General features: G+C 38.8%; 2 protein-coding genes and 1 pseudogene across 4 annotated transcripts; 1 reads left to right on the forward strand and 2 right to left on the reverse strand.

The window, feature by feature from the left end:
* Positions 1-21,747: 21,747 nt before the first annotated feature.
* GAPT (GRB2 binding adaptor protein, transmembrane) lies at positions 21,748-77,723 on the reverse strand. 2 transcript variants are annotated; one of them, XM_082621274.1, is made up of 4 exons: positions 41,128-41,224; positions 26,428-26,593; positions 24,064-24,128; positions 21,748-23,533 (listed from the first exon to the last, which is right to left on the reverse strand). In XM_082621274.1, the coding sequence occupies exon 4, from the start codon at positions 23,165-23,167 to the stop codon at positions 22,682-22,684; it is 486 nt and encodes a 161-aa protein (XP_082477400.1). In that variant the 5' UTR covers positions 23,168-23,533; positions 24,064-24,128; positions 26,428-26,593; positions 41,128-41,224; the 3' UTR covers positions 21,748-22,681. The 2 variants fall into 2 exon arrangements, with proteins under 2 accessions (XP_082477400.1, XP_082477401.1); XM_082621275.1 differs by lacking the exons at positions 26,428-26,593; positions 41,128-41,224 and adding an exon at positions 77,091-77,723.
* Positions 68,912-69,448, reverse strand: LOC309804385 (acireductone dioxygenase-like; annotated as a pseudogene). Its single transcript has one exon. The product of its transcript is annotated as an acireductone dioxygenase-like (transcript).
* A 266-nt stretch (positions 77,724-77,989) lies between the features above and the next one.
* Positions 77,990-84,014, forward strand: PLK2 (polo like kinase 2). Its single transcript, XM_082621273.1, has 14 exons — positions 77,990-78,374; positions 78,970-79,077; positions 79,219-79,335; positions 79,536-79,665; positions 79,905-79,992; positions 80,468-80,563; positions 80,673-80,871; positions 80,974-81,121; positions 81,480-81,577; positions 81,879-82,008; positions 82,241-82,481; positions 82,603-82,732; positions 82,992-83,102; positions 83,238-84,014. Exons 1-14 carry the CDS (start codon positions 78,105-78,107, stop codon positions 83,427-83,429), a joined length of 2,058 nt encoding a protein of 685 aa, XP_082477399.1. The 5' UTR covers positions 77,990-78,104; the 3' UTR covers positions 83,430-84,014.
* Positions 84,015-144,179: the final 60,165 nt, after the last annotated feature.

Raw genomic sequence — 144,179 nt, forward strand, 5'->3', positions numbered from 1 at the left:
GAATTGGTAGACTGAATAAAGCAGATGGCCCTCTCCAGTGTGGGTGGGTATCGCCCGCCCAATCCTTTGAGGGCCTGAATGGAACAAAGGGCAGAAGAAGGTTAGATTCCTGTTCTCTCTGCCTCACTACTTGAACATGGATCTACCCTCAGCACTCCTAGTTCTCAAGTTTTCAGACCCAGGCTAGAATCTACACCATCAGATCCCTGGCTCTCAGGCTTTGAACTACACTACCTGCCTTCCTGGGTCTCCAGTTTGCAGACAATATATCCCATTTGTTCTACTTCTCTGGATAATCCTGACTAATAAAACCATTAAACAAAATACAAATAGAAATGGATGTTCTTCTCCATGAGGTGTTCACCTCAGACATTAAAGAATTGATGATTACTCCAAAGAACAATGCTCACTTTGCATCATAATGTAATGTTTAGGTGCTTCAGAGTTTTTTTAAAAGGAATTATTCACATGACATAGAAAATGAAATATCATAACCCATTAAACTGTGTAACATACCTCCGGGACATGTGTCCTGAAAGGATATAAACTCTCCATATTTGTATTACACAGAAATAATCTGTGAGCTTCATCCTGTGGAGTGACCCACCAATTATGTATAGGTTATATTCCTGGATCTCACCGCTTTTCCTGGTGACAAGAGGTGAGAGTGGAAAATATGGTATGGAGCTAGAAGGAGAACTTCACTGTATATCCTCTTGTATCTTTTGAATTTTGAACCACGTAAATATATAACCATTACATTAAAAAAATTGTCTATTGAAGTTGCCCTTTCTGGATGATTGATGTCTTACAACTCTTGCTGTGTTAGGAAGGTGTTAGCTACTACTATAGAGTAAATGAAGCAACTAGCCTTGAAGAAAGTGAGAAAATCGTCTAGATGGGTACCTAAGGGAAGAGCATTCCAGGAAGAGGAAACAACTAGGAAAGGGGTCTGAAGGACCCTATTTTATGGTGTGTGAAATCACCCTGGAGAGGAGATTATGGTGAAATTCTTACTACTCCAAAACTATGTCTATTAAGAGCAGCGCCATGCAAATTGCCCCCCAAATTATACTTACAGGATGATTTTATAACTTTGTAAATTAATTGGAAGATCAGGATTTTGTTTTATAGGTTTAAGTTTTGACTTCTCCTGATTTCTCAACCTAAATTTTCAATCGAGTGACACAGAGTACCATTTAAAATATACCCTAGGGAGAGCTGGGGGAAGATGGTGGAAGAGTAAGACGTGGAGATCACCTTCCTCCCCACAGATACATCAGAAATTCATCTACACGTGGAGCAACTCCTACAGAACACCTACTGAACGCTGACAGAAGACCTCAGACCCCCCAAAAGGCAAGAAACTCCCCACATACGTGGGTAGGGCAAAAGAAACAAGAATAAACAGAGACAAAAGAATAGGGGCGGGACCTGCACCAGTGGGAGGGAGCCATGAAGGAGGAAAGGTTTCCACACACTACAAGCCCCTTCACGGGCGGAGACTGTGGGTGGCGGAGGGGGAAAGCTTCTGAGTAGCGGAGGAGAGCGTAGCCACAGGGGTGCGGAGGGCAAAGTGGAGAGATTCCCGCACAGAGGATCGGTGCCCTCAGGCACTCACCAGCCCGAGAGAGGCTTGTCTGCTCGGCCGCTGGGGCGGGTGGGGGTGGGAGCTAAGGCTTGGGTTTTGGGTTTCAGTCGGAGCGCAGAGAGAGGACTGTGGTTGGCGGCGGGAAGAGAGCCTGAGGGGGTTAGTGCACCACGGCTAGCCGGGAGGGAGTCCGGGAAAAAGTCTGGACCTGCCGAAGAGGCAAGAGACTTTTTCTTCCCTCTTTGTTTCCTGGTGTGCGAGGAGAGGGGATTCAGAGCGCCGCTTAAAGGAGCTCCAGAGACGGGCGCGAGCCGCGGCTAAAAGCGCGGAACCCAGTGACGGGCGTGGGACGCTGGGGCTGCTGCTGCCGCTGCCAAGAGGCCTGTGTGCGAGCGCAGGTCACTGTCCACGCCCCCCTTCTGGGGAGCCTGTGGAGCCCGCCACTGCCGGGTCCCGGGATCCAGGGATGGCTTCCCCGGGAGAATGCACGGCGCGCCTCGGGCAGGTGCAACGTCACGCCGGCCTCTGCCGCCGCAGGCTTGCCCCGCACTCCGTACACCTCCCTCCCTGCCCGGCCTGAGTGAGCCAGAGCCCCAGAAGCAGCTGCTCCTTTAACCCCGTCCTGTCTGAGCGAAGAACAGATGCCCTCTGGCGACCTACACGCAGAGGCGGGGCCAGATCCAAAGCTGAGACCAGGGAGCTGTGAGAATAAAGAAGAGAAAGGGAAATCTCTCCCAGCAGCCTCAGAAGCAGCGGATTAAAGCTCCACAATCAACTTGATGTACCCTGCATCTGTGGAATACATGAATAGACAATGAATCATCCCAAATTGAGGAGGTGGACTTTGAGAACAAGATCTATGATTTTTCCCCCTTTTCCTCTTTTTACAACGAATTTTTCCAAATTGAGGAGGTGGACTTTGAGAGCAAGATTTACGATTATTTTAGCCCTTGTTCTCTTTTTGTGAAAGTGTATGGGTATGCTTCTGTGTGAGCTTTTCTCTATATAGCTTTGCTTCCATCATTTGTCCCACGGTTCTATCCATCCGGTTTTTTTGTTGTTTGTTTGTTTTGTTTGTTTTTAATTTTTTTAATAATTACTTTTTTATTTTAATAATGCTATTATATTTTATTATGCTTTATTCTATTTTACCTTATCTTCTCTCTTTCTCTTTTTCCTACCTTCCCTCCTTCCTCCCTCCCTCCTTCCCTCCCTTCTTTCTTTCTTTCCTCCCTCCCTCCCCCCTCCCTCCCTTTCTTTCTTTCTTTCTTTCTTTCTTTCTTTCTTTCTTTCTTTCTTTCTTTCTTTCTTTCTTTCTTCTACTGATTATTTCTGTCTATATTTTCTCCCTTTTCTTCTGAGCCAGGCGGATGAAAGGCTCTTGGTGCTGCAGCCAGGAGTCAGTGCTGTGCCTCTGAGGTGGGAGAGCCAACTTCAGAACACTGGTCCACAAGAGACCTCCCAGCTCCACATAATATCAAACGGCAAAAATCTCCCAGAGATCTCCATCTCAACACCAGCACCCAGCTGCACTCAATGACCAGCAAGCTAGAGTGCTGGACACCCTATGCCAAGCAACTAGCAAGACAGGAACACAACCCCACCCATTAGCAGAGAGGCTGCCTAAAAACATAATAAGGCCACAGACACCACCAAACACAGCACCAGACATGAACCTGTCCACCAGAAAGACAAGGACCAGCCTCATCCACCAGAACACAGGCACTAGTCCCCTCTACCAGGAAGCCTACACAACCCACTGAAACAACCTTAGCCACTGGGGACAGACACCAAAAACAATGGAAACTACAAACCTGCAGCCTGCAAAAAGGAGACCCCAAACACAGGAAGATAAGCAAAATGAGAAGACAGAAAAACACACAGCAGGTGAAGGAGCAAGATAAAAACCCACCAGACCTAACAAATGAAGAGGAAATAGGCAGTCTACCTGAAAAAGAATTCAGAAAAATGATAGTAAAGATGATCCAAAATCTTGGAAATAGAATAGACAAAATGCAAGAAACAGTTAACAAGGACCTAGAAGAACTAAAGATGAAAAAAGCAAAGATGAACAACACAATAATAGAAATGAAAAATACTCTAGATGGGATCAATAGCAGAATAACTGAGGCAGAAGAACGGATAAGTGACCTGGCAGATAAAATAGTGGAAATAACTACTGCAGAGCAGAAGAAAGGAAAAAGAATGAAAAGAACTGAGGACAGTCTCAGAGACCTCTGGGACAACATTAAATGCACCAACATTCGAATTATAGGGGTTCCAGAAGAAGAAGAGAAAAAGAAAGGGACTGAGAAAATATTTCAAGTGATTATAGTTGAAAACTTCCCTAATATGGGAAAGGAAATAGTTAATCAAGTCCAGGAGGCACGGAGAGTCCCATACAGAATAAATCCAAGGAGAAATATGCCAAGACACATATTAATCAAACTGTCAAAAATTAAACACAAAGAAAACATATTAAAAGCAGCAAAGGAAAAACAACAAATAACACAGAAGGGAATCCTCATAAGGTTAACAGCTGATCTCTCAGCAGAAACTCTACAAGCCAGAAGGGAGTGGCAGGACATATTTAAAGTGATGAAGGAGAAAAACCTGCAACCAAGATTGCTCTACCCAGCAAGGATCTCATTCAGATTTGACAGAGAAATTAAAACCTTTACAGACAAGCAAAAGCTGAGAGAGTTCAGCACCACCAAACCAGCTTTACAACAAATACTAAAGGAACTTCTCTAGGCAAGAAACACAAGAGAAGGAAAAGACCTACAATAACGAACCCAAAACAATTAAGGAAATAGGAATAGGAACATACATATCGATAATTAACTTAAATGTAAATGGACTAAATGTTCCCACCAAAAGACACAGATTGGCTGAATGGATACAAAAACAAGACTCAAATATATGCTGTCTGCAAGAGACCCACTTCAGACCTAGAGACACATACAGATTGAAAGTAAGGGGATGGAAAAAGATATTCCATGCAAATGGAAATCAAAAGAAAGCTGGAGTAGCAATTCTCATATCAGACAAAATAGACTTTAAAATAAAGACTATTAGAAGAGACAAAGAAGGACACAACATAATGATCAAGGGATCGATCCAAGAAGAAGATATAACAATTGTAAATATTTATACACCCAACATAGGAGCACCTGAATACATAAGGCAAATACTAACAGCCATAAAAGGGGAAATCGACAGTAACACACTCATAGTAGGGGACTTCAACACCCCACTTTCATCAATGGACAGACCATCCAAAATGAAAATAAATAAGGAAACACAAGCTTTCAATGATACATTAAATAAAATGGACTTAATTGCTATTTATAGGACATTCCATCCAAAAACAACAGAATACACATTTTTCTCAAGTGCTCATGGAACATTCTCCAGGATAGATCATATCTTGGGTCACAAACCAAGCCTTGGTAAATTTAAGAAAATTGAAATTGTATCAAGTGTCTTTTCCGACCACAATGCTATGAGACTAGATATCAATTACAGGAAAAAATCTGTAAAAAATACAAACACATGGAGGCTAAACAATACACTATTTAATAACGAAGTGGTCACTGAAGAAATCAAAGAGGAAATAAAAAAAATACCTAGAAACAAATGACAATGGAGACACAACAACCCAAAACCTATGGGACGCAGCAAAAGCAGTTCTAAGAGGGAAGTTTATAGCAATACAATCCCACCTTAAGAAACAGGAAACATCTCGAGTAAACAACCTGACCATGCACCTAAAGCAATTAGAGAAAGAAGAACAAAAAACCCCCAAAGTTAGCAGAAGGAAAGAAATCATAAAGATCAGATCAGAAATAAATGAAAAAGAAATAAAGGAAACGATAGCAAAGATCAATAAAACTAAAAGCTGGTTCTTTGAGAAGATAAACAAAATTGATAAACCATTAGCCAGACTCATCAAGAAAAAAAGGGAGAAGACTCAAATCAATAGAATTAAAAATGAAAAAGGAGAAGTAACAACTGACACTGCAGAAATACAAAAGATCATGAGAGATTACTACAAGCAGCTCTATGACAATAAAATGGACAACCTGGAAGAAATGGACAAATTCTTAGAAATGCACAACCTGCCAAGACTGAATCAGGAAAAAATAGAAAATATGAGTAGAAGAATCACAAGCACTGAAATTGAAACTGTTATTAAAGATCTTCCAACAAACAAAAGCCCAGGACTAGATGGCTTCACAGGCGATTTCTATCAAACATTTAGAGAAGAGCTAACACCTATCCTTCTCAAACTCTTCCAAAATAGAGCAGAGGGAGGAGCACTCCCAAACTCATTCTCTGAGGCCACCATCACCTTGATACCAAAATCAGGCAAGGATGTCACAAAGAAAGAAAACTACAGGCCAATATCACTGATGAACATAGATGCAAAAATCCTCAACAAAATACTAGCAAACAGAATCCAACAGCACATTAAAAGGATCATACAACATAATCAAGTGTGATTTGTCCCAGGGATGCAAGGATTCTTCAATATATGCAAATCAATCAATGTGATACACCTTATTAACAAATTGAAGGAGAAAACCATATGATCATCTCAATAGATGCAGAGAAAGCTTCCGACAAAATTCAACACCCATTCATGATAAAAACCCTGCAGAAAGTAGGCATAGAGGGAACTTTCCTCAACATAATAAAGGCCATATATGACAAACCCAAAGCCAACATTGTCCTCAATGGTGAAAAACTGAAACCATTTCCACTAAGATCAGGAACTAGACAAAGCTGCCCACTCTCACCACTCTTATTCAACATAGTTTTGGAAGTTTTAGCCACAGCAATCAGAGAAGAAAAGGAAATAAAAGGAATCCAAATCGGAAAAGAAGAAGTAAAGCTGTCACTGTTTGCAGATGACATGATACTATATATAGAGAATCCTAAAGATGCTACCAGAAAACTACTAGAGCTAATCAATGAATTTGGTAAAGTTGCAGGATACAAAATTAATGCACAGAAATCTCTGGAATTCCTGTACACTAATGATTAAAAATCTGAAAGTGAAATCAAGGAAACACTCCCATTTACCACTGCAACAAAAAGAATAAAATATCTAGGAATAAACCTACCTAAGGAGACAAAAGACCTGTATGCAGAAAATTATAAGACACTGATGAAAGAAATTAAAGATGATACAAATAGATGGAGATATATACCATGTTCCTGGATTGGAAGAATCAATATTGTGAAAATGACTCTACTACCCAAAGCCATCTACAGATTCAATGCAATCCCTATCAAACTACCACTGGTATTTTTCACAGAACTAGAACAAAAAAATTCAAAATTTGTTTGGAAAAACAAAAGACCCTGAATAGCCAAAGCAATCTTGAGAGTGAAAAACGGAGCTGGAGGAATCAGGCTCCCTGACTTCAGACTATACTACAAAGCTACAGTAATCAAGACAGTGTGGTTTTGGCACAAAAACAGAAAGATAGATCAATGGAACAGGATAGAAAGCCCAGAGATAAACCCATGCACATATGGTCAACTTATCTTTGATAAAGGAGGCAGGAACGTACAGTGGAGAAAAGACAGTCTCTTCAATAAGTGGTGCTGGGAAAACTGGACAGGGACATGTAAAAGTATGAGATTAGATCACTCCCTAACACTGTACACAAAAATAAGCTCAAGATGGATTAAAGACCTAAATGTAAGGCCAGAAACTATCAAACTCTTAGAGGAAAACATAGGCAGAACACTCTATGACATAAATCACAGCAAGATCCTTTTGGACCCACCTCCTAGAGAAATGGAAATAAAGACAAAAATAAACACATGGGACCTAATGAAACTTAAAAGCTTTTGCACAGCAAAGGAAACCATAAACAAGACCAAAAGACAACCCTCAGAATGGGAGAAAATATTTGCAAATGAAGCAACTGACAAAGGATTAATCTCCAAAATTTAAAAGCAGCTCATGCAGCTCAATAGCAAAAAAACAAAAAACCCAATCCAAAAATGGGCAGAAGACCTAAATAGACATTTCTCCAAAGAAGATATACAGACTGCCAACAAACACATGAAAGAATGCTCAACATCATTAATCATTAGAGAAATGCAAATCAAAACTACAATAAGATATCATCTCACACCAGTCAGAATGGCCATCATCAAAAAATCTAGAAACAATAAATGCTGGAGAGGGTGTGGAGAAAAGGGAACACTCTTGCACTGCTGGTGGGAATGTGAATTGGTACAGCCTGTATGGAGAACAGTATGAAGGTTCCTTAAAAAACTACAAATAGAACTACCATATGACCCAGCAATCCCAATACTAGGCATATACCCTGAGAAAACCATAATTCAAAAAGAGACGTGTACCAAAATGTTCATTGCAGCTCTATTTACAATAGCCAGGAGATGGAAACAACCTAAGTGTCCATCATCGGATGAATGGATAAAGAAGATGTGGCACATATATACAATGGAATATTACTCAGCCATAAAAAGAAACGAAACTGAGCTATTTGTAATGAGGTGGAAGGACCTAGAGTCTGTCATACAGAGTGAAGTAAGTCAGAAAGAGAAAGACAAATACCGTATGCTAACACATATATATGGAATTTAAGGGAAAAAATGTCATTAAGAACCTAGGGGTAAAACAGGAAGAAAGACACAGACCTACTTGACAATGGACTTGAGGATATGGGGAGGGGGAAGGATAAGCTGTGACAAAGCGAGAGAGAGGCATGGACATATATACACTACGAAACGTAAGGTACATAGATAGTGGGAAGCAGCCGCATAGCACAGGGAGATCAGCTCGGTGCTTTGTGACCGCCTGGAGGGGTGGGATAGGGAGGGTGGGAGGGAGGGAGACGCAAGAGGGAAGGGATATGGGAACAGATGCATATGTATGACTGATTCACTTTGTTATAAAGCAGAAACTAATAAAAAATAAAAAAATTATTTTTGAAGTACAAAAAAAAAAATAAAAAATAAAAATAAAATATACCCTAAAGATTATTGTATATTTCTGGGCCTCTAGTGCTCACTGCTTTTAAAAACTGTTATACAGAGGAAATAGCAATGTAAAAGCAAAAGCATAAAGTATTTTTTACTGTTTTTACTTTAACTTCTTTTAAATTTTTATATTAATCTTTTAAAGATCAACAAATGCAATCAGTTTTTTTGAAAAACAGAACTCTTTTATAAATTAAATAGAAAACCCAAGCTTCTCTCTTTGGGTATGTATCTATTTTTGTTCTCCAGTTGAATTTTCCAGTTGTCATTGTTCTCTGATCTTTAGCCATTTAATCCCCTTTTGAAAGAGATACATCTTATTTTTCTATCCAAATATGTGCCATAGAGCATATTTGAACAACCTGAATAGCTGTTTAATAGAGTTAGCTTTGTCATATTTCATTATTAGAAACTGTTGGGTTGGAAAAATACAACTTATTTTCTTCTTAAATCTTTAATTGTGGGAGTAAAGCAGATATGGTGAGCTAAAAAAAATAAAAAGGAAATGATAAATGTATAAAATAAGTAGATTTTTAAAAATTTTGTGTTGGTAAAGAATAGTTTAGGAGTAGAGGGGACTATTATTTTTCTAGATAATTACTACTAGCCTTCTCTGCTTTTTTAAAAAAATTAATTTTATTGGAATATAGCTGATTTACAGGGCTGTGTTAGTTTCTACTGTTTTTAAAGGCTCTCTCCTGAACCTGTATCTCTCCTGTTTGTTCCAATTTTCCCTCATTTATTACCAGTACATACTTAGAATAATTTCCTATTTCCCAAGAGTAGACATGACTATATATGTGGGTAATGCTGAAGAAAATGAAAACAAGTACACGAGTGTCCTCCATGTTGTTCTTTGTTGATGGAATACTGGGGGTAGGGATGATGGAGGGAGATTCTTAAGGGATTCTTAAGTCAGGACATGTAGTTGCTAGATAGTGTCTATTATCTCTCAACTCCATAATCATTTTCCTATGGTCATCTCTATACCACTGGGGATGAGAATCTGCATGTTATATTTCTCAAACTCCCAAGCTCCCTTGTCGGTTGGCTTTTTGTTAGGTTTGAAGGTAGGCAGAAGCTCTTGTTGTGCTTTCTCGTGGTACCTCCTGCAGTGATGGCTGCTGAGCATCACTTCCTGGGCTCCTGCTCACACAGCTTGATCCCCAAGCAGCAGGCTCAGGGGTATAGGAACTGTGAGCTCTAGTCTAGTCTGGATCATTTCGCTTTAGCTCTCCCTGCTGTAAGGGAGGGAATAGATTCCTGCAGTTACTGATCTTTTGAGTAGAATTACCTACTCCTTTTTGTTCTCGCAGTTCTGCAACATCTTTGCAACCAATTCCTTCATTAACTTCCCTCTATCTGAACTGCCTATACACACTGACACATACATTTTCTACAAAATAGTGAAAAAGTGTGGACTTATATTTTACAAGCTTTCCACCTCTCCTTCTTTAGTCTCTCTCCTACTTTTAGTGTTTTCCTAACAGTAAAACTCTCTCTGACCTCTGGTTGCCCAGAATTTATCATGATGCTTCTGATTTTCTCATGATGCCCCGCTGGGTCCCCATAGTGACCATGCTCAGATTCTCTCTCATATCAAGTCATATGTATCTTTTATTTAATATTTCCTGGGACTTCCAAGGTAATGAAGTCTTGTACTGTCCCCCTATCTTAGCTCACCATTTCTTTCTGAAGACACATTTTACCCTCTCAGTCAGAATTAGACTTCCTCATCTCTGCCCCCATAACTATGAACTTACACTTCTACTAAAGATAGAATTTATTACATTGTACTAAAAATGTTGGTTTATTTATGTGGCTTTCACAAGAGTCTATGAGTCATTTGACATCATTTCTGTGTCACTATAGTCTAGAATGGCCCTGGCATATGAATACATTTTAAAAAAAAAAAGCAGTACATGTTTTATCTGGATTGACATTGAATTCCAAAGATTTGCAGGCCTAATAATGCAAATTAACAAGTGAGTGGCAATATCAGTCCATGATTTGAGGGGGAAAAATGATTATAAGGTTTAGCAGACTATAAACCTCAAGGGTAGTGGCTTGCCTTTCATGTATCTGTATCCTCAGCTTAATACTGTGCTGAGGTATTACATGGGCTAATACCTGGAGGGCTGTAAGAGATGCTCTTAATTAGGCAGCCATGGTGATGAATGTCAAGGATTAAAAAGGACAACTGAGTATCCGAAGGCAGGAATATAGAAGAAATATGAAGACGATTTGGCTTATTTCTTCATAGCATCTTTTTACCAAAAGTCATCTGAAACTCCATTATATCTTCCCCCTGAACCAACTCAGAATTCCAGAACCTCTGCACTATGTGATCACTTGTCTTAGAAGAAAGCAGTTAATTAGTTGCTCAGATGTGTGGTGGCTCTTCTCTAAATCCCTGTCACTTACGTGAAACATCAACTCTTGAAAGTATTAAGTAGTGGGTAATGGTTTAAGAACACATAAGTATTTTGTACATTTTTGTACATCTAAACAAAGGATTTGAGAGACTCTAAAGAGCAAGGAAGAACCTTGTATTGGTGTGAGTTTCAAACTCTGTGACAGGCAGGAGGGATGTGTAATTGGGACTTTGGACATCCTTAAATTACTTTGACCCAGGCAACAACCTCCTATATCATTCTGACTCTTGGACAAGTGCACACACTCAACCAGCAGTCAATGTGGTGGAAGTAACTTCAGGGCATATCAACAATCTTCGTAATTGAAAAGAGGGAAACTTATATCATCATGGCATGGCCCAAATGGGGGTGGATATAATTTTTATGGACACTGTCTCTTTAGGTATTACTTCTGTACCCATCATGAGAATTTCTCAAGGCCCTCCATAATGCTCCAAGGAGGGAAGCTTGTAAAGTATGGCAGCCAAGGAGAGGCAGTAAGATATACAAAAGCTGATGACTTTTGAGTAGAAATGTAGACTAAACTGAGCAAATTTTAATACCCTTTGAACTCATCAAAATAAGTGTGACAACTTTCAGAAGGTGAGCTCTGTGACAATGAAGTCATTCCAAACATCTGAGTCAACGACTTAACAGTAGAATCGATACAATTTTTAATTGACACATATTGAAATAAGGGATTAAGCTATATCGTTCTAGTGCATTGGAGTTCAACTAGGACTCTCAGAGCTGGTGCGAGGAGCACAGAACTCATCTATCTCCAGCCCAGCCTCCCTCAACCTTGCCCTTGGTTCAGCATTCTTGCCCTTTATTTTCCTGGAAAGGAATTTGTACAAGAGCTGCTTCACTGTTCACATAAGAGGTAGCTATTTTGAATTTTAAAAAGTCGAAGTAGTGCAAGAATTTTTTTTTAGTTATATAAATTCAATTGTGATCATGTTGATCAGAAGTTCTGATTGGTAGTTACAAGTGCATGATTGTTGAAAATTTCAAAATCAATTATTATTATTATTATTTAACATCTTTATTGGAATATAATTGCTTTACAATAGTGTGTTAATTTCTGCTGTATAACAAAGTGAATCAGTTATACGTAAACATATATCCCCATATCCCCTCCCTCTTGTGTCTTCCTCCCACCCTCCCTATCCCACCCCGCCAGGTGGTCACAAAGCATGGAGCTGATCTCCCTGTGCTATGCAGCAGCTTCCACTAGCTATCTATTTTACATCTGGTAGTGTATATATGTCCATCAAAATCAATTATTATATAATAAATGCTTATTTTATTGAGCAAAATATTTCAAAGCACAAAATCTTTGAAGAAGAAAATCATAAAAAATAATCCTTAATGGGGCTTCCCTGGTGGTGCAGTGGTTGAGAGTCCGCCTGCCGATGCAGGGGACACGGGCTCATGCCCCGGTCCAGGAAGATCCCACATGCCGAGGAGCGGCTGGGCCCGTGAGCCATGGCCGCTGAGCCTGCACGTCCGGAGCCTGTGCTCCACAACGGGAGAGGCCACAACAGTGAGAGGCCCGTGTACAGCAAAAAAAAAAAAAAAAAAAAAAAAAAAAATCCTTAATGGTGAAAAGTCCAACAATAATATGTAGGTAATATAACTGAGACAAGTAATACAGCAGATTAATGTTTTACATGCATCTTAGGCATTGAATAATCTTTTTTTTTGGCTGCGTTGGCTCTTCGTTGCTGAGCAGAGGCTTTCTCTAGATGTGGCGAGCGGGGGGCTACTCTTTGTTGCGGTGAGCTGGCTTCTCATCGCGGTGGCTTCTCTTGTGAATCACGGGCTCTAGGCAAGCAGGCTTCAGTAGTTGCAGCACGCAGGCTCAGTAGCTGTGGTACTCAGGCCTTGAGGGCACAGACTTCAGTAGTTGTGGCTTGTGGGCTTAGTAGCTCCGCGGCATGAGGGTTTTTCCCGGACCAGGGATTGAACCCGTGTCCCCTGCATTGGCAGGTGGATTCTTAACCACTGCACCACCAGGGAAGTCCAGGCATTGAATAATCTTAATGTCTGAGGCATTTTCACATATTATTCACTTTCCACAATAACCCTACTGTATTCTTATTAGTGTTACGTATCAGCTGTGGATTTTCTGACTCAGAGTGGATAAATAACTTTTGCAAAACCACATAGCTAATATTCATTAGAACTGTGATACTAATATAGGTCTAGTATATGTTTTAGCATTTATTTTTTCCACTCTATTACACTGCCTAGAAATATTTAAATTCCTGCCAGACCTGTGTAGAAAGCTAATCTGTATGAAATTTTCTCAACCCATATTTTCATGTTTCTCTCTAATTATTTTTAATAGCAGTTTACAAGCCTTTCAAAGCAACTGGAGATTTTTCCCTTTCTTTTACACAAACAAGCCAACACAGTGATAATGTCCTATAATAATGGGCCTCTTTTGTAGAAAGGCAGTCATTAATTCTTATTTTCATTCTAGGTAAATTCTGCTATATAATTCATACTTTAGTAATCCAGTGTAAGTAGCCTGTTCTGACTGCTCAACTAAGTCAAGTTCTTCTATTACAAGCTTTAATATCACCATGTTTCTTTCCTTCATAGCATTTATTTATGTTTCTAATTATGCTTTTATTTGTAGGGTTTTTTTTTTTTTTGGTATTTCATCTAGACTGCATTGTATGTTTTTATTCACCATTGAGTTCTTATCACAATGCCTAACAGGTGATGCACCCTCAGTAAATGTCTGTTAGCTGGGTAATGGCTAAATGGATGCATGGATAGACAGAGGAAGGAAATCAGCACAAGATAGGTCATTTTGGACTGCTGGCATTAAACAAGGGTTCATATGTGATCTGGAATTTAAAATAGGCTTTGAGAAGGGGGCAAAATGTTTAACATGTCAATCCACATGTTAAAAATATACACCCTTTATTACAGCTTTTTTTTCCCATTAAGTGAAATCGAGGAGATGCATCCTAAATTAAGCCTCACAGCTTTCTTTTTCAACACATGTGGGTGAGAAGGTATTGTTATATTAAGCAACACAGCTAATTAAAAGAGGAAATGAAAATCATTCTGAAATGAAAAGACTCCCACTTCCCCCTCTGGTTTCCTTTACTACTATATATCCTTGAACTATAAAGTGTTTCATTAGAAAGAACTTTTACTAAACAGTAAAATCAAACCATTTCTACAGATCTGCATGACGCATTAGAAATAGTAGGAACAAAGAACTACATCTTGATTTAGAGCTAAGGGACACATTTGTTTGATTATTGTTTGTTCTGCAGAGGGTCTGAAAAGGAAAGACACTCAGGCAGCCCTTTCACTTGCTCCACATACAAGACTCTTAGCCCCCCACTGCCTTTCAGCAGCCTCATTCATGAATATATGTCCTTGCCTAGCCCTTGTAGATGTCTAGCTTTCTCCTTTAGACAGAATGTTCTCTTTTGATGACCATTAAGGGGATTATATATTCTCAAGTGTTCTTTTTTGGTGCATCTTTTCATCCCTCCTTTTTCTAAATGTTCCCCCTCCCGTGCACTTTTCTAGTCCTCTCCCAAACCTTTGCTCTAAGATTTAATTAGTTGATCTAGCAAATTCAAAAGTAATTATTGCTTTGCTTTTGCTTTTGCATCTTTTGATTTTAAAAGGAGGAGATTCTCCCTTGAATGTAACATCAGATTTTTCCTTGCTCAGGTACTTCACAGTATTCTTCTTGATCTTCTGGAACAAACAGACTGAAAATAGCTTCTAGGCCCCTAACATTCCAGCTCAGAGAGAATATTTGTCATTAGCTCTTCCTTCAAATGTGCTCTCCAGCCCTCTCATTGCAATGCAGTTGTCACAGACATTTCCCCACTTCCTCCCCCTTCCCCTCGCCCTGAATGTGCCTCTTCTGTTGGTCATGTGTTTCTCTTATCAGATAATTAAGTTAAAAGTGTATATAGTCTAGACAAATTCTGCCAGATGAGACAAGATGACAAAAGAGTACATTCTAAGAAATAATGACCAAAAGAGGACATGTCGTGCACCACTCCACTCCTGATTGATGGGCTTCATTACTTAGCTCCAGCCACACGAGAACCACATGCATTAAGAAATCTGTATACTCTGCTCTCTTAGGACTATCTTTGTTTAACATTTAGAAAAATCAGCATCATTTCTAAATGCAGAGAAGAGAAGGCCCAGCTAAAATAAAATAGATAAAAGCAAAGCCCTCAGGAAATGAGACTTGAAAGGATGCTATGAAGAAGACTTGGATTAAGAAACAAACAAAACCTTTCTATTTTCTGTCAATAAGAAAGGCAGCAAGTTACGTTGAATAGCCCTGAGTTCTGATCCTGGTTAGTCAGGAATCACTGTCTTACTTTAGGGAAGTCACATAAACTTTCTGGGACTCACTGTTCTCATTTGTAATATGAGGAAGTCAGTTTAGATAATTTCCAAGTTATTTTCTAGGTCTGAAATTCCATGATGCTAAGATAGAAGATATCATCTACTAATAATACTGTAATAAAATAACCTGAGCAAGTCTCTCATCAGAATGACTGGGTTCAAATCCTGCCTCCATTTTTTTCTTTTATTGACACTAAGATCTTTGGTCAGATTTTAACTTCTCTAAGTCTCAGTCTTCTCATCTGTAAAATGGGGATAATAACAGTACAAATGCAATAGAATTGTTGGTGAATTAAGAAAGATAATTCACATAAAGCCTTATCATGGTGCTTGGTGCTCAGAAGCCACTCTAATAGTAGGAATGTAACGAGGACTACAGTCTTCTCGGAAACACCTAAGAAGGAAAATAAATGTACATTTCTGTGTATTTGCTTGATGAGTTTCCAATATCCTAATTTGATATTTAAAAAATCATATGTTAATAAAGCCTAGTTAATTATATTCCTCCTCCTAAATTCTCAGTATCACAATTAATATGTCAGTCTAGCATGGAGTGGAGCTGGGGAAGTGGGCCTGAGGCAACAGCTAAACTCTGCCTTTCATTGAGCCTCAACCTTATGCCTTTGACAGCTTCCGGGCTTCTGGGGAGCTCACCTCAGACCCAGCTAGCCACCATCTCTGTCACTAACAAAGGTTTAGAATACATGTGGCAGTGGATATCTGACTTCCATAATTTTCAGTCTTAACTATTCACTAAAGCCAGTCTGTCCTTAAAAAGGAAAAGCACTCCAGAACCACAGAGCTTTTGTTCCCATGGCAACAGCATAGGTCAATAGCTGCAGTCACACCTTCATCAGCCTTGATTGCATCTGGCAATTTACCATCTTCTATGCTTCCTTTTGTTTGAGCCTCTCTCATTTGCTTAATTCCCATCTCTATTGGGAGAATCGCAAAATGCAAAACTACGGGAGCTGAATTTAAATTAAAAGCTATGGGAGCCTTAATAAAACACTGGAGAGCATGGCTTATTTTATAAAACTCATAGACATGTGCTTGTTAAAATCAAGTCCCATATCCTGAACCTCAGAATCTCGCTTCCCATATTCTGTTACAGCTGAGAAATTATTTATTTGCAATACCCTATGGTTTTTTGGAAAATCAATGCCATTTCTGCCTTCCAAGATCCTGTTCTGGTATCATGGGTATCAGCTTTGTCAGGATAGAGTCCAAATTCTTCAGCTTGTCATACAAAGCCTTATATCAGCTGACCTTTGCTCACAGCACCACCTTCCTCTTACCCGTCTCCCTTTACACTCTACACTTAGGTGGTATTTATCTTCTTTCACTTCTTGAACACATCCTGTACTCTGGGTCCTCACATATGCTGTCCCCTCTTTTTGGAACATCATTCCCTCAGCCTCCTTGCCTGGTGATCTCGTTATTGTCCTCCAGGTCTCAGTTTAGGTGTCATTTTCCACAGGAAAGCCTTCTTAACCCCAAGCCTGGTGAGTCTTCCATTACACCACGAGCTTCCCTGTTATACCATTACCTCAATACATTCTAATAGCCTGTAGAAGTATCAGAACTCCTCAAAACTGTGTAAGCCCACCGAATGCAGAGGCAGGGTCTGTCTCTACACTCTCCATCCACTAACCCCACTGCTGAATTTCCAGTGCTCCTTCAGGGTTTGATACATCACAGGTGCTTCACAAATATTTGTTACATGACGGAAATCACTTTATCCTACTAGATCACGAGAGTCCCTTGTTATAAATTTCATGACTTTGGTGTTCTGCAACTTCCTGTCTATCCAACTGTAAGCATCTACCAGAAGATGCTTTTATTCAAGATGTATTTGCAATTTTCCTATCCTTCACAGGGATATCAGTAGATAACCATTCACTTAAAGTGGACAAATTCTAAAATCCCTGGTCTGTGGTCTGTGTTTTTTTTCATGATTTAGTCCACTAACCACTGACTTTTAGGTCAGCTCAATGCAGTTATCCTTAAAAGATTTAAAAATAAGGAACAAACAAAAATGTTGAAGTAAATGAAATAAGTAGCACTACTGAGCCATACACCTACAGTCATCAGACAAGTCCACTAGCCTGATGCCTAGCAAGCCCTGGACCCCTTTTGCTACTATACACAGAGTTTTATGTTTCAGATCTCAACAGTCAGCAGTCAGAGGAAGAGAAGGACAGATACACTGTTTGCTAAATGTGACACCACCTGAATTCAGTGACTGGGGATCACAGGGACAAATCTTGTTTGTTTGAGCCAGGCACTAATGTTGAAGAGGCAGCTACTCAGTACATGGTATACTGACACCATGATACTTTGAGGCTGAAGTTTTTGACACTGGGACATTCTGAACTGTCAGCTTCTGAAATTATTAGCAAGCATCCCGTGCAACAGATACCCTCCCTTTACCTCTGAGCCTTCTCTGATCCCGTCATTAATTTCATTTCTATTTCTGAGTGACACCCACACCTTGACCTCTAGCCATCAGTGTGGCCCATGCTGAATTTCAGATGTCTGAAGGATAATACTGCATAGAAATAAGCATTAGATGGTGAGCTATGTGAGTCAAATGCTTCCAAAGGACATTGGGGGCAGGAGAGTTCAGGCATAAATGTCTAAGTCACCCGGGGAGGAACTTGCAAAAGAGCTGAGGAGGGGAGAGAGGGAACAAGAATACCATGCTGCAACGTGATAACACAATGTAAGCACTAAAAGGGGATGATGGAGTTTATAACTCCCTGAATCGTAAAAACCAGCTGGTTATTGTGGCTTAGAATAGCAGTTAAAAATGTGGAAATAGGGTCATCTCTCTCCTCTTTTCCCTTTCCTCCACGGAACCCCATGTCCAGTCTCCCCACTGGCCTAAGTGCCACATCTTCTCTGCTCCTTCTACTGATGTGGCACAAAGCTCACTTGTACTGAAACGGCCAAGATGTCTCACGGCACTGAATTTCTATTAAAATCTGGCTTAATATATCCTTGCATATTAGTGATGTTCAAAATACTCTTTGTAAGTTTTCCCATTTTGTTATTTTCCAAAGTATGTCAGCAATTTCACTAAAACTGTTAGTCTTCAAGAAAACACCTTAATGATTTGATCAGCAAACATAATTGAGCATTTCCTATAAGCAAGTACTGGTGATCAAGCAGGGAGTCAGACAGAAAATGTTTCTGCCCTCATGGAACTTACATTCTAGGTAAAGAGAGCAGATTATAAACATACAAGCACACTTGTCAGGTAGTGATAAGTCTGTGAAGGCAACTAAAGCAAGGAAAAGGGTCTGAGATTCATGGTAGGGGGCCCTTTCAGATTGGGGGGGTCAGATCTGAGTAGGTGTCCTTTGATCATAGAGTTCAATAAAATGAGGAGTTCACAGTGTGAATATCTGGAGGAAGAGCAGTCAGGGCTGAGAGAATGTAATGCCCCTGAATTCAGGCAAGTTTGAGGACCAGCGAGAAGGCTAGTGATCACATAAGTACACTTCCATGACAAGGACGGGTGCAATTACCAATGTGTTTACCAGTAGCCAATTGTTATCTACATTCAACAAGGTTAGAAAGGCAGTAAAGGCAGAAACTTCTTCCTTCTTTTTATATCTACTCACCTTACTAGCAATTCTTTTTTTTTTTTTTTGCGGTAAGCGGGCATCTCACTGTTGTGGCCTCTCCCGTTGCAGAGCAAGGCTCTGGACGCGCAGGCTCAGTGGCCATGGCTCATGGGCCCAGCCGCTCCGCGGCATGTGGGATCTTCCCAGACCGGGGCATGGACCCGTGTCCCCTGCATCGGCAGGCGGACTCCCAACCACTGCGCCACCAGGGAAGCCCCTTACTAGCAATTCTTGTGTGTGTGTGTTGGGGGGAAACAACAGAGGGGGTAAAGGAAATTGCCATTCAACTTCTCTTTTTACCATACGTGCCCTCCTTTCTCCAACCCGCTCCAATTTCCTATTCTCGTTTATCTCTCTCCTTCTCTCATTTCCCCCACTTTTCTCCTCCTCCTCTTCCTCTACCTTCCTCCCCACCTCCCCTTTCAAATTTCTATCTCCCGTCTGCATCCTTTACAATATTTCTGTACCTTCTTAAAATCTCAAAAGTGAAAATCGTCCTTGAGAGATAAAAAGAACAAAGTTTGTCTACATCGGCTGAGAATAGCAGTTTGCATTTGAGTTAGTTATTAGCAAAAGTAACCACACGTACCACAATTAAAAGAGGAAGGAAGTTGGGGGTGGGGAAAAAGACCCAGTAGCGTCAAATATAATGAGCGTGGCTTTACGATGTACTCACAGAAATGTCGGCGTGTTCACACCCCGTGACTCGTAGCTAGTCTCTGCAGGGTTTCATGGCCAACATCCAGCAACAATGAGCACCGGGCTCCTTGCCCCGGCGCTCACGCCTGCAACTTGCAACGTTTCACTTCAGTCTGACTTAACACTTCACCATAAAGGTAATAATGATATACCCCAATAACAGGGTAGAGTAATATACCCCAACCCACTATTAATCTCACAGCAAATGGGCCCTTGCTTAGCTCACTGAGAAACCTTGCTTTACCACCTCCCAATGAAGGCTCAGACCAGACTGTTAAGGTGGCTCCTCCAGTGCCCACCTGTGGCTACTCACCTCCACAGGGAGTCTCGTGATCCCTTTAGATAAAACCACTTCAGCTGTTCTGGATTAAACCCCCTCTTCGTTCCAGCCTGATTCCCACCATCCTACCAAGACAGAGATACTCTCTGGTGGTGTTTCTGGCAGGTAATTTTCAGCTCCTAAGATTGAGTACTAGGTAGGCATGGGTATAGATTACTCTAGCAAAAAACTTACTGTTTGGGACTTCAAAATGACCATGCAGTCCGGGACCAACATAAATGCTTGAGATCAACATAAATCCTTTTCTCCTCTAGAAAGTGAATAGGAGCCATTTCAAACCTTGCCAGGCTTTATGGACTTTCACTAATTAGTAGTAAGTTACTGAACAATATTCTTTACTGTCTTAAGCACTTCCATCTTGACCCTTTCCCGTCATTTCTCAACCTGGTAGCTCTTTTAAAAATGTAATGTTGTCACTCCTCTGCTTAAAATCATTTTTTAGACTCCACTTGCACCTATGTCAGTCCAAGCCACCTGCCAAGACCTACGAGAAGCTGCGCTGTGTCTACTCTTCCCCCCTTTGCCAACACATCAGGTGTCACTTCAGCCTTCCCTCACTAAGCTCCAGCCACCATGGCTTTCTTTAAGTTCCCAGAGCACCATACATTCTTTCATCCCTCAGATTCTTTCCATATGCTGGTTCCTTTCCTGCCCATCACCACATTTACATAACCCCTTTCACCCTCAGGTCTTAGCTTAAGTGTGCCTTTAGAGAGGCCTCCTTGGGCCATCTTATTAAAATTCAAATCCTCTTCCCTACTGAACGAATGCCATTGTTCTCAAAAACAGAAAGCTTTTTTTTTCTTCACAACACCTACTATCCCATTTTTAGTTGTATCACTCAGGGTCCACTTGGGGAAATGGAAACCATACCAGTTTGTCTGAAAAGGGAGAACCAAATATAAAGCATCAATTTAAAAAAAAGTACTGGTAGACTGAAAAGACAAAAACAGAACACTGAGGTACCAGAGAGATAGGAAATGCAGGAAATAGCCACCATACCTAAGGCTGGGGATCATCAGAAACTAGGAGGAGGTGTCCTGCAGGGCTCGGACCCAGAGCTCAAGGTGACGTTTGCTTCCTGCCAGTCCCTCAGGAGCTTGGAGGAGGGCCTGAGGGGCTGGTTCTCAGATACCAAGGAAAGGGTGCTGCTTGGCTGGTGCCGGCATCTCTGACAAGGTGCAAAGAAGCTGGTTCTGGGAGTGCTGCTGGAAGAACTAGAAACTGCGAACAACCAGTGATGCTGGAGTAAATTAAACAACAACAGTACCTTCTCAGAACAGCAAGGAGAACGAGAAAGAGCAAGGCCCCTTTTGCTTCCTGTTTATTGCCTACCACTCTTCCTCACTGCCCGCTATTGACAGATCCTAACGTGGATACACCTGGCAAAGGGAAAAGGTATTGATAGTTTGCAGAGTTCCAGCCTGAGCAATTTAGAGCAGCATATCCAAGGGTGGGTTTAGAGATATCATAGCTTAATAAATAGCATAGTATTTGTTTGTTTTTTGTCTTTTCTTTCATACTAGACTGAACATGTTCAGGACCCATGTCTTTCTTTTCCCTCTTTTACCCCCTCCATGTGTACAACACAGTAAGAAGTAAATAGAAGGTACTCAATAAATATTCCTTGGATGGATGAATTTATTAGATTGTTTTCAAAAGGACTTAGTAAAATATACAGTTCAATTCTTGTCAAAACGGAATAATATTGAGTGCCTCATATGGTGGTCTAGGTATTGCAGCTAAAATATGAATATGAGACAGTTCCTTACTATTTAGTAGGGAATTTAAGACATTGCCATATGACACTAAATAATAAAATGCCATTGCAAACATTCATATGTTTAAACGCCCAAAGAATTGAACAGGCAGCAAAATCTATAGGAGATCAGGAAAAGAAAAAAGGCAAACGTAGGTTTGGAATGATTCAAGAGATTTGTGGAAGAAGTTATGATCCGAGGCAGGCTTAAGAGGGGGTGGACAAGCAAAGCTGTGGAGGAGGGATGAGTTCGGCAGGTTTTCAGATGATTCTGATGAAAACGAAGTGAGAGATTAGTAGAAGTCACTGGAAAAGTGAATTTGAACCAACTGTGTAAAATCATGAATTCTGGAGTTAGAATTATGAGTAGTATGTCTTTTACAAAGAGGCAACATTAAAAGGTTATATGCAAAGGAATGATGTAGCCGTTGGGAATATTTTCTACAGATGAATCTGGCAACATCATGGGGAGTGATGCAGCATCACTGATTATGTAGAAACTAGAGCCAGAAAGACTAGTTAGCAGACTGAGCCAGAAAAGATGGTGGAGATAGAAAAAGAAGAAAAATATAACAAGTAATGTTCAGAAGGAAGAATCAATAAAACATAATGCAGAATTAATCCAGGGCAAGGAGGGTGGAGAGGATATCTAGAATTAATCCACAGTGATACATGCAGAGAGGATTCAGAAGGGTGGAGATAAAACAGAGATCATTAAGTTTCAACAGAAGAACTTGATTAATAATGTTATCAGTACAGTAAAAGTTCCGGCAAATATTTATCCTTCAATAACTAAACCCACATTTTGAAAAGTTAATATGAATCCGGAAGAATGTATATGTTTTCATCTTGAGGTTCTTCAGAAGTAGTAGGCTTCTGGAAGTCATAATAGTCACATGATGTCTCATTTCCATAGATATGTTCCTTGAAATTGGTCTGGCAAGTGTTCTCATATATTCCCTCGTCTGTTTCTTCTTTAGCTTGGGGAGGACACGCTTCCACATTTTCATAGTTGTCATATATGTTAGTGTCCTTCCCAGCAGAGCTGTGGTCTTCGGTTTGAACTGAGATTTTATGCCCTGGGCCGATAACCTGGGAGCTCAAGGAGACTCTTTTAGTATAGTCTTTTCTCCTTTGCAAAAACTTTGGTAAGGTAAAGTGCACTGTATTATGCTGTTTCCAGTGCCTAACACACCCAATTCCACAGATCACCAACAGTAAAAGAAGGGAAATTCCTATGGAAACAGCCACTGAAGTATTTCCCCAGCTTTTCAGCATTTCTGCACAGTATTGTTTCATAGTATGGTGTAGCCCTTAATGAATTCACAGGTACAGTCCACTGTAATTCTTTGTAGGATATGGTTTGAAAGTAATTTCAGAAGCTCTTTTAGGCATTTCTGTTTCAGATATGAAAGAACATCATGGCAAAATCCTGGTGTACATAGAGGAGAGATGAGTAAACTTGATTTTGGAAGCTGGCTCTTGTTGTAGCTGATGATTATACAATTGTTGTTGTATAATTGCACCGTGTCAGGGGGATTTCATTCAACTCCACTTCCTTTTTTATCAATGAATCACAAAATGAAGCACCAATGAGTGGAAACTAATAACAGAGTAGAAAACTCAAGGAAGGGAAGGTTGAACCATCTGCCATCCACCTGCCTGCTGTAAATTAGAAACATTTTAATTGCATATTTATTACATAGCATAATAAAAATTCTGCCAATTTCTACCACTACATTAAGCACCAGCATTTAGTGAGCTCTTCCTTCAGGATAGAATACAGTACTAGCTGTTGCATTTAGTGAGTTTTTGTTTTAATATAAAATACAGTACTAGCTGTTGTGTGTGTGTGTGTGGCGGGGGGAGAGTTAAAAGAACCTGTCTCTGCTGAAGCCTGAGTGGTTTGATCACTTAGATTTCAACATGGTTTTTGACCATAAGGCTAATAATTTTCAAGAGAAAAATAATGCTTCAAACACAATAGGAGCAAAGAGATAAGAGATGTGCATAAGATGTGCAATCATTTCCATTACCTATCACCTCCTCTGTGAAACCTTGCCTGTCCCTCTTTGTAGTGATCTGGGACCATGTTTTTTCCTTAATCACACATTCCTCTGTATCCCCATATAAATGAGTCAGTTCTCTATTATAGCATGGCAATCTAAATTACAGGAAATTGTGCGTCTTCCTACCTGGTTAAATGGTGGACAGGGGTCAGGTCTTTTCCTCTGAATACTCCTAGAGAAAAGCATAACACCTAGCACAAAAAAGACACTCAGTCAATATTGATTGAATGAATGATTAAATAAACATAAGACTCCAAATCTAAGCATCTAATTGTTTAAGTTCACAGTTTAAAACTCAAGACATGTCTTCTAAAAGGTACAGTGTATACTTAAAAAAAGAAAAGAGCTCTTTGATGTAACACAAAATACCTAAAAATATTTAAAACAAAATTTGAAAGACTTCCTATCACTAGTCTTCTCACAACTTCCAACAAATAACTTTCATTTAATTAAGATAATTTTAGAGTGCTACCTGTTGATGCTTTAAAATGGCAAAGAGGAGAGAAAAATGGAAGTGTTCAACTCGGCTGAATGTTCTATTATGATTTTATCAACAAAATATTATTATTGTATGTTTTTAGCCTAGTCACAGAAATACTTATATCCAATATTGTTTTCATTATTGTTGTTGTTTTCTTCCAGTTTTATTGAGATATAATTGATATATTTCACTGTATCAGTTTATGGTGTACAACATGATGATTTGATATATGTGTGTATTGTGAATTGATCAAAACACTAAATTTAGTTAATATGCATCAGCTCAGTTACATTTTTTTTCTTGTAATGAGAACTTTACGATCTACTCTCTTAGCAACTTTCAAGTAAATAATACAGTATTGTTAACTATAGTCATCCAATTTCATAGTGCTTATGAGATGATTATCATCATCCACTGAATGTCATCATCAATAATATTTAGTTATTTGGGGTCAGCTTCTAAACACTTTTACACGGATTATCTCATTTAATCCTACCATGCACAGCTGTCATGTTAAATAGATACTACTGTTATGCCCATTTTATATGTGAGAAAAGAGAGGATTAAAAAAGTTAAGTAACTTCTTTAATGACTAAGAAGTGATTAAACCTGGATTCAAGTAAAAATTTCCCCCAAATCTTATTCCTACCCACATTTCTATGAATGTCTATCAAGCACATCCATCACTAAATTTTTATAGATGATTAGCTCTGAGGTTCTTGAGTGTTCAGAATCATATCTTTTTCATCTTTATATTACCAGCAGCAGTACTAGACACAGAATAGCTAGCTTGTTAAATATGTGTTAATGAAGGGAGCAACCTGCATTAGGATAAAAAGAGTCACGATAAACAGGAAAAAAGAAACCCCATGAAATTGTGCCCTGCTCTCAGTAGGAACTCATGTACAACAGTGAACTTTTCTAAATTTGTTCAAGGTTAGAATACATCAATATGCAAATTTTCAATTGGCCTTTCACATAAAATATGAAATTAAATAGGAGATGCAGTTAACTCGTAACATTTATTTCATAAAACTATAGGGACAGACACCCCAGACTGCAACAACTTTTACTCTCTTTGGAACTTTTGTAGGCTCCCTCCTTTAAAAGGCCAGACACAGTGCTTGTGTTCAAAGGCAAAGGTTTGGCAAGTGACTTTAACAATTCAGAGTCCACTTCCTTTTTTGCAGCAGCTGAGAACTGACCATATGTAAGATATTTCATGGTATAAATGATTACTCATTTAAGTAAATATTTGCCAGCATATTTGAACTAAATTTCACATATTGATTGAAATTAATCAGCTTTTTAAAAAGCTGCCAGGATTGCAAAAGCAGTGAAGAAGGCTAACTATTGTCCTCTGAGGATAAGGTAAGAAATTGCTCTCTGGATTTTCGAGAGGAGAATTTATTTTTAACCATCTATGTTCTTCTATGTAGACATTCCAGTACATTCCCAATATTAAAGCTGTTTGTCAAAGTAGTATTCTCTGAGATAAAGACAAGGAGACATTTTACAGGAAAATAAATGCATCCGTCCTCTTTCTTCAAAATAACTTAATAGGAAAAACCCTGCAAGACACGAATAAAGACCTACTAGAATGGGATACCTATGTTAAACAAGAGTCCTTCAAATATAACTTATAGGTTTCACTTTGCCCAATTTGAAGGAAGACTGCTTCTGTTTTGGAAGACAATTCCAACAGGTTACCTAACAATTATTTGTCTTAAAATCACAAGTTGTTGACAAACTTCTGAAATTTTAAGTCAGACACTGCCCTTCTGTTTGAAACCAAGGCAACAACAGAGCATACTCTTATCCTTGTGAGGCTCTATACTAGTAAAGAAACATCAACCTCACTCTCAATTTGTAAAGTGGTTTTTCAACGTATGGCCACCTAATTCTACAAACTGTGTTTGATAAGATAAAAAGCCATTGATTATTTAAAATGAACTAGTTTGTTATAGTTTTCCTTTCACACAAACACCTTAAAGCAGGTTCTTACTTACCTTGAGATTGGTATGCCAAGCTCTCTTCTGTCCTTTTGGTTATGTTTTAAACCCACTTTTGTTTAGAACTTGTTCCTCTTTTTCACATAGGTCAGTTACTTCCTTCTTTACTCCCTCCTTTCAGATCATTTCATACTTGCAAAGTTTCCTGGCTCTAGAGGAAGTTCTTATCAGATGCACAAGAATTAAGATAAATTGCATGAGTTTTTGAGTAAGGAAGTCCAGCCCTTCATCTTTACCCAGTAATAATTCTCCAACTATATCAGAAAATGATGCATAAAGCCTAGGTGGTTCTTTTATTTGAGCAATATTTGCAGTCTCCACTTTATTTTTGTTTTTTCTAAACATCAGAAACTAATTATCTCACATTATGGAGGCCAGAAGTCCAAAATCAAGGGGTGGGCAGGGGTGGTACTTCTGGACACCCCAGGGGAGAATCCATCCAGGCCTCTCTCCCAGCTTCTGGTGCTTCCTGCTGATCCCCGGTGTTCCTCATCTTATAGACACATCACCCCCACCTCTGCTCCATTGTCTCATGGCTTCTCTTCTTGTCTTTTCCTCTATGTATCTCTTATAAGGTCACTGTCATTGGATGTAGGACCACCCAGATAATCCAGGATGATCTTTTCTCAGACCCTTCATTTAATTACACCTGCAAAGACCCTACTTCCAAATAAGGTCCTGTTCACAGCTTCCAGGAATTAGGATTTGGATGGCTCTTTTGGGGGCTGGGGGTCCACCATTCAACCCACTACAATACCTAAAAGAGTGTGCATTTTACCTTTTAATTTTTATAACTTTTTTTTTCCTTTGCGGTACGCGAGCCTCTCACTGTTGTGGCCTCTCCCATTGCGGCGCACAGGCTCCAGACGCGCAGGCTCAGTGGCCATGGCTCACGGGCCCAGCTGCTCTGCGGCATGTGGGATCTTCCCGGATCGGGACACGAACCCGCGTCCCCTGCATCGGCAGGCGGACTCTCAACCAATGCGCCACCAGGGAAGCCCAAATTTTTATAATTTTTTAAAAGTTTAATGCTGTGTGTAATCTTCAGGCAGTCCTCACTTTAGAATAAATAAGTCATTTTATTTGCTCTTTAAATTTTTTAAAAAGAAATATTTTAAAATGTAGTAATGCATAGGTCTTTGTTTATTTGCTTGTATGTTAGAACAGTCCTTTTTCCAACTACTATGTCCCAGTGCCCCAGGTGACATCTATACATGTCAAACCAGTGTCCCAATTTTGGTTCAGAATATGCTCATATTCTTTTAAATTGATAAGACAGGATTTCCTAAAGTATATTCCAAAGTGTACTACTTCTGGAATTTTCTAGTAGAAGTTTCATCAAGTAAATTTGGAAAGTACTGCTTACCTGGAGACTCATAGGCACTCAGCATACTAAAAGCTATGAGCAGTCCTACAGCAAGCAAACAAAACAAAAGCAAACATGAAAGAAAAACTGTTTAACTTCATTTAATAATAGTCGCCAGCATTTTCTGACACTACTATGTATTTAAATCCTTTGTGTGCTACTCAGTAAATCCTGACAACAACTTGATAGGAGAGGACTCTATAAGTCCTTTCTTACAGAGGAGGGGAGGAAGGCAGAGTGATGAGGTACTCACTCCCCCTGTGTGGCTGGCAGTTTGCTTCCATCACCTGTGTGCTAAAGTCACCATACCAGCTGTCTCGCTAGGCTGAATGACAAGTCTCCATCACGGAACCCTTAATTAACAGCATCTCTCAGAGGACAACTCTGCGGAATACCAAAATGGGAAATGCTGAATTAGACAGACAAGATGATAAAGTAATGGAAATTTTGCCTTTTCTGTTGTACTGGAACTTTTTCAAGCACAGAGGATGAACTTTGCATGAGGCAGTTTAAAAGAAGATCTAGTTACTGAAATACCAATTGGACATTCGAAGAACAATATTGTCAATACTGACTGGACACTGACATTGTGCCAGGCATTATGCTAAGCAATGGGGATGCAATAGTGGACAAACTCCCTTGCAACACCTAAAGCCTAGTGAAGAGGCTGTACCCACAGATCTTTTCAGATCAAGACAGTAGGAGCTAAGAAAGACACCGTTATGCACAGGGAACAGTGGGAGCAATGAAGAGAGATACCAGCTCACAGCTCTCAGGGAAGGGAAGACATGAGCAAAGCCTCACAGAGCACGAAGGAGATAAGCAAGGCAGAATAGGAGTGTTCTAGGCAAAGATCTCAGAGTGAAGGAGGTTATGAAGTTGTGAAGCTTGAAATGGGAATTCAATCTTCAGTCTACCAATATTTTAACTGCAACATTAGCCACCCTTCCAAGTAATAATACACACACACACATGCACACAATCTGCAAGGAATGTAATAAATACAATATTTATGTGAGATTATACAGTCTACTCTAGAACTCAGGACAACTGGAAGTTCATCTGGATTTTGCTGTTTGAACTTAGGAAAGTTTTAACCCTTTATCACTTTAGGTCTTCTAAAGATAAATAAAATGAAGGGATATTCCCTGGCCTTTTTCTCTAGATATGATTTATTTTTAAGTAATAGATATAACCATTCTTTGAATTTACAGAAGAGATGCTATATATATATTTTTTTCAAAATAGAATTATTATATAATCATTTGTATGGATCAGATATTATGTCTTGAGTTCTGTTTTCCTACCTTCCTATCTTTGGCCTAGCGAGACACATTTTTATTGTCTTCTTACAGTTCCCTTTTTAATCATAGCAATTATAGTTAAGCTTTCTTTTCCTGCTTTTCCTTCCACCATGTCGTTTGGGTAGCAGAGGGCGTGGGAGGTAAATTGTTCTCTAGTGTAATTTGGACTGAATAGTTTATCCAGATAATATTTCTTCCCCTATTATTTGATGACTAACAACCAATTTACTTAACTGTGATTAAAATTCCTAGCAATTTCTTTTGTGTCAGTTAATATCTATTTATTTTAACCATGTACTTTTTCAGATACTTGAACTGAGTAATATTGGTGATGACAGATGTGGAAAAATGTTTGTGAATGTGGATTTTATTTGAAAGCATGACTGACTAAAAACATCTTCCTGGATATTCTGTAGGGAGCCCCCAAATTCCATGCTACTGGTTAAAGGCATTATGGAATCATACATTTTAGCATAAGGCATTATGTTGCCTGGGAAAGGTAGCATATTATTAGCTAGCAAATTCATTAATACTGATGGGTTTATGGGATGAGCCATAAGGCAACTAGAGCTTTAATGGAATGAGTCACTGCCTTTCAACTAGTAAAGTTTCACTGTGTGGGCCAAGGAGTGAAGAAAATTTTAAAGTGAGGAAGCTGAGCAGTTGAAGGTGAGGAGAGAAGGCACGAATAAGAAGAGGTCAAAATAGAACCACTGTTGCTTTAGTTATGCTTAGTGTCAATCCTGTTAGCAGCTGGCAAACTTAAATCAACTAATTTTGAGGGGACTGGAATGGATTTTACTGGAAGAGATGTGAGATATTATTTAGTCAAGGAATTCATTCCCAAACCTGAAAGTCTATGAAGATCACTTATGAAACTTAAAAAAAAAAAAAAATACATAGGACCCTGGGGATTCTGCTTCATTATGTCTGGAGTCGGGCCCAGGGATCTTCATTTTAAAAGTTAAGAACAATACCAAGGCATTTCTGAGTTAGAGGAATAAGGGATTGCACAGACTGTGTCGGGGGGAGGAATTTTTACTTTTGATTTTACAGTCTTTTATACTATTTGATCTTTTTTCATAAACATGTACCACTTTCATAAGAAAAAGGAACATTGACATCTCCTCAGATGATTTTGAATTGTGGCCAGGTTTGGGAACTATTGATATAATTGAACCCTCTGAAGGTCAGAGAAGTGATGTGATTTACTCCATAGAAAGTAGAAATCTAGACCAGATATCAAAACAGTCTCCTGATTCTGATCTAGTAATTTTCCTCTATACTACACCACCTCCGTGAGGAATAGATAAAAAGAAAGTCCTAGATGTCCCCTTCAAGAGTCTGTTTTTCTCTCCTTACATTAAGTCAGATTATATAGGACAGGAAGTTAGAGATAAGAAAATGAGAGAGCAAAATCCATCAGGGATGCCATAGGTAGTGAACCATGAAAAATGTTACTCTATTGGTGGACCATTTTAAACTATGAAATCTGCCACCTGAAACACTTATCAGGACTAAAGAGACGTATATTGTTATGGTTCATTTAACAACTTAGAAAGGTTAGATTATGGTCAAGGACTATAAAAAGAAGACACTGAAAGAAAAACAAAGAAAAAGACCTAGGAATTGCACTCCTATGTATATACTCAACAGAAATGAAGGCCGTTTCTGATTATGACCGCTTTCTTCATAATGTCCCAAAGCTCTAGAAACATTCCAAATGTCCATCAACAATACAGTGGGTAAATGGAGCATGGTAAATCCACACAATGGAGTACTACACAACAATGAAAACAGCCAAGTTACTGATATGCACAAAAACATGGATGAATCTTACAAACTTAATATATAATTAAAGAAGCTATTGGACTTCCCTGGTGGCACAGTGGTTGAGAGTCTTCCTGCCGTTTCAGGGGACACGGGTTCATGCCCCGGTCCAAGAAGATCCCACATGCCGCGGAGTGGCTGGGCCTGTGAGCCATGGCTGCTGAGCCTGCACGTCTGGAGCCTGTGCTCCATAACGGGAGAGGCCACAGCAGTGAGAGGCCCGCATACCTCAAAAAAAAAAAAAAGAAAGAAAAGAAAAAAAAAGAAGCTATGCACAAAAGAGTATATGTTTTATGATTCCACTCCTGAAATCATGTAAAGCTTTCTACAGCCATATAATGGTGGAAGTCGGAAGAAAGGTGATTATTATAGACTGGGAGGTATATAAGGGAGCCGTCTCAGATGCTAGAAAATATTCTATATCTTGATCTTTGTGGTGGCTACAAAGACGTATCTATATATAACCATTCATCAAGCTGTCCATTTCAGATTTATGCACTACATTATGTAATTGTATCTTAATTTAAAAAAAGAAACTGGAGATGAAGACAATACCTTTAAAAGTCATGAAAAATTGAGGTAACGATATATGTTTTTATTCATTCAGATTACCATCTTCTTCAGTAAACTGGTCTACTAATTTGGAAGGGGAAATTTTGCTAAATTGCAGGTAGACTTTGAGCTGGATGAGTTATAACTTTATCTGGAGCTTCCTGAGCCTGAAGGTTGGTAAAGGCTGGTGGTAAGAAGGATGGGAGTTACTAATGAACCTTGAGCTTCCACCCAGTCAAAGCAGGGAATTTCTACTTTCTGAGATTATGAATATGGTCTTTCATTGGCACACCTTGACTTACTTAAGGGATGTGTTGCTGAAAAATAATATTCAATCTAAAACACAGGTATAAAGCAATTTAGCCTAAAAGGAATAATTCTGTGATCTTGGGCAAATAATATGACTTCTCCATCTTGCTTTCTTCATCCACAAAACAAAAATGGATTCAGTAATCCCTAAGATTCCTTCAAATTCTACTAAGTACAAATGAATAGTATAAAAATGGCCATCACATTCAGAAGATATTTCAAAGCAGTTTTCATGTTTACCATATATTTCCTTTCACTCCAACTCCTTTTTCATCATAAGTCTTTCCTAATTGCTAGTGCATATCAGATAACATGACTTGAAGCTTGTTTCAACTTCAGTTGAACAACACTCCATCTCCTTCCCTCACTGTTTACCCTTTTATTCCTTCAGATTAAAATAAATGGACATTGGGAAAGCTGAAAAAAATGAAAACATTTTACTGCTTCATGAAAAAAATTGAAAGCTGCATAATTTAGCAGTTCAACAGAAGATACACTGTTCATCTTAGACTATGTATATAATTTCACAAGTCAAATAACGGATAAACTATTTCAACAGATTTTTGGTTTCTGTTCATTTGAGGAGAGTATTATAAACTAGGATTAATAATAGGCACCAAATCAGTCACTGGTTGATTCTGCCAACTTCCTCAGAAAATTCTGCAAGGCACATTATAACATATCATTACTGTAAAAATAACTGCACATATTTTGAAACTTTACACTGTAGTCAGACTGGATGTAAGAACTACTGGATAGCAGACACCTTTCTCCCAAGAACAGTGTCAATCTATTACCATTTCAAACCTGGCACAGGAAGCGGGTACTAGGGGAGGCTCACCCATCAGAGGAAAGCATATTCTCAGGCCTTTGCTTGAAGATCCTGAGTGATCTGAGTTATACACTGTTTCTGAGCAGGAAATTAGGTGGGGGAGAGAGAATAGCAGCTATTTAGAGTCACTTTTTTCCCCCCAAACTGAGATGGTGCCCTACATAACTTTATTCTGAGATGGCGCCCTATATAACTTTATTCCCAGGAGGAGGAGTAGAGGGTGAAGAAAACAACAAACACTAACGGAGTGGGTAGGGCAGAGGACCTGTCTAAAAGGGTCCCAATAAAGAGGGCATCTTTCTCTCTCCTTGTGGGAAACACACTCTGGAAGCCAATTCATCTTCAGGTAAATATTGGTGAACATTCACCCAGAGCACGAGGGCATTTAGTGGTAAGGCATAAATTGTTAATAGGCTCAGATAAGCCAGTGTTATGCCCCAGCCAAGTCGATGTCTCTGAAACCCATTTTCTATGCTTCGTTGTAGACCACTGGCTTCTCGTTAGTAGACCAGGCTAACATCGTGTTGTTCATTCTTAAGAGACATATCTCACCGTAATATGTTCCTTTTATTAGCTAGTTTATCAGAATTTGAAGACCATCTCCTTCTTGTACTAAGAATCTATCGTTATCTCTAACATTAACTAGCTTGAGCCAGTCATTTAATCACAGAGAACCTCAATTTCTCATCTGTAAAATGGATCTTAATGAGTTAATGGTTCTTAACTCTAGCTGTTCATTGGAATCTCATTAAGGAGCTTTAAGAATCTTGATGCTTGGGTTCCAGGCCACAAAAATTAGAGCAAAATCTCTGAGGGTGTAACTTGAGCATTACTAGTTTTTAAAAGGTCTTCAGGTATTTAAAGTCCCCAGCAAGCCAGTATTGAATAGTCAGGCCTCTTTTGAACTAATATTCTATGGCTCTGTGCTGTATGATCTTGAGAACCGCTTAACTCTTTACTTCAGTTTTCTTCACTATAAAAAGAGAACTTGAGGTACTTCCCTGGTGGCTCATTGGTTAAGAATCTGCTTGCAAATGCAGGGGACATGGGTTCGATCCCTGGTCCGGGAAGATCCCACATGCCATGGAGAAACTAAGCCTGTGTGCCACAACTACTGAGCCTGTGCTCTAGAGTCTGCGAGCCACAACTACTGAGCCCTTGCACCACAACTACTGAGCCTGTGTGCCACAACTACTGAGGCTGCAACTACTGAAGCCCGTGAGCCTAGAGCCCGTTCTCTGCAATGAGAAGCCACTGCAATAAGAAGCCTGTGCACCACAATGAAGAGTAGCCCCCACTCGCTGCAATTAGAGAAAGCCCACACGCAGCAATGAAAACCCAATGCAACCAAAAATAAATAAAGAGAACTTGAAATGTAGTGTTGTAAAAAAAGATTTGCAAAGTGCTCAAAGTTCACCACAAAAATATATGTTACTAAAAACTGCCAGGAATTTGCATGATGGCTAAAGTGGCACTAATAGTATATACACATTGATTTCACACTTGAGCATATGTCAGACCATACTCTCATCTCTTTATGTGGATTTTCTTTTTTAATTTCTGCAAGAATAGGGATGGGTGTTATTTACTAGTTCAGAGATGAAGAAGCTGAGGCCTACCCAAGGCCATATCTCTTTCCAGAGCCTGAATTCAAACTCACAGCATGTGACCTGAATCTAGAGCAAGTGCTTTTAACCTCTATGGTATTTATGAACTGCCCTCCTTCTCTTTGTGTAACCAAATGCCTGTGATGTACCAGATTAAACAATTCACAGAAGGGGGGTGATATGCTTAAAATGGCCTGAGGCTGGTGAGCCTTGTGACTACCAGGGAGATTGATGGAAATGACCTCATGTTTAGCTCTGACTGGACTTAGTAAGCTGTTACACATAGAGTCTGCCCTCTTCTCTGTATGTTCATGGACATGTCCTTATTCCAGACCACACCATCTCTGCCTGAACAAATGAAATAGCCTCTTACTGCTTATTTATCCTACACTGCTCACCCTCCAATACTGCCATAAAGTTGACAGAGTGATATCTCTCAAACATAAATTAGACCACATCAGCCCCCTGCTTACTAAGACCCTTGAGTGGCTTCCTGTAGTCTTGGAATTACCCAACTTTTACTGATAAGGATTTTCATAATCTGGCCCCTGCTTTCTCCCTCCCTCACTGAACCCCAGACACATTTGCTGTCTGCGAACCCTCCACTGCATTCAGTTCGTTCTTGCCTTTAGGCCCTGCATTAGCTGCTCCCTTTAGCACAGTGATACATCCGTGTATGTATCAACACTCAGATAAAGAAACTGAAAATCATCACTACTTTGGAAGCCCCAAACTTGTGCCACCCTATGACACTGTCTTCCCTCATCTCCAGAGTAACGGCAATCCAGGTTTTTTCTGTTAATCATTCCTTGCTTTTCGTTACAGTTCCACCACCTATGTATATATCACTAAATAGTCTGGAAAACTGCAGAGCCAGCACAGACTCAGTTCATGTTGACATGGCAAGATCTCCACTGTCAGATGAGGCTCTCTGGAGAAGAGAAGTTGTGTTGAGCCACGAGACCACCGGTTGCCTCAGCCTCCTTGAGTGCGCACAAAGTCCCTTCTGGTGGGCTGGTGTGTCTCTGGACAGGTCTAGGAAGTGGCATGAAAATGTACAGCTTATTGTCAAGCAGCTGGTAGGCCTCTAGTATGGACTAGACATGGATGTCTAGTGGAGACAAGGTCAGGGACAAAGGGTGCTCTGTATTTTCTGCTTCTGAGTATGGCCTTAAGTGGTAGGTCAAAGAAGAGCATTTCTGTCGGGTAAAAAGGGGCTTCAAGTGTCCTGACAGCATATTGTCAAGACAAGCCAAGTATAGGAAAGTATCAGGGCCAGGCTCACTGAGACCTTCTGTCCTTAGACTTAAAAGGGTGCAAAATCTTGGTGGTTTCTTACAAAACTAAACATACTCTTACCGTACAACTACCACACAATACCATACAATCATGCTCCTTAGTATTTACCCAAAGGAGTTAAAAACTTATGTCCACACAAAAACCTGCACAAGGATGTTTATAGCAGCTTTATTCTGCTATAATAATGTAAATTGGTGCAGCCACTATGGAAAACAGTATGGAGATCAAAAAACTAAAAATAGAACCACCATATGACCTAGAAATTCTACTCCTAGGTATATATCCAAAGAAACAAAAACACTAATTCAAAAAGATACATGCACCCCAATGTCATAGCAGCATTATTTACAATTACCAAGACATGGAAACAACCTAAGTGTCCATCGACAGATGAATGGATAAAGATGTGGTAGGCAGGTATAGATAGGCAGATAGATAGATATAGATAGATACATAATGGAATACTACTCAGCCATAAAAAATAATGAAATTTTGCCATTTGCTGCAACATGGATGGCCTTGGAGGGCATTATGCTAAATAAGTCAGACAGGGCTTCCCTGGTGGCGCAGTGGTTGAGAGTCCGCCTGCTGATGCAGGGGACACGGGTTTGTGCCCCGGTCCGGGAAGATCCTACACGCCACGGAGCGGCTGGGCCCGTGAACCATGGCCACTGAGCCTGTGCATCCGGAGCCTGTGCTCTGCAATGGGAGAGGCCACAGCAGTGAGAGGCTCGTGTACTGCAAAAAAAAAAAAAAAAAAAAAAAAAGTCAGACAGAGAAAGACAAATACTGTATGATATCACATATCTGGAATCTAAAAAATACAACAAACTAGTGAATAAAACAAAAAAATGCAGACTCACAGATATAAAGGACAAACTAGTGGTTACCAGTGGGAAGAGGGAGGGGGGAGGGGCAATATAAGGGTAGGGGGAAAAAGGGTTATTATGGGATTATATGAAATAATGTGTGTGAAACTTTTGAAAATTGTAAAGCATTACAGAATTTAAAGAATGTTTTAGTCAATAAATTTTTTAAAGAATAAAATATGCAAACATCCCTAAAAAAAAAAAAAAACAACTTGGAAGCAAACAAGATGTCCTTTAGTAGCTGAATAGATAAATAAATATCTAGACAGTGGAATACTAAAGTGCTAAAAAGAAATGAGCTATCAAGCCATGAAAAGGCATGAAGGAAAATTAATGCATATTACTTAGTGAAAGAGGACAATCTGAAAAGGCTACACACTGTATGATTCCAGCTATATGACATTCTGGAAAAGGCAAAACTAGGGAGATGGTAAAAAGAGCAGTGGTTGCTTGTGATTGGGGAAGGGGGGAGATATGAATAGGCAGAGTACAGAGGATTTTTAGGGCAGTGAAAACACTATTTATGATACCCTAATGATGGATAAATGACATTATACATTTATCCAACTCATAAATTGCACAACACCAAGACTGAACAGGTAATGTAAACTATGGGCTTTGGGTGACTATGAAGTGTCAGTGTAGGTCAGTTGTAACAAATGTACTGCTCTGGTAGGGGGTGTTGATAACTGGGGAGGCCCCACATGTGTGAGGGCAGGGAGTATATGGGAAATCTTTATACCTTCCCTTCAAGTTGGCTATGGACCTTAAACTGTTCTAAAAACAAAAGTCTTAATTTTTCAAAAAGGGTTAAAAATCAGCTTCAATAGGATCCATTACTTGCAACTAAAACTGTGACTGATGCACTGTGCATTTATTTATATTTTTACATTTGTTTATGTACTATGCTTTCAGATCATCTTAGGACATACTTTACTGGATATGTGTTGGAACTCTCCTGTTGTAAGGGACACAGCCTCAACTCAAACTGGCTCACACAAAATAGATTTACTGACCTTTATAACTGAAAAGTCCATGAGTTCAATTTCATTGGTAATCTTTTATTTCCCAAACTGCCTGATGGGTACATGGATGTTCATTACAATAATTTTCATACCTTCTTGAATATTTGAAATACTTCAAAATAAATTAAAACAAACCAAGATAAAACAACATGAAGTGGCTGGGTCAAGCAGCTCAAGAAATGTCATCAGCAATGGCGCCTCCTCCTCTTGGTTGCACCCCCCGTTCCTCTGTAGGCCCTCTCCAGCTGGAATCTGCTGCAGCCCCAAGCTTGCTATATCTACAGCTGGCAGTTTAGTGGCAAGAGTGCCTGACTTCTCAACAGTTCCAGAAGTCCCAGAATTGACCACTGGCCTGTGTCAGGTTTCAAGTCAGTTCTTGGAAGAACTGTTTGACTCAGGGTGTATGATGCTCTGATGGGTTAGGCCAAGCTTGCATGTCCTCCCCAGGAGCGGAAGTGACAAATGAGGTTAACTACTTCTCTTTGCCGGCTGATGCATGGTTTACAGAAGGACATTATGGAGTTTTGTGAAGAAACACAAGTGACCCTTTCTCTTCTTGAAGATTCTTTAAAGGAAAAAGGACAGGGGCAAGACAACAGTTCTCTCAGGACAGAGAGAACCATTTCTCAAGTTGTCTCCCAAATTCTGCTGAGATCTTAAGGCAGTTCCAAAGCAGAATTATTGTCAATAAGTCGAGAAGTACCAGCATTGTCCCACTGGTAGAAGAAGGTAGTGGAATTATATTTTTGTCAATAAAACTAGTATTAATACCATTCCCTGTGACAAAAATTGTCTCCTTGACCAAACTCTAGCCAGGTTCCTCTCAAGCCCTTTCTCAAGCAGGCCTCAACCTTGGCCTATAAAGACTTGAACAAATAGCAACATAGCTTCTAGTAGCTCAAGACTGAACCCCTAGGATGACCCTCACACCCCCTTAAAGTATCCGCCTGAGAAAACTCATTGCTGCCAAAAGACTTTACTGTTTGTTCCAGCCAATACTTAAAGATAGAGCCCACCTCCCAGTCTCTGTGGGATGGTAGGAGCCTAATTTTGGTAAGTGTCAGTTAGCAAACCCAGATGGGTTTCATATGGACCTACCCCCACTTTGTCCTGCTTTTTGTAAGCTTTCACCTTCTGGACTCTGCTGAGCCTCTGCTCACCAACACCCCCATTCTCATTCTCCCTTTAAAAACCCAGTCACCACTGTATAAGTCAAAGTTGAGTTCAGTTCACGCTGAACTTTCCCTATTGCAGTAGTAGATTACTGACTATAATGTGTTCTTATCACTTTACCTAGTGTCTGGCTTTATCTATCTTTAATACTTGTATCACCACTAGGAAAAACTAGGAGCAAATGCTGTAGAACCCAAAACCTAGAGAAGTCTGCCCTCTACTGGCTAAAAATCTGGGTTTGGCAATGAACCTTTTTTTTTCACACCCAATTCCTGTATACCTGCCCTCTACTGGCTAAAAATCTGGGTTTGGCAATGAACCTTTTTTTTTTCACACCCAATTCCTGTATACCTGCCAAGTCATCACTATCTTTGTTATAAATGTGACTTCTATGCAAACTGATCATTAGAAACCATCATACTCAGGGCCAGCAAAATTTGACCAGGTAGTATGGCTGACTGTCGGCTCAGCTGTGGGTAGACTGCTGGAAAGTACTCATCTAACGTTTCAGAAGATATCTTTATAAGCCTCCTCAAACTGGCAAAACAAACTCGGAAACATTGAGCTACTCCACATAAATGCAATGATTCCTCCTTTACGTTACAGTATTACAGTACCAAGGGAGTTTGCTGAGGACATTGTTTTAAAACTGTTTTAGCTTTACTGAGGTATAACTGACACATTATGATACATTTAAAGCATACAGTGTGATGACTTGATATACATATAAGGATTCCCCAATTGAATTATCACATTCATCACTCACATATTTACTTTTTTTTCTTGGTGGGAACACAAGATTTACTCTCTTAGAAAATTTCAATTATACAACACAGTATTGTCAACTATAGACACCATACCATACACTAGATCCTCAGACCATATTCATCTTGTATCTGAAAGTTTAAATCCTTCTACCAACCTCTCCTCATTTCCCCCACTACCCCCTCATCCCCTGGCAATCACCGTTTTACTGTTTCTATGAGTTTGATGTTTTTGTTAGATTTCATATATAAGTGATACCAGGCAATATTTGTCTTTGTCTCTCTATTTCAATTAGCATAATGCCCTCCATGTTCATCCATGTTGTTGAAAATAACAGGATTTCCTTCTTTATTTTAAGGCATTTGAATAATATTCCATTGCCTACATATACCACATTTGCTTCCTTCATCATTGATGGACACTTAGCTTGTTTCCATACTTTGGCTATCATGACTAATGCTGTAGTGGACGTGGGACACAGATAACTCTTTAAGACTATGATTCTGTTTCCTTTGGATATATACCCAGAAGTGGAATTGTTAGGTCATATGGTAGTTCTATTTTTACTTTCTTGAGGAATCTCCATATTGTTTTCCATGGTTACTGTACCAGTTTACATTTCCACCAAGAGTATACAAGGATTTCCATTTTTCCACATCCTTGACAGCTTTTGGTATCTCTTGTCTTTATTATAATAAACATCCTAACAGGTGTGTGGTGACATCTCATTGTGGTTTTGATTTGCATTTTCCTGACGATTAGGGATGCTGAGCACCTTTTCATGTACCTGTGGGCTATTTGTATATCTTCTTTGGAAAAATGTCTATTCAAGTTTTTTGCCCATTTTTAATTGCGTTATTATTATTATTAGCTGTGGAGTTGTACGAGTTCCCTGTATATCCTGAATATTAATGAATTATCAGATAAATGGTTAGTGAATATTATCTCCCATTCTGTATGTTGTCTTTTCATTTTGTTGATGATTTCCTTTGCTGTGCAGAAGCTTTTTAGTTTGATGTAGGCTGATGACATTGTTTACCTGCACCTTCTTTGATCTTTTATTTTTTAACCCCTTATTTTGGAAAAAAAATTCTTTATTCCTTGTTCATTGTAGGAAATTTGAAAAATATAGAAACCTTAAAGGGGACAGTATTGACAAAACTACACTTTAAAAACTCATAAAAAAATTACAATGAGCAACAATCCTAAAGTGGTCCTCTCTCCCAAACCTCTCTTAGAAATTTCTTGGCATAACTTCTCAGCAGTCGTTGGACCTCTGCTCTCCACCCAGACGGCTACTCTCAGCACAGGAGCTCCGCTTCTCCTTCACTGAGACCGTTGCCTGGAGCTGGAGGCTCTGGCCACTTCCTTCCTCTCCAGCTGCCTCAACAGCTCTCTGCTCACTCCCGCCAGTTTCAGAGCAAGAGCTCTCTTCCTTCTCCTGAAGGCAAGTTCCTTTCTCTATGTCCCCTGCGCCCCTGCCACTGTATTCCTTCAAACAGTCTTCACTGCCCAACATCCTGAATTGCTCTTTCAGTTACAAAATCCATTTTAATCCCAGTGATCTGGCAAATTGTATTATAAACAGTATTCTATTTTCCTTGTCATCACTGCCCAACTTTTTGAATGATCTAAACAGACTATTAACTCTATCCCACCTGCAGAAACTGCATTCACAAAGATTTGTATCTAGCTATTATTCTCCTTAACCCTTCTGCAATGTTTAGCGCTTCTCATTACCCCTCTTTTTTTGCCATCATACTTACCTCCTGGACTGGAGTCTCTTTTGCCTTCTCTTCTGGTTCTCCTCCTTGCCCCTGACTTTTTATGGTCCTTTTCTTTCTCTTCAGGTCCTCTAACTCACAGGACTTCAAATGTTTTGGTCCCTCTACTCCATAATAAAATAACTTTTAAAATTATGTACCACCCCACACATTTTTAAGTTGATATGTAAATTTTTTTCATAAGATTAAGGGTCACAAGGAATATAATATGTGACATAGTGAATATTGTATATGTGCCTCTAACACATTTTTGACAAAACTATGGAGTTGCACCTTCAGTTTATGGAAAACTTCCACTATGTAATTCAATTGGCAAACACAGTCTTCACTGCCGAACAAATCAATCAGAAAATTGACTTTGTGTTCCAACTCAAATAAATGTGTTAAAACCTGTCTCTGTGTAAACCATCTTGCTTCTAAATTCTAAGTCTTTGGCACAGAAAAGAAAGAAGTAAAAAAGGAAAAAGAAAAGAAATGATGAGGCATGAGGTCTTGCCACAGGTTTGCCACTTGGAGGAAGCTTCTTGCAGAAGCTCTGCAGTCTCAAACTTTCCCTTTGTTCTGGGGAACAAATACTCCAGAGGTATTTATGAAACTGAGGACAGTCATTAATTAGGATCCCTTAAACTATAACTTGCTTAATAAATGATACACTGTAACCTGTCTTCATTGACTAAGCTCCCTTTAATTGTTCCTGCAAATTGCCTACACTCCAAACTTCAGGTAGCCTAGACAATATATCCCAAGTCTCCTTTAACTGCCCTCTATAGATAATACTTCTAACGTATGGGTCGCTATGGTAATGGTTGCTTAAGTTTTTTTTTAGGAACTTGGAGTATTTGTTTAGTTCAAGTTCAAGCTGGTTAAGGCTGTTTGGGACCACTGACCCTCCAACTGGGCCTGCATGAGCGTCCCACAGATGACCTTTTGATGTCAGAGGGCCAAAAACTCCACCCTCAGATCTCGCTAACACCGCCATTTTCTGATCATGCATCCCACGAAGAAGCATGTAACTCAGATATGCCTGCACAGAACACTGATTACCTCACCTTTTTCCTACTTCCAATCTCCTTTCCCCACACTTAAGACCACTCTGCTTCTCTATCCTATAAATATCCTGAGCCCCTCACCTTTGGGAGGCAAATCTGAGACTTGTTCTCCTATCTCCTCACTTGGCTGCCTCGTGAATAAACCCTTTATCTGCTGCCAACCTCAATGTCTCAACATTTGGCTTGCCATGTGTCGAGCAAACGAACCTGGTTCAGTAACATTTACACCTGGAGGAAATGCACAAGAGTAAAATTCTGGATAGATGGATGGATGGATGGATGCACAGATGAGAGGCACGCTCTCCTACTGTAAAATGGGAGAAGGGCAGTTGTGAAAGAGAAATTGGGAAAGGAGAACAAGCAGAGGGGGTACTTCACAGGCAGATGAGTTTCAGGAAAGAGTTCATGTAACACCTGGGAATTCGTAAATTGATTTCTTTGAAACTATCTGTGTGCCCCAGCACTCCTTGAAACATTCCAATATATGCATATCCTCATTTGAATTGACTTTTCTACAAAATTAGTTACTTGTTACTTTCTCTGTATTTTTTCTCTTGGAGAATTGACTCATTCTCACAAATCCAATTATCACCCCTAAGTGGATGACTCAGAAATCTTATTGATCTCTTTTTGCATTCAGAAACACCAACCAGATGTTTCTACTTGAAGATCTCACATTTAACTAGAGATTTTCACATCAGCATGACAATCAAATCTATTTAAAATTTAAAATTTTTGTGTGAAGGTGTTTCTTCAGCTACCCCAAGCTTGAGATAAAATTCACGTGTATCACCAACAACCTAATTGTCTCTGGCTTGAACTTGCACTGGACAAAGGCAAACTCACAATCTTCCAGCAGGCTCTTCTGTCTGCCCAGCTGCTGGGTGATTCAATGAGTCTCATGCAGATTCAGAGTGAGGACTGGTTATGTTACATTTTGTGTGAGAAAGAAAGAGAAATAAAAGTATTTGAATATGAATATAATATATTATGCACATATATAGATAAGTAGATAGGTAGATATAGATAGGCAGACATATCCACTTATATTTTCAGAAGGAAACTCTGTAAGGTAAACCCAACATTAATGAAAATATCTACTGGTTAGGGATGGGGGTTGGGACATAAACAGTATTAAATGAACAGAAATGGAAGCAAGACCTCTTGGAGTATACTTTTATGAAATTTTGGCTTTTGAATCATGTAAATATTTTACACATGAAAAAAAAAAAAGTAATCCCTAAAATTGAAAATATTTTAAAAGGAAAGATACTAACTATATATCAGAATTTAACATAACCAGACAGAGGAAACAATTACATTAGATCACTCTAGAATATTGTATTCTTGCTGCAAACCTTTGGAAAGATATATTCTAAGGTCAAAAAGAGCTTCAAATTCAGTGGTTTTACTGTTAATAGTTATATTGGTATTGTTATTTGGAAGTCATTTTATGTACATTATAGAGCTAAAGCAAATAAATGATTATGCCACTATAAAATAAAATTTTCATTTTAAGAGGGGAAGTATAAAATCTAAAGAATTAGATAAAACCCTATAAGTCAAATTTGAATTGATAAATGTCAATTTAAACTCCTGATTTAAAAAAATGTATTTCCTACCTCTGCTGTCTGAATGGGCCTCCATTTTTTAAAAAAGTGAATATAATTGATTAATACACTTGAGACATAAAAAATTCATGAAACCACGGTTGTATTAAAAAAAAAAAAGTAAGCATGCAAACAAAAACTTCCTTGCCCTCACTGGAATCCTTATTCTGAAAATTGGTAATTAAAGGGAACGGATTAATTTACTCTTCTTACAGTTGAGGATAACAATATAACCCCAGTTGATAAGGAAACTTTTTTCTAGTTTTGCTGGGATATAATTGACATACAGAACTGTTTAAGTTTAAGCTGTACAACATAATGATTTGACTTACATATATTGTGAAATGATTACCACACTAAGTTAAATTAACATCCATCATCTCATATAGATACAAAAATAAAAGAAAAAAAATTTTCCTTGTGATGAGAACTCTTAGGATCCACTCTCTGAACTTTCCTATATATCATACTGCAGTGGTAACTATAGTCATCATGTTGTATATGACATCCCTACTAATTTATCTTATAACAGGAAGTTCATACCTTTTGACTACCTTCATCCAATTCCCCTTGCCCCCATCCTCCGAGCCTCTGGTGATGAGAAAATATTTTTTATGCAATAGCAACTAATAAATGTAGAAAGAATGGACACTATCAGAAAATCACCATTCTGCAACCATGAATGATATAACTGGTTCTATCAAGAATCATCAAAGTGGGATCGAATCATTAGGTGAATGGCTGATGGAAAAATTTTCCTACATTGCCCCCAGATTCCCTGCAGCTTTATAACGGTGAGATCTGGCTGCCTGCATCTTAACTCGGAGAGCAGAGTGACTATCAGGAATGGCGGGACAACACCACATGCCTCCTAATGGGACACATGGGCATTATACAGTGTTCTCTAGGATGTATTCTTACTACAACATGCTCAGCCCCAATCTAAATCAGTCTGCATTTCTAACTTCAAGTTTAAAGGAAATACAGACAAAGGAATATGTTAAATGAAACCTTTAGGAAAAAAAAAAAAATCCAGAAAACAGACATTTTACAAGACATCTAGCCCGGTCTCTTCAAAAAGCCAAAAGAAGGACTGACTTGCAGGTTTATCGAGTTAGGAGTCATAACAGAATGCAGTCTGTGGTCCTTGATTGGCTCTTAGTTTGAACCAAATCAGCTATAAAATGCATCTGTGGAACAAGTGGGAAAATGTGAATATGAGCTAGGTATAAGATATGAAGGATTATTGTTTATTTTGCAAGGTGCAATAAAAGTGTTACAGCTATATATGAGAATTTCCTCATCTTAAGAGATACATGCTGCAGTATTTAAGGATAACATGTTATGATATCTACAACATACTTTTAAATGGCATGCAAGAGAGTGGGGCGAATATGTGTAAACAACTGCTGAATCTGGTGCTGGATGTATAGGCATTCACCGTGCCCTTTTTTTTTTTTTTTTTTTACAATTCTATATGTTTGATTGTTTTTCACAATTATGTTAAACAAAAATATGCTCTGTGCTGCCAACCTATCACTGCAGCTCCACAGTGAGATGCCAGCGGCCCAGATCCCTCCTTCTCTGCCAGGGCTTTGTCCCTACCCCAGTGGTTGGAGGTCCTGGGTTGCAGGCACCACACTGAGTTCCCAGAGTCAGCCTTGCTCTTTGCACCCCTGAATTCACAAAAGCTGAGTTAGGTGTGGATGTGGGAGCCACGGTGGGAGGCGGTGTGGAGAGGTGTTTGGACAAAGTGGGTTTGGGACATCTCAAGAGGAGCAGGTCGCTTCCTACGCACACGGCCACTCCGGGCACCAGACTGTTTGTCAGGGCTGGCCTCCTGGAGCAGAGCTGAAGAAGCCTGTCCCACTTGGACTGCCTAGGCAGCCACTGAGAGAAGCACACCAGCCTCTCCCAGCCCTCAGAACAGCTGCAGCTTCCCTCACGTTCCGGGTCCAGAGCTGGGACATCTTCTCCCTTGGCTGGTGGTAACAACCTCCTAGATGCTTCTCCTCTCTCTTTCCACTTACCCAAGCCAAAAACAAACCAAAAAGGCAAACAAAAACAGTGCTTATTTGCTCACTCTTTCTCCTTGTTAGTTCCATTTATTTTTGTTCAACTTTCAGTAAACCAGATGCTGGAGAGAAGATCTTTCCACTAGGCCTTGGGTTAAACTTCTCTTTGTCCATCCCTGTTGCCCTTGCTAGTTCTTTGTCTTGCCCCTTCCTTTCTCCTGAATATTAAATAGTAACTAACATTATTGATCTCTTCCTATATGTCAAGCACTGCTCTAAAACCATTCTAGGCATTGGATTATTTAATCACAACCACCTTATACAATATTGTAATCCCCATGAACCTCTCTGTGGCACAGAGAGGTTCAGTAATTTATGCAAGACCAAATCTAGAATGTGTCTAGTCTCCTCAACTGTTTTATAATTATAAATTTATTTATCCAAAAAATAATTGATTTCCTACTCTGTACCATGTACTGTTGTAGACACAGAGAACACAGCACTGAAGATAGTAATGAACTTGTACTCATGAAGCTTTCACACCTGTGGGGAAGAAAAATAACCACCAAACAATTAAATAATACAAGGCAAGGTACACATCAGAAATCTTGATCAGATGATTGACAGTAACAGACGGAGTGTAGACCAACAAGCCCTCTTTGAGGAGCTGAATCCTGTCATAAAAATATTTTTACATATTTTAAAATAGGTAATATACTCTCCTGGTCCAAACACTAAAACCTATAAAAAAGTGATCAGAAAAGTAAATAACCCACCTGCAAAAATAAATGTATAAACAAGTAAATGGAGAAAACCTTTATCGTTATTAGTTTCCTATTAATCCTTCCAGAAATTTTATGCCCTATTCACATTTGAGACTATAAAAGTATATTATTTTCCTTTCCTGTTTCACCCTAAGGAAACATGCCTTACTATACCATACACTATCCTATTTGCTTTTCAAAATATTTATTTTGGAGATGTCACCACATCAATACTTAAAAAGCCTTTTCATTTTGTTTTTACAATTGCCTACATTTTCATTATATGAAGATATCAACATTTAACCATTTCTCTATTGATACGTACTTAGATTTTTTCTAGTCTTTTCGTTGTTTCAAACAATGCTCCAATGAATAAACTTATACCTCAGGGGTTGGCAAACTGCTTCTATAAATGGTCAGATAGTAAACATTTTAGGCTGTGTAGGCTATGTGGTCTCAACTCTGCTGAGTATCATGAAGACACCCATAGACAATACGTAAGCACACAGGCATGGCTGTTTTACAATAAAACCTTATTTACAAAAGCACACATTGGACTAAATTTGGCCAGCAGGCTGCTTTATTTATTGATGCTTGTCATTCATTATTTTATATATGGGATTATCTCCATAGGATAAATTCCTAGAAGAGAGTACATGAATTTTTAATCTTGATAGATTTTGCCAAATTACCTTTTACTGAGATTGTACCAATTTGCATTCCCACCAGGAATACACGAGACTGCTTCTTTCCTTAGCTTCACTAATTATGTTCACACAAATTTTGAGGATTTTGCCAACTTCATAGGTAGAAAATGGTATTTCATTACAGTTTTAATTTCAATTTCTATTCTTATGAGTGAAGTTAAGCCAATATAAGAACTATGTATTTTCTATTGGCTAATGGGTCTTTTATTAATCAACTTATAAGAGCTCTTTATACAACAGGAAGATATGCCCTTTCTCTGTATATGTTGAAAATAATTTTTCCAGTTTGTTATTTATCTTTTGACTTTACTTATTTTTTTAAGATAAAAAGTTTTTGTTTTTATATGGTCACATTAATGGATCTTTTCTTTTATAGATTCTGGATTGTGGGTAATAGTTAAAAGATTACCAAACTCTAAGCCTATAAAAGAACTCTCCCATAATGTTTTATGATTTCCTATTTTATATTTCAAACTTTCATCTGTTTGGAATTAAGCCAGGTATAGAGTGTGAATTCTTCTTATGTTCGTTCCTGGTGGTCACCACGTTGACACTTTGGCAGTTAGTAAACACCTAAGCAGTAAGGTAAACCTCACTGATTTCAGTTGGTACCTTTATAAAATACTAAGACACTACATATGTTGGGCCTATTTCTGGATTTTCAATCATGTTTCACTGATTTACCTGACCATTCATGTGCCAGTTTCACATTATTTTAATTACTGAAACTTTATGGTATATTTCAGTACATGATAAGGCAAATGCCCTGCCCCCACTGTTCATTATTTCAGTGTTTTCCTGGACAGTCTTGCTAATTTTTTATATGAGCTTCAGAATCCTTTAGCCTAGATTTCTTTAAAAAGTGACTCTATTTGGATTGAATTTAATTTATAATTTCATCCAAGGAGAACAGACAGTTTTAAGATATACTGAGTCTTTCTCTCCAAGAACATGGTGTGGCTTTTCCATTTGTCAAAGTCTTCTTCTATATCCTTCCAAGAGTTTTCTTCACATAGGTCTTGAGTACTTCTTATTTATTCTTAGATATGTTAGCCTTTCATTGTTATTGTTGCTTTTGTAAGTAAGATCTTTTCTTCCACTACATTTTCTAACTGATTTCTGAGTATCAATTTCTGTACCCTGCTACTGAATTCTACTTTTTATAGTGATTCTTTTTGAATTTATTCTCCAGGGTTTTCCAGGAATACAGTCACATCATATACATACAGTGATAGTTTTATTTCCTTTCCATTTTAATATCTGTAATCTTGCTTCTTTAATTACAAGGTCCAGTACTTGTGGTAGGTAGAGTATTAGGTAATATGATAAAGATGAGCATCCCGGCAGTTTCCTAATTTTACTTCTAGTGCATCTAGTGTTTCCCCACTAAGCACAATGCTAGCTTTCAAATTGAGAGGTACATTTCATCATTGTAGGTAAATATCTACTGATTCTCAATTTGAGTGTTTTTTTAAGAATAGATCCTGACTTTGTCAAAGGCCTTTTAATCACTTATGAAAATGACTATTTGATTTTCTCTTTATGTCTATTAATATAAATCATTAATATTGTGTATTATTTGTAGATCAATGATATTAAATTCTCAATATTGAAGCATCCTTGCATACTTAGAATAAACTTTTACTACATCATGATGTAATATTCTGTTATTACATTGCTGGCTTTTGTTTGCTAATGTCTTATTTTAAAACTTCTATAAATATTCATAAGTGAGATTATCTGCAGTCTTCTTTGTGTACTCTTTGTCAGGTCTTGATGTTAATGTTATGGTTGCTTCATAAAAATAAATTCTAAGTTTTTTTTTTATTCTATGATCTGGAACAGCTAAAATAGTATTATAATTATATTAACTTTAATAGTTTCATAGAATTACCCTGTGAAACCATCCAGGCCTGATGTCTTTTTAGGGAGCAATTCTTAAAAAAATTATTCTACCTCCTCTGTGGAAATTGGTCAGTTTAAACTTTTGAATTTTTCTGGGGTCATATTTGATAAATATTTTCGTAGGAAAGTATCCATCTCATCTTAGATTTAAATTATTTATATGGAGTAGTCTTCAACTATTCTTTAAATTTCCTCTGTGGTTATTTTGTTTAAGTACATTTTCTGTTTCTCTGCCTCTATTTTCAAGGAAAGGGAAGAGTTTGGGCTAGCCAACAGTTAATCTATTTTATTACTTTTAAAATAGATTTATTTTCATTCTTTATTTTTTGGTATAAATATTTAAAGCTATAAATTTGCTTCTGAGCATTATTTTAGCTTGGCGTTTCCCAACCTCAGAGCTATTGACATTTTGTCCAGGTAATTCTTTGCTGTGAAAGGCTTTCTTGCACATTACAGGATGTTTAGCAGCTTCACTAGTCTGTCCTACTAGATGCCAACAGTATCCCCCTCCCCAATTGTGACAACCAAAAATGTCTTTGGATATAGCCAAAGGTCCCCTTACTGGGGACAAAACTGTCCCAGTTAAGAATCACTGCTTTTGGGCCTCCCTGGTGGCGCAGTGGTTGAGAGTCCGCCTGCCGATGCAGGGGATACGGGTTCGTGCCCCGGTCTGGGAGGATCCCATATGCCGCGGAGCGGCTGGGCCCGTGAGCCATGGCCGCTGGGCCTGCGCATCCGGAGCCTGTGCTCCGCAACGGGAGAGGCCACAACAGTGAGAGGCCCGCATACCGCAAAAAAAAAAAAAAAAAAAAAAAAAAAAAAAAAAAAAAAAAAAAAGAATCACTGCTTTAGCTGTTCTAATAGTTAGTGTTTTCTCATTTTTTCCTACATATTCTAAAGTTTAGGTTTGCATTTTTATGTGATCTAATTGTTATTTAAGATAGATTTTTGAATATAAATTTTGAATAACTATGGTTGTTTTTGACAGAAATTATAAATATTTTGGAATCTTTCTCCCTAGATTTACTAAAAAACATGGAGCTTGTGGTTTTATTAACCACTCTCCTTTCAGATGGCTTCCCGCATTACAAAGGAAAAGTGCTAAATTGCTAGACTCATTGCTATAGGAAATTCCTCATGGTTAATATTTATTGAACATGATATATTCCAAGCACCTTCAAAAGCATTTTATATGGAATATTTCATTTAATTCTCACAATAATCCTATTTGGTAGGTAATATTATCTCCAGTTTTGAGATGGGGAAAGACTCAAAATAGCTTGCCAGAGGTGTTATAGTTAATAAATGGAGTATAAATATTTCTTAAACAGATCTTCAGTTAATGAAAACACCTCAGTTCCAAGGAGGAAGAAGAATAGTATAAGGTCACCCTCTGGTGGACAAGGCAAGCACAATGTGTGACCCAGGCTAACTGGTTGTTCCAGCATGGTTTGTGTCTGAAGCATTTTAACAAACTTGAGTTGTAACTCTTCCTGCCTCCTATGGAAATGACTTCATTGAGAGGGATAAAAAAGCACTGAGGAAAGGATATTTGAAACAAAGGACAGCTTCACATCTATATATGTGTGTCTTCCTTCCTGATGACACTGGAACTCCTCCTAGGGGAAGAAGTTCCTGGGCTACAACAGCAACCAAAGTGGGTAATCACTGGGGTGGAACTAGTTAACATCCATCCATTGAAAGAGATGGAGTGTACTTTGTCATTGTGTGTTAAATATACTTTGTTTATCAAGCCTGAGTTTGATAAATTATAAGTTTAATAAGTTTATAAGTTTATAAACATTTATAAGTTTAATAACTTTAACTCTTTCTTATACATTAAGAGCACTATTTTGGAATAGCTCTAAGTAATCTTCACATGTGTCTTTGTGTTGTATGGAAGGTTTTGATGGGAAACTAAAACTAAATCTAGCCAGATTTTTTCCCCCTGGTTTTTGATTTCCCACTTGCATTACCCATAGATTTCCCAACAAAATAATTTTTCAAGGTTAATGCACAAAAGTGACGGGTTTTATCAAATAGTCTTAAAAGTGGTAAAATGTGATAGCATAAAATATCAGTATTAAAATAGAATGATGAAAGAAGGTTCTTTACTTTCAAGAAAATATGTTTAAGGGGATATAGGTTGATGTTGATCCATGCATAAAATTCCAGTTGAAAGGGATTTCATTGTGAAGTTTGTCATGAACACTGAAGGAGTCTAGATTCAAATGGATTGTACAATATAAGGAAAAAATTTCTCCATTATTATTTTTCAAGCAGACATTTGAAGAGGTCTTCATATTAATTTTGTATCCTTCAACTTTACCAAATTCACTGATAAGCTCTAGTAGTTTTTGGTAGCATCTTTAGGGATTTTCTATGTATAGTATCATGTCATCTGTGAACAGTGTCAGTGTTACTTCTTTCTTTCCAATTTGGGTTACTTTTATTTCTTTTTCTTATTTGATGGCCTTGGCTAACATTTCCAATGCTATGTTGAATAAAAGTGGAGAGAGTGGGCATACTTGTTTTGTTCCTGATCTTAGAGGAAATGTTCTCAGCTTTTCACCACTGAGTATGACTTTACATATTGGCTTGTCATATATGGCCTTTATTATGTGGAGGTAGGTTCCCACTATGTTCAGAGTTTTTATCATAAATAGATGCTAAAATTTGTCAAGAGCTTTTTCTGCATCTATTGGGATGACATATAATTTTTATTCTTCAGTTTTTTAATATGATGTACCACATTTATTGATTTGCAGATGCTGAACCATCCTTGCATCCCTGGGATAAATCCCACTTGATCATGGTGTATGATCCTTTTAACAGAATTGTTGAAAATTCCATTTACTAAGATTTTGTTGAGGATTTCTGTGTCAATGTTCATCAATGATACTGGCCTGTAATTTTCCTTTTTTGTGATATCTGTGTCTGGTTTGGGTACCAGGGTGATGGTGGCCTCACAGAATGAATTTGTGAGTGTTCCTTCCTCTGTAATTTTTTGAAATAGTTTCAGAAGGATAGGTGTTAACTCTTCTCTAAATGTTTGGTAGAATTCACCTGTGAAGCCATCTGGTCCTGACCTTTTGTTTGTTGGGAGTGTTTTTTTTTTTTTTAATTACAAACTCAATTTCATTACTGATAATTGGTCTGCTCATATTATCTACTTCTTCCTGGTTTAGTCTTAGGAGACTGTACATTTCTAGGAATTTGTCCATTCCTTCTATGTTTTGCTTTTTATTGGCATATAATTGTTCATAGTAATCTCTTATGATCCTTTGTATTTCTGTGGTTTAGTTGTAGCTTTTCCTTTTTCATTTCTGATTTCATTGATTTGGGCCCTCTATCTTTTTTCCTCTTTAGTCTGGCTAAAGATTTATCAATTTTGTTTATCTTTTCAAAGAACCATCTCTTAGTTTCATTGATCTTTTCTATTTTTTTGGTCTCTATTTCATTTACTTCTGCTCTGATATTTATGACTTTTTCCGCTTACTATTTGGGGTTTTATTTATTCTTCTTTTTCTAATTTCTTCAGGTGTAAAGTTAACGTATTTGAGATTTGCCTTGTTTCCTGAGGTAGTACTGTATCATTATAAACTTCCCTCTTAGAACTGCTTTTGCTGTGTCCCATAGTTTTTGGATCACTGTGCTTTTGCTTTCATTTTTCTCCAGGTATTTTTTTTTATTTCTTTTTTGATTTCTTCATGATCAATTGGTTGTTTAGTAGTACATTGTTTAGGCTTTACATAGTTGTGTTCTTTGCAGTTTTCTTCTTGTAGTTCATTTCTAGACTCATAGCATTGTGGTCAGAAAAGATGTTAGATGTTATTTCAATTTTCTTAAATTTACTGAGGCTTGTTTTGTGGCCTAGCATGTGATCTATCCTGGAAAATACTTCATACGTACTTGAAAAAAAGGTGTATTCTGCTGTTTTTGGATGAAATGTTCTACATATATCTATTAAATCCATTTGACCTAGTGTGTCATTTGCCATTGATTTTCTGACTGGATGATCTGTCCATTGACAGATCACTACAGATGATGTGATATTATGCATAGAAAATCCTAAAGACACCACCAAAAAACCACTAGAACTCATCATTGAATTTCATAAAGTTGCAGGATACAAAATTAATAAACATAAGTATGTTGCATTTCTATACACTAACAATGTACTATCAGAAAGATAAATTAACAAAACGATACCATTTACAATCACTTCAAGAATTATAAAATACCTAGGAAAAAATCTAACAAAGGAGATAAAAGACCTGTACTCACAAAACTACAAGACACTGAAGATGACAGAAACAGATGGAAAGATACAATGTGTTCATGAACTGGAACAATTAATATTGTTAAAATGGCCATACTACCCAAGGCAATCTACAGATTCAATGTTATACTTATCAAAATACCAATGTCATTTTTCACAGAACTAAAATAAAAAATTCTAAAATCTGTATGGAAACAAAAGACCCAAGTAGCCAAAACAATTTTGAGAAAGAAGAACAAAGCTGGAGGTATTATGCCTCCTGACTTCAAACTATACTACAAAGCTACAGTCATCAAAACAGTATGGTACTGGCACAAAAACATGCTCATACATAAATGGAACAGAATAGAGAGCCCGTAACTGAACCCATATGTACATGGGCAATTAATATATGACAAAGGAGGGAAGAATGTACAGTGGGGAAAAGACAGCCTCTTCCATAAATGGTGTTGAGAAAGCTGGACAGCTACATGCAAAAGAATGAAACTGGACCACTCTTACACCATATACAGAAATAAATTCAAAATGGATTAAAGACTTAAATGTAGGCCCTGAAACCATTAAACTTTTAGAAGAAAACATAAGCAGTATGTTCTTTGACATTGGTCCTTGTAACGTTTTTCTTTTTTATTGGCCATGCTCCCCAGGCAAGGGAAACAAAAGCAAAAATAAACAACTGAGACTGCATCAAACTAAAAAGTGTTTGTAAAGCAAAGGAAACTATAAAGAAACTGAAAATGCCACCTACTGAATGGGAGAAAATATATGCAAATGATATATCTGATAAGGGGTTAATATCTAAAATATACAAATAACTCCTACAGCTCAACATTAAAAAAAAAACCCAATTGAAAAAATGGGCAGAGGATCTGAACAGATATTTTTCAAAAGAAGATATACAGATGGCTAACAGGCACATGAAAAGGTGCTCAACACTGTTAATCAATGGGGAAATGCATATCACAAGGAGATATCACCTCATATATGTCAGAATGGCTATTATCAAAGAGACAACAAGTAACAAGTATTGAAAAGGATGTGGAGGAAGGGGAACTTTCATGCACTGTTGGGAAGGTAAATTGGCACCACCACTATCGAAAACAGTAGGGAGATTTCTCAAAAATCTAAAAATAGAACAAACATATGATCCAGCAATTCCACTCCTGGGTATTTGTCCAAAAACAAAACAAGCAAAACAAAACAAAACCAAAAATGAAAACACTAAATAGAAAAGATATATGCATCCCTATGTCATTGCAGCATTATTATTCCATATCATAGCCAAGATACAGAAGCAACCTAAGTGCCCATCAATAGATGAATGGATAAAGAAAATGTGGTATAAATATACACATGGAATGTTACTCAGACATAAAAAAGAATGAAATCTTGCCATTTGTGACAACACTGATGGATGTAGAGGGTATTAGCTAAGTGAAATAAGTAAGACAGAGAAAGACAAATACTGTATGCTTTCACTTATATGTGAACCTAAAAAAATCAGAACAAATGACCAAATGTAACCAAACAGAAACAGAGTTATAGATACATAGAACAAACACACGGTTGCCAGACCCAGGGGTGGGGAGAGTTTGGGGGGGCGGCAGTGGAAAGAAATAGGTAAGGGAGATTAAGAGATACAAACTTTCCAGTTGCAAAGCAAATGAATCACAGGTATGAAATGTACAGGGTGAGGAATATAGTGAGTAACTATGTAGTAACTTTGTATGATGGCAGATTGTGACTATAGACTTATCGTGGTGATCATTTTGAACCATATGGAAATATAGAATCAATATGTTGTATAACAGAAATTAACTTGGTGGTGAAGGTTAATTATAATTCAAAAATAAACAAAAAAGACTCGCAGAAAAAGTGATCAGATGTATGGTTACCAGAGGTAGGGGGTGGGGGGAAGGGGAATTGGATGAAGGCAATCAAAAGGTACAAACTTCCAGTTATAAGATAAAAAGTACTAGGGATATAATGTACCACTGCTATATGTTATATATGAAAGTTTTAACAAGAATAAATCCTGAATTCTTACCACAAGGAAACATTTTTTTTCTTTTTCTTTAATTTTGTATCTGTATGAGATAATGAATATTCACTAAACTTACTGCAATAATAATTTCATGATATATGTAAGTCAAATCATTATGCTCTACACATTAACTTACACAGTGCTATATGTCAATTATATCTCAGTAACGCTAGAAGAACAAAAAAAGAAAAGGTCTAAAATGAACAAAAAATTCAGAAGTACATGTGTAGAGGATAAGAAACCTGCAAGGATTCACATAGAAAGATGTTCTTCAAAACATGAGAAAGGAAATAGCCATGCAAGTCCAGGAAGTACAGAGAGTCCCAGGCAGGATAAACCTAAGGAGAAACACGCTGAAACACACAGTAATCTATCTGATAAAAATTAAAGACAAAGAAAAATTATTGAAAGCAACAGGGGAAAAATGACAAATAACATACAAGGGAACTCCCATCAGGTTAACAGCTGATTTCTCAGCAGAAACTCTTCAAGCCAGAAGGCAGTAGCATGATATATTTAAAGTGATGAAAGGGAAGAAGCTACAACCAAGATTACTCTACCCCTCAAAGATCTCATTCAAATTACATGGCGAAATCAAAAGCTGTACAGACAAGCAAAAGCTAAGAGAATTCAGCACCAGAAAACCAGCTCTAAAACAAATGCTAAAGGAACTTCTCTAAGTGGGAAACTCAAGGGAAGAAAAGGAGGTACAAAAACAAACCCATAACAATTAAGAAAATGGTAATAGGAACATACATATTGGTAATTACTTTAAATGTAAATGGATTAAATGCTCCAACCAAAAGACACAGGCTCGCTAAATGGATACAAAAACAAGACCCATATATATGCTGCCTACAAGAGACCCACGTCAGACCTGGGACACATACAGACTGAAAGTGAGGGGATGGAAAAAGATATTCCATGCAAATGGAAATCAAAAGAAAGCTGGAGTAGCAATACTCATATCAGATAAAATAGACTTTAAAATACAGAATGTTATAAGAGACAAGGAAGGACACTACATAATGATCAAGGGATCAATCCAAGAAGAAGATATAACAATTATAAATATATAGGCACACAACATAAGAGCACCTCAATACATAAGGCAACTGCTAACAGCTATAAAAGAGGAAATCAACAGTAACACAATAATAGTGGGGGACTTTAACACCTCACTTACACCAATGGACAGATCATCCAAACAGAAAATTAAAAAAGAAACACAACCTTTTAATGACACAATAGACCACATAGGTTTAATTGATATTTATAGGACATTCCATCCAAAAAGGCAGATTACACTTTCTTCTCAAGTGCACATGGAACATTCTCTAGGACAGATCACTTCCTGGGTCACATATCAAGCCTCAGTAAATTTAAGAAAACTGAAATCATATCAAGGATCTTTTCTGACCACAATGCTATAAGATTAGAAATCAATTACAGGGAAAAAATGTAAAAAACACAAATACATGGAGGCAAAACAATACATTACTAAATAACCAAGAGATCACTGAAGGAATCAAAGAGGATATCAAAAAATACCTAGAGACAAATTACAATGAAAACACAATGATCCAAAACCTAGGGATGCACCAAAAGTAGTTCTAAGAAGAAGTTTTATAGCAATACAAGCCTACCTCAAGAAACAAGAAAAATCTCAAATAAACAAACTAACCTTACTGCTAAAGGAACTAGAGAAAAAGAACAAACAAAACCCAAAGTTAGCAGAAGGAAAGAAATCATAAAGATCAGAGCAGAAATAAATGAAACAGAAACAAAGAAAACAATAGAAAAGATCAATAAAACTAAAAGCTGGTTCTTTGAGAAGATAAACAAAATTGATAAACCATTAGCCAGACTCCTCAAGAAAAAGAGGGAGAGGACTCAAATAAATAAAATAAGAAATGAAAAAGGAGAAGTTACAACAGACACCACAGAAATACAAAGCATCCTAAGAGACTCCTAAAAGCAACTCTATGCCAATAAAACGGACAACCTGGAAGAAATGGACAAATTCTTAGAAAGGTATAATCTTCCAAGACTGAACCAGGAAGAAACAGAAAATATGACCAGACCAATCACAAGTAATGAAATTGAAACTGTGATTAAAAATCTTCCAACAAACAAAAGTCCAGGACCAGATGGCTTCACAGGTGAATTCTATCAAATATTTAGAGAAGAACTAACACCCATCCTTCTCAAATTTTTCCAAAAAATTGCAGAGGAATGAACTCCCAACTCATTCTATGAGGCCATCTTCACCCTGATACCAAAACCAGGCAAGGATGTCACAAAGAAAGAAAACTACAGGCCAATATCACTGATGAACATAGATGAAAAAGTCCTCAACAAGATACTAGCAAACAGAATCCAACAGCACATTAAAAGGATCATACACCATAATCAAGTGGGATTTATCACAGGTATGCAAGAATTCTTCAATATATGCAAATCAATCAATGTGATACACCATATTAACAAATTGAAGAATAAAAACAATATGGTCATCTCAATAGATGCAGAAAAAGCTTCTGACAAAATTCAACACCCATTTATGATAAAAAGCTCTCCAGAGAGTGGGCAGAGAGGGAACCTACCTCAACATAATAAAGGCCATATATGAGAAACCCACAGCAAACATCACTCTCAATGGTGAAAAACTGAAAGCATTTCCTCTAAGATCAGGAACAAGACAAGGTTGCCCACTCTCACTGCTATTATTCAACATAGTTTTGGAAGTCAAGCCACGGCAATTAGAGAAGAAAAGAAATAAAAGTAATACAAATTGGAAAAGAAGAAGTAAAACTGTCACCGTTTGCAGATGACATGATAATATACATAGAGAATCCTAAAGATGCCACCAGAAAACTACTAGAGCTAATCAATCAGTTTGGTAAAGTTGCAGGATACAAAATTAATGCACAGAAATCTCTTGCATTCCTATACACTAATGATGAAAAATCTGTAAGAGAAATTAAGGAGATACTCCCATTTACCATCGCATGAAAAAGAATAAAATACCAAAGACACTGATGAAAGAAATGAAAGATGATACCAACAGATGGAGAGATATACCATGTTCTTGGATTGGAAGAATCAATATTGTGAAAATGACTCTACTACCCAAAGCAATCTACAGATTCAAAGCAATCCCTATCAAACTACCAATGGCATTTTTCACAGAACTAGAACAAAAAATCTTAAAATTTGTATGGAGATACAAAAGACCTCAAATAGCCAAAGTAGTCTTGAGGGAAAAAAAAGGAGCTGGAGGAATCAGGCTCCTGGACTTCAGACTATACTACAAAGCTACAGTAATCAAGGTAGTACGGTACTGGCACAAAAACAGAAATATAGATCAATGGAACAGGATAGAAAGCCCAGAGATAAACCCACGCATTTATGGTCAACTAATCTATGACAAAGGAGGCAAGGATATACAATGGAGAAAAGACAGTCTCTTCAATAAGTGGTGCTGGGAAAACTGGAAAGCTACATGTAAAAGAGTGAAATTAGAACACTCCCTAACACCATACACAAAAATAAACTCAAAATGGATTAGAGACCTAAATGTAAGACTGGACACTACAAAACTCTTAGAGGAAAACATAGGAAGAACATTCTTTGACATAAATCATAGCAAGATTTTTTTTGATCAACCTCCTAGAGTAATGGAAATAAAAACAAAAATGAACAAATGGGACCTAATGAAACTTCAAAGCTTTTGCAAAGCTAAGGAAACTACAAACAAGATGGAAAGCAACCCTCAGGATGGCAGAAACTATTTGCAAATGAATCAACAGTCAAAGCATTAATCTCCAAAATATATAAACAGCTCATGCAGCTCAATATTAAAAAAACAACCCAATCTAAAAATGGACAGAGACCTGAATAGACATTTCTCCAAAGAAGACATACAGATGGCCAAAAAGCACATGAAAAGCTGCTGAACATCACTAATTATTAGAGAAATGCAAATCAAAACTTCAGTGAGGTATTACCTCACACTAGTTAGAATGGGCATCATCAGAAAATCTACAAACAACAAATGCTGGAGAGGGTGTGGAGAAAAGGGAACCTTCTTGCACTATTGGTGGGAATATAAATTGATACAGCCACTATGGAGAACAGTATGGAGGTTCCTTAAAAACTAAAAATAGAATTACCATATGACCCAACAATCTCACTACTGGCCATACACCCAGAGAAAACCATAATTCAAAAAAAACACATGCACCCCAATGTTCATTGCAGCACTATTTATAATAGCCAGGTCATGGAAGCAACTTAAATGAGTATTGACAGATGAATGGATAAAGAAGATGTGGTACACATTCAGAAAGGAATACTACTCAGCCATAAAAAGGAATGAAATTGGGTCATTTATAGAGACATGGATGGATCTAGGGACTGTCATACAGAGTGAAGTAAGTTAGAAAGAGTAAAACAAATATTGTATATTAATGCATATATGTGGAACCTAGAAAAATGGTACAGATGAACTGGTTTGCAGGGCAGAAATAGAGAAACAGATGTAGAGAACAAATGTATGGACACCAAGGGGGGAAAGTGGCTGGGGACGGGGTGGTGGTGTGATCAATTGGGAGATTGGGACTGACATGTATACACTAATAGGTATAAAATGGATAACTAATAAGAACCTGCTATATAAAAAAATAAATAAAATAAAATTGAAAAAAAAATTTGTTTAAGATTTCAATAAGACAAGATGATTTTACTTCCAAGGATGAGGAAAAGCTAAAACACCTTTACCTTGTTTTTGTTTGTGTTATATTCACTTAATAATTTGTTTTTATTTATAAAAATTTAGATAATTTGATTTTAGAAAAGAACTGTGGCCTTTAAGATAGATTCAAAAGTGAGATTACTTTTTATGCTGATGCTACACAAGGCAATGGAATGGTGGGTATGACTTAAAGGAATAGCCGCATTTTAAACAACCTTAAAAACTTTAGAGGACGAGGGGAAGACGGTGGAAGAGTGAGACATGGAGATCACCTTCCTCCCCACAGATACACCAGAAATACATCTACACGTGGAACAACGCCTACAGAACACCTACTGAACGCTGGCAGAAGACCTCAGACCTCCCAAAAGGCAAGAAAGTCACCACCTACCTGGGTAGGGCAAAAGAAAAAAGAATAAACAGAGACAAAAGGATAGGGACGGGACCTGCACCAGTGGGAGGGAGCTGTGAAGGAGGAAAGGTTTCCGCACACTAGGAAGCCCCTTCATGGGCAGAGACTGTGGGTGGCAGAGTGGGGGAGCTTCTGAGCCGCGGAGGAGAGCACAGCAACAGGGGTGCGGAGGGCAAAGAGGAGAGATTCCCGCACAGAGGATCGGTGCCGAGCGGCACTCACCCGCCTAAGAGGCTTGTCTGCTCACCCACCGGGACTGGCGAGGCTGGGAGCTGAGGCTCGGGTTTCGGTCGGAGCGCAGGGGGAGGACTGGGGTTGGCGGCAAGAACACAGCCTACAGGGTTAGTGCACCACGGCTAGCCGGGATGGAGTCCGGGGAAAAAGTCTGGACCTGCCGAAGAGGCAAGAGAGTTTTTCTTCCCTCTTTGTTTCCTGGTGCGCAAGGAGAGGGGATTAAGAGCACTGCTTAAAGGAGCTCCAGAGACGGGCGTGAGCCGTGGCTAAAAGCACGGACCCCAGAGACGGGCGTGGGACGCTGGGGCTGCTGAGGCTGCCGCCATCAAGAAACCTGTGTGCGAGGACAGGTCACTATACACACCCCCCTTCCGGGGAGCCTGTGCAGCCTGCCACTGCCAGGGTCCCAGGATCCAGGGACAACTTCCCCGGGAGAATGCACGGCACGCCTCAGGCTGGTGCAATGTCACACCGGTCTTTGCCGCTGCAGGCTCGCCCCGCATCGGTGCCCCTCCCTCCCCCCGGCCTGAGTGAGCCAGAGTCCCGAAGCAGCTGCTCCTTTAACCCCGTCCTGTCTGAGCGAAGAACAGACGCCCTCTGGCGACCTACATGCAGAGGAGGGGCCAAATCCAAAGCTGAACCCCGGGAGCTGTGCGAACAAAGAAGAGAAAGGGAAATCACTCCCAGCAGCCTCAGAAGCAGCACATTAAAGCTCCACAATCAACTTGATGTACCCTGCACCTGCGGAATATATGAATAGACAACGAGTCATCCCAAATTGAGGAGGTGGACTTTGAAAGCAAGATTTATGATTTTTTCCCCTTTTCCTCTTTTTGTGAGGGTGTATGTGTATGCTTCTGTGTGAGATTTCATCTGTATAGCTTTGCTTCCACCATTTGTCCTAGGGTTCTATCCGTCCGTTTTTTTTTCTTAATAATTATTTTTTATTTTAATAACTTTACATTTTATCTTACTTTATTTTATTTTATCTTCTTTCTTCTTTCTTTCCTTCCTTTGCTCCTTCCTTCATTCATTCCTCCCTCCCTCCCTCCCTCCTTTCTTCCTTCCTTCCCTCCCTCCCTGCTTTCTCTCTCTTTCTTTCTCTCTTTCTTCCTTTCTCTCTTCCTTTCTTTCTTTCTTTCTTTCTTTCTTTCTTTCTTTCTTTCTTTCTTTCTTTCTTTCTTTCTTCTTTTTCTCCCTTTTATTCTGAGCCTTGTGAAAGAAAGGCTCTCGATGCTGCAGCCAGGGGTCAGTGCTGTGCCTCTGAGGTGGGAGAGCCAACTTCAGGACACTGGTCCACAAGAAACCTCCCAGCCCACATAATATCAAACGGCGAAAATCTTCGAGATCTCCATCTCAACACCAGCACCCAGCTTCATTCAACGACCAGCAAGCTATAGTGCTGGACACCCTATGCCAAACAACTAGCAAGACAGGAACACAACCCCACCCATTAACAGAGAGGCTGTCTAAAATCATAATAAGTCCACAGACACCCCATAACACACCACCACACGTGGACCTGCCCACCAGAAAGGCAAGATCCAGCCTCATCCACCAGAACACAGGCACTAGTCCCCTCCACCAGGAAGCCTACACAACCCACTGAACCAACTTTAGCCACTGAAGACAGACACAAAAAACAACGGGAACTATGAATCTGCAGCCTGCAAAAAGGAGACCCCAAACACAGTAAGATGAGCAAAATGAGAAGACAGAGAAACACACAGCAGATGAAGGAGCAAGATAAAAACCCACCAAACCTAACAAATGAAGAGGAAATAGGCAGTCTACCTGAAAAACAATTCAGAATAATGATAGTAAAGATGATCCAAAATCTTGGAAATAGAATAGACAAAATGCAAGAAACAGTTAACAAGGACCTAGAAGAACTAAAGATGAAAAAAGCAAAGATGAACAACACAATAATTGAAATGAAAAATACTCTAGATGGGATCAATAGCAGAATAACTGAGGCAGAAGAACGGATAAGTGACCTGGCAGATAAAATAGTGGAAATAACTACTGCAGAGCAGAAGAAAGGAAAAAGAATGAAAAGAACTGAGGACAGTCTCAGAGACCTCTGGGACAACTTTAAATGCACCAACATTCGAATTATAAGGGTTCCAGAAGAAGAAAAGGAAAAGAAAGGGACTGAGAAAATATTTGAAGAGATTATAGTTGAAAACTTCCCTAATATGGGAAAGGAAATAGTTAATAAAGTCCAGGAGGCACAGAGAGTCCCATACAGGATAAATCCAAGGAGAAATACACCAAGACACATATTAATCAAACTATCAAAAATTAAATACAAAGAAAACATATCAAAAGCAGCAAGGGAAAAACAACAAAAAACACACAAGGGAATCCCCATAAGGTTAACAGCTGATCTTTCAGCAGAAACTCTGCAAACCAGAAGGGACTGGCAGGACATATTTAAAGTGATGAAGGAGAAAAATCTGCAACCAAGATTACTCTACCCAGAAAGGATCTCATTCAGATTTGATGGAGAAATTAAAACCTTTACAGACAAGCAAAAGCTGAGAGAGTTCAGCACCACCAAACCAGCTTTACAACAAATGCTAAAGGAACTTCTCTAGACAAGAAACACAACAGAAGGAAAAGACCTACAGTGATGAACCCAAAACAATTAAGAAAATGGGAATAGGAACATACATATCAATAATTACCTTAATGTAAATGGACTAAGTGCTCCCACCAAAAGACACAGATTGGCTGAATGGATACAAAAACAAGACCCATATATATGCTGTCTACAAGAGACCCACTTCAGACCTAGAGACACATACAGACTGAAAGTTAGGGGATGGAAAAGATATTCCATGAAAATGGAAATCAAAAGAAAGCTGGAGTAGCAATTCTCATATCAGACAAAATAGACTCTAAAATAAAGACTATTAGAAGAGAGAAAGAAGGACACTACATAATGACCAAGGGATCGATCCAAGAAGAAGATATAACAATTGTAAATATTTATGCACCCAACATAGGAGCACTTCAATACATAAAGCAAATACTAACAGCCATAAAAGGGGAAATCGACAGTAACAAATTCATAGGAGGGGACTTTAACACCCCACTTTCACCAGTGGACAGATCACCCAAAATGAAAATAAATAAGGCAACACAAGCTTTAAATGATACATTAAACAAGATGGAATTAATTAATATTTATAGGACATTCCATCCAGAAATAACAGAATACACACTTTTCTCAAGTGCTCATGGAACATTCTCCAGGATAGATCATATCCTGGGTCACAAATCAAGCCTTGGTAAAATTAAGAAAATTGAAATTGTATCAAGTACCTTTTCCGACCACAATGCTATGAGACTAGATATCAATTACAGGAAAAGAATGGTAAAAAATACAAACACATGGGCTTCCCTGGTGGTGCAGTGGTTGAGAGTCCGCCTGCCAATGCAGGTGACATGGGTTCGTGCCCCAGTCCAGGAAGATCCCACATGCCACAGAGTGGCTGGGCCCATGAGCCATGGCCACTGAGCCTGTGTGTCCGGAGCCTGTGCTCCACAACGGGAGAGGCCACAACACTGAGAGGCCCGCGTACTGCAAAATAAATAAATAAATAAATAAATAATACAAACACATGGAGGCTAAATGATACACTACTTAATAATGAAGTGATCACTGAAGAAATCAAAGAGGAAATAAAAAAATACCTAGAAACAAATGACAATGGAGACACAACAACCCAAAACCTATGGGATGCAGCAAAAGCAGTTCTAAGAGGGAAGTTTATAGCAATACAATCTTACCTTAAGAAACAGGAAACATCTCGAATAAACAACCTAAACATGCACCTAAAGCACTTAGAGAAAGAAGAACAAAACCCCCCCAAAGTTAGCCGAAGGAAAGAAGTCATAAAAATCAGATCAGAAATAAATGAAAAAGAAATGAAGGAAACGATAGCAAAGATCAATAAAACTAAAAGCTGGTTCTTTGAGACGATAAACAAAATTGATAAACCATTAGCCAGACTCATCCAGGAAAAACGGGAGAAGACTCAAATCAATAAAATTAGAAATGAAAAAGGAGAAGTAACAACTGACACTTCAGAAATACAAAAGATCATGAGAGATTACTACAAGCAGCTCTATGACAATAAAATGGACAACCTGGAAGAAATGGACAAATTCTTAGAAATGCACAACCTGCCAAGACTGAATCAGGAAGAAATAGAAAATATGAACCGACCAATCACAAGCACTGAAATTGAAACTGTGATTAAAAATTTTCCAACAAACAAAAGCCCAGGATCAGATGGCTTCACAGGCGATTTCTATCAAACATTTAGGGAAAAGCTAACACCTATCCTTCACAAACTCTTCCAAAATATAGCAGAGGGAGGAGCACTCCCAAACTAATTCTACGAGGCCACCATCACCCTGATACCAAAACCAGACAAGGATGTCACAAAGAAAGAAAACTACAGGCCAATATCACTGATGAACATAAATGCAAAAATCCTCAACAAAATACTAGCAAACAGAATCCAACAGCACATTAAAAGGATCATACACTATGATGAAGTGGGGTTTATTCCAGGAATGCAAGGATTCTTCAATATATGCAAATCAATCAATGTGATATGCCATATTAACAAATTGAAGGAGAAAAACCATATGATCATCTCAATAGATGCAGAGAAAGCTTTCGACAAAATTCAACACCCATTTATCATAAAAACCTTGCAGAAAGTAGGCATAGAGGGAACTTTCCTCAACATAATAAAGGCCATATATGACAAACCCATGGCCAACATCGTCCTCTATGTTGAAAAACTGGAAGCATTTCCACTAAGATCAGGAACAAGACAAGGTGGCCCACTCTCACCACTCTTATTCAACCTAGTTTTGGAAGTTTTAGCCACAGCAATCAGAGAAGAAAAGGAAATAAAAGGAATCCAAATCAGAAAAGAAGAAGTAAAGCTGTCACTGTTTGCAGATGACATGATACTATACATAGAGAATCCTAAAGGTGCTACCAGAAAACTACTAGAGCTAATCAATGAATTTGGTAAAGTAGGAGGATACAAAATTAATGCACAGAAACCTCTGGCATTCCTATACACTAATGATGAAAAATCTGAAAGTGAAATCAAGAAAACACTCCCATTTACCATTGCAACAAAAAGAATAAAATATCTAGGAATGAACCTACCTAAAGAGACAAAAGACTGGTATGCAGAAAATTATAAGACACTGATGAAAGAAATTAAAGATGATACAAATAGATGGAGAGATATACCATGTTCTTGGATTGGAAGAATCAACATTGTGAAAATGATTCTACTAACCAAATCGATCTACAGATTCAATGCAATCCCTATCAAATTACCACCGGCATTTTTCACAGAACTAGAACAAAAAAATTCACAATCTGTATGGAAACACAAAAGACCCCGAATAGCCAAAGCAATCTTGAGAATGAAAAATGGAGCTGGAGGAATCAGGCTCCCTGACTTCAGACTATACTACAAAGCTACAGTAATCAAGACAGTATGGTCCTGGCACAAAAACAGAAAGATAGATCAATGGAGCAGAATAGAAAGCCCAGAGATAAACCCACGCACATATGGTCACCTTATCTTTGATAAAGGATGCAGGAATGTACAGTGGAGAAAGGACAGCCTCTTCAATAAGTGGTGCTGGGAAAACTGGACAGGTACATGTAAAAGTATGAGGTTAGGTCACTTCCTAACACCATACACAAAAATAAGCTCAAAATGGATTAAAGACCTAAATGTAAGGCCAGACACTATCAAACTCTTAGTGGAAAACATAGTCAGAACACTCTATGATATAAATCATGGCAAGATCCTTTTTGACCCACATCCTAGAGAAATGGAAATAAAAACAAAAATAAACAAATGGGACCTAATGAAACTGCAAAGTTTTTGCAAAGCAAAGGAAACCATAAACTAGATGAAAAGACAACCGTCAGAATGGGAGAAAATATTTGCAAATGAAGCAACTGACAAAGGATTAATCTCCAAAATTTATAAGCAGCTCATGCAGCTCAATAACAAAAAAACAAACAACCCAATCCAAAAATGGGCAGAAGACCTAGACATTTCTCCAAAGAAGATATACAGACTGCCAACAAACACATGAAAGAATGCTCAACATCATTAATCATTAGGGAAATGCAAATCAAAACTACAATGAGATATCATCTCACACCAGTCAGAATGGCCATCATCAAAATATCTAGAAACAATAAATGCTGGAGAGGGTGTGGAGAAAAGGGAACACTCTTGCACTGCTGGTGGGAATGTGAATTGGTACAGCCACTATGGAGAACAGTATGGAGTTCCTTAAAAAACTACAAATAGAACTACCATATGACCCAGCAATCCCACTCCTAGGCATATACCCTGAGAAAACCATATTTCAAAAAGAGTCATGTACCAAAATGTTAATTGCAGCTCTATTTACAATAGCCAGGAGATGGAAACAACCTAAGTGTCCATCATCGGATGAATGGATAAAGAAGATGTGGGACATATATACAATGGAATATTACTCAGCCATAAAAAGAAACGAAATTGAGCTATTTGTAATGAGGTGGATGGACCTAGAGTCTGTCATACAGAGTGAAGTAAGTCAGAAAGAGAAAGACAAATACCGTATGCTAACACATATATATGGAATTTAAGAAAAAAAATGTCATGAAGAACCTAGCGGTAAAAGAGGAATAAAGACACAGACCTACTAGAGAATGGACTTGAGGATATGGGGAGGGGGAAGGTTAAGCTGTGACAAAGCGAGAGAGCGGCATGGACATATATACACTACCAAACGTAAAATACATAGCTAGTGGGAAGCAGCTGCATAGCACAGGGAGATCAGCTCGGTGCTTTGTGACCACCTAGAGGGGTGGGATAGGGAGGTTGGGAGGGAGGGAGACGCAAGAGGGAGGAGATGTGGGAACGTGTATGTGTATAGCTGATTCACTTTGTTGTAGAGCAGAAACTAGCACACCATTGTAAAGCAATTATAAAAAACAAACAAACAAACAAAAACTTTGTAGAATTGATTGGCATTATCATTTTGTACCAGTAGAGGGAGATCTATGTCCACTGCAATAAATTAGTAGTTTCAGTCTGTGCAACAGTGAATGAAGGGAAAGGGGAGTTGCTCTCAAACACTGTTATTATCATGTCCAGGAAACAGGTGGATGGGTATTCAGGTAGGTAGACAGGTAGACAGACAGATGAATGAATAAAAGTTTGGTCAACTATTTTGATAAATGTATAATATAAACCTTCACCAAAGATTACTGGCAGGATTTACTACAGAGTTTTATTCACTTACAAAATGCCAGTATGTCAAAATGAATGTAACATAAAAGGTATTCAACATATTTAATATTTATTTATTTATTTATTTATTTATTTTTAAACGTTAAGGCACCTACTCTATTTTGAAGAAGAAAGTGGCATAATCAAGTGAGGGCCCCCCTAACTCGCCAGCTCATCCCCCACGGCACTCCCCCACCCAGCTTCCCCCCATGTTTTGGGAGAAAAGCTTCTTCTCTCTGCCCAGTCCTGTCATCCACTGTCACTCCTCCGCACAAGGCAGGCATGGCCTTGCTTGGTACCTGCTTAAAGTCCAAGAATCAGGTCCAGATGGGGCAGCTAAGTGGCTGCGTTTGGGGAGTTGAAACTCACTCGGTCACAGCTGAAGGCACGAGCTGATACAGGGCCACTGACCACTGGTCCTGAATTAGAGAAAATGAACGGATTTGCCCAGATTTCCACAGGTGCTTCCATGTACCAACCGGTTCTACAGCTACTTCCATTAAAACGTATTCTGATCGAACAATCTTGCAGAGGAAAGCTCACCTAGCCTCAAGTCTACAACACAAAAGCAAGGAGAATAGGACAGATTTTCTGCCGCTATCATGTCCCGGACTTTTGGGTGCCTGAGGCCCCAGGGCACCGCTAGGCCATCTGTGCCAGAAACTCAATACTGCCCACGGGCCTTGAAGTGGTCAGCTGGCCGGCTGTACGCCGTCCACACTGGGTCTCCCACAAACAGCTGCATGGCCTTCGTGTAGTTCTTCTTGTCCAGTGTGAAGCGGTGGTATATCCCGGCGGGGAGAGTGACCATGTCTCCTTTCTCCATGAAGACCCGGATCCACCTGTCCTCTTTATCCCTCACATCTAAGTACCCACTGCCGTCCAGGATGTAGCGAATCTCGTCATCCAGGTATAAATGCTCCTTGTAAAACATCTTCATCTTTTCTTCATAATTTGGTAGTTTGTCTTTGCATATGGTTATTATGTCCATCCAGGAGTAGTTTCTCTCTTTTCGGATCTTTTCTAATTCTGGATCATTCTCATCTTTGTCAGTATCCAACGTCCAGTAAAGGACGCCGAGCCCATACAGCCACTCCAGGCAGACCGGGCGCGCGGGCTCTGCACCGTGGGGCCGCCGCGGGTTGCCGGCGACTCGTCCATGTACCAGGACTGCACCATGGCTGGGCCGGGGGCACGGTTGCCTGACCCCGGACCTGCAAGGGCTGCCACGCCTAATATTTAAATTTAAATCTTAAAATTAACCTTTTCTTTTATATTTATTAAGTTGCTTTTCAAAGAGTTAGACCTTAAATTTAAATATCCAACCAATTAGATATACTGTGACAAATATAAAACTAGGTTTGGTCTCTTTTCACCTTCCTTAGATGCTCAGGATATTTCAGTGGAGATGTACCATGGCCAGCCTAGCCCCTGTAGCCTCCTGGCAATGCATACATATAACGAAATGTTCTTTCCATTGTTTCACTTCCCTCAAATCATGCTGGTTAGAAGTATGTATTTTTTTTTTACCTGGATTTAAGGTATCATAGTTGGACTAACCATATTCCTTGGCTCATGACATAGTTATCATTGGTCTCCCCAGGTATACACATCTTGTTTGAGTTTATAATCCAATACAAAAACCGATCATGGACAATAACTTATATGGACCTGCATGTTCTTTCCCTCTTACACCCCTTGCTTCATACGTGGTAATCATTGCTCTAAATGTTCTGTTTAACATTTCCACATTTTTAAAAACAGAATTTTAAATCAATACATATATATGTATAAACAAAATATGTAGATTTAGCTCTTGAATTTTATAAAAAGAGTAATCTTTAACTTGCCCTTTTAAAAACCAAACATTAAGATTTATTCATACTGATATGGAAATGTATAATTCATTGATTTTCACATAATATCCCATTATGTGTATGTACCACTATATATTTATCCATTCTCCTATCTTATGGGCATTTGGTTTGTGTGGTTTTTCTTTTTCTTTTTCTTTTTTTTTGCAATTACTAAAAGTACTGCCATGACTATACTTGTATATGTCTCCTGGTACATATGTGCAAGCATTTCTCTTGCTGGGTTGTAGGATGGAAGAATGATCAATTCACTCTCTTAGAAAAACTGTACATGCAAATTGTTGACCTCTTTTCCAACACTTGATGTGTTCAGGCTTCCTAGTTTTTACGTATTGAATGAGTTTAACGGGTCTTGATATATATTTCCCTAATTATTAATAACTGTGAGAAATTCATTTATTGGCTATAAGAAGTTCCTTTTTTATGAAATGCTTGTTTATATCTTTTACTTATTTTTATGTTGGGTCATTTTTCTTACCAATATATATGTAGGACCCCTATATATTTCTTTGTTAGTTATATGCATGCAAATCTCTCTACCAACTTATAGCCTTTTTACTTTATTTTTATTTATTTATTTATTTATTTTAACATCTTTATTGGAGTATAATTGCTTTACAATGGTGTGTTAGTTTCTGCTCTACAACAAAGTGAATCAGTTATACATATACATATGTTCCCATATCTCTTCCTTCTTGCATCTCCCTCCCTCCCTCCCTCCCTATCCCACCCCTCTAGGTGGTCACAAAGCACCGAGCTGATCTCCCTGTGTTATGCGGCTGCTTCCCACTAGCTATCTATTTTACGTTTGGTAGTGTATATATGTCCATGCCACTCTCTTGCTTTGTCACAGTTTACCCTTCCCCCTCCCCATACCCTCAAGTCCATTCTCTAGTAGATCTGTGTCTTTATTCCTGTCTTACCCCTAGGTTCTTCATGACATTTTTTTTCTTAAATTCCATATATATGTGTTAGCATATGGTATTTGTTTTTCTCTTTCTGACTTACTTCACTCTGTATGACAGACTCTAGGTCCATCCACCTCATTACAAATAGCTCAATTTCGTTTCTTTTTATGGCTGAGTAATATTCCATTGTATATATGTGCCACATCTTCTTTATCCATTCATCCGATGATGGACACTTAGGTTGTTTCCATCTCCTGGCTATTGCAAATAGAGCTGCAATGAACATTTTGGTACATGACTCTTTTTGAATTATGGTTTTCTCAGGGTATATGCCCAGGAGTGGGATTGCTGGGTCATATGGTAGTTCTATTTGTAGTTTTTTAAGGAACCTCCATACTGTTCTCCATAGTGGCTGTACCAATTCACATTCCCACCAGCAGTGCAAGAGTGTTCCCTTTTCTCCACACCCTCTCCAGCATTTATTGTTTCTAGATATTTTGATGATGGCCATTCTGACTGGTGTGAGATGATATCTCATTGTAGTTTTGATTTGCATTTCCCTAATGATTAATGATGTTGAGCATTCTTTCATGTGTTTGTTGGCAGTCTGTATATCTTCTTTGGAGAAATGTCTATTTAGGTCTTCTGCCCATTTTTGGATTGGGTTGTTTGTTTTTTTGTTATTGAGCTGCATGAGCTGTTTGTAAATTTTGGAGATTAATCCTTTGTCAGTTCCTTCATTTGCAAATATTTTCTCCCATTCTGAGGGTTGTCTTTTGGTCCTGTTTATGGTTTCCTTTGCTTTGCAAAAACTTTGCAGTTTCATTAGGTCCCATTTGTTTATTTTTGTTTTTATTTCCATTTCTCTAGGATGTGGATCAAAAAGGATCTTGCTGTGATGTATGTCATAGAGTGTTCTGCCTACGTTTTCCTCTAAGAGTTTTATAGTTTCTGGCCTTACATTTAGGTCTTTAATCCATTTTGAGCTTATTTTTGTGTATGGTGTTAGGGAGTGATCTAATCTCATACTTTTACATGTCCCTGTCAAGTTTTCCCAGCACCACTTATTGAAGAGGCTGTCCAGTCTTTTTACTTTAAAGTATCTTTTTTTGGGGGGCACTGCACCACACGTAATGGGGGATCATAGTTCCCCCACCGAGGATTGAACCTGTGCCCCTGCAGAGGAAGTGTGGAGCCCTAACCACTGGACTGCCATGGGATTTCCCAACTTTATGGTGTCTTTTGATGAATCAAGTTTCTTAATTTTAATTTAGCCAAATTTATCAATCTATTGTTATATGGTTAATGGATTTTGCATGTTGAAAATCTTTGCCTTTATTGAACAGGCTATCCTTTCCCCATAATATATTTTTGGACATATATAAAGGATAGTCTCTTCAATAAATGGTGCTGGGAAAACTGGACAGCCGCATGCAAAAGAATGAAACTGGACCATTACCTTAATGCCATACACAAAAATCAACACAAAATAGATTCAAGATCTGAAACCATAAAACTCCCAGAAGAAAACATGGGGATAAACTCCTTGACATTAGTCTTGGGTATGATATTTTGGATTTGATGACAAAATCAAAGGTAATAAAAGCAAAAATAAACAAGTGGAACTACATCAAACAAAGAAAGCTTCTGCACAGGAAAGGAAATCATCAACAAAATGAAAAGGCAACCTATATAATGATAGAAAATGTTTTCAAATCATATATCTAATAAGGGGTTAATATGCAAAATAAATAAATAACTCATACAACTCAACTGTAAAGAGATAAGCAATCCAATTAACAATGGGTAAAGACATATGATCCAGCAATCCAATTCCCGGGCATATATCCAGAGAAAACTCTAATTTGAAAAGATACATGCACCCCAGTATTCACAGCAGCACTATTTACAATAGCCAAGACATGGAAACAACCAAAATGTCCATCGACAGATGATGGATAAAGAAGATGTGGTATGTATATATGATGGAATCCTACTCAGCCATAAAAAAGAATGAAATAATGCCATTTGCAGTAACATGGATGGACCCAGAGATTATCATACTAAGTGAAGTAAGTCAGAAAAAGACAAATATCATATGACATCACTTATATGTGGAATCCAAAATATGATACAAATGAACTTATGTACAAAACAGAAACACACTCACAGACATAGGAAACAAATTTATGGTTACCAAAGAGGAAAGGGCGGGGAGGAATAAATTACGAGTTTGGGATTAGTAGATACAAACTACTATTGAGATATATAAAATAGGTAAACAACAAGGTTCCACCGTATAGCACAGGGAATTATATATATTCAATATCCTCTAATAAACCATAATGGAAAATAATATGAAAAAGAATATATTATATATATGTATATATATAACTGAATCACTTTGCTGTACACCAGAAACTAACACAACATTGTAAATCAACTATGCTTCAATAAAAAAAAAAAAAAAAGGCAGAACACTTGAATAGATATTTTCCAAAGAAGACATACAACTGGCCAACTGGTAAATGAAAAGATGCCCAACAGCAGTAATCATCAAGGAAAGGCAAATCCAAACTACAATGAGATATGATCTCACACCTGTCTAGAATGGCTATTACTAAAGAGACAAGAAATAACAAGCGTTGGTGAGGATGTGGAGAAAAGAGAACCCTTATGCACTGTCGGTGGGAATATAAATTAGTGCAACCACTATGGAAAACAGAATGGAGATTCCTCAAAAAATTAAAAATAGAATTACCATATGATCCAGCAATCCCACTGCTGGGTATATAATCAAAGGAAAGGAAATCATAATCTTGAAGAGATATCGCTATTCCCATGTTCACTGCAGCATTATTAATGACAGCCAAGGTATGGAAACAAAGTGTCCATCAACAGATGAATGGATAAAGAAAACATTTGATACACACACACACATAATGGAATATGATTTAGCCATAAAACAGAAGGAAGTCCTGCCATTTGCAATAACATGGATGGACCCTGAGGTATTTATGTTAAGTGAAATAAGAGAGAAAGACAATGTATGTTCTCATTTATATGTGAAATCTAAAAAAAACTGAACTTATAGATACAGAGAACAGATTCGTGGTTAATAGAAGTCAGGGAAGGTAGGCAAAATGGGTAAAGGGGGTCAAAAGGTACAGACTTCCTATTATAAGATAAGTAAGTCCCTGGGATGTAATGTAAAGCATGGTGACTCTAGCTAACGATACTGTATTGTATATTGAATGTTATTGAGAGAATAGATCTTAAAATTTATTATCACACAAGGAAAAAATATTATAACTATATGTGGTGATATAAACTGTGTTAGCCATTTCACTGTATATATATATATATATATATATATATATATATATACACACACACACACACATATATATATACACATACATATATCAAATCACAATGCTGTATACCTAAAACTAATGCAGTATTATACATCAACTAGATCTCAATAAAAATAATCTTTCCCTACACTGTGCTCTGAAAGTTGGTTACTTATATTTCCTACTGATATTTTGTTTTGTTCTTACTCTTTAAGTCCTTACTCCATCTGAAGTAGATTTTTTGTTCATGGTGTGTGTTATGGGCTAAAAATTGTTTCCCTTCAAAATTCATATAATGAAGCTCTAGTCCCCAGTACTTCAGAATATGACTGTATTTAGAGATAGGGCCTTAAAAAGGTGATTAAGGTTAAATGAGGTCATTTGGGTGGGCCCTAATCCGATCTAACTGCTGTACTTATAACAGGAAATTTGGACATACAAGGGGACACCAGGGATGCTCTCTCACAGAGGAATGATCACGTGAGGACACGATGAGAAGGCAGCCATCTGCAGTCAAAGAAAGAGGCCTCAGGAGGAACCAAGCCTGCCCACACCTTGATCCTGGACTTGTAGCCTCCAGAACTGTGAGAAAGTAAATTTCTGTTGTTTAAGCCACCCAGTCTGTGGTATTCTGTTAGGGTAGCCCTAGAAAACTAATACAGTGTAAGATACGGATTTCATTTATTTTTAATATGGAAAAATCAATTTTCTATTTCCATTTACTGAATAGTTTCCTCTCCTCAATGATCTATCATGTTTCCTCTGCCATATACCAAAATTCCATATATAAGTGGATCTATTTCTAGGCTCTTTATTCCATTGGTCAGTCTATCCCTGTGAGAGCACCAATTTTTCTTAATTGCTCTAGCTTAATTATAAGTTGTGATAACTGGTAAAGAAAGACCTTCCCCCTTCTAATTCTTCTTTAAGTTAGTTTGCTATTTTTTTGTTTTGTTTTGTTTTTGCGGTAAGCGGGCCTCTCACTGTTGTGGCCTCTCCCGTTGCGGAGCACAGGCTCCGGACGCGCAGGCTCAGCGGCCATGGCTCACGGGCCCAACCGCTCCGCGGCATGTGGGATCCTCCCGGACCGGTGCACGAACCCGTGTCCCCTGAATCGGCAGGCGGACTCTCAACCACTGCGCCACCAGGGAAGCCCTAGTTTGCTATTTTTGATCACTTACACTTTCAAAGTTTGCAATCAGCTTGTCAAGTTTCACTAAAAGTCATATTGGGATTCCTCTTGTAATTACATTAAATCTACAGAACTACAGAGAAATATTTTGTAATTAAAGATTTATCTCTATTGGAAAGTACATTTATTTTCTTTTTTGTTCTACTAACAACAATTTTAGTTCTGTCCACATGATGGCACCACAAACCAAAAAATCAGATTTTCACAGTTGGACAGAAGGCCCCATAACACATATATACATGTTAATATTTTATTAAATGCTCAGATGTTTTGGAGGATAGACCTGAATTTTACATGGCATGTTCAACAGTCCATCAAATGCTTAAGTACATTTGGTAAAGAGATATACTATAGTATATGACAATCAAAGAATGGAAATAATAATGAAAATATCATGACTATTCTTCATAGTCCTTTTATCATAGAAAGTCATAAACAGATATAGATTAAAAAGTTCATTATCAACCGAGAAAATAAAGACAAGGTGTAAAATTAGCTCTGGAAATTTAGGTAGTATTTTCTAAACCAGCAAGCCTACTACAGGCTAGTAAATAAGTTTGCATAAATCTGGGGAGCAAAGGTCACCCCTAGGTTTATCTTTAAAAAGGAGGATTGTGTAATTCTTCATATCCACAACCAGGCCGGCCCCTTATTCCAGCTCTGATAATCATGGGGTAAATTCTACTTTCACTTTATGAGAAACATGCCTTGGCTTGCCCTGAACTGCTTACAGAATCAAAAAGGAAGAGTCACAGAAGACTTTCCCTTTCTACCCTGTAATGCCAATGAAACTCCTTTCTACATTATGTGAGAAATACTTGAGACAGAATCTTCGAAACCATGCACATTTAATTAACTGATACTATGCATACCCTGATGGTATCTGTACTGGAGCCAACCCTTTTCTAGGTAACTTCCAGGGGGTTATTAATCTGGTATTCTATATAGCACTGGAAATTAGTATCAAAAAACTGTTTAACACCTCTTAACTTGGATTTAAAAATCTGTCGATTGCTAATTAACATAACTTGGATGTTCTACTAAATATATATAGAGAGAATAGTTAACTTAAATTCGTTAAACCCCAGATTCCTCATCTGTAAAATGGGAATAACAATATTTCCTACTTAGAATGGATGTAGAATTAAATAAGGCTTTTCAAAATACTAAGCATGGTACCCTGCACAGAAATGCACGACTGTCATTAGAACAAGAAACAATGGTGGTCCCAGGTTAGCAAGTCTGAATCGTAAAATCTGGAAATAGGAAACTAAGCGATGTTTTAGCTCACTTGGCTATGCTCCTCCCTCATGCTACCAATCCCCTCCACTTGGAAGGCCTAGGATTGACTCTCCCAGCACCAGAGCAGCCACGTGGCTTAATGAGCCATTTAAACGACGCATTCCGTATAACCCCTTCGGAATAAGAAGTGATAGATGATTTAGACTGTAAAACCATAGTTAGCACCAGGAGCACTTTTAAACCACTTACTGTCAAAGAAAGCCCATATAGTCATTAACCGCTGCCCACTCGGACTAACTGCGCTTCTGGAACAGTCCACGAGATGGCGCCTTTGCTCCCAGTCTTCGGTCATCCTGAACGCGAAGCCTTCCCAAGGCGCTGGCCTCCCCCTCCAAGGTTAAGGGCCTGACCTCCGACAAAGGCTTGCTCTAAGGTGATGGGCAGAGGCCACACGGGCCTAAGTAGGGCTTGGCCATGGTCAGCCGGCCGGCCCCAGCCGAAGTCCGCTTCATTCAGAAGCGGCGGGGAGCTCGGAACACCCTGTTCCGCGGACCCTTGTCTTTCATGGGCACGGCCTCCCCTCAGGGTCCCTCTAGACAGGAGCTAACGGGGTAAAACTGCGGGGGCGGCGGCAGCCCAGAAGGTCTCCAGGTGGCCACCGGGAAGCCTCACGTGCCTGTGCAGTGGCTCCGGCCACACTCACACCTTGACACCGGAGGCGTCAGGTTGTAGGGCGGTGAGGAAGGGCTGTGCAGGGGAGGGAACCTGCGAGGACCGCAGCACCCGGCGGGGCTCTGATCACTGCACCGCCCGCAGCGGGGCGGGTGGGGGCGGAGCCAGGCGTCGGCCCTCGGGTTTCTACTTCAAACCCAGAAGCTCGGAACATTCCAAGAATGGGATGGCGGCCACGGGGACGGCCGTACGTCTGTGTCCGCCTCCCCGTCGGGGTAAGCGCTCCCCGCGGCCGGCACGCGGCTCGCAAGCTGGAAGCCGCTGGCCCGTCACAATCTCCCGCTCGGCCCCGGGCGCTCTTGAGGCCGGTGGGCGGAGCGTCACCCGTGACGTCGCATCCCGTTTCGATTCTCCGCCCCCTTCTCCGCCCGTATATAAGACTTCTCTGGGCGTTTGCACTCGCACAAGTGAACGAAGGCGTCGGGCGTGGGTGGTCGGTGGCTGCAGCGGGGGCTCGAGGGTAGAGGCCGGCTCGGTCGCGTGTCCGCGCCTCGGAGGTGGCAGCGGGCAGTGCAGGGTGGCGAGGGGACCATGGAGCTCTTGCGGACTATCACCTACCAGCCGGCCGCCGGCACCAAGATGTGCGAGCAGGCGCTGGGCAAGGCTTGCGGCGGGGACTCGAAGAAGAAGCGGCCGCAGCCGCCCCCTGAGGAGCCGCAGCCGCCGCAGCCCCAGGTGCAGGTGCAGCCGGCCGCCCCGCACCACCATCACCACCACTCGCACTCAGGGGCCGAGATCTCGAGGATTATCGTCGACCCCACCACGGGGAAGCGCTACTGCCGAGGCAAAGTGCTGGGAAAGGTGATGAGCGGTGGGCGCCCTGTTGCCAGGCGGGAGGGAGGTTTGCCCGGGCATTCCCCGGGCCTGGCCGGACGCCGAGTCCCCGCGCCCACCGCTTCTCGGCGTCTCGGGAGTCCGATCCCGGCGCGACGTGGGCTGCTCACCTGCCCTCCTCTTGCTTTTGTGCGCTGGCAGCGCCGGGATCGACTGCACATCCTTAGCCGCGGCTCAGTCTGCGTCCCGCCGCCCAAAGACATTGATTTTGAGGCCAGAAGCGAGGGTTTTCTATACCAGACCTAACTCTCTCGAGCTGCCCCCAAGAGGATTTTCTTGACAAGTCTCTTCAGACCCTATTTCTCATCTCCCCAGCCCCAAGCCCCCCTCCGGAAAGCTCCTCTCTGTAAAGGGAGAAGGGGCACTGTTCTAACTTACTGTTTTCAGGAATGCTTTTCCTCGTGAAAGAGCTTTAAAAAAGTAGACCGCATCCCTCTGTCCGCCCTTCCTCTCCCATATTTTTGCTTTTCTTTCTCATTTACTTATATATATATATAAAACAAAAATCTGCCGTCCATGTGCCTGCCATACTCAATTCCGTCTCGGCTTTGTTTCCTTTCAGGGTGGCTTTGCAAAATGTTACGAGATGACAGATTTGACAAACAACAAAGTCTACGCTGCAAAAATTATTCCTCACAGCAGAGTAGCCAAACCACATCAAAGGGAAAAGGTGTGTATGACTGTTGAGTAAAGTATTTTCTTTGTGTGCAAGATGGCCCTTCCCTGTTAGGAAAATGTCTTCTGCATGTGTAAGACTGGCTTTTCAGAGGTGAGGGAGGCTAATAAGACGGATCTTGCTTTTTTGTTTTAGATTGACAAAGAAATAGAGCTTCACAGAATTCTCCATCACAAGCATGTAGTGCAGTTTTACCACTACTTTGAGGACAAAGAAAACATTTACATTCTTTTGGAATATTGCAGTAGAAGGGTAAGTGTTCACTCCTATTTGAATGCATTTACTTCCCGCAAACTGACGCGGCATTCACACTGAACTTTATCTGGGAATTTCGTTGTGGAGGTCATTATTACACTGCAGCATTAACTTTCATCACTCATCCTGCACAAGGAAACCCCTGAGTTTGGTAACTTTGTTTGACAGATTCTCTTTTTTCCTTCTCCTCTTCCCAGTCCATGGCTCATATCTTGAAAGCAAGGAAGGTGTTGACAGAGCCGGAAGTCCGATACTACCTCAGGCAGATTGTGTCTGGACTGAAGTACCTTCATGAACAAGAAATCTTGCACAGAGATCTCAAACTAGGTAAGCCTTTCACTCCAAATGCTGACTTTTGTGTCAGAGAGGTGTGCTTCCTCTTTCCCTTTTTTTTTTTTTTTACATATTAATGTTCTTAGTTGGAATCTAACCCGTGCAATCTTGCTTATGAATGGTGGCTTTCACTTGAAGCAACTGGCTGTCTGCCTCTTGAGTGGATGTGTGTGTACTTGGTTAGAACAGCTTTTCAAGGGAATTCAGATCTTTTTTTTTTTTTAATCATCTAGGAAACTTTTTTATTAATGAAGCCATGGAACTAAAAGTTGGGGACTTTGGTTTGGCAGCCAGGCTGGAGCCCTTGGAACACAGAAGGAGGTAAGAGTCAGAAGGATACATCCTGCTAGGGTTTTGTGGAGCTCAAATATGACCTTTTTATTTTCCGGTTAATGTTTCAAAGACCAGTTGATACTAAAATCTACAAACCGCTGCAGTGTTAATTGAAGGAAACACTTATCCAGTGCCACTATGGACCAGGCAGAGTACCTTATGCCTATAAGTTGATTATGAAACAAATCTGTCTTATATTTGCCCGAAATATATAAATATGTCCTGCTGTACCTGGTCTCAGTTGGCTTAAAACACTTTGTCAGGTGGCTGAAAAAATTGTACACACATTAAAAAAAAAATTACCAAGTCACCTGGTCAAATGTCAGTTGTTTACATGCCAGAAATCGAAAGTCAAATGTTTCCAAATAGAAATTCAACATGGTGCTTTTAAGGTTTTATCCGGAGAACTAAGTTTAAACAGTAGTATAGTTCCTAATGAGATCTTCATATTTTGTTTTCCTAGAACGATATGTGGTACCCCAAATTATCTTTCTCCTGAAGTCCTCAACAAACAAGGACACGGCTGTGAATCAGACATTTGGGCCTTAGGCTGTGTAATGTAAGTAAATGCACCAAAATAGTCAAAAAGCAAATTTGGATGTAGATTTTTAACACTCGAAAAGAGTTGCTTTTTGAGCATTCCTAAAGAAGTGTTTCCTTGCATACAGGTATACAATGTTATTAGGAAGACCCCCATTTGAAACTACAAACCTGAAAGAAACTTACAGGTGCATAAGAGAAGCAAGGTATACAATGCCCTCTTCATTGCTGGCTCCTGCTAAGCACTTAATAGCCAGCATGTTGTCCAAAAATCCAGAAGATCGTCCCAGTTTGGATGACATCATTCGACATGATTTTTTTTTGCAGGTTGGTGCTTTTTTTTTTTTTTTTTTTGGACATCTTTTTATTACATGCTCTTGATTCTAATTTCCCATCAGGTTACTGAAGATCTTGTTTTTTACTTCATAGGGCTTCACTCCAGACAGACTCTCTTCTAGCTGTTGTCATACAGTTCCAGATTTCCACTTGTCAAGCCCAGCTAAGAATTTCTTTAAGAAAGCAGCTGCTGCTCTTTTTGGTGGCAAAAAAGACAAAGCAAGATATATTGACACACATAGTAAGTTATAAGACTTCTTTTGTTCTTCTGTGTCCAATATTATATATAAAGTTGATAAGTTAGTTAAAAGAGGCTTTTATATTAACATAATTTGGCCTCTATGTTTGTATACTATTTGACTTTTTGTAGCATGAAAAATCCACACTGCAAATTGTGGTTGATAGCTTTTTGTTTCCTATGCATTAAAGTGTGCTTCTTGCATAATTGCAGCTGATGGCAAAGATAAAAGTAAAAGCTGATGGTTTTGTCTTGGATGCTCTTAAGTTGGTTATTAATGCAAAAGGAGGAAATATGGCTAGCTCTGTTTCTACCTTGTTTGGATAGAATAATGCTCATAATTCTTTTCCTTGATTTACAGATAAAGTGGCTAAAGAAGATGAAGAAATTTACAAGCTTAGGCATGATTTGAAAAAGACTTCGATAACTCAGCAGCCCAGCAAACACAGGACAGATGAGGTATGCTAAAGAAGAGTAAAATAGTTATAAACACTTTATATCATTTTCATTCTTTGTTAATTATCGCTTGGATCACATATTTACTTCAAGTTTTCTTTCCAACCCTTTAAAAGGGAAGATTTTTATCTCTTAGTTTAACAATGCGTGCGATTGAGTGACCAAAATATCTTCTACCTGGCTTGTGTCCATTGCTTTTTGATAAGCTTTCCTACTAATTGCCACAATCTCATCTTAAACTAGAATTCTCAACCCCCAATGAATTTTAGATGCTTGACTATTGCCTGGCTCTTCTCTCTTCTAGGAACTGCAGCCACCTACCACTACAGTCGCCAGATCTGGAACACCCGCGGTGGAAAACAAGCAGCAGATTGGAGATGCTATTCGGATGATAGTCAGAGGAACTCTTGGCAGCTGCAGCAGTAGCAGTGAATGTGAGTTGCTGTCAACTGCATTTTAACTAATGATGCTCTGAATGCCAGTGTTCGATACTAAGTAACTGAAGTCAGTTCGGTTTTAGGCCTGATTTAACATAGAAGAAGCACGATTAGAGGATTGGAACAATGTTGAGCCCTCCATCCTTAGATTTAGTGAAGGGAGACTTAGCGCCTACCATAGCCTGAGGTTTTGTTGTTCATTATTTTCTAAATCTCTCTGACTTTCCAGGCCTCGAGGACAGCACCATGGGAAGTGTCGCAGACACAGTGGCAAGAGTCCTTCGAGGATGTCTAGAAAACATGCCCGAAGCTGACTGCATCCCCAAAGAGCAGCTGAGCACTTCCTTTCAGTGGGTCACCAAATGGGTCGACTACTCTAATAAATATGGCTTTGGGTACCAGCTCTCAGACCACACTGTAGGCGTCCTCTTCAACAACGGTGCTCACATGAGCCTCCTTCCAGATAAAAAGTAAGCGTGTTCAATTAAGGAAGCCCTGTCAGTTCTTTAGTTTGGCCCTAAGGAAATCTGAAAATAGTGACTAACTGCTTCCGTTTTTCGTTCTTTTCTCCGTACCGTTCCTGTTCTTTAGAACAGTTCACTATTATGCAGAGCTTGGCCAATGCTCTGTTTTCCCAGCAACAGATGCCCCTGAACAATTCATTAGTCAAGTGACGGTGCTGAAATACTTCTCTCATTACATGGAGGAAAACCTCATGGATGTAAGTACTGTGGCTTTCAAGCAGTGATGTTTGCAGTGTAGTCCACAGAGCAGCAGCATCTGTGTAACCTCAACACTTTAAGGCATGCAGCCTCTTATGTCCCACCCTCAATCTACTGGATCAGAATCTCTGGGTGGTGGGACCAGGAATCTCCAGGCCATTCTGGCACTTGCTTAAGTTTGATAGGCATTTGCTTAGAAGAACTGAGTGCACACAATGCAAAGTTTTTATAGGCACTAAGTCTCCCAATCTCTCCCAGGGTGGAGATCTGCCTAGTGTTACTGATGTTCGAAGACCTCGCCTCTACCTCCTTCAGTGGCTAAAATCTGATAAGGCCTTAATGATGCTCTTCAATGATGGCACCTTTCAGGTAAATGAGCCCTTGAGGAAAGCACATGTTTAGGTCCTAAAAAAATGATTTTTACCTAGCCAATTGAATCATTGACACAACTCTTCACATCTTGAATATTTAGAGAGATCTAATATCTATGTCTACTTCTTAAAGGTGAATTTCTACCATGATCATACAAAAATAATCATCTGTAGCCAAAATGAAGAATACCTTCTCACCTACATCAATGAGGACAGGATATCTACAACGTTTAGACTGACAACTCTGCTGATGTCTGGCTGTTCATTAGAATTAAAAAATCGAATGGAATATGCTCTGAACATGCTCTTACAGAGGTGTAACTAAGAGACTTTTTGAATGGATCCTATGGGACTCCTCTTTTCCACTGTGAGATCTACAGGGAAGCCAGTAGAATGATCTACAGCACGTTGAAGAAGGTGGACAGGTGGTGGTACGAAAACAATTCCTCCGTGGCCTGCTGGACCTGGTGGAACCAGACCAGGCTAAGGCACACAGTTCTGGACCTTGGACAAGCTGAGAGTGGCCCCGAATGCAGTTTTCCTTGACGTACCTGTTTCAAAAGGTTTTTCAGACAATTTTGCAGAAAGGTGCATTGACTTAACTTCTCTCTGTGGAGAGCACTTCAGACAGAGGACTTGGAACTGTGAATATACTTCCTGAAGGGGAGGGAGAAGGGAGGACGCTCCCATGTTGTTTAAAGGCTGTAATTGGAGCAGCTTTTGGCTGCTTAACTGTGAACTATGGCCATATATAATTTTTTTTTTTGAAGACACTTGTGGCTGGAAAAGTGCATTCCTTGTTAATAAACTTTTTATTTATTACAGCCCAAAGAGCAGTATTTATTATCAGTTTTTTTTTTATGTTGACCATTTTAAACTGTTGGCAATAAAGAGTATGAAAAAGCAGAAACAGTGATCTCCTGTCTTTGGTGTGGCACCAGCACTGCATCACAGCATTCTCTGGTCATGGATTCTTGGCCCTCTTTGGCAGGACATGGAGTGTAGAAGCAGGCTAGAAAGTTAGAGTTTTAACTTTGCTAATAATAATTTCTAGGAAGTCAGTCTTTAATACCTGAAGTGAAGTCATAGGCTCTCTGGTAGATCTAGCTTGAGAAGAGACGAGTATAACAAAAATACCACTCTTTTCACAACCAGAATATAGACCTCCTACTGAATCCAAAACCAATTTCTCTCTGGAGTATTTCCCCAAAACTCGTTTATCTTGGAGCTAAAAGCTAGAGTAATCCTGTGGAAACGGACCTCTGTTATTAAGTGTCAGTAGGTACCGGAAGTTTATCTTAATGTGGGCAGGACTCTGTACTTTATAATATTTGCACCACCTAAATGTATAACTCAGCTTAAACCTACCTAAACACTCCCATGGCCACCAGTAGTGAGAAGTACTTTGTAAATAAGTCATTTTCCTTCTGGTGCATGGAGGATGAGGAATGGTAAGGGTACCAAGCTTTGGTTTTAAGCCCATCTTTTAAACTATCAAATTATCCAAGGGGTAAATCTGAGACAGTTTTCTCTTTCAGTGGGATCTCTCCTTTGACAGGTGTACAAAGCTTCTCCCTGTTACTCTGAACTGACAGTGATCTGTATAAAGTGCAAATACTTTTTTTGTTCAATTGTAATCCCACTATAAGGAAAATTTTGTCCTGAGAAAAGCAGCATTCTCTCATGTGTTAGGCTCTGTTTGCACTAGGATCCTGAACAGAGTAGTGTAGAGATGGTGGTTGTAGTTTTACAGTTTTCTAAAATTACTACAAACTGCCCCTGATATGCTTTATTAATAAAAGTCAAATCTGGAGAACTGTTTATGGATATTTCACAGTTCCTAGAGTAACTCCTGCTGATTGGAGTTCTTGGGCCACGTGTACAGCTTCAGTCTCTGTTAAATGGTTTATGGTAATAGCCGCAGAAAATAGTAATAACTGAAGAAAACTGGATAATTACACTAATAGCTGGATGTGCAAAAGTAGAATCTATTTTTATCTTTGTGAGCAGAGAGGTAGAAGTAGGAGTTTGTAAATAGTAAAAAATGTGCTTTCATTTTGAGTTTTACGGTGTTAGGTTGTATATTACTTCACCATTTCAAAATTAGGTACCTATCCATTCTTGTATGTACTGAGGGTCTACTGTGTGCCAAATCCAGGGCCTGGCGTTGGAGATGTTGAGTGAGCCCAAACCTCTCCCTGCCCTTGAGGAAATCACAGCAGAGTGGAGGAGACATTTGTCTAGTGCATTTGTCTTGTAGCCTGATAAGTGCTGTGATATTATGATAAAGATATGCACTGGGTGTTGTGGGAACCAAGAACAGGAATCATGGGGAAGGAGCCGCAGGTGTGGGGTGGACTCAGAGAAGAGATTCCAGAGAAGAAAATTCTTTTTTATTGGGTTTTGAAAGATGAGTGAGGGTTAAATAAAGGTATGAGATGGGGAAGGGTATTATAAGCAATGGGAATAACATATATAGACGCCCGAGGGTGAAAGAGTTCACAGGAGAAGTGGATGTGTAAGTCTGAAGCATCATAGGTAAAGGCTGGAAGAAACAGACCTGATGTGCCCCCAAGTTCCATCACAAGGCATTTAGGCTGCACCAAAGGCCATGTGTAGTTACTGAAAGATTTTAAGGAAGCAAGTGACCTAGTATTTCAGTTTTATTAAATTCATTCTGGGGACATAAGTAAGATGGGTGGGGAAGAAGATGGAGAAAGATGGCCCAAACAGTAAAGATACTAATGTTGTGATCCAGGTGAGAAAGGACTTTATAAAAAGGAGCATATAAAGTGTTAGGTAGTGTCTCCTTTGGCCCGTCTACCAATAGTTTATTTTAGTATCCCCAGTACGGTGGCATATGGCAATCAAATATTGAATGAATAAATGACAGTAGATTTGGGAGGGACTTAGAAAGTTGGCTTGAATAGGATTTGACACTTTATTGAATATGGAGCCTGAGGAAGAAGGTGGGCCTTAAGATGATTGGCAGTCAATGGCGGGTAGGCAGCGTACTGTGGGGTCATTAACTGAAATAAGTTAGGAATGTAGAAGGAAGAGACTGATATTCAGGGAAATACAGTGAGTTTAGGAGAGCTTGAATCAAACTCGTGTGAGGATGCTCAAATAGGTCCAGAGAACAGTTGGATATACATGTCTACATCTCAAGAGCGAGTGAGATTTGGGAGTAAACAGGCTTTGGATGAGAGCACACAAAAATGGGTCTCTGTCATCCCTTCTACCCAGCAGCATTTTTGTTTTTTGGTACTGAGGACATCTATGTAAAACGTAACAGTGTTGATAAACCTTTGCAGTGAAGGAAAGAAGATAAAAAATTCCCCAATAAATTCTACTTTTCAAAAGCAAGGACCCTGGATTCCATAAAAACAACCCCCAAATAACAAATGTGCATGATGAACACCTTCGGTCCTCAAGAATGTTTCTCACTTAGCCATCCCCAATCCTGGCAGTCTATAGGCTGAGATACAAGGCCATCTTTTAAGATGTAAAACTTCAGTTTTGGTGCATAGTAATAGCTAACTTCAGCTAAGTGTGGTGTGACCATGGCAGGACTCAGATCCTGAGTTATTTGACATTTACTACTTCATAAAAGTTGTAAAAAACAAAACAAAACAAAAACCCACCCTTCAAGAACTATTTTTGAATGTAACCTTATGTTTGCTAGATAGGAAATGTACTGCAGTGGAAAAGCTTTGGAATCAGTCCTAAGTTCAAATTCCTGTTCAACCATGTATTACCAATAAGATCTCAAGAAATACCTAAACTCTCTAAGCTTCAGTTTCCTCACCTGCAAAGATTAAATGATAATAAAGCACTTGTACATCAAAGGTGCTCAATAAATATTTGCTCCTTTTCTTGTCCTGTTTCCCCTGCTTTCTTCCACACCCATCATGACAGTAACCCTGGTTACCTAGAAAAGAAAATAACTGACTCATTTCTGCCCTTTCCAGTCTTCCTTTCTGTATCAGTCATGGGTGAGCCAGGAATGCACAAGTCATTTTAGGACTTTCAAAGAGAAGGAATTTATTGGAGGCTATTGGTTGTATAGATGATGGAAGAGCTCGGAAGTCAGATGGGAGGTGGTGAGGCAACCAAGAGATAGGCAACAGCAGGAAGCCGCTACCACGCCCTTGGCTGGAGAGACCCAGAGAGAAAGTGGGAATACTCCAGAACTGGAGGTCTCTGGCAGAAAGAATTATGGTGGTCACTGCCTACCAGGAGTTTGAAATCATGGAGCAAATATAGTCACTGCTTGAGATAACCCCTGTACACATCTGGTTGGGAAAGTAAAGGGATAAAATATTTTGGATTATTTCTTCCTTTTGCCCTACAGTCTACTGTTGACCAAGTGAACTGGACGCTAGTGGAAAAGAACCCTGATGAATATAGTTGCAGGAATCATTCTTCTATTGGAGAATGAAGCAGGGAAGGGCAAGGGTGGGTCTGAGCTTGAACAGACCAATACCTTCCTTCTTTCTTAACTTTTCTCTTCCATTAATTTTGTACCACCTTTATCCTCTCTTCCTCTTAAATCCCAAAGTGACATGAGTGCTAAGGGCTCTAGTTCACTAGGCAGGAGGATGACAGGCAGGGGAAGGTTAGAGGAGGAACAAGATAGAGTGAGGAATCTTAAGATGAGTCACTCTTGCTTTAGGCCTCTGATTTGAAACATCATCAGACTTTTTTACACTACAGAGACGTTAGTCTAATGAAAATAGATATGACTTAAAAATGAGTAAGATACATTTTCATAAGGTACATGGAGAAATCAATGTTGGTATTTTATAGCAATTCTGTGCATGGTAGATTTAGTATATTTCCAAGACTTGGAATAACGTCTTCTATAAACAGAAACCTGTAGGTTCCATTTTGTTTTTCCTTGACTTGCAAGAGATTCTAATCTATATATGAATAGACTCATGCTTTCTTCTAGTACTTCTTTATGCCTTATTAACTTTAGTAATGGAAAGTATCCCTTTGTTTGAATTGCCACAATTTAATTATATTAGTGAATTCAAACTAAAATGTTAAACTCCCATATGCAGAGTTAGAATTTAATATAATGGTTCATTAGTGTTTGGAATTCAACTGAATAGAATACATAGATTTTGCCCCTGGGATTAGCTTTATAATACAATTATATACAAAGCAAAATTGATTTTAATGATTGAGGTACAATAACTTCACTACCAAGTTAAGGTGAAAATAATAAATGTACTGAGATATCTTGTCTATGAAATACTGAATGATCGGATATCTTAATCCAACCATACAAGTTAGAACAAATTCTCTTTTTTAGGCCTGTAGCAAATTAGTACTGCAAGAAACCAGGCAGCAGGCCTAAATGAAATAAAATCAGCAATGCCTTTCTTTCGTACTGCTTTGGAATCAACGGCAGCCGAATGACCTTTAAAGTTGGGATCATGTCGAACATGCCATAAGAATTTTTAAACTGAATGAAAAAATATCTTTGCAAATGGACTTTTATAACTGTATTCATAAATGGCAGTGAAAATCAAATTGAGCTGAATATAAGTATGAAAGCTAATACATTTTCAAAGTCCTAATGTGTAAGAAATTACAGTTAACCTCAAAGACAATATGCAAGTTATATTTCTTGTTTAAAATACAAAACTTGTGGTAAAAAGTCAGTTCCTCAAATAAGAAACATTTGTGGTAAAACAAAACCCACAATGAACAAATTATAAAAATATATGATGTAGTAGGAAAAGTTTGGAATTTTAATCAGCTATATTAAGCTTGACTGAACTGGGCCAATGGCATGCTGAGTATCAGGAACACGACACTGCTTGATTCTTATCTTTCTCATCTGTAAAATAAGGATAATAATAAAAATTCTATTGGAATCTATTAAGATGAACAATATGATATTGATGATATTTGAACATTTTTGACCTACAACAAAAAATATTTCTTTTCATTCAAAAAAAATAAGAGAAGAAATCAGATTGAAAGTTTTCTTCCCTCTTTTAATATTGTCTTTATTAATATTTCCTTTTGTTTTATATTGATATCATTTACTGAAGAGTAAATAAGAGTATGTGCAATATAATATGTGATATACACTTCAGTAAAGAGTATATTTTGTACCTAATTAAATAGCGTTAGAGCTTTTCAATTATTAATTCCTTCATTCACCACGCTCCTAGGAATCAAGTAAGGAATGCCCCAAAGTGAGAGCAATTTAATTTCTGATAACCGACAAAATTTAAGTCCAGTCGCATAAACATCTCCCACATTCTAAGTCCTCCTTTGTTGCTTTTTCTTGTTATAGTCCTTTCTCAACTATCTTCAAAAATAATTGCTCTACTGTGTTCCAAGGAATACCAAATTCTTTCAATATCATGAAGATTCCCTGAAAAATGTACTCACTGGCAAATTATTTGGGGAAATACTGAATTAAATAAATGTAAACATTTCTTTAAGTCAAAACTTCTCAGGAACTTGAATATGCTATATCCTGCATTGTGAATCTCCAGAGAGGAATAGAGTGGAAAGGTTTCTCCAAACTTATTTGCCATAGTACACTATTTGTTTTGGATTAACTTTTAAGATCACAAGCAACGTTCCTTGAAATGTAGTTTGCCAATGTATGTAGTAATCATATTTAGTAACCGAAATTTACTTTAAAAAGACCTTGAACCAGTCAAATAGGTTGGGATGAAAGCCCAGATTTTTATGGTGGTAGGACAATATTTAGGTGAATAGGGAATTTAATACCACCTCTGATATCACAGTTCCAGAGCCCTTAGATATCTTCTACAGTCTTACTTAGTAAGAAAATTTTCCCTCTAGAGGGAGAAACTTATGGCCCAGGAACCAACCGTATGGCCAGGTAACCATGTCAACTTTGCAGTGCAGACATTCCATTCCTAGATAATAAGGAGAGGCCTACAGTCGACTTATGCACATTTCTGTTTCTTTACAATAATAGCATTGAAATGTTTTAAAATAAATTTTAGTCCATGTTCACTATGATTTGCAAAAGACATTTTGGGTTTGAAGAGAGCATGTTGATAGTTCTTTACACTGAAGAGCACAGCTGTAAAAGATGTAAAGCATCTTCCTCCATATGCCACCTCCTGTGAAGAGCCTACTGAACAGAGCATGTGGACCTATCACACTGAATACATTAGAGCAAGATTTATTAATTAAACTTCATTGTGAAATCATTGTAGAAGGGCAAGATTTAATTGACTTATTTTAATGGAGTGATAAGGAAAGGAGTTATATATTCAGAAGGGATACAGAAACTCAGTTCAGTTAAAAAAGAAAAAGTCAGGAAACCCTAATTGAATATATCTCACACTGCACCAGGAACATAATTTTATAGTTCCAATCCAAATGAAGAGGGTCTTTCAATGTCCACTAGATGGTTTGGAACATGTTGTTTTAGCTATTGATTAATTGTCCAATTTGGTTTTTTCTCATTAATACTGAACAGCCAGGTACTGCAAAGATGTGATACATATACGTGGAGGGTGACCACACACCTCTGTGTACCTGGGAAAATCTTACCCAGACTTTGTCCCAGTCAAATGTGTCTGGATTTGGAAGATGAATTATATGGTTACCCTATGAAATATTAATTGCTATCCCATTCATGTGTTATCCCACATGAGCTAAGATGCATCTAGCATGACCCGCTTCCATGTTACTGCACCTTTGATTTCCATTCCTTTTCCTATGAAAGTTAGGTTAGAATATTTTAGTACTGTTAGTGTCTATGACCTTATTTTTATGCCTCACTAAACAGAGAAGCAGAAAAACTGAATCCAGGCTACACAAATTTATTTAGATGCTGGTTCACATTACATGCTTTTTTACTTTATCTGCTTGTTAAGACCACTATGACAATGATGGTAAAAAATATTAATGACAGTCAATGACACAGGTAGCACCTGGTAAATAAGAATGAAAGAAACATATTTGGAAAAGATATGGTTTCTCTAATCACTAATCTTTTACAGACTCTGACTCATAATCAATTATCTGTCATTTCAACTTAGAGGTATATGGTTGAAGTAATCACTGACATGATTTCATCCTGGCTTTAAAGAGGAAGGACTGAAATAGAAACATGGAGTTCTTGTTTCAAATAAAATTGATTTCCTTCAATTCAGGTGGATAGACTGGACAAATAATTTGACAGGAAAATGAATGAATTTGAAATGTACTCTGAAAATAATAGATCTCATCAATTTAAAAATGTTTAAAATATTCTGTGGAGTGTGGTGAAGCTCTTATGGAAATAAGAATTTAAATATAGACACCCCAGCTTCTTTGGTAAATATTAGCTGAAATGCCAATGCTAACTAAACATACCAAGATGTCATAATTATTTATCTAAGAAAGGAGGTTATAAAATAATAGTATTCTGAATTCCTAGATACATCAAAAGAATTTCACCTTGAACTTAGTAACATTGTCAATTTAGTGACGCATTTAGAATTGCGATTGTATTGGTACATTTTATGGGCTTAGCTAAGAATTAAAAGTAAGAATGCACTTTATATCAGGCATATAACAGCTGGTTTGCTTTAGTGACGTAGATACTACACAGAATGGACTGCATAGCAAATTTAAATTTTTCATTAGGGTTTCCCAGTTTCTAACTGGCTTTTCTCTTAGCATTCATGGTATAAGAGTGACATTATATGGTTTCTTGCAGTTATCCTTTTACTTTAATGGGCAGAAGTACAAAAACAGGAATTAAGATTGAGAGTCCTAATAACAACAATAAATATGAAAGTTTTATTACATGTATGTAAATATTTCAAGAATTAACAATCAAAAGAAACATTTAAAAAAATCTTTGGGTTATATCAATATTTTTATTGAAAACCTAAAAATTTGTGTTTTAAAAAATACAGATATTGCAGGTCACATCACAATACTCCAAATTCTTGTAAAGAAAGTTGATTCGAGCTCTTGTTCTTGCACTCTATTAGTTTAGCACCAAATTGGCCAAAGTAACTTATTTTTTTAAAGTATCATTTATTTTAATTACAAAGACATGGTATTGAGTTCTCTATGTGTTTGGATGACTTTTTTTCAGTGAAGCACCATGAGGTTTTCAGAAAACGTATTAGACATATCGAAGTTATTTACCTAACGTCATTGCCACAGTACCAGTCTGATATTAAAGTGTAACAAGTGTCTACAGGAACCAGTTTCTTGGCAACGTGAAGGAAATTTTAGGCCAATAAAGTAGACAGAATCTCAACGTTTGGTCATATTCCAATCTCTCAACGTTTGGTCATATTCCAATCTTCCGACACTGTGAAAGGTAATGTGGATTGTTTTCCAAACATTGTGTGCTTGTTTCAAGTGGGTGTGAGAAGAATGAAAGGCCAGTTTCCTGGCAAGCTAATGGAAGACCATTGCTCACTTTAGAAATTAAAGCAAAACAACACAAAATCCACAAGCCTAACCAAAGTATCCAAAATATAAGGCAGATGTCATGAGGAAGATGAACATTTTTGAGCACTTTGAGCTAGGGTTAGCTGTATTTAAGAAAATAAAAACTTTTGAGAAACAAACCATTTTGTTTGCTTGTTTTTTGTTTGTTTTCCTTTTGTTTTCTTGGTAGCAGACCCTGGTTATCAGGACTAAATGAAGCACTTAGATGTTTAAAAGACAGGTCTTTAAAAGACAGGTATTTATTTCTTAGAAGACTTTTAGCAGTATATTAATTCATTGTCTTCCTGAAAACAGGAGACAGATAGAAAAGCTAAATGACACTAACCCAGTTTTGAAAAAAGTTCCTATGAAATAGTAGATAATGTATAATATCGTTCATGAAAATCCGGATTTGTGAATTTCAGGTTCTTTCAGAAAAATGCTTCTGTATCATTTCAAGGTCAATTTCAACAACCAATAGCACCTTTATGGAAAGCATTTTGTTGGTTCAGGTGCTTTAGACAATCCAATTCAGTGTGAAAGTTTGCACTTCTTATCTAAAAATGGCTTCTCAAGAACAAACACACCATATTAAATTTGCAAGCCATAGATGTCTCTCTGGCTTAATAGTTTTATTCCTAGTAACTCTGGACTGTTAGAGTCATTCATTAAGAAGCCTTCAGCAGTCTGGTTGCTATACCTCAGCTCTCCTTGGAGAGATTACACATCCTATAGTTTCCCCGAGTGGGAGACATGCCAGCCTGACTAATTTAGGCTGTCACTGTGATGCATCAGTTCACCAGGGCCAGCAACACTGTTGTGCCATTGCTAGATTATGGTGCAAAATGGCACTTTTAGTGTTGAAGTAAAACCTGATTCATCATCTTATGCTTTTTTTCTGAGGCAGTGCTTAAAGAACATGTTGTTAGTCCCGTATAGCAAAAAAAAAAAAGCCATGTTTATTTATCACCTTAACTAGAACAAGCTGAATAAAATGAAGTCTTGGGTGGAGTGTATAAGATGATGAAATTTCCATCTTTAGCAGTGGGCCATAAAATGGAAGAATCTGAAACTGAAAAGGAAAGAAATTGTAATAATAAGAATAATAAAAACACAAATTATGATGAGTTCAATGTGGCAAGACTCTGGTGAAACCTTAATTTCTGTTTAAAAAATCACATTTAAATGTATTGAATGTAAATATCATATTTCTAGAGCATCTCTTTGAAATAATCTCTTTCACTGTATTTTAGAAGCTCTGGTTCCTTAATTCTAGCAATGTCAGTGGGAGACAAATATTACCTTTGCCATTTTAAAGACAGAGAGATCAATCATCAGAGAAGTTATATTGTTCATTGTTGCAGAGTCAGTGGTAAATAGAATCTGAAGACAGAGAGTACAAATAAAATAAAGTTCATCCCTTTGTTCACTTCATCCAACATTGTAAAGAGGCCATACTGCCCCTGAATCCATTGGGAGAAGCAAAACTGAAAGATGAATCTTCCCAGCAGCCTTGGGGCTCACTTTTTCAGAAGCTTGGCCACAGCTGGTGAGGCAGCCCAGGGCTCTGGCAAAGGAAGTGGCCTGAAGTCAGGAGTACTGGCTTTGCCACTCACTAGCTGTTGGACCTAGACCAAGTCCTTCCCTGAGTCAGTCCTCATCTGCAAATCAAGGCTAATACCACCCTCACTCTACATCAGAGCTATTGTGAGGATCACACTGAATAACAGGTGTAAAATGGACAAAAGCAGGATGCAAAGTGCTCTACCAAAATGAGGCATTATTACTAATCATCGTTATGGGTATCACAAGCGAAGCCATGATAGGCAGAAGCTCTTCTATGAAGGGACCTCGGGAGGATACTGTGAGGACACCTATGTGGAGTGATGCGGGACCCAGAGTTCATGCTTCCATTAGCGGCAAAGCAAGGCTGGGTCACTCTTTATTTCCCAAGCCAAATTCAAGGGAGGTGCTTGGGTGGCCAGTGTGTAACTAGAGCGAATCCCAGATCCTGACTGCCACACCTGTTAGGGGAGTCCTAACCTTTAGATTTTAACCTAACCTTTCCTGGAAACTCAGATGGCTCTTTTCTTTTTTATTTTTTTTGATGTCTTTGTTTCAGCTGTCTATCAAGACCAGCCTGCCACTCAGATACCGCCAGCACTGAGCTGCCCATCCCTCTTCCAAGAAACGTATACAGTGGGTCCTTTGTATCTGCAGGTTTTGAATCCACGGATTCAAGCAATGGCGGATTGCCACTTTATATGAAACTTGAGCATCTGCAGATTTGGGTATCCCTGGGGGTCCTGGAACAAAGGCCCTGAAGATTATCAAGGACGACTGTAACCACACTCTCATATGCATGTGTGCATGTATGCTATAATCATTCTCTTCAAAATGTCCTGCCATAATATGCCTACTATATTGTCCTTGAATATAAAATCTTTTACACCATACCTGTATTTTCTTCTCTCTATTAGGAATCTCTGAGAATGGTCATAGCCATGAAAAGCAATAATAAATGTTACTCATCTGTAGGTCCTTAAAAATATCAGAAGCATGAAACAAAACAAACAAACAAAAACCAATGATTAGGCTTGGGTAACAGCCCTGTCTAGCCCTGTTCTGGCACCTACACGGCTGCTATTTTGTTGACTTGTTTCTTTGGATTACGTCCTAAACTTATGTGTTAACTTTGAATATAATTACAATATCAATTTTCTTTTTTGGCCAGAGGCAATTATATGCTGTATTAAGGAGATAAACTCAGGCCTTGCTAATCACAGTACACAATACTAGTCATAATGGGCAGTGATCCCATGTATAATGAAAACATGAGACTTGAAGACATCCGAAGTAGAGTGAGACATGTTTAAAACATTATTTATCCAAGAGTTAGTGTACAAAGAACATTGTCAAGGGATTAAATTCACAGCTTGTATTTTCTTAGGCTGCCCCAGCCTTGAGGGATGTGGAGGGTGGACAGGTGAAAAATGGAGTGAGATGAGTACTTATAATATAAGTTTTCTGGTCTTTCACTCTCCCTTGTTATTGCAGAACCTTCGACTTCCAGTAAAACACTTTTCTAACCACTTATTTATGGTGTCTGCAGGCGCTATCTCACTGGCATTCTCCTATGGGTTCTTCTAGCTGCTCTAGTCACAGGCCATTTTGTTCCTTTTGCTCTTGGAGCCCCTGTAAAAAATGCATAGGAGGCCCATCCACTCAGTGCTCCTAGGTACCATTATAAGCAATATCCTGTTCTTATGCTGAAACCTTCCAGATGCCAAAATGAGAGTACAGATTCTGAGAACTTCAATGGCTGAAGACATGGAGCACACGGCATGTTGTGTGCAGAAGAGGCGAGAAAGCCCACACACTCCTGTTTTGTATGGCACTCTGTCCTGTGGGTATCGAAGTATTGTTTTTCTGGGAGGTTTTAGTGAAAACAATGATTTCAGGTTATACTCACAGTGTCTCCTCTATCTGGGGACTATGGAATCAAGAGTGAGGACAAATCATAGTGATGGACGTCATGTTGAGCCCTGGATTTTCTTTCTCTCAGCTGATGGAGTGGCAAAGCATACAGGTTCTAAGGTCAGACCTGAGTCCAAGTCCCAGGTTTATCAAAAGTAGTTTTGTGACTGTGGGTAAGTTCCTTGACTTCTCTGTCTGGACTTTTATCACATCCACTGTAAATTAGGCATAAAATCCATGTCATAGAAATACGAACCCTCCGAGGATTGTTAAAATAATCCAAAATAGTGGCCGGCACAGAGTCAAGACTCGATAAATATCAGATATCATTTTTTTTCAAAATATTCACAGTTTGGGGAAATCTAATTCTTAATGTGAAAAACTGAGATAAACTAATTTTAAATAAACATAGGAAAAACTCCTTTTTAGGAGCTTTTTGTATGCATAGAATGGAAGCTACTTATCTCTTCAGGAGGAAAAATGTCGCCTTCTCATCTTATCTCATTACCATGAGTTAATTCATAGGGTGGATAGGAGCTAGGTCTGAAGTTATGTAACAAACTTATATCTTGGTTGACCATTTCACTTAGGACATCACTACAGATGTGTGTATTTATTTTTGTTTGATTTTCTTTTTTGTCCAGATAGTGCTAAGTATCTTGACTGAGCTGCTATTTTTTCCTTCATGACTGGATTAGCTGCACTGATGGAATGAAATGCATAGTTTTGGCATAGTGTAAACCATAGCTTTCATGTCTCTATTTGTGATTTTCTCTATGTGTCAAATGAGAGTAATCATACAACTGTAAGTGATACAATGAAAACTGACTAGTAAAACTCCTGAAAATGCTCTGAAAAGCAAAGTGCTCTATAAATAATAATGATACATTGTAAGTACAACATTGAGGACCCAGTTTTATCTCTAAAATCAAGCATTTCCATTAAATTAATTAACATCACAGATGGAAAATTACCATATGCTGAAGTCAGGTTAGATTCCTAATCCTTTTTCATGTACACAAGAGAAAAGATAAATTGTGGTCAGAATGAGAATCTAGACATTTCTACCAGCATAAATAAAGCAGAGAATTATTTTATATTTTCTGAAGTGTATCTGCTGCATTGTCTCTAGGGGAAACCTGTGAAATAAAAGAAAAAAACAAGCTTCAAAAATTAAATTTCATCTTCTTTTCACATAGGTACTTTGAAGCATTAAGTTCGATTTCCAAAAAGGCCCTTAGTAGTAGAAGGTTTTGGTTGAAGAAATAAACCCTGTTATGCTAATTGCCTTAGAGGATTTCACTGCATAACATTTTTTTAAATTCATGAACAATGAGTGCCAGAACTTATTTCAAAGTATAAAGATGAATAGACTAATATCAATTTTGTTCTATCCACAAATGATTGAATATCTTACAGACAAGAACTGGTTCATGACCACAATGTGAAAGCTGAACTGAGTGGGTTGTTAGGGGTTTACTTGACCTCTTTTGCATAAACAAGAGCACATGGAATCAAGTTGCTACAAATAAATTTGTACAACATCTATTTTCCCTTCATTTGGGTCAACTCAAACCATCAGATGGTATTTTCTAATGCTAGAACTCAGTATATTTTATATTTTTCCCATCTTTTGCTACAGTGGTGGTTCTAGGATTTAAAGATATGAAGTCATTAGCTACAAAACAATTACTGATTTACTGGCTGAAAGGTACAATTCCATAGAGAAGGGATGAAATCCAATTTTATTTATACTGAATCTGATAAGATTTAAAGATGTTCCTGAAAACAACTAAGATTGACTAATGGACATAATATTGCCAAATCAAAAACTGTGCAATGTATCTAAAATAGATAACATTCATTAGAATAAACAACAACTAAAGAAGTATTGTTTATAAGCTACCCAAAAAATTAGATCATTGTCAAAATAACACCACACTCTTGATAATATGACGCAGGCTTTATTTTATTTTTTTTCTGTGGGTTTTAGGTGAAATCCATGCTTCTAAACTATCGAATCCTTTTTTTTTGTTTGTTTTTTTGCGGTGCGCGGGCCTCTCACCGCTGTGGCCTCTCCGGTTGTGGAGCACAGGCTCAGCGGCCATGGCTCACGGGCCCTGCCGCTCCGCGGCACATGGGATCTTCCCGGATCGGGGCACGAACCTGTGTCCCCTCCATCAGCAGGTGGACTCTCAACCACTGCGCCACCAGGGAAGCCCACTATCGAATCTTAATATTTCAAATTGTCTTTTAAACATTGAGGTTAAAAAATCCACATCAATTAAATAATCAAATTCAGCGTTTAAATATCAAGCCATAGGGTATTATGCTGATTGTATTTTATTAGAGTCAACTGGCAGTTTTACAGATTTAAAGAGATTTGAGAAGTTATTATGATGTGAGTGATGAAGAGCTGTCTGTTGTTTGTGGGTGGTTTTAACAGAGTGATTAAAAAATGAACTTAGATTAGCTGAGTCAGACTGTGCCTCGTTCTAAAATGGGTATTTACCATCTCCAAGATTAAAGGCCCAAAATACCTCTTCCTTACCCATCATTTTGTTCAGATTTTCCTACCACTCTCTCATACCTCTGAACACATTGACTATGATGCTCATTGTGGGGATTTGCCATTCTCTGCTTATTTGTAAAGCAATGATACTATTTTCAGAAGGCAATTAATTTTAAACTATTAACATAAGACATTTATGGATTTGAGCTTTTAGCATTCATATTAGCATTTTGGAATCATTTCTCTAAAATCCTCAAGCTTATCCAGACACTTGGGCTTATTTTTAGACAAGCTCCTCTTTAGCAAGTACCAAAATCTAGGCCACCTTTTGGAGTTTTAGTGCACAGCGACTTTTCTCTTTTCTGGTTTCTTGATAAACAACACCAGGATATTTGTCTTTTTTAGTGAAAAAAAAACAACCAAAAACTGACTGCTCTTCTTCCTAATTGAGACAACATTTTTGTAAATGAGATATTTTATAAAAGAGAGGTACTTTATATGCAGACTTCCTTTTATAAAAGCTATGCTGGGGGGCTTCCCTGGTGGTGCAGTGGTTGAGAGCCCGCCTGCCAATGCAGGGGACACGGGTTCGTGCCCCGGTCCGGGAAGATCCCACATGCCACGGAGCGGCTGGGCCCGTGAGCCATGGCCGCTGAGCCTGCGCGTCTGGAGCCTGTGCTCCACAATGGGAGAGGCCACAACAGTGAGAGGCCCGCGTACCGCAAAAAAACCCAAAAAAACCTATGCTGGAGAAATTGACTGTCACTTTTGTTCTGGACTATTTCTGAAATAGCCAGTTTTTATTTTATGAAATGGAGTAAGTTTTTCAAATTAGAGAGCATCTTCAAAACCATATGCTCCAATCTACTCATCTACAGAGAAGAGATTTTGTTCAGAAGACATGATTCTATCTAGCAAGAAATCAAATCTGTGTAACAGTGCACAATGGAAGGGTCTGCTGTGATTTATTGTCCATGCGTGAAATTTTACTAGGAGTTTTGTCTAAATTCAGAGTTGGATTTACTACAAAATTAATAAAACTTTGCTTGCAAAGGCCCCTTCTACAGTCTGGGAAGCAGCACAACATGTTCACAAGAACATGCATTTTGTAAAGTTTGCAAAATAGTCTAACCACGATCAGTTAAGACCATGGTCTCTTTCCACGTCCACTTTTCACACTTTACCTCTTGTCAAGTAACGTTGGAGTGGCCACATTTTGGGAATTTTGTATGAAGTGATATCGAATTGGGAATACATTTAGTATAAAATGGTTTTAGAGAGTGATGTTCCATTAATTTATATCAGCTTCAGATGTGATCTTGAATTTCTTCTCTTTCTCTACACGGTCAGTAAATTAGTGTTCTAGTAGATTCAAGAACATAATGTATCAAAGCATTTGAAAGATGTTTAACAGCATACTTTATTTTATCCTTCAGTAATAGATGAAAAGGGTGGGAGAGGTTAGAGCATAAAAAGGAGAATTTACAGGGGGCTGAGAAATTGACAAATGTTAATCACTGTGAGGTCTGTTTTTATTTATAATTTTGATATTTTGTTTACCCTGGGATTTTGCATTAATTTTGATTTTTTAATATATCACATTAAAATATTGTTTATCTTGATTACTGAGTTTTTTGGCACTCCCCCTGCCCCAATTTTGCGCCCAAGGTAGGTACCTCACGTGCTCCACTGTGGTTGCTCTTATTTGTTGATCTCGAGCCTTAGCCCTGCCGCATTCAAAATATTTAATAATAATTTGAATATAGGTATTGAATCATATTTGTTGATTTCCAGATTACACAAGGCTAGAGGGGATGAGAGGTTTACAGCATCTGAAACGCTGACCAAAAGTCAGAAGATGAAATTAAGCAAGATAACTTAAAGACCCTACTTAAATTCAAAAAGTCAATTGCCAGGAATAAAGACGCAGACATAGAGAATGGACTTGAGGACACGGAGAGGGGGAAGGGTAAGTTGGGATGAAGTGAGAGAGTGGCATGGACATATATACACTACCAAATGTAAAACAGATAGCTAGTGGGAAGCAGCCACATAGCACAGGGAGATCAGCTCGGTGCTTTGTGACCACCTAGAGGGGTGGGATAGGGAGGGAGGGAGGGAGACTCAAGAGGGAGGAGATATGGGGATATATGTATACATATAGCTGATTCACTTTGTTATAAAGCAGAAACTAACACTCCATTGTAAAGCAATTATACTCCAATAAAGATGTTAAAAAAATATCAATTGCCAAAGGCAAACAAACAAAGAAAAAAGAACTAGTGTACTAAGGGTTCATGTGAAAAATGACTTGATTTTACCTTGACAGTAAGCTCAAAATGAATTAGAAGTGTGGTGTGTGCCTCTAATAGCCACGTTGTTCTCAGACCTGGTCCCCACTCTTCCCCACCTCTCCTCTGTAATTCAGGATCTATATTTCCCGAGCTCCCCTGGACCCTAGTTTCTGGGTGCGTTCAGCTGATGCTGGGCCCTGGCTGACAACTAGAGGATGAAAAGAGAGAAGCCATAATATTTCTTTTCCCCCATTCCCAGTGTCTTGTGGCTCTCATTCCCTCAAATCCTGCTAGGTCTTGATTCCCAGCTTCTATTGTGCAGAGCTGGCTCTGGACACCACTTCTAGGGGTGGTAATGGCTTCCACCTTTGGCGAATCTCTTGGATGTCTTCATGTCCTCTGTTTGGCTTCACACCTCTTCTATCGTATGTGAAACCAATTCCTTCTATTATAGTTCTCTGTGTTTGGAAGTTGTAGACTGGTTTTTTGTTTCCTGGCTGAATTCTGGCTGATAACAAACTCAAGCTACGTAATAAAAGATGTACTTGAAGACACAGGAGAACCCTTCTGTGTACAATTGGAGCATTATACTTAAAGTATGGCATTTTAAAATAGACGTGATGTAGAAGAGAGGCTTGGACATCTTGTTTTTAAGAGGCATCCTGTGTTTAATTCTCACTACCACCACCTACTAGCTGTGATCTTGCATGAGTCAATTACTTCTCCAAGCCTGAATTTATTGACCTATAAAAAGGTGATGGTGGTAATATTTATTCTATGTGCTGAGATGCTCACATAAGACATGTAATAAAGTTTTATAAAATATAAGGCAGGTGTTACTGCTCTTGTTATGTCATTTGAGGAACTGTTTACCAAGCAGAAAGAGAAGCCTCAGAGAAGAAATGGTGGTAACCTGCATATAGGAAGGAATTTCATGTAGAGGAGAAGCAATCTTTTTACACAGTGCAGTAATGGAAATAAGAGTGTCCAGTAGGTGGAAATTCCAGGAAAGCATATTTTGGCTCAGCATAAAGCAGACCTTTTCAATAAGTAGAGCTATTCAGAAATCTAAAAGGCTATATTAGGAAGTAATGAGATCCTGATCTCTGATCATATTCCAGCAGAGCCTGGTGACTCACAAATGGAGGAGACAGTAGTTCTTTAGAGTAGCAGTAGCAACAGTAATAACTAACATTTATTGAGGGCTATCAAATGTCATATTCTGCTCTAAGCACATAACATTCATTAATTAATTTAATTCTCGCAATGACTGAACTGCTTTTCCAGATAAACAAACTGAGGGAAAGAGAGAGTAATTTGTCTAACATTACACAACTGGTAAGTGGAAGATCTACAAGCTGTGGTTCTAGGAATATTAGTATCTATATAAGAGATGCTTAATAAATGTATGTTGGCTCAAAACATTTCTTCATAATTTCCTTATAGGAATGCTTTTCATTTTTATTGTAGAATCTGCCTTAGTTTTGTTTCTAATAATATTTTTTTCTGATTACAAAAATAATACCAGTTTATTATAGACAATTTGGAAAACACAGACAAGGGCAAAGAAAAAGCAGAAATAACCAGTAATCACAGAATTCAGAGATCAAAACAGTTTCAGTGTGCATTTCCAGGTATTTTTCTATGCATAGTCATTCTCATATATATATATATATATATATATATATATATATATATATTTTTATATATATATGTCTACACACATTTTTAAATGGTTGTTTTATAAAATTTGAGATATATTAGTTAGCCAGTTGATTGAGAAGACTTTGTATTCCTTCAGACTCTATTTCCAAATGATGAGACCAATAGTGATATGATTTTCCGCATATCCTTAAAATGAGCCTCACGGAAGGCGAGATTTTAATTTAAGGGAATAAACTCTTGTCCTCATCAGCCATTCCTACCCCCTCAGCCCTGGCCACTAGTTTAGCTCTATTCTGTTTCTTCAGATCGCTGTACTCTCTTTGTAGGACTTGACTCCTTGATATTGACACGGTTAATATTTGTCTTCCTCTGAATGGAGAAACTGACTCTCATTCCCCCAGTATCTAACACAGGACCTGGACATAGTATATGTGATAACGTTTGTTGAATGAACAAATAATACTTGAGTGATATATATTCATATATATGATAATGCAGCACATGCTCTCTCACTAATGCAGTTCTAACAACTGACTGCAAAGAGGTGGTGAACAGACCTCTGCTTTGTGCCACCTCCCTGGTGTATGAGGCAATGCTAAATACTCTAAGTAGGGCTGTTCTCCTCGTAATTGGTTTAAGTGTAAACTACAGACCTCCTAAATCAGAGTCTCCATGAGCATTTGCTAAAAACTTAGATTATCCAGCTTTCCTTCAGACGAATAAATCAGAATCTCTGCAGAGGGACCCAGGTACATTTTAAATGTGTTCCCAGGTGATTCTCAAATACACAGAAGTTTGAGAACCACAGCCCCTGCCCCCTCAGCCAGTGAAGGAGTTCAGGAACTCCCTTAGGAAACCTGGAATCAGACCCCCGAAGGGTCTCCTATCCTGGGTGCCTGGCCCTCACTGCGTATAGCCTGTGGACTCAGGGCAGAGATGGGAGGCAGAAGGATTGCCTCTTGAGCTAATCTCAGAAGCCCTCTGGTGACCCTAAAAATAATTCTTAAAAGAGCAGGATCCATGTCTTCTGTCACTTAGGAATATTTACTTCTTGATTATGTGATGCTTCTGTGGAAATGATGGAAGCATTTAGCTCCAGTGTTCTCAGAGAACAGGATAGACTAGGATAAAAGGACACGTTGCAGGCTCTCTGACCTGAGCTTTGATATGGAAGCCAGCTAATAGAGCTGCATGCTAAGGGCACATTAGCTTTCTTTTAGCTGTGATCTTAGCCCTGTTGGTCAGCCAAGGGTGTACAGATGCCAAATCTGTATGATAGGACAGCTTTAAGGGAAAGTAGAAGCTTATGTTCTGAGTTTGGTGTCAAAAATGCATTAATACCACTGACAGTTGCTGATGAATATTATAGTTTTAATCGTCTTGGCTTTGATAGCAAACTATATCAAATCCTAGGAAGTCAGAGAAAGCTGTTTTTCTAGGATAGAAACCAACTCCAGATATATGTTGAAACAGACACAATTTTCCAAACAAAATAGAGTAAGTCTTGTAAATCAATCAGTAAACTGCTTAGCTCGGTTCTGGGCACAATTAGGGAGACACAGAAAAGGACATAGAACCTTCCCTCACAGAGCAGTAGCTGGGGAAAGAGGATATCCATATTCAATACAACAACACCCCAGGTAGTTAAGGACTACACCATAGATTTGGAACCTTAGCATCCATTAGCTTACCTGATGGCCTGTTACAATACAGATTTCACCCCAGAGTTTCTGATTCAGTAAGTCTGAAGTGGGGCTCAAGAATTTACATTTCTAACAAATCTCCAAGTTTACTGAGGCTGCTGATCCTGGATCACACTTTGAGAATCACTAGGCTAAATTATGTGGGTCACTTGGTAAAGGCTATATGTGTGTGTGTGTGTGTGTGTATATATATATATATATATATATATACACACACATGTATATATATATATATACTTGTATTTATATATATATTCAAGAAAGGATTAATTAATAAGAATCATGAAGTCTTTCTGAAAATAGGGCTTTCCAAATGAGAAGAGTATGGATGTTCATGCATAAGTGGGTACTTGGCTTAACTAAGTGTCATGTGTAAAACTGAGACCCTGGGTTGGATGAGCAGCTTGATATCACATCCTCTTAGATCATCTCTTCTCGTGGATAAACAGTGCCTATTCTCTCAACCCTTCTTTGTATGGCAGGGATTTCAGACCCTTGATCATCACCCTTCAGCATCCATTTTCCTTTCTCTGGAGGTCCTCCAGTTTGTCTTGTCTCTCTGGTTGTGGGTGAACACCACTGAGTGGGTCTAATCAGTGTATACTATAGTAGAGCTCTTACCACCAAGAGGCTGGGCACGGTGTTTCTATCAAGGCAGCCTGAGACTGAGTATAAACTCACAAACAGTATAAACAGCCTGATATAAACTCACTCACACTGAGTTTATATCAAGCAAAGGTTGTTTGTCTTGAAAATATGTTAAGACATATTAAAATTGTGGAGTTAAGTTTTTGAGTTTAAAAACAGTAATTTATTCGATCACATTATGTATAACACACATGGACCACACATATACAAGTGTATGTATAAACTGGTGAAATCTGAATAAGATCTGTAGCTTAGTTAATGGCATTGTACCGATGTCAATTTCCTGCTATTGGTATTGTACTATAATTATGAAAGATGTAATACTTGGAGGAAACTGGGAGAAGGGTATACAGGATTTCGCTGTTGCTTTTTTGCAATTTTCTGTGAGTCTGTCAATACTTTTAACGTTTTAACAAAGCTAGTAATTTATCAACAATATTTAAGACCACTCACTGATGTTTTGGCTCAATTTCTCTGGTCGTATCTTCAATTTTGTTTAACGTGTACCCTTCATTTTCCAAACATGATGAATTCTGGTTTCACCACTTGGTAGTTCTGTGACCTTACACAGGTTTAATTAACCCCTCTTGGCACTTATTTTCTCATTTTTACAATAATGGCACCTATATTAGTCATTTTAAGGATTGAGTAAGTATGTGCCTAGAACAGTACCTGGCACATAGTAAGCACAGTAAACACTAGTAATGATGGTGGTGATGCTAATGATGATAAGATGATGTACTTGTTTTCGTCCTGATCTCTAGACAATCCTGGCTCCTGATCACCTGTCACTCTGCCAACCATACCCAAACCCTCCTGACTGGTATAGGTTCAGCTAGAGTGCCATATGTAGGAAATTTATGTAAGCAAGGCTTTAATATAAGGATGTAAGTGCTTGAAGGACTACAGGAAATAAAGGTCAGGGAAGGCTATGACTAGTTCTTAGGTTTACCACTAACATTCAGAGAATCAGGAAGTTCAAAAAACCACAGGAAATTACCATTACTGTTAACAGCTGCTTGGAGCATGAAAGTAGGTAACTCTTAGGAAAATGCCAAAAGTCACTAAAAAAATCCCTCAACTATACTGTAGTTCACACATTGACTTGTTACTGTCAAAGGAACAATAATATGGCTTTGTGTCTCTTTTACTTACACATTTTTTTTTTTTTTTTTTGTGGTACGCGGGCCTCTCACTGTTTTGGCCTCTCCCGTTGTGGAGCACAGGCTCCGGACACACAGGCCCAGTGGCCATGGCTCACGGGCCCAGTCGCTCCGTGGCATGGGGGATCTTCCAGGACCGGGGCACGAACTCATGTCCCCTGCATCGGCAGGCGGACTCTCAACCACTGCACCACCAGGGAAGCCCCTCTTGAATACTATGATCATCATCCCAGCCACTTCTCTACACTAATATTGCACCTTCTTTATACCTATTTTTTTGGGGAACTTCTTACATATGGTCTTAAATTGTAACCATTTATGAATGTGAACTAGACACAGAGTTCTGGAAATTTAAAACAGCATCTGGCACATAACAGATTCCCACTACATATTTATTAAATAAGTAAGTGTATTAATGTATCCTATTCCTATTTTTTAGTCCTTTATTCTTTGATATTCATAGAAATCTACAATGGATCAAACTCTAGAATCTGAGGAACAGAGGGAGAAAGAAGAATCATTCAAACAGGGAAAAGCTGAGTAGTCTATTTAATGTCTTTTAAAAGTACTTAAAATATTTCAAGAAAACCTAAACATTTGAAACAAATGTTGAATTTTCTACTGAGGTTGGATAGCAACATTGTGATGGTCTTCCAACAACTGGTGTGGCAGACCACACTGACAAAATACAGCCTCTTCCCCAGACACCTGTCATGGCTTAGGATGGGCTCCAGTCTCCTTCAGCCTCCATATCTCATTCTATGTGCAGGCAAAGCTGCGTGAAAGTAAAGGAAAGTACTGAGTTCAGATTAGCTAGTAGAATAAACCAAGAGCACTGAAGACACTTCATTGAATCAGGTATTCAGTCTTGTAGTTGTACAGACTTACACTGAAGTCACTTTAAGGATGCAATGTTCTACTTTTGGAATAGCCAGGCTGTATGCAGGAAAGAGCAGTGTATTGCAGTTCAGAAGCAGTCACACATTTGGGAAATACAGTAGTGCAATTAGCAGCTGCTTCTCCAATAAACTTTTTTTTTTTTCCTGTGTGGCTAAAATTCTTCACTGAGGCAGCTGTTAATTTCCAAATCAAATTCTTCTGGGTAGAGGGTGACTATTTATAGAGGTTCTATTTGGGAAATTCTGAGAAAGACACTAGCTAGAACTGACTTTCTGTAGTCATGAACTTATTCTGATCTCTTAATTTTATTTTTTATCATGACCTTGGCAAAAATCAAGGTATTGTAGTTGAGAGTTCATCAGTGGATTGTGTACTGGGCTGTTCTATCTGTGTAACTTGCATTCTTTCAAAGGCAGCTTATGCAAGGGTCCTCAGTATTTCCTGATGAAAGTTGTTGCTTCTGAAATTGAGAAAAATTATTTTGGAGACTATGTGAGGGGACAAATCTATTAGTAATAACTTGCTAATTGTGCCAGGTGGAAGGAATGTTCCATCAACAACACAATTACTCTGCCTTCAACTGTGTTGGTTGCAGGCAAAATTAAGAGGACACTTTTGGTATCCCTAGGTCCTTCTTAATACTCCTTTCTTCCCTTATTTCATGTCCCATCCCTCTCAGATGTCCAATGAGGTTTTATCTCTCTATATTTTATAATCTGCTCCTAGGAAAAAAATCAATATCACACGTTTTAACCCAAATGTATTACTTCTTTACGTCTAAGTTGGAATGGACATGCATCTTCAGACTTCCACAGCCAAGTAAATATGGTGACTGAGGGGACATAATATTCTCTCATGCAGCCTTACAACCCTGTGTGGGCAGATAATATAGTGTGAGGAGTATGGACACTAGCTCAGAGGAGTGAAAACTCTTTCTGTTCACTCTGGAGCAGGAACATTCCTTTCAGAACCTCACTTTCTGTCTCTGTAAGATTAGGGAGACACAGGAGTTCATCCTGAGGACTCAGTGAGATGTCCGTTGCAGTGTCCAGCTCTGTTCTTGCTGTTGGGCAGCTTTTCATTTCATGGTGGCTCTCCTTCCCCTCTTCCTATTTCCCCCATAGGGAGGCTGTCTCTGGTCTACAGAGTAAATGTATTTTTAAAAAAACCATATATTGTTATAATAAATGAAAAGGAAGAAAGAGGATCAGGAAATGTATTAGGTAATCAGAAGAACATCATTTTTTCCCCTAAATATTAATAATTCATCATTTCATTGGAAGGAGTAAGCCAGTGTTCTTTTGGAAAATAAACGTGGATTTTTAAAAATATTACTTTAAAAATAAATTCTGGCTTGTCTGAGTCAAATTTACCTCTTCTTTCCCACTATTAAAAAAATTGTGGGGGCTTCCTTGGTGGCGCAGTGGTTGAGAGTCCGCCTGCCGATGCAGGGGACATGGGTTCATGCCCCAGTCCGGGAAGATCCCACATGCCGCGGAGCGGCTGGGCCCGTGAGCCATGGCCGCTGAGCCTGCGCATCCGGAGCCTGTGCTCCACAACGGGAGAGGCCACAACAGTGAGAGGTCCGCGTACGGCAAAAAAAAAAAAAAAAAAAAAAAAAAAAATTGTGTAGTAAGCATTAAGTACCAAGAATATGCTAAGCTACAGCAATACATCCCCATACCTCATAAGAAATAAAAGCAAATAAATATAGATGATTTAGAGTCTTAAGATGATATATTTGCAGGCTACTTTTCTTCAGCTTTCTTCCTTCTCATTTCCTACTCAAACTGTTAAAAATTATTTCTATATTAATGTTGCTAAAGAACTTTTAGAAATAGCAGGTTCGTGTTTCTCTGCATTTTCAAAATGAAGTCAGGATGATGGCTATGGGGGCCACTTAAACCTAATTTAAATAATTGATTAATTTAAAATCATAATTTACAAGTTGTGATTTCCCACATTTGGGAATAACAGTAGTGTGACTGTGCCATCTCTCTGAACTTGGGTGTATGAGACATATGGTCCTTTATGACAATATCAAGAGGTTAAAAAACCTCCTACTCCTTCCTACAGTTCTGAGACTTAGGGAATTAATAAAGTTGAAGCAAATTCCTCTAGAAGCCTTTTTTGGGCCTCTCACTGTTGTGGCCTCTCCCGTTGCGGAGCACAGGCTCCGGACGCGCAGGCTCAGCGGCCATGGCTCACGGGCCCAGCCGCTCCGCGGCATGTGGGATCTTCCTGGACCGGGGCACGAACCTGTGTCCCCTGCATTGGCAGGCGGACTCTCAACCACTGCGCCACCAGGGAAACCCTCTCCTCTAGAAGCTTTAAATAATCTTTCTTGTTTAGCATGGGAGAGTCTATTCTTCATATTCTCTTTTTATTTGATCTGTCACCAGTGGTTGACTCAATAACTTCATCCTTGAAATGCTCTTTCTCCTTGGCTTCCTAAACCCAGCACATGCCTGGTTCTCCACCTATCTGCCTGCCCACTCCCTTTCAGTATTTCTTACCAGCATCTTCTCTCTTTAAACGTTGAAGTTCTTTAACGTGCAGTCCCAGGTTACCTCTTCTCCACTCCTGCTTCAATTATGACATCTTTGCAGGTAACTCACAGCAGTGATCTCTAGCTCTGACCTCTTTTCTGAGCTCCATACCCATATATTTAACTGCCTGTGTGAAAAGTCACCTTGGTGGCCTCATATTAGATTAAATTCAGCATCTCCCAAACCAAACTTTTAATCATCTGGCTTAATTCCTAGGCCTATTTCAGTATTCTGTTTCACAGTGATTAACCCCTATTTCCACCTATCCAAACAGTTGTGTGAGTCTGAAAGCTCACAATCATCCTTGACCCTTCCTTCTCTCACACATCGAATCGTCAATACTTTACCAAAGACCTATCCACTTCTTTCCATGCATACCATAGCTATTCCATTCCAAGTTACAATCACCTCTCACCTCAATTATTGATCTGCTCTGCTCTATTCTGCTCACTGTCCAACTGCTTCTCTACTTTGTGGTCAGAGTTACACCTTCCCCCGAAGACAAGCTAATCATGTCACCTTCTTCTCCCCTCTCTAGACTTAAACTCTTCAACTGCTTCCCATTGCAAACATGCAAACAAAACTTCCTAAGATGACTCATAAGGCTCTGCAGGGTCTAGCCCTGAGCTTCTTCTCCATCCTTTACTCCCTCTTGCCCTTCTCTGTTGCATACAGGCCTTCTGGCTTCAGGTCAGTGTTTCATATTTTTCATGTTTCTTTCAACCACTGGGCCTTTGCACAAGCCATTCCATTTTCCTGACATGCCCTCAACTTCTACCATCTTCAACCCAGTTAACTCTTTTTCTTTCTTCAGATCTTACCTTATCACTTCTCCAGATAAACCTTTCCTAAGCTCCTTCATAAAGTCAAATCTTCTTGTTTTAGGCTCTCATGATACCTTGCAGCTCTCCATTATATCATCTATAGTATTAGGCAAAGTTGTACTTTTACATCCATTTTACTCCTGTTTATATAATTGTTCATGTAATTATCTGACTCTCTCACTTGCCTGTAAGGACAATATACTGAGTGCTTTTTTGTTTTATTTTGTTTTGTTTTTGTTCACCATTGGATTACTGTACCTGGTAAAATGGTTGACACATTGTAGGAGCTAAATTAATATTTGTTAAGTGAATTTCATGGGTTTGTTTAAAAGTATACTTGTATTTCTATTGTAGGTAATATTTCCAACATTTTCTTACCCAATTCACTCTTAGTGCAATTTATTCAACTCTTCCCTTCTTATTTCTATGTGACCCCTCTCATCACCAAGCTGTGAGCTGCCTGTCTACCTCCTGGGAGCTATATTAATGAATCCTTGCTCTCTGGAGCAGGCAAGTCTACACTGGTATAAAACAAAACAACAAACATTTGTCTCCTGAGGAAAAAAAATTTTAATTTCTAGAAATGAGAGAAAATTTGCCATAATTTCTTGTTGAAGGATATTAAAAATGAGATCACAATGTTAGAACAAAATATCTATTTAATTACCACTATTCCTTAGAGCAAAAAGTACAATGCTCTAATACACTTTTAATCTCTTGAGTTATAATTCTCCATGTCTTGTGGACATTATACAAATATCAGTTCAGTGAATTGATTCTGGCTTCTTCTCGGGGATAGAATTTTCTCACTAATTCTTTCATACTGAAGATAGAATAGTTGGAAAGAAGTTATAATTAAGAAACTAAGCACTCAGTAAAATTTCCAAAGCCTCAGATAAAGAGAATTGGTGAGGATTGGATTTTTCTCCAAATATTTTTATATGTCCATCATGTTCAATCTTAGTTTTTTCCCCAAGCTTGATACTGCTCTTTCTCTTCGTCATTTCTCACTGTCATGTTTCCATTCTACCATCCCTCAGTCTACCGTTTTGGAACATCCTCTGCATAAGTCTTGTTTTTCAATCGGTCTTTGCAAGTATATCACCCAGAATTAGACAAATCGCTCCAAGAATAGCCTACACAGTGCAAGAAACAGAGGAAACACCTTTCCATCTCTCTTTGTCAGTTTGGGCTTCTATAATTAAAATACCATAGACCGTGTGGCTTAAACAATAGAAATTTATTTCTCACAGTGGTGGAGGCTGGGAAGTCCAAGATCAAGGTGGCCAGCAATTTGGTTCCTGGTGAGAGCCCTCTTCCTCGTTTGCAGATAGATGCCTTCTTGCCATATCCTCATATAGAAAAGAGAGAGAGTAAGAGAGAGGGAGAGAAAAGATGAGCAAGCTCTCATGTGTCTCTTCTCATAAGAGCACTAATCCCATCATGAGGGCTCCATCCTCATGACCTAATTGCCTTGCAAAGGCCTTATCTCCAAATACCACCACATTGGAGATTAGGGTTTCAACATAAGAATTTTGGGGGAGCATACAAATGCAGTCCATACCATCACAAAAGTTGCTACTATCACTTTGGGGAAGCCTCAGTTGGCTTTCTCAGCACTCAAATCACATCAATATCTTGCACTGAGAGGATTATTTTCCAGGTTCTTCCATATAAACTGTATCAGGTTAGGCTCCACCCCACCACAAAAAAAAGAAAATACATGATCCTCTCATTTATCTCCAAATCTGTTAATATCACAACCATCTCTTTGCTGGATCATTGCAATAGTCTCATGTCTAATCATCCTGCTTATACTCTTATCTCTTATATTAGTTATTTATTGTTGTGCATAAAATTCCTCTAAAACTAAGTAGTTTAAGACAACAAACATTTATTATATCACACAGTTTGTGTGGGTCAGGAAGCCAGGAGAGGTTTAGCTAGGTGATTTTGCCTGAGGGTCACTCATGCTGTTGGCTTGAGTGACCAACAGCATGGTTACTGGGGTTGGATCCCAGTGAAAGCTTCACTGGGGTTGGATCCACTTCCAAGATGGTTCACTCATGTGGTTGTTCCTCAACATGTGAGTCTCTCCACAGAGCTGCACATGACATAGCAGCTGGCTTCCCCCAGAATGAGTAAGCTTAGAGAGAGACAGAGAGACCAAGATGGAAACCACAGTGTCTTTAGTACCTAATCTTGGATGTGACATCCCATCACTTCTGCTATATTCCATTGGCCACAGTGATAAATCATGTTACAGTGAGGGAGGGGAATAGATAAGGGTGTGAACTCCATGAGGTGGGGATCATTAGGGGCCATCTTGGAGACTGGCTGCCACATCTTCTTACAATCTACTCTCTACCACAGGGATTACAGAACTCCCCTGCATAAGACCTTCCAATGATTTGCCATTATGCTTAAGTTAAAAATTCCCAATTCTATTTTTCCAGTTGGGTAGAAGTCCAATTCAGGAGCCCAGACTTCTTTCATTTTGTGAATTTACCCTAGTCTTTGTTCTTGGCAAATGGTGAAAGAGACAGTGGGGGTGTACCCATATCTTAAAGTTTTAACCTCTAAATAGCACACATCATTTTTGCTTGCACTTCATAGCCCATAAATCAGCTTACAAGGCCACATGCACCTACACAAGGAGGTGGGGAAATATTATCTTGCTGTGTTCAGTGGGTGGTACTTTTAAAGTATGCTTTACAATTTGAGTTTTCTGGCAATAAGTGATTCTACTGGACTGGAAAGTAAAATTTTACCCTAATACTAGATATGCCTTATTAATTAATTATTGTAAAATTCACCATGGCATACTTAAAGAGAATGTGGTGAGACTGAATGATATAACATGATATCATCAGTCTGGGAAATCCCACAGAGAGGAAATTTCAGCACTTTGGGCACTATTTTCTAGCAGTTTCTTTACATACTAATGTAGTTTTTCATTGACACCCTTTGGGGCAGCTTCCTGATCACTCTGAATACATTATTTCCCTTTCTAGATGACCCAGCCTTGACCCTATGATTCTAGTACTCCATTTGCATATGGTAAATGGAATTCATTTGACTGTCACCCAAAATGACAGCTTACATCTTCTCAGAAAGAGACCACTTAATTTGTGTGACATTTTATCAGAGACATAATTTAGAGGTCAAACCAGACAATAGATCCTCTGTTTTCATTTAAAAGTTCCTGAGGAAGTATTACCTTGAATCTGTAATAAAAAGTAACCATTACATTAAAAAGAGAAAGATGAGAGAATATCTTAAGAAACAAGAAAGGTTTCATTATGATTCAAATTGTAAGTTATATTCCCCTGCTACTTATTTCATCAAAGACAGAATACTAGGGGGAGTCATGGGAGATTAAAAAAAAAAAAACATTTCTCATCCTTTTGATGTTATTTCAATGTGTGATTTAGCACTCTCTTCTTCAAAATTAGTGGATTCTTTTGGCAACTTTGTCCCTTTTCATGATTGGCAACTAAAGAAGGGAAGTCTTTATCAACTTTAAAAGGTACTACAGCTGTGAGAGTGAATCACACAAGTTATCATTATAATCAGAAATATACTTAATAATAATTTTTTATAAATCAAAATATATAAATTTTTATAAATTAAAAATATCAAAAAGATAAATAATAAATTTATTTTAATGTACTGCTATACATTGAAAGGATACAGTTAAAGTGCATGAAAATGTATGATTGCATAACATGTAATATTGAAAGTCATTATTACAACGTTCATTAGAAAGCAAGATAGGCAGGTAAAGCAATTTAGCTTCAGTCTTCAAAAGTACTGTCACTGAACAGAGCATTAACGTGTTGACTGAACAAAATAATGCAAAAATCTTCCTTTCTTAGGTCTTTTAGATCAGATCGATAACCTGGAGGTAGAATTTTGATCTAATTATGAGATGGAGACAAAAACATATAAAAAAGATCGTTTTCACATACCTTGCTAATTTAATTTCTAAAATACATTTCACTTGCAAAGTGAAACTTGAATTAATAAGGCATGTATTAATATAGAGAAAATATAAACCTCTATTTAGCTGCTGGAATTCTGTACACATTCTGAATTTTCCCTGCCAGTCTTCAATGCTACTACCTACAGAATAAGCTTAATAAATTTTCAAAAGAGCTAGTAGAGGGTGAGTGAATCATCATCTTCTTCATTATCATCATGAAAGAAAGGATCCTGATAAAGACATTACATTCATTAATATATTGACAGCCTGGCCAAATATTAAAATGCTTCAAAACAACAAATTCTTTGTTGTGCTTTGAATTTTCCCAAGTCTAAATTTTTTTCTGGATTTGAGTTACGCTTATTTATATGAATATTAATTCACTTAGTGAGGGTAAGCTTTAAGGTCCATAAGCATCAGGACACAAACTGAGCTTTACTAGTTTGTAGAAATTGGCCAAGTTCGCATTCTGATATGGGGGACTATTCCATGACTGTTAGGACCTAAGTCCCATTATCACAAAAAGAAAAGGCAAAGCCTGAAAGACTAGGCAGTCAAGTTCAAACAGAAAGGTAAAACATATTGTGTTTAGAATATATTAAATATTTACAAAACCCAATGGGGGAATGGGGCCTTTTCTTCATATTTAAAAGTGTGGTCTTAAGTTTCTCCAATTCTTTCGTTGATGAAAAAGATTCATGTAGTAACTAAAGATCTTTGAAAACTTTGACCTTTGATAAATATCTAGATGAGCATAATTCTCAAATACCCTATAAATGCACTAAACATTTTACTTGCATTATGACATGAAACCCTTATGAAGTACATGCTGCTGTTTCTCACAGTTGTATCACTAGCATCTAGAATAGACACCTAGTAAATACTAGTCAAATAAATACCATTTTCCTATTAACATGGGATCTTTAAATCCAAACTTTCATTTTTTTCGAGTAACTTCTCTAGCATATTTTTAGTGATGCCATCCAATGTGTCTTGAGTTCCATTTTGATACAGCAATAATAAAAGCTGGTCACCATAAAGCAGTTAAATGCAGATATCCTGATTTTTAATTAGAAAGTGTTTTTTGGGGTATTTTTCAAGTTAGAGAAACAGTCCTTTCTTTATTTCTTTCTGAATTTGTTGTTTTTAAAACTCTAGCATTATTTCACTTTTAGAATTTTCTATTTTTAAATTTTGGAATAAAAAAAACCCAGAATATTTGCACTTATCCCTTACTACTATCAAAATCTTTGCAGGGATTTAGTAGTCACCCCCAAACTCTGAGATAACAAATGCAATTCACAAAGTCACTCTGTCTTCATGCAACACGTGAAAACCTTATATGATATTTTGCAACATAAACAGGACATTACCTTTAACTAGTCTGTCTTCTTCTATTTTTTTTTTCCTTTCAATGTATTAAATGTCTCCATTTTGCCTTCACTGGCTGAGTTTTGGGAGCTGATTTTCAAAGGGCTAATAGGAGAAAAAATGACAAGTGAACAAATTAATATAATAAAATCTTATAGGTGTTTTGATAGAATTATCACAGTCTCCTAAGACACAGACAGTAAGGTGGGATGGGCAAAAAAGTCAGTAAGAAAAAGAAGAAGCTGAAAGTCCAAGAAAGATATGGAAAAAATAACACTTGACTTAGTCCTCAAATATTTAGTAGGCATTCAGCAGGGAGTGTGAATGGGATAAAGGGATTTTGAGGTAGGAACAGCTGAAGTGCAAAAGTGGAGGTGAGATGAGCACTGAATGTCAGTACTGCAAGCGGTTGGACATGGCTGCTGCTCAGAGAGATAAAGGGAGAGAGACAGGTAGAGGTGAAATATAGTAATTAAGTATGCAGGGCTCGGTTCTGTCCAATTCCAGGAGGGTGACTTGATCAGATCTCTCTGCAGGCAATATGAAGAAGGTGAAAAGACAGAAACCAGGACTGGGACATTTAGAAGAGAAAGAAAGACGAGTAGCACTGTTGAAGAAAGGAGTGAGACCAATGTGAGAGTTCCTGGTGACAGAAGTGGCAGGGAGCGTGATGGTGCACTCAAAAGGAGTAACTGCGGAGACCATCATGAATGGACTCTGACCTTTGCAGGGTGTGGTCCGAGTTAGGAGAAGAAGCAACAGATGGTGAAGCTCTCAGGGACTGGCAACAGTGGAAAACCAGGAGGGAGCAGTGTTAGTGGAAGCCAAGAGAGCTGGAGAGATGGAGGTGTAGCTGTAGGTAGGGCCACCTCAGAGTTCAAACTGTGCCATCTTAAAGCAGTGCCATAAGCCTACCAAGCATGGGAAGTAGAGTGTGTCGGGGGGGTGCTGTGCTGGAGCTTGGGAATCAATACCTCTGTCTCTCTTTTGCCTGCAGCCTTCTCATCAGCACTGGTCAAACCCAACCAGAGGACAAAGGGATCTGAGTGTTACACTCACCGAACGTCAGCCCTTTGGAGCCCAGGACAGGGCAGAGAAGGGTGGAGGGTGGAGCCGGAGGTCCAGCACAAGAGGCACAATCTCATTGTTGATAGGATTTGGTGGAAGGAAGCAGAGTGGAGAGTCTGGGGTGATTCTAAGGCCTCAGGGCCCTAAAGTTCAGAGATCACAAAAATTGTGATGGATGATTTTAAAAAATTGATCGAACTGAGAAGTGTTCAGCCTCAGCAAAATTTCTGTCTCTCTGACAACAGCTACACTGGCCCCATATAGCACAGTGGGTTTGTGTGCTGTGCAGAGCCATTGGCTCAGAAGGCAGGTAATGGATGACATGATGCCCTCGGTTCTGCTCTAATTCGTCTTCCCAGAGTTGGCAGCATTCTGTAATTTGCACAAAGGTGCTACAAACACAAGCTGAACCTTTGAGCTGTCACCGTTAAAATAAGAATTTGCCCTTGATCCCAAAGGAGGTGAATAAAGTCAGAGACTCAAGGTCAAGACAAGTCAAGGTCAAGGCAATGAATGAAGGCATCAGTATACACTGACCACCTGTGAGAATATTTATGTAAACTAGGCTACCAGAAGTGAATGCTAAATTAAATGACAGACTTTTTAATAAATTTTATATGTTGGGGCCAGTATGTGGGCTTGGAAATTTTCCAAAATGTCTGTTATTTTGGCTTTGACTCCAGTCTAGCCTGGAGGAACTCTTTATCAAACTTGTTTACCTTGATTTTTTTTATTAGTTTAATAATTGATATTAACAATAACAGTCTGCTTATAGCTTTATGCTATTCAGCTTAAGAGATCTTCAAAGCTGTTCTGCTTGGTCCATGTCTTCCAAGGATAGATTAGTTTCCAAGTTTCCAGCTAAATTGAAAATCAAACCAGGTGGGGGAAGGAATGTTTGAAATTGGTTCTTTTCAGGTTTTCTGGGCATTGGACATGCATCTCACATTTCCAAAGAGGAACGGTGAAAGAGATGAATGGACAGGACCTCCTATTCTGCTCACACAGGCCACAATCTCAAAACCATAAATAAGAAAGAAAAAATATTTCTTTGACTTCTTCCAAAATACAAGAGTAGGGTCTTCATCATGTTCATTTATACACATTCCTCCTAGGAGAGCACAAGCTTTCCTTCTAATCTGTGGGAGTTGGGATTCTCCAAAGTTGCAATTTGGAGTCAGGGAGCAGGATTTCGCATAGCTTTTTGAAGATCTTTCTATTTGAGATTCTTCTATATAGTTTACAAAAAGGGGTCTGAGAACATGGATGTCTGTCCTTGGCTTAGTTCATATAATCAAAAAGTTATTGAGAGAAAAGCCATTTTGGTTTGCTCATCTGTCTAGACTGCACTACATCTTACTGAAATGTGTGGTACAAGTCTACAAGTCTTTTTCTACCATTTTGAAATTCAAAAGACCTGAAAAAAATAAAAAGATCTATGTAACCCATTTGGTGAAAAAAACCTCACTCGGCCTAAATAATTTAGCAGCAAAAGTTGACATAAACTACACCTCTGTTTATGGTATTTATTCATTCTTCTTGGAGTGAATATTAATATATTTTACTGCAGTAATGTGGTAATTATAAGGTGATGCCCCAGACCTCTGATTGATTATATTAATGCAAGGAATACAAAATATATTGCTATTCAAAAATTACACAAAATTATGGGCTTCCCTGATGGCACAGTGGTTGAGAGTCCGCCTGCCGATTCAGGGGACACGGGTTCGTGCCGCGGTCTGGGAGGATCCCACATGCCGCTGAGTGGCTGGGCCGGTGAGCCATGGCCACTGAGCCTGTGCGTCTGGAGCCTGTGCCCTGTAACGGGAGAGGCCACAATAGTGAGAGGCCTGCGTACTGCAAAAAAAAAAAAAAAAAAAAAAAAATGTGGCCACACAATATTGTATAATATGTGCTGGGCTTTGTTCTCTCATGAGGGTTTAGTTGGGAGTTATCAGAAAGGCCCTCCTGGACATAAGCCATATCATTAGGGAAGCATTCAGCTGCAATGAAAAACAGGAAGTCCAATAACAGAGCTTAAATAAATAAGGATTTACATTTCTCACATAAGAAGAAGTCTGGAGGTAGGTTGTTCTCAGCATGGATATATTGGATTAAGGGTGTCAGGTTCAAGATCTTTATGATTTTTTTGGCTTTTCTCCTAATGGCCCCATGTTGTTTGCTGCAGTTTCAGTTTTTGTGTCCCTGTTCAAGGCAGGAAGGAAGAAGGAGGAAGGAAGATGGATCAGCTATGACTACCCTTTTATCCAAGGAAGTTAAAATTTTCCCCAGAAGTGTCTCAGCAGTTGTCCAGTTATATGGTTCTATGGCCACCCCACGTGCGAGGGAGTGGGGGAGAGTAAAGACCCATGTATTAGTTGGATGAGTCCAACCATGGGCCATCATCTAGGGCAGGGGTCTGCCAACTGTTTCTTTAAAGGGCCACATAGTAAATATTTTAGATTTTGCTTTCCAGATGGTCCCTGTTGCAGCTGCTCAGGTGTGTGGCTTTTGTAGTGGAAAAGTGGATCATAGACAATATGTAAATTGGGCTCATTTGTGTTCCAATAAAGCTTTATTTCTAAAAATGGGAGCAGAATTAATTTGATGGGTGGCTATAATTTACCAACCCCCAAACTGCAACTTGGTGCATTGCTGCCAAGCCAAACTGAGATTTATGTATGAGCAAGGAAGAAGGGAGGGGATCATGGGTAGAACTAATAGTGTCTGCGGTTGAGGATAGAAACATTCTCTTGACTTATTCTTTTCCCCTTCTTTTTCCAAGTTTGTGGTTGGAGGGTTTATGCTCTTGTGCTATGGAGTTGTAAAGGCAATAGTCTTAGACGTAGCAGCCTCCATCAGGAGAGCTTATGGGGAGCTGGTTAGACAGACTTGAGGCTACCTGTTGGCCCACACAAACTGTCTGCTTTTGGTACTAGGTGCAAGAGACTGTTGGGTACCAGAATATGGAAGACCGTGATTTCCCATTTCCCTGTCCATTTCCCACTCTTCTTCTTCCTTATTATTCAGCAAGGGGAAGCAATATGCTCAGATAAAAAAGTTAATTTCCAGCCCCCCATGCTACAAGATGTGGTCATGAGCATTATCCTGGCCAATGAGATATGCATAGAAGTTTCTGGGCAGGAAAGCTATTTAAGGTGGCAGTTTCCTTAGCATGAACTTTTTAAAAAAATATTTATTTAGTTGGCTTAGTTGCAGCATGAAAGATCTTTAGTTGCAACATGTGAACACTTAGTTGCGGCATGTGGGACCTAGTTCCTTGACCAGGGATCGAACCCAGGGCCCCTGCATTGGAAGCAGAATCTTAGCCACTGGACCACCAGGGAAGTCCTCTTAGCATGAGCTTTTGCCTTTCTCCTATCTCCTCGTGCCCTTTCTGCTTGGACAGAGCCATCTTGCAACCACAGTGCAAGAAGCATGAGGGTGAAAGCCACCCACTAAAATGACTGAATCAGAGAGTAGAAGATGCCCAGGTACCTGATAACATTCTGGAGCTACTACACCATGGGCAGCTGGACATGTTGTTACACAAGGGGAAAAAAAAAAACAATCTTAAATTGTTTAATCCATTGCTTGCTTGGAGTTTCTGTGGCTTGAAGCCAGATGCACTTGTGACAGATGTTCAGGGCATCTTGTGCTTTAATGGGGATAAAGAAATAGCTCTCTTTCCCACGTAGAGTCAGGGAGAACAGGACTCCTCATTTTCTGGAGCACAGGAATCCTCATTTTCTACTTCTGACTCTGTGGTGAGACATTCAAATTTTTCTTAGTCAGGGTTAGTCTCCCCTAGTTTTTAATGCTTTTTGGTTGAGATTGGCTTAGTGTGTCCCATTACAGAGAACATGCTGTGAGGTGGTACCTGGGATCCTGATTTTCTCCTTTGGTTCCCACCACACCTCATTTGTTTATTAGGTCACAGATGTTTCTTCAAACCCATTTAAGCAGTATAGAGTTACTGCAACTGCATTTCCTCAGCTCAACTGTTGAGTGTATTTTAAAGTGTCAAGCAAATACATTCAATACAGAATTAAGAATATTTTGTTATATTTCAATTGATGTACTGGCTGGTTACAGATGTTCTGCATTTAGAAAAAAGTAAAATAATTTTAATTCCACCAAGTGGAGATAACCACTGTTAGCATTTAGTGTGACCTCCATGATACACATACAGGCACATACATTATATTCACGTTCACCTGCTTGAAGTCTTAATATTGAGCTTTGTATCTTGCTGGTTTTTCACATTATAAAGTGAACAATTCTCTATTCTCCCTATGTATTTAAAACATGATTTTTTTAGTGGCTGCATAATATTGCATCATATTACAAACACTGTTTTTGTTTTTGTTTTTTTGTGGTACATGGGCCTCTCACTGTTGTGGCCTCTCCCGTTGTGGAGCACAGGCTCCGGACGCGCAGGCTCATCAGCCATGGCTCACGGGCCCAGCCACTCCGCGGCATGTGGGATCCTCCCGGACCGGGGCATGAACCCGTGTCCCCTGCATCAGCAGGAGGACTCTCAACCACTGCACCACCAGGGAAGCCCACAAACACTGTTTTTTTTTTGCTTTTTTTGTTTTTTTCCTTTTCTTTTCCATTATGATTTATTAGAGGATATTGAATATAGTGCCCTGTGCTATATGGTAGGACCTTGTTGTTTATCTATTCTATATATGATAGATTGCATCTACTAACCCCAAACTTCCAATCCATCCCTCCCCCACCTCCTTCCCCCTTGACAACCACAGTCTGTTCTCTATGTCTATGAGTCTATTTCTGTTTTGTAGATAAGTTCATTTGTGTCATATTTTAGATTCCACATATAAGTGACATCATATGGTATTTGTCTTTCTCTTTCTGACTCACTTCGCTTGGTATGATAATCTCTAGGTCTATCCATGTAGTTGCGAATGGCATTATTTCATTCTTTTTTTAAGGCTGAGTAATCAAACTATGTTTTTTTTTAAATTTTTAACACACTTTAATGGAATCCAATTCTATTTAGCTTTATACTGTGCTTTTTTTACTTCTAATGACCGTTCCCTATACCATTAGGTTTTATTATTATTCTTTTTAATATGGAACACTTCACGAATTTGCATGTCATCCTTGTGCAGGGGCCATGCTAATCTTCTCTCTATCGTTCCAATTTTAGTATATGTGCTGCCGAAGTGAGCACTCAAACTATGTTTTTAAAAATCACTATAGACAGACGTTTTATTTGTTTTTAATATTTGGCCATTATAAAAAATATTGTAATGAACAAACTTATATGAAAATATTTTACCTTTGTTATGTCTGAATATTTTCTTAGAACAGATTACTAGAAATTAACCTTCTGGATCAAAGAGTGATAGTCTTTATATACTGCCAAATTGCCCTTCTGAGTGATAGTGCTGAGATTTAATCCCATTAATAGTGTGTATGTAGGTTTATATGTTTGTGCTATTTTCTGCACTTTCATGTAACTTTAGCCAAGTTTAAAAAAAAGTTTGAAATCAATTTCACAGGAGAAAAAAAGTCTTTAGATCTTACATCCCTTTAATGGATGAGATTGAGCATCTCCTTCATACGTTAATTTGGCTAAGCTTTATTTCTCTTATAACTTATTTGGTTGAATGTATTTTACTCATAGATATTTTAATTACTTATGTATTACTGATATAGATTCTTTCTTCTTTGTGCTTTTCACAAAATGGATTACTGATATTTCCTGAATGTGACATAATTGTGAGCTTTCTGTGATATTCCTGTGAAAATAGCAAATAGTAAACCCCATGAAGTATTACAACATTTAGCAGTATTTTAGGTTGAAGTTGGAAGATGTTACACTCTTGACATTACCATTTCTAAAGAGCATACGTCTCCTTTGATATGTTTTCTTCAAAAATGCACTTAGAGTGGGGGAATCCATATTTTTTCTTAAGTCATATAAGTACTGTGAACAGTAAACTTTAACAGAACGTCTCCATTCCTTGGCATTGCTCTGACCTTGAACTGCAGATTTTCAGCCTCTCAACAGCGAGTCTTCAGGTGCTTGACTCTGCCTGTGTTACCCTGAACATTTTATACCACTTTTTGAAACTCAAATATTTGTATCTCTTTTCTTCAGCTACTTTGAAAGTGGTACCATTTATCTAGAAAGGTTCATAAAGTATAGGCTGTAGGCGTTTATTTAAACCTATTTGATGACTTTAATTTCCTTGAAGCTAAAGCAGTCTTGCATGAGAGTATAGTCTTCCAGGTTTTTACTATAATAGCATATTATAAATTAGGTAACTCTTGAAAACCTTGCTTTCCTTAAACCTACCACTTTAATCGGCCCTTTGTTCTCAGGAAAAAAATTCTAGAATTCCTGGAGAGCTTATTTCAAATGGATACTTTTTGACAGAGTTTTAAAATGTTAAATACTTAAAAAGTCACCTTCTCTGATTCTGGTTGCATCTGCTTCTCATCCTGCTCTAACCAGCTCTATTGACTAAGATTCCTCATTGTGAAACCAGAAACTGATGATGTCATGTCTGAGAATTTAATTGTGCAGCATTTACAATGGGAAGAAAAGTACTTTTTATTTTCCTTGCCCCTCTCTGAATAAAACGCTGCTCTATCTCTCACACTTGTTTAAAATAAATGTGTTCTATGCCTGATTGTAACTCGAACAAGAACTCTATAGGACTACCATGAGCCAGTCTCTAACCCAGCAGATAACTAAGTCAGAGGCATTACAGTTCAAAATTAAAATATGGGGTAGCTTCTCTCTTAAAGGAAGATTTCTGTTTTCAAAGACTGAAAAAGGCCAACTATATCCAGGAATTATTTGGGGCTAGTTTATGGGCAATAAACATGAGATTGATGAGAGCATGTTTAGTTAGATTACAATGCATTTCCTTTGGCTGTGTGCTGGATGTTTCCATCAACTTAAAGCCCTAACACTTGGTATCTCAGAAATTGGTTCTGAGACAGTCTCTTTAAGGTAGTCACTACTGGGGCTCAGTCATAAGAGCTGTAATAACTGGGATATATCAAGCTTGCGTCATGCCTTAGCATGGCCTGTACTGGCCCACACAGCGCCTTCATGTAACTTAGAGACAACCCCTCCCCCCTCATCTGGTGAGCACAGGGCTTGACAAGCAATGGTCCCTACGTACAGGTTAAAAAGCATGCTGCCCACCTCTGGGCAGTTCCAGCCCATACCCTGGCCTAGGCCCAGGTCTGGAGAATGGAGTGTGGGCTGGATTTTAGTCCCCACTTGCTGCCTTAGCAAGGCACACTTGTTCATGGTGCAACGTACACAGTCACACGAAGTGTGAAGTGCTTTATGTGGATTAACTCACTTAATTGTGAGAATGAGAACTCTGTGGTTTGAGAACTATTATTGGAAGCATAGTGAGCTAAAATCACTCACCTGAGCAGGAAGGGGTGGAGCGGGAAGGCTGAGGGCACATCCTGGCTTCCTGAAAGTGCTCTGACTCAGCTGAGAACTAAGCCTGCAGGAGAAGAAAACTGTCTTCCATCAGTTCAGAAACCTTGGTATTTATTTGTATGAGACACTCCCCGGAGCTTCTGGAAGTGCCTCCCAGTTCAGGTCCAGAGTTTACAACCCTGAGAGGGAAGGAGGAGTATTTGTCTCAAACTGGGAAACCATGCCTAATAAAAGAGAGGCAACAACACTCATTAAAAGTCTCAGGGAGAAGATGGTGAGACGCTGTTCACAGGTTATTCAGGGCTGTGTCCCATGGAGCCATCTTTCCCTTTAGATATATTGATGGACCCAGACCTGATGAGATGAATATCTGAGGAATGCAAGCAAGTTAGATCCTTAAATCATCCATGGACACCAAAGTTTCCCAGAATTATTTAGTGTCATCCGGTATGATGGTGAGCAGGGGCAGAATAGGGAAGGTGTGCTGAGGACCACGTTGGGAATAGAAGGATGTCAGGTGGGCAGCCGCAGGGCCACACAGTGCCAGTGCCACACAGCGAGAGTGGCTAGGATGAGGATGTGATTGTCAGAGTAAGGCGGCAAGCATGGGAGCACCAGCAGAGAAGGGTGACAAGTCCCATCCGGGAGATCATGGGATCTCACAGGTCCTGCCACAAGAGAGACACCTGCTTGGGACTTCAGAGCTACAGACTTCAGACTGTTTCCCACATGCTCTGTTTGAACACCTCCTTTTCCTTCTGGAGAGTAGAAGTACAAACTGAGTGACATAGGCTGGGGTAAATTAAAAGGATTTGTATAAGCAAGAAGAGAGGGGATGAACATCTTCGGGGAGTGGGATTAACTCTAGCAGCTGAGACATTGCAGTGTGTTCAGGAGCCAGGCCAAGCTGCTGGGACAAAGAACTTGTCTCGTGGGACAGCAGAAGTAAAGACTGGAAGGCAGTTGTGAGCCATATTGCAAACAGTGTGAATTTTAGAAAGGGAACTTACATTTTTGGAACATCTTTAATTTGTTGGGCAATTTAATATACATGAGTTCAATCCATTCTCACTATAACTACCATTTGTATTGTTTTTATTTATGATTGCAATTCCCATTTTGCTGATGAGGAAAATGAATCTGAAGGAGGTTAAGTAACTTATGAGTTTAGGGGTAGATCAGAGATTGGAACCCACATTTAACCAATTCCAAAACCCAAGCACTTTTTATTCTCCCATGCGATCAGAATTTAACAAAGGGGTTCTTGAGAAACATGATGAAATTAATGTCTGAGGATGGTTAGGATAACTATGGTGATCCCGGGACTTGAGCAGAGAGCCTAAGGGCATGGAGTGTTTTAGGAAGTAATTGTAAGTAGAGCCTAGACTAGGTTTGAAGCCAAGGAAAAGAGTAGACATAAGGAGATTCCAAAAGAAAAGTTAGTGGGATTTGGCATCTGGCTGAATAAGAGCTGAAGGAAAGGGAAGAACCAGGTAGAGCAGTGAATGGAACACTGGATGGAGTTTTAGGATACTGAGCATTAGGCCTGGTTCTTGCTTGCAGTGTGAACTTGCAGAAAACAGGATCTCTTTCCACTGCATGTCCTTGTCTGAAAAGTAAAGGGATTAGATTAGGTATCCTTGAAGACTTTACCCAACTCTAGGATTCTGGGCATCACTGATTCAAAGATGACTCAAAGTTTGCAAGCCTGGGTTTTTGGAAGAACATCCTTTCATTGACAGAAAGGGCATCCTTTCATTAATGGAAATGCACTAATAGGGAAGATGGTGGTTATGTTTTCGGATGGAAAAAGCATGTTTTCAGCCTTGTATATGACCATCGTCCCAGATGCGCCCTGCTCTTCACCTGATTCTCCACCACAAAGATTCTTCCAACCTTCCCCATTTACCAACCTTCCACCTTCCAGCCACAGCCCCACATTCCGATCCCTAGTTCCCCCATATATGCTGGTACCACACTGAGTAATCCCCTTTAGTCTTGCAAACTGTCTATAGTTACACTATAGTTTATATTTGCCAATCATCCTACACTTTCTTCTTAAGAGGAGAGAAAGTTAAGACCAAGGAAATCTTTCACATAAACTATTTATTGAAGAACTACATCTGGCTTAATATAAAAAACTCTGCATCTTGGAGTCACCATCACAATAAGCTCTAGAGTTTGGGTAGACCCTTTCTCAAAATATTTGTGACTCCCTTTAACCAAGGCACAACATATGAAAATCTAAATGGGCAAAACTGATGAATCAGGGAAACCATAACCCTGCTGGAAAAAGCTTTTCAGTAGAGATCCTCCTAAATAGTGAAATTCTCTAAAGCATTTAAAATATGACTCTAATATTAAAAATGTTATTAACATGTGTGTTCCTAGGTATTTACATATGGTGTGACATGAGGTACGCTTGCAAATGGAAAGGAAACCATTGTAATCACATTAGTAATCAACCTGAAACAAAGTTTGGAGAAAGTAGGCTACAACTAATGTTCCAAGATTTTTGCTGACTCAAAAGGCAACAGGAAATATGGTAATAAACTTTTCCCTAGCCCATAGTTCAGGTGAGATTTACATAAAACAGAGTGTTGGTCATCAAAATGAATTCTTAAGACATTGCTTGATGAAGACATTTTCTCCAATGATACAGGTTACATTTCAAACAAAAGAGCCTAAATTTCCACCATATTCTTGCAAAGCAAGGCTGCAAGGCACGGTTGTACCCTTCAGTTAGACTGTGTAGGCCATTGGTTTTTCATAGTTTCTTCATTAGAAACTTTTAGGTTAAGAAATTTTGATTCCAAGAATATTGGTTAAATGCAAATACAAAATCTGGATAATGAAATACAGATCTGGCATCAATTCCTGCCTCTATCACTTAGTACATTTCGAGTTTAGGCCATTCACATAATCGTTCTTTTGTCCCTCTTAGCTTCAAAACTTTGCCTCTGGTGAGACCTTCCTATAACGAAGCCCAGCAGAATTATTTGATTTTCAAATGGATGAATCAATATCACCTAATTGTCATGGAATCATAGCGTTGGAGATGAATGTCTAAGAAACTCTTTTACACCGTGTAAGTGACTGATCCCAAGGAGGCAAAAAGAATGTACCCAAGGTCACACAATTTTAATGGCGAAGCGGAGACCGGGGCTTCAAACTGTGTTCCAACGATGCATGAGCACATGAGCTGGCGAAGGGCAGAGGAACTCTGCAGAGTGCTAGGTCACTGTCAATGCTTAGGAAGTCTTAAGTATGTGTAACAAAAATGACACAAGAGGGCTTCCCTGGTGGCGCAGTGGTTGGGAGTCCACCTGCCGATGCAGCGGACACGGGTTCGTGCCCCGGTCCAGGAGGATCCCACATGCCGCGGAGCGGCTGGGCCCGTGAGCCATGGCCGCTGAGCCTGCGCATCCGGAGCCTGTGCTCCACAACAGGAGAGGCCACAACAGTGAGAGGCCCGCGTATCGCAAAAAAATAAAAAATAAAAAATAACACAAGAGTATATGGAAGCGGCAGAGGGAGAGGGAGGACTGGAACTTCTGAAATTGAGATATAGGTTGCCATCACCTAAGCCAAGCTCAGGAGAAGGGTTAGCAGATGCAAACTTCCATCCTGGCATCTTACAAAGATGCTCTTCTTGGGATCCACTCAGGAGGGGGTCCTTTGGTGGGTTTGAGTACTTTGCATATTATAGCAATTACCTTCTTTACTTAGGGATTAAAGCAGATGCTTTATCTCGAATCTTTCTGGTAGAAGGGGAAATAACAAGATTCCAGACAGTAGTATTGAATAACTTTTTTTTTTCCTGACATATCCACACCCACAACTGCCATTCTCACCTCAGTCGTTGAGTTACTTTATTGCTGCCTCTGTGCTTGGCAGCAGAGAAAGAAGAGAAAGGAGCAGGGAGGGAAACAGAGGAAGAAGGGAGAACGCCGGAAGAGACGGTTCTTTCCCCGCTGCAGGCATTTTCTTATTTCCTCACTGAAGTCAGCGATTGCCTGCACAGGCAGGCAAAGATGAAGCTCCCTGGCAAGCGAGGGCCCTTAAGCTTGTCAAAGTCAGTCCTTGAGGACTTTAACTAGTTTCCCCTTCCTTGCTTTAAAGAAACCAGCCCCAGGAAACCTTTATTTCTAAGAGTTTTCAAAAGCTGTTCTCCCAGGTTCTGTGATTCACGTGGGCTGGTGGAACTATCTCTCTGTGGCAGGTTCCCCATTATAAACTGATTACAAGTTTTCATCCAGAATTAGATTTACCAAGCTGGAAATGCCCAATTTTTTCCTCTTGCTGTTTGCCAAGGGCCAGCCATTGCCTTTGATAGTGCCCTGGGTTTAATAGCCTTACCTGACGTCTTCTAAACTATGTGCTGCTGAAACGGTTGGACTTCTGTTCATAAAACCATATGGAATTCACATTTTAAAAAGGCTGTTCCCTGAAGCAGATAAGCATCTTTCCAGTAAAACATTGTGTCAAACTACAAAGTGATGATTACCTTTGGGTGGGGCTTTGGTATTTCTAGTTGGCGGATAGTTTGTTCTCTCAGTCAGAATGATTGGACATGTGAAGCCTTATTTTCAATTATTATTTTGAATTATTCAAACTTGTTCAAGTAATTAAAAACTAAACAAAGGAAAGTAAAATGTAACATTTTCTAATGTGGTGAATCATACTGTATTTGCACCTTCTCATGCCAAACCCAGGCAGCCACATGTTTGTAATCCTACAATAATTGCAGATATTTTCATGTGAATGGTGGTTGTCTTTGAGACATCACTAAATGAAAGACACACAAAAGAATATATGCAGTAAAAACTCACACACTACCTAGTTCTACAGATTTGACATTTGTAACCCAGCCCTTAGGTTTTAGGAGCAGAAAAGCCCTCTGCTTATCAGATCCACACTATTTTAAATTTTTGATGTTGAACATCAAGTTCAATTAGTGGTTTATATCAGACCAATGAAAAACTTTAAAGATGGACATGTGTTAAATAAGAAACATGCTGATGCAATTAAATCACAAATTAATACAGGCTTTTTGGGGGGGATGGAGCTGGGGGCAGGTAGAATGTGAGAAACATTTCCCAGGTTTATGAACTTAAAAGATTTCAGTTAGGTGTGTGTACTTTTCCTTTCACAAAACATGTTTTTAGGGTTCTACATCTATATATTTATTCATTAGAATTGTATCCATGTTACACACATCCTTTCCACTTGAGATCTGAGCACTAAGGTATTTGATTCATTTCACAATAACTCATGTCCTGGCATGTCTTTTTACTCAGGTACAGTTTTACAGTGAGATCTACTCACGATTCATAAAGCTTTGTGATTTCTAAATGCTTCATTTAGATACAAATGTAGACTGATCAGTGTCACTCTCCAGAGTCACAAAAATTATAATGAGCTGTATTTCTTCTTAGCACCTGAAAGATATATGAGAAGAGTTTTTCTACCAATAGTGGGGATGTTTCTGTAGCTCTCATAGAATATACTTTCTTCTCTACTGATGGCCAATGCTCATTATATGAGTCAGACTTTTAGAAGGCCTAGAGGACCCTCCAATACAAAGTATCTTCTTTATATGTGTGCAAAGAAAAATTTAGTGTTGATAAGAATTTCTAGTAGGTAGTTATGTTGATGATTTAATGGACCACATTCCAAATGAAGAATAAGGGGAAGGGGATCTTGTAAGCAATCTGGGCTCCCTTTGTGAAGAGTTGTACAAAACCATAAAGAAATCCATTGAATCCATTGTTTGGAGACCTGGACTCTTCTAAGGACATGACACCCTGTTTAGTTGTGCTATTTAGTGGCCTTAAGTCTGTGATGTTCTCTTATCCTGAACAAACAGGTCTCCAAAGTTGCCTAACAGGGTTAGCTAAGACATAGTGAGAGTCGAAAGGAAAATCTACTAGATTATGGAAAGAAGATCTGTAACATTATTTTTTTCTGTTATATGACGCACTTTCTTCTGGGGAAAATTAAGCTCTAGGAGTGGTTAACAAGGTTTGCATGCATTTCAAATTGCCACTTAATTAATGACAGAGGAATATAAGATCACTACCTTTCATAAGATTTTCTCTTAAGACTTGAATACAGTGACTAGTAAAGCAACGGTGTTTGAAAATAAAATTGAGGCACAACTTAGTGGGAGTCTGTTGGTCCTGGGTTGCATTCAAGTTAGTGGTCTAATAAGAGTTGGAATGCTTATCTCCAACTTATTATTTCTTCCTTTTCATTCAGGGCAGCTCTGGGTCACTTCTCACACTCTGGTTGGCACAGATGTAAAGAACAAAGAAGTACTCTTAATTAGTTACCACATATAAGGAGTTTATTTTCTATGACAACTACGCTACATATAAAGTCAAACAAACAGCTTAATAAAATAGACGTGACGTAATGAATTCTCTAACATGTCATTGACAACAGAAGATGAAAGTCTACCTTTTTTTGGCAGCTTCTTTTTCCTTTTTCCGACAGTTTCCACATCGCTATCAGTTGCTCTCGCTCTTCCCTTCCTCTTCACCTCTATGCTGAATTCATATATTTGCCGACTGCTCCAGCAGCAGTGTAATTCTGGGCAGGGCGGTGTGGCTTACTCTCTGCCATACACAAAATGATGCTGGTTCTGGGACCTTTAAGCCTGAGCCCAGAGGGAGTGAGAGGGGAGGACTTTGCAAGGATGTTTTAGGGGCTGTTGCAGCCCACAGGTTACACATCACGGCTTATTCAGGAAAGAGAAAAATGATGGGAGAAAAGGGGAAATGCAGCAAAACCAAATCATAATCTGTTCCCTGTCCTCTCTGTTCATACAATTTACATGTCATAAATTCTACAATTTTGAACATGCTGACACAAGTGTTTATTGATGCAGTTTGAAACTTTTCAATAGTAATCATGTTGCATGACAGGAAACACACAGATAAATAAGGCATTGTGTCTGCCAAGAAGTCCATAGGAACTTGGATGATCAAGTCTCTCTATCCCGATTCTTGAGCCCTGTATCCATGGCTCTCACAATCTGGGGGAGTCCAGTTCTTGGGGAGGAATCCTGATTATGGGAAAGAAAGCCATTTTTTCCTTTTCAGAAACTTTATAGCCACCTGCTACCTGCAGTCTGTTCTCAATGACCTGGTGAATGGGCAAGGGGCTCCCTGAGCCATGTCAGAGGAGAAGTCTGTAGGCAGAGTAAGAGAAACCCAAGACAGCCAGAGAAAGGAGGTGGTTTTTGGTCCTTGGGACTCTAGTAAGCATGAGAGGCCTGTGGAAGCTCCAGAACCCTGAGCAGGAGAAAGTCCTTACGCTTCTTCAGTGAGAGATATATAGCAGCCCTCCCTTCTGCCCAAACTTCTACCCCCGATCATCACCTTTGTGATAAATCCTGTCAGTCCTCCAGGTCATTCCCTAAGAATGCCGCCTGCTCCAGGGACCTATGAGAGGCTGACCACAGAGGTCCACACCCGGGGTGGGCTGCCCTACCATCAAGCGTAGTCATGGTTTGGCGTAGTCATGGTTTGGTAGAGTCCAAAGGTCTGCGTGTCAATCCTGGCTCTCTCACTTGGGTCTGTTTCTGAGACATAACTAACTTATGAGATTTAAGGTTGTTTGGGGGCTCCCATCAATACAACTTGTAAGAGTACTTGGCACATAAAAACTATTCAATAAGTATTGGCTTAGAACTTAGGGATCACTGGCCAGAACCTATATCCTGCCTGCAATTGGAGGGAGGAAACCACCTCTAACCAACAAGATCAGGTCATGCTCATCACTTTGATTAATGAACTGGCCCCTGAGCAAGAACAAAGGTCATGTACTGAAGAGTTAGAATGGTAGGGGGCCACCCCAAAATGATGAGCAAACTCTCCATAGTTTTATATCTTCTGAATCAATGTTTCTCTTCACTACCCATGGGTAATTAGAGCTGGATAGGACACAGATTATTCCATTCTGTGCTTTTTCCAGGTCCCATTCCTCATTAAGGAAGATGTGAGAATTCTGACAGATTTTTCTTATTCACAGTACAATAGCATGTTTTCTGAAGAAATCGTGGCATGGCCTTTGCCAGATAAATTTACAAATTCACAAAACTTGTTGTTGAAACTTTGGCATTTTGACAACCCAAATGGAAAAAGTAGGGGCCATGACCTGCATGATTGTTTGTTTTTTCACAATCTGGTCTAAGCTCCTATCAGAGAATCCATGCTTCTCTTCAGAACAAATAGTTCCATTAGAATGATCGATTCCTGGTAGAAGTTAAAGCATGTAGAGCCTTAGCACTTTGGAAATAGTTCTTTTAACCTAATGATTGACACAGGTAAGAGTTTCCTGAGCTTGCTAAAAGTGCATTGGTCCCTTGAATAAAACTGTGCAGTAACTCAGGATTTCAACAGCTCTTGAGCGTGGATTTGCTTACAGCCTTGATTTTTATGACACTGGTGCCTCATTACCTCACAATAAATGTTGACCAGTATTCTTAAAAATAAAGCTCGAAGATCCCTTTGGTCTTTCAGTAAAAATACCAGTGAACAGACATTCATCTGCCTATTCTCAGACTTGTATAAACTGACAATATACCTATAACTGAATCAATCAAACAATAAATATTTATTGTGTAGCAAGCACTTTCTTAAAGGCTGAAAACAGAGCCATAGACAGGACCAAAGAGGCCCTTGACTTCTTGGAGCTTATAGTTTAGTGAGGAAGACAAACACCGAAGAAGTAATAATCAGTGTAGCAAAAGCTGTCAGTGTGGAAGGCTGCTGGGAATGTGTGGCACTATTTAACTGCTAGAGTAAAGGAAAGTCCTCCCAGAGAAAACCTGAGGTCTGAAAGTTGTATTAACCAGGCAACGAGGAAGGGCTAATAAAAAGGTTTTGATTTTCTTACGGGTTTGAATAAACATTAAGCATGAAAAGCATATGATCAGATTTTCCTTTATAAAACTGTTATCTTTCTATGGTATTGAAAATGGATTACAGTAATGCAAGAGTGATTACAGAAAGAGTCGTTAGAACGCTATTACTCTAGCCTAGAAGAGAGAGGAATGTGGCTGTGAATATGGATGTACATATATGGAAGTAAAATGGTTATGACTCAGTACTCCATAGGATGTAAGAAACTAGTAATTCCATGTAGGTCCTAGGAGACAAATCAGTGTGCAGCAGCTTGTGCATCACAAAATGAAGTAGTGACTTCATGGTTATGTAGTTAATTTGATTAATGTAGTAGATAGTAAAGTTGCTTAAAACAGAATTTAAAAATTTCTCTACAGTTTGGGGCAAGAATGACCTGGTCTGGCTGGCTGTTTAATATAATTAGGTGAGTGCTGAATCTGCCCCTTACTTAATGATGTGTGCATAGTTTTGATTAGTGACTAGAGTTAAACAGTAAACTTGTCCAACATCTGGTTCTAAAATTTCAGAGCGGGTCCAAACCAAATGATTTCCACGTTGAAGGACCTCAGTCAAATAGCAACCATATATCCTGATTTTGAGGATTTCTCTTTTCCTGAGAATTATGAGCAAAGTATAGGAATTATTTGTCTCTTTCCTGACTTTGTTTCTTAATTTAAACTTCAACCTTTAGCAAATCCAGGAAGCAGTAGTTTATAGTGCTAAATACCAGGCTTTGGAATCACACTTGGATTCGAATCCCAGCGTTATCATTTACTGTGTCAAGCTGGGCAAGTTAACTTCTTGGCTTCATTTTCTTTTTTACTAATCCAGGTCTATTATTATTTTGAAAGTGATCCTCTAAGTCTCTGTTTTCCTCCATTTCCTCCCCCAATTCACTTCTTCTCTTCTTTTAGCATTGCCTGTAGGACAGATAGAGTGCTGAGCTTAGTGTTTTCTGGTTATTCCCCTCCTGTTACTCCAAATGAATGCTTTTTGCTCTTCATCTCTGGTTAGGGTTGCTTGCTAGCAAAAGCTTGTCTCTAAAAGATAATACCTAGAGCAATAGGACTGGCTGCCCTATGGTATTTAAGACACTCCAGGACATATTTGGAAAGGCTAATTATTAAATCTCAGTTTTAGGCATAAGTGTTTTGGGGCAAGTATGGAAGAGTATCATGTGATTTGGAGTTTGCACAACCTCTTGAACTGCTATGTACTCCTCTACTGTGCCTGCTGCATGACATGTCATAGTTCAAAGACAAAAGCTTGAAACTCCAAAGGGTTATCCCTCTTATTTTATAGCCACCTTCTCTAAGTTCCATAACTAGCCAGGCAAAATTGGAGGGCTTTATCTGGTATTCTGGAAGACAGTTCTGAGCAGGATTAAAGATGAATTCTATTAAAGGCATACACATAATTTACATCTTCAGTACTCCTGCTTTCATTTCATTCTTCCTGTCTCCTAGTTGGCTAAATTAACATTAATCTCTTTTCAGTAAGTTACATGAAGAATAACTAGAAAACTTCAAAAATGCTTGAATTTTTCATGTCCTGTAAAGGAATGGTAATGATAATGAAGCTCATCTTTTTACAGTAATCATACATTATGCTTTATTCATGCTTCTCAAGAAGCTGATTTCAAGTTACATGGCTGAAATTTTATTCTTGGTCTGAAACAAACTATATTCTAGAGGGCAACTCAAAAGCTAATCATGTTATTATCCTCACCAACAAAAGAAAATAAGAGTACAAAGAAAAATACGATTTCCGTATAATGTACTCATCTGAATGACTCAATCCTGGGAATGAAATGCTGTCTATTGAAGCTTGATCTCTTCCTCACATACTCACTTCCCAGTTTTGGCTATTATAAACTCTGGAATGTTTGTTCTAATTCATTACTGTTATGCTGTTAGACATTTTATATTATTCACCTTGTTTACAAAAGAAGTATGTGTGTACGTTCTCTTTGTAGATATATATTTTTTAAGGTAAATTACATGGTTATTGTACTCACCACTAGTTTTTCCTCAGCTATGTCTTATCTGAGTTCTTAATTTTATCCTTTTTAGGCTGAATTTTGGCAGTATTCTTCTGGAGTCTTTGCAAGTATAAAAAGTCTTTCTGTTGCTTATGTACATGAATTGCGACTTGAATGGATATAAGATTTTCAGATCTTAATCTTTTCTTCTCAAAACTAAATATTCATCTATTTGTATTATTTGGGGTATTGTGTTGTTTTGTATCTCATGTTCTGTTTGAAATGTCTGACTTTTTCCCCTTGATCATGCTTAGTTTTCCTTTTTTTAAATATTTGGATGTATGGATATATCCTTTTTACCAAGTCTGATCAAGTCATTAATTTTTATACACTACGTTTAGATGTCAGTTGTTTATTATTAAATTTGTCTGACATCAAGAGTTCTTTCAAACCAAAATTTCTTTCTTCAGATTGGGAGGTGGATTTTGCTATAGCTTTGAATGTTATTTTTATGTCATTTATTCCTCTAAAACCTAAGTGATTATTTTCAAAACTGTATTTATCAGAAATTCAATTTTCTGCATCATAAATTGTGTTTTTTTATTGATACTATTTTAATTCTGCAGTGGCTTTACTCTTTAAAACTTTACATTAGCTCTGCCAGCTATCACTTTATCTCATGCCCTTGTTTTATTATTTTCTTTTCATTGTACCATATTTTCTTAATTTTTTTTAAAAAAAGGCAAAGCATTTTCTACCTAAAAATTTAGTTCTGTTTCCTGGAGTAAATCTTCAGAAGTATCTTCTTTACCAGGTCCTTTCATGCCATGTTTGTCTCCTTTCATGTTGCAGAATCTCTTCAGACACACAATGGTGGTATTTTTCATTCTTCTGGTTACTCGTTCATGAATGAGGACAAGCTTATCTGGGCTTGGTAGGTGGGCCAAAGTCATCTGTGCCAATACTCCTTGGGTTTTTTCCTGTTTTCTTTTTTAATCTGCATTTCATTGAGGTTTTCCTTTTAGAAATTAATCTGGATTCTGAATAAAAATTAAGAAAAAATTCTTTGTATTAAAGTTCAACTCTTGGGTGTCTATAGTTGGAGGGAAGAGATGAGTGGGGATGAGGTGTAGAGTTAATTGCAGAAAGGCAGTTTTTCTCTGCACGCTTTTCTTTCTTCATTCGTACCACTGTACCATGGACCAGACTTCTGTCTCTGTCTTTCAACTTGGTCTAATCACTACTCTAAATACAAAGTGTGGTTATGTCCTTCTGGATCTCCCTCATGGAGTGGTAGACTTCTAATTGAGGAGGAGCATTCTGTCTCGTACCAGGGATGCCTTTATTTTTGAAAGTGTTCCTCCCAGGTCCAGGGGGACTGGTCACACTGACAAGAAGTTCAGTTTCCGGAAAGCACCAGCCTCACTCTCCCTCCAGCACAGCTACTTCTGATTTTTCTCCACCTGCAGCAGCTCTGGGTAAAATGGTCCTCATCTCTACACAGTCCAGCATCATGTCTAGCTTTGCCCCCTTCAGGTTAGGACATTCCTCTTCATTTCAGAAAGTCTTTCTCCTTTTGGAGTCAGCTCCTGACTCCATTGAGAAGCTGGATTATGAAAACTCATACTACCCGCAAGGTGTTTGTTGGGTGTAGCTGCCACTTTCTCCCAAAGCCCTGCTCCTGGAAACTCAGAGTGCTTCTAATCCCTGGTTGTCGAGGCCCCCACTGAAGTGATGCATGATTTTCCAGTGGGCTCCAGCTTTCAGCCAAGCCCTCTAAAGTAAGGCTTTCTGGAATATTCTGCCAGCGCTTCCATTCTCAGTTTCTTTTACTTATTCTCTGTAATGTTGTTCCATTCTCTTGGAAGAGGATTTGTGAGTCAGTCTTTGATATTGTTCCAAATCCACTCTATGAAACCAAAATTCCTCAAATTTTGTGGTTAGTGGTTGTAACAGGTCCTTAGTTCCAATTCTGATGAAAGTTTTTCACTTTAAAGTTTTTCTTTGGCCTCTTTTGGTTAGAAGATTCACTGTGTTATAATCTTGTAAGGGGTTATAAATTTCCTCATATTACAGTCTTTAAAGAATTCCTACATTCTTCCAGTAAAATTTCTAAGAAGTTTAGTTATTCCAGAGAATTCAGTGCTATATTTACTAGCTTTATTTAATTTGAGAGTTGAAAGACTGTTGCATAAGTAATGCAAGTCAGAAGCAACTACTATGGCTGTCTCTTCTCTTTTATAGATGAGATGTCTGCAATCTATTGAGTAAGGTCAGGTCACATACCCTTTAGTGGCCTGGCCAACACTCAACCCCAAGTGTTCCGACACACCTTCTGCTCTTTTTCTTTTTTTTTTTTTTTTTTTGCTTTTTTACTATGATCTTGCCTCACAACTTTTGGCTAAAATCAAGTAGGTATATATCCCCTTTGGATCAAATAGGGAAGTATCTATTTTGGCAATATATTAATGAGAATCTTATTCAAAAGCTTTTAAAAAATATAGTAACTTCAGAAGTATCATTATATTACTATGTTTAATAACATAATCATCTAATAAAAAAAGAATATAATTGTAAGACTTAAAACTTAAAACTTATGTTTGTACTTTGCTCTCTGTTGGTGACTGGACATGGATTACCCATTATCAAAGGTGGATTTTCTAGGCAAAAGCATTAATGCAGAGCAAATTAATTCATGCCTGACTTTCACATTTGGTGCTACTTAGCTGCCTCCCCTCAGGCTTCTTTGCCAGATATTCCAGCATTAAAGCTGGAAACCACAGCCATGCCAAAGTCACCCTTTGCTTACAGCCATAAATGGAGTTTTCTTTCTGGAAACGTCTACTTGTCTGTCACTCTCACTGTTCTTGTGTGAAACTTCTTTGCCTGCTGCTTGTCTCTGGGTTGCCTGAGCTACCACACTGTAATTCAAACATATCTGCAGAGAAAATATTCTGAGATGATATGTTTTATAATAACCTAACTTCATCTTACAGCATTTGGCTATGATGGCTACTCTATCTCTCTTAAAACTCAATGCTTCTGATATCCCCAATATCTTTCAGGTCAGGGAAGAGCACAGGATTCTGGAATCATACTGCCTGGGTTCATTTCTGCATCAGTTAGCTTTTCTTACAATAATGCTGGGTAATAAACAACCATATACTCCTTTTGTTATTTTTTTAAATTTTTTAAAAATTTATTTATTTATTTATTTATGGCTGTGTTGGGTCTTCGTTTCTGTGCGAGGGCTTTCTCTAGTTGTGGCAAGTGGGGGCCACTCTTCATCATGGTGCGCGGGTCTCTCACTATCGCGACTTCTCCTGTTGCAGAGCACAGGCTCCAGATGCGCAGGCTCAGTAATTGTGGCTCACAGGCTCAGTTGTTCCACAGCACATGGGATCTTCCCAGACCATGGTTCGAACCCGTGTCCCCTGCATTGGCAGGCAGATTCTCAACCACTGCGCCACCACGGAAGCCGTCCTTCTGTTATTTTTACATACAATAAATAATTTTATTTTATTTATTTATTTTTAACATCTTTATTGGAGTATAATTGCTTTACAATGGTGTGTTAGTTTCTATTTCATAACAAAGTGAATCAGCTATACATATACATATATCCTCATATCTCCTACCTCTTGTGTCTCCCTATCACCCTCCCTATCCCATCCCTCTACGTGGTCACAAAGCACCAAGCTTATCTCCCTGTGCTATGTGGCTGCTTCCCACTAGCTATCTATTTTACATTTGGTAGTGTACATATGTCCATGCCACTCTCTCACTTCATCCCAGCTTACCCTTCCCCCTCCCCGTGTCCTCAAGTCCATTTTCTACATCTGTATCTTTATTCCTGTCCTGCCCCTAGGTTCTTCAGAACCATTTTCTTTTTTTTTTCTTTTTAGATTCCATATATTTGTGTTAGCATATGGTATTTGTTTATCTCTTTCTGATTTACTTCACTCTGTATGACAGACTCTAGGTCCATCCACTTCACTACAAATAACTCAATTTTGTTTCTTTTTATGGCTGAGTAATATTCCATTGTATATATGTGCCACATCTTCTTTATCCATTCATCTGTCGATGGATACTTAGGTTGCTTCCATGTCCAGGCTATTGTAAATAGAGCTGCAATGAACATTGCAGTATATGACTCTTTTTGAATTATGGTTTTCTCAGGGTATATGCCCAGTAGTGGGATTGCTGGGACGTATGGTAGTTTTAGTTTTTTAAGGAACCATCATACTGTTCTCCATAGTGGCTGTATCAATTTACATTCCCACCAACAGTGCAAGAGTGTTCCCTTTTCTCCACATCCTCTCCAGCATTTATTGTTTGTAGATTTTTTGATGATGGCCATTCTGACTGGTGTGAAGGGATACCTCTTTGTAGTTTTGATTTACATTTCTCTAATGATTAGTGATGTTGAGAATCCTTTCATGTGTTTCATGTGTTTTTTGGCAATCTGTATATCTTCTTTGGAGAAATGTCTATTTAGGTTTTCTACCCATTTTTGGACTGGGTTGTTTGTTTTCTTGATATTGAGCTGCATGAGGTGCTTGTATACTTTGGAGATTAATCCTTTGTCAGTTGTTTCATTTGCAAATATTTTTTCCCATTCTGAGGGCTATCTTTTCATCCTGTTTATGTTTTCCTTTGTTGTGCAAAAGCTTTTAAGTTTCATTAGGTCCATTTGTATATTTACGTTTTTACTTCCATTTCGATAAGAGGTGGGTCAAAAAGGATCTTGCAGTGATTTATGTCATAGAGTGTTCTGCTTATGTTTTCCTCTAAGAGTTTTATAGTGTTGAGTCTCACATTTAGGTGTTTAATCTATTTTGAGTTTATTTGTGTGTATGGTGTTAGGGAGTGTTCTAATTTCATTCTTTTACAGGTAGCTGTTCAGTTTTCCCAGCAACAGTTATTGAAGAGGCTGTCTTTTCTCCATTGTATATTCTTGCCTCTTTTAACAAAAATAAGGTGACCATAGGTGTGTGGGTTTATCTCTGGGTTTTCTATCCTGTTCCATTGATCTATCTTTCTGTTTTTGTGCCAGTACCATACTGTCTTGATTACTGTAGTTTTGTAGTATAGACTGAAGTCCAGGAGCCTGATTCCTCCAGCTCCATTTTTCATTCTCAAGATTGCTTTGGCTATTTGGGGTCTTTTGTGTTTCCAAACAAGTTGTAAAAGTTTTTGTTTTAGTTCTGTGAAAAATACCATTGGCAGTTTGATAGGGACTGCATTGAATCTGTAGATTGCTTTGGGTAGTATAGTCATTTTCACAATGTTGATTCTTCCAATCCAAGAAAATGGTATATCTCTCCATCTGCTTGAAACATGTTTAATATCTTTCATCAATGTCTTCTAGTTTTCTGCATACAGGTCTTTTGTCTCCTTAGGTAAGTTTATTCCTAGGTATTTTATTCTTTTTGTTGCAATGGTAAATGGGAATGTTTCCTTAGTTTCTCTTTCAGATTTCTCATCATTACTGTATATGAATGCAAGAGATTTCTGTGCATTAATTTTGTATCCTGCTACTTTACCAAATTCAGTGATTAGCTCTAGAAGTTTTCTGGTGGCATCTTTAGGATTCTCTATGTGTAGTATCATGTCATCTGCAAACAGTGACAGTTTTACTTCTTTTCTGATTTGGATTCCTTTTATTTCTTTTTCTTCTCTGATTGCTGTGGCTAAAACTTCCAAAACTATGTTGAATAAGAGTGGTGAGAGTGGGCAACCTTGTCTTGCTCCTGATCTTAGTGGAAATGGTTTCAGTTTTTCACCATTGAGAATGATGTTCACTGTGGGTTTGTCGTATATGGCTTTTCTTATGTTGAGGTAAGTTCCTACTTACTTTCTGGATGTATTTTATCATAAATGGGTGCTGAATTTTGTCGAAAGCTTTTTCTGCATCTATTGAGATGGTCATATAGTTTTTATGCTTCAGTTTGTTAATATGCTTTATCATCCTGATTAATTTGCGTATATTCAAGAATCCTTGCATTCCTGGGATAAACCCCACTTGATCATGGTGTATGATCCTTTTAATGTGCTGTTGGATTCTTTTTGCTAGTATTTTTTGGAGAATTTTTGCATCTATGTTCTTCAGTGATATTGGCATGTAGTTTTCTTTCTTTGTGACATCTTTGTCTGGTTTTGGTATCAGGGTGATGTTGGCCTCATAGAATGAGTTTGGGAGTGTTCCACCCTCTGCTATATTTTGGAAGATTTTGAGAAGGATAGGTGTTAGGTCCTCTCTAAATGTTTGATAGAATTCACCTGTGAAGCCATCTGCTCCTGGGCTTTTGTTCGTTTGGAAGATTTTTAATCACAGTCTCAATTTCATTGCTTGTGATTGGTATGTTTATATTTTCTATTTCTTCCTGGTTCAATCTTGGAAAGTTGTGCTTTTCTAAGAATTTGTCCATTTCTTCCAGGTTGTCCACTTTATTGACATATAGTTGCTTGTAGTAATCTCTCAGGATCCTGTGTATTTCTGCAGTGTCAGTTGTTACTTCTCCTTTTTCATTTCTAATTCTATTGATTTGAGACTGCTTTTTTTTCTTGATGAGTCTGGCTAATGGTTTATCAATTTTGTTTACCTTCTCAAAGAACCAGCTTTTAGTTTTATTGATATTTGCTATTGTTTCCTTCACTTATTTTTCATTTATTTCTGATCTGATATTTATGATTTCTTTCCTTCTGCTAACTTTGGGGATTTTTTGTTCTTCTTTCTCTAATTGCTTTAGGTGTAAGGTTAGGTTTTTTATTTGAAATGTTTCTTGTTTCTTGATGTAGGATTGTATTGCTCTGAACTTCCCTCTTAGAATTTCTTTTGCTGCATCCCATAGGTTTTGGGGCATCGTGTTTTCATTGTCACTTGTTTCTAGGTATTTTTTGATTTCCTCTTTCATTTCTTCTGTGATCTCTTGGTTATTTAGTAGTGTATTGTTTAGCCTCCATATGTCTGTATTTTTTACAGTTTTTCCACCCCTGTAATTGATATATAGTCTCATAGCATTGTGGTTGGAAAAGATACTTGATATGATTTCAATTTTCTTAAATTTACTAAGGCTTGATTTGTGACCCAAGATGTGATCTATCCTGCAGAATGTTCCATGAGCACTTGAGAAGAAAGTGTTTTCTGTTTTTTTTTGGATGGAATGTCCTATAAATATCAATTAAGTTCATCTTGTTTAATTTATCATTTAAAGCTTGTTTTTCCTTATGTATTTTCATTTTGGATGATCTGTCCATTGGTGAATGTGAGGTGTTCAAATCCCCTACTATGATCGTGTTACTGTCGATTTCCCCTTTTATGGCTGTTAGCATTTGCCTTATGTTTTGAGGTGCTCGTATGTTGGGTGCATAAATATTTACAATGGTTATATCTTCTTCTTGGATTGATCCCTTGATCATTATGTAGTGCCTTTCTTTGTGTCTTGTAATAGTCTTTATTTTTAAAGTCTATTTTGTCTGATATGAGAATTGCTACTCCAGCTTTCTTTTGACTTCCATTTGCATGGAATATCTTTTTCCATCCCCTCACTTTCAGTCTGTATATGTCCCTGGGTCTGAAGTTGGTCTCTTGTAGACAGCATATATATGGCTCTTGTTTATGTATCTATTCAGCCAGTCTATGTCTTTTGGTTGGAGCATTTAATCCATTTACATTTAAGGTAGTTATTGATATGTATGTTCCTATTACCATTTTTGTAATTGTTTTGGGTTTGTTATTGTAGGTCTTTTCCTTCTCTTGTTTTTCCTGCTTAGAGAAGTTCCTTTAGCATTTGTTGTAAAGCTGGTTTGGTGGTGTTGAATTCTCTTAGCTTTTGCTTCTCTTTAAAGCTTTATTTTCTCCATAGAATATGAATGAGATCCTTGCTGTGTAGAGTAATCTTGGTTGTAGGGTTTTCCCTTTCATCACTTTAACTATGTCCTGTCACTCCCTTCTGGCTTGCAGAGTTTCTGCTGAAACATCAGCTGTTAACCTTATGGGGATTCCCTTGTATGTTATTTGTTGTTTTTCCCTTGCTGCTTGTAATATTTTTTCTTTGTATTTAATTGTTGATAGCTTGATTAATATGTGTCTTGGCATGTTTCTCCTTGGATTTATCTTGTATGGGACTCTCGGTGCTTCCTGGACTTGATTGACTATTTCCTTTCCCATATTAGGGAAGTTTTCAACTGTAATCTCTTCAAATATTTTCTCAGTCCCTTTCTTTTACTCTTCTTCTTCTGGGACCCCTATAATTCGAATGTTGGTGCATTTAATGTTGTCCCAGAGGTCTCTGAGACTGTCCTCAATTCTTTTCATTCATTTTTCTTTATTCTGTTCTGTGGTAGTTATGTCCAATATTTTATCTTCCAGGTCACTTATCTGTTCTTCTGCCTCAGTTATTCTGCTAGTGTTTCCTTCTAGAGAATTTTTAATTTCATTTATTGTGTTGTTCATCATTGTTTGTTAGCTCTTTAGTTCTTCTAGTTCCTTGTTAAACGTTTGGTGTATTTTCTCCATTCTTTTTCCAAGATTTTAGATCACCTGTAGTATCTTTACTGTGAATTCTTTTTCAGGTAGACTTTATATTTCCTCTTCATTTGTTTGGTCTGGTGGGTTTTTACCTTGCTCCTTCATCTGCTGTGTGTCTCTCTGTCTTCTCATTTTGTTTAACTTACTGGGTCTGGGGTCTCCTTTTCACAGGCTGCAGGTTCATAGCTCCCATTGATTTTGTTGTCTGCCCCCCATGGCTAAGGTTGGTTCAGTGGGTTGTGTAGGCTTCCTGGTGGAGGGGACTGATGTTTGTGTTCTGGTGGATGAGGCTGGATCTTGTTTTTCTCAACCATACACTCTTGATGGATTACAATGATAAGCATTTGTTTCTCATGTTAGCTGGGATGGTTCTGCAGATCTCAGCTGATTTGGTCCTGTGTCTATGCATCGGCTGGGGGTCTGCTGATCTAGATTTGGTTTGCTAGGTGAGGGTACATCAAGCTACTGGTCCACCTAGTTGCAGATAAAACTCAGGTAAGCTCCTTGTATAATCATTCTAGGAGGCACACTGAGGAAACTTGCAGTCTGGGAGTGATGCCAGAAACCCAAGAGAGGAAGTGGAAACATTGCATGCCTCT

The sequence above is a fragment of the Mesoplodon mirus genome (assembly GCF_964341445.2).
Source record: "Mesoplodon mirus genome assembly, chromosome: 5".
Lineage (NCBI taxonomy): Eukaryota > Metazoa > Chordata > Mammalia > Artiodactyla > Ziphiidae > Mesoplodon > Mesoplodon mirus.

Bases quoted from the DNA above. Each gene is read 5' to 3' on its own strand.
- PLK2 (XM_082621273.1), top strand. From the start codon at position 78,105: ATGGAGCTCTTGCGGACTATCACCTACCAGCCGGCCGCCGGCACCAAG. The intron at 80,872-80,973 runs GTTGGTGCTTTT...TTTACTTCATAG, and splicing joins GACATGATTTTTTTTTGCAG to GGCTTCACTCCAGACAGACT. The intron at 82,009-82,240 runs GTGAGTTGCTGT...CTGACTTTCCAG, and splicing joins CTGCAGCAGTAGCAGTGAAT to GCCTCGAGGACAGCACCATG.
- GAPT (XM_082621275.1), bottom strand. From the start codon at position 23,167: ATGAAACAATACTGTGCAGAAATGCTGAAAAGCTGGGGAAATACTTCA.